At 38.9% G+C, this 144,179-nt stretch overlaps 2 protein-coding genes across 3 annotated transcripts; one reads left to right on the top strand and one right to left on the bottom strand.

Annotated features, from left to right (window-relative positions):
• Positions 1 to 14,497: 14,497 nt before the first annotated feature.
• TPBG (trophoblast glycoprotein) lies at positions 14,498 to 16,892 on the bottom strand. The gene has a single exon (XM_066315073.1). The coding sequence runs from the start codon at positions 16,421 to 16,423 to the stop codon at positions 15,302 to 15,304; it is 1,122 nt and encodes a 373-aa protein (XP_066171170.1). The 5' UTR covers positions 16,424 to 16,892; the 3' UTR covers positions 14,498 to 15,301.
• A 25,816-nt stretch (positions 16,893 to 42,708) lies between these two features.
• Positions 42,709 to 97,085, top strand: IBTK (inhibitor of Bruton tyrosine kinase). Of its 2 annotated transcripts, none has more exons than XM_066315072.1 (29): positions 42,709 to 43,001; positions 50,249 to 50,916; positions 54,208 to 54,304; positions 54,624 to 54,748; positions 55,646 to 55,756; positions 56,904 to 57,074; positions 58,181 to 58,298; positions 60,076 to 60,256; positions 61,468 to 61,591; positions 65,449 to 65,626; positions 66,311 to 66,485; positions 67,308 to 67,901; positions 69,269 to 69,355; positions 70,269 to 70,351; positions 70,455 to 70,492; positions 72,267 to 72,360; positions 72,746 to 72,847; positions 73,604 to 73,721; positions 75,361 to 75,421; positions 76,116 to 76,243; positions 77,637 to 77,749; positions 78,352 to 78,500; positions 78,702 to 78,865; positions 80,007 to 80,099; positions 81,217 to 81,372; positions 86,317 to 86,469; positions 92,993 to 93,061; positions 93,158 to 93,290; positions 95,688 to 97,085. In XM_066315072.1, the coding sequence occupies exons 2-29, from the start codon at positions 50,593 to 50,595 to the stop codon at positions 95,811 to 95,813; spliced, it is 4,065 nt and encodes a 1,354-aa protein (XP_066171169.1). In that variant the 5' UTR covers positions 42,709 to 43,001; positions 50,249 to 50,592; the 3' UTR covers positions 95,814 to 97,085. The 2 variants fall into 2 exon arrangements, with proteins under 2 accessions (XP_066171169.1, XP_066171168.1); XM_066315071.1 differs by having other exon boundaries at positions 81,214 to 81,372.
• Positions 97,086 to 144,179: the final 47,094 nt, after the last annotated feature.

Raw genomic sequence — 144,179 nt, 5'->3', positions numbered from 1 at the left:
TTTCAAATATATTAATGGCAATAGGCAGTGTAAAAATAACATCAGCCCATTACAGGGAGAGGATGGTCACCTCACAAACCCAGACACAGAAAAGGCACAGGTGTTTAATGCATTCTTTGCCTCTGTCCTAAACATTGATGGTGGACCTAGAGGCTCTCAGTGCCCTGAGCTGGAAGACCATGACTGCAAGAATGATCAATTAACAGCTGACCCTGAAACTGTGTGGGATCTGCTGCCCCAGCTAGATATCTGCAAATCTATAGGGCCTGATAGAATTAATCCAAGAATCTTCAAAGAGCTGGCTGATGTCATCCCAAAGGCTCTCTCAATGATTTTTGAGCAGTCTTGGAAATCTGGAGAGATCCTAGCTGACAGGAAGCTACTGAGTGTATGATCTAGCAGCTATTGGACTGAACCAAATGCTTCCCTCTCTGCATGAGAAGAAGAAAAAAAGTTCTTCCCTGAAGATTCTTTCCAGAAGGGACAATTCTCATCTTTCCAAGCCATGGAGAGCACACAGAGCCACCCAGATGGTATGTGATTATATACCATCACAATGCAATTACTATCACACTCCATGGTTTTAACTGGCAGATCTGCACATGGAACAGGCAAAGTTGTTTGGCTTCAGACATTTAGGAAGCTGATGTCCTCATGACCTTAAAAATCTGTGAGCATTCTCCAACCTTTCCTCTTTTCACCCCTGCTCTACAAGATATTGTGCTGCAGACCTCTGGCTTAAGTGTTCAGCCACTTCCTTCAAAAGACAGCAAAAAGATGTGTCTATAGGAGCAAATCTGGGGAAAAACTGCAGTCACAGGAAGAAATTGCCCAAGAGAACAGCTTGACAAGCAGAGGCTTGTAGTTCCTTGAGTTAGCTTGCCTATTTCCTGAGCCAACAGGTAAAATAACTGCAAACTGCATTACATGTTCTCTAAGTCACAATGTCCTAGAACTATTTCAGTCTTTCCTAAAGGGGTGTATGCATAATTACATCTATCTGGCATATAAATGTGAAATATATATGGAAAGCAAATTTGTGTCATAATTTGATGAGCAAACCATATTCACTTTGGTGATGGAATTTTTAAGGATATTTACCTGCAGTAAAAGATGAATCTTAGAACTTACCAGGGCCTTTGAATGATATAAATGTCTAAAAATCTGACATAAATCACACCATAAGAGAGGTGTACTAGTCTCATCTTACTAATAAAGTAATAACTATTTGGTTTAGCAGCTCATTTTATTAAACATCTTTTCTACTGATGAGTTAGAAAAATTATGAGACAAATCACTATCTGCTCTCAGAACAGATGTAAATCAATCACCTGTCTTTCCAAGCCTTTTTCTTCACTCATGAATTAAAAACCATCATTGATGCAACATGACCAGAAGCAGAATGTAGCTGAGCTATTTCAAGGAACCAGAGGCACAATGTCCAAAGAAAGCATGTCTACTTGTTTTCCTTTGGAGTGTAGTCAAAATTTACAAGACACAAAATGCTCCAGAAAACTACCCTCTATCTCCTGCTGCAATGTGTTAAGGCTCTTTTCCTTGTAAAAACAATGCATTACTTTGTGAATGAGTCACTCAGAAGTCCAGGACATGCTTATTTTTCTGGCCAGGAATATAGTTAGCTAGGAGAAATCACCAGCTTGAAGTACTAGATACACATTTCTGAGATCTCAGCTACTTTCAGATACTACACATGCAGCCCCCACTGAAGCTGATTAATTACAATTCCATACATAGACACAGACCTTGGGAAGTACAGCTCTTTTGAGAAGGGTAATGTAAGGTGGCCAGCTGGAAAAAAGAGGAATGCAGCAGCTGCACACCTGCCTTCCTCAAATACCTGCTTACAAGTGCTGCTGTGTACTCAAAAGAGCTCCGTTCCAGCAGAGGATAAATATTTGTTACAGCTAACAGATATCTTTGCATAAAATTAGCACATTTGGAAGCATGTGGAAGAAAATAAATGAAAGAGAAGCAGCACAGTGTTTACGTTACTTTGATACAAACACTTCAAAGCAAAATAGCCACAGTCCTTACGGCTGACTGGGCCAGAGCATCCCTCAGAAGTTTCTGCAAATTCTCTTGCACAGACCTTCTTATCAATTTATTTATTAAAAGAAAGCTCATTATAGGGTTCATGGCCATCCTCCTCCACAGGGATTTTGCTATGAGCACAGGTGCTGTGCTGAGGGACTGGGCACACCTGGCTGTCCCCAGAAAGGACAGCACTGACTGGCTGGGCTTTGACAAGGAGCATTGGGAAGGCACTGATGATACTCACAGCAGCATGGATTCCAGCAGAAAACCTGCTCCTGGTAAAATCTAAATCATCTGGGATGATTTCATCCTCTTTCACTGCAGTCTTTTCACTACCTAATTCTTGTTCACTACATAGGATGTCCTTTTTCAATTATTTTTGTATAAGAGATCCATCCTGTGTTAGTTTTTTAATATTCCTTTAAAGAATTGCTATGGCAAAAAAGAAGGTGTTTTTCTGCTGTTGTTGCTATAGCCTTGAAAGAGGCAGTCTCTCTGGCAGAGGAAATTCTCTTGCAAAAAGTTCTGTATTGCCACAGCTAGAATTCTCATACACAAAGCAATGCATTTAAAGGCAACTAGGGAATCTCTGTATTACATTGGAGGTTTTCCCCCAGTTTAGCATGCAGTGTTTATCTGTTTTAAGAATTCTTAGGCCTGTCTCAAATTTCCTCATATAAAAATCTCTTTCCTGGCAATGCTGTCTTATATTTTTAAGTACTTTTTACCCAAAGGTAATATTTAGTAAGTAGTAAGTATTAAAAGAGGAGACTCAGGCATTTGCAGGGATCTGTTACACTATTCTGAAAGAACTGGTGGTGTTAAAGCAGTAAGTGTTATAGGAGAACTAAGCAAGGAAGTTCAGTGTATTCGTCTGCACAGCATCATCATTACTTATTTCTAGTAGCATTTGAATGCTTGTGACAGAGAAGAGTGACCCAGTGTACCAGGCAATGTGGAAATACAAAACAGAGCTACTCCCTGCTCCAAAAAGTTCACCAAAAAAATGTCCCCAGTTGTACCAAGAAGGCCAATGACATCCTGGGATGTATCAGCAATAGTGTGGTCAGCAAGACCAGGGCAGTGATTGTGCCCCCGTGCTCAGCACTGCTGAGGTCACACCACGAGTGCCGTGTCCAGGTCTGGGCCCCTCACTACAAGGACACTGAGGTGCTGGAGCAAGTCCAGAGAAGAGCAACAGAGCTGGAGAAGGGTCTGGAGTGCATATCCTGTGAGGAGTGGCTGAGGGATCTGGGGATGTTTAGCCTGGAGAAAAGCAGGTTCATGAGTGACCTTATCATTCTGTTTAACCATCTGAAAGGAAGATGTAGGCATGTGGAGGTTGGCCTCTTCTCCCAGGCAACCAGCAACAGGACAATAGGAAATGGCCTCTTGCCACACTAGGGCAGATTCAGGTTGGACATGAGGAAGAATTTCTTCACTGAAGGTGTTGTCAAGCATTGAAATGGACTGCCCAGGGAAGTTGTAGAGTCACCATCCCTGGAAATATTCAGGATATACTGGACATGGCACTCAGTGCTATGGTTTAGTATGCATGGTGATGTTTGGTCAAAAGCTGGACTCGATGACCTTGGAGGTCTTTTCTACCCTTAATGATTCTATGATTCTCTGACGCCATGTTCCTAAAAATATTGTTCCTAATGTAGGCAGAGCACTTACCTATTCCTCCTTTAAAATACTTTATTGTTGAGTCATAAAGTCATAATTTGACCTCCACAAACTCCTCATTTTTGCACTATTCACGAGTTCGGCTTTGTATTATCCACTAGTAAAAATAAAGTTTCAAATTAAATCAGGGTAAGTTCCCTGTCTTTTCCTTCCCTTTTTCCCTGCCAGAAAGGCAGCCCTCTCTGTTAACTATGTGCTAACGGGAAACTGGCAACCGATGGGCTAAAGAGAGCTACCTGAGTACCTAGCAAAAATTACATCTTAGAACATTTCTCCTGTCACTGCTAGAACTCTGTCTCCCCAAGCAAATATAAATTATCTCTGCCAAGAACAAGTTATCTCCAGAGCTTGAGGAAATGCCTCTGAAGCTCCTTTTCTCCTTGTTGCAGTGCCCCAGGTCACACTGTGGATCAGACATTTTTGTGATTTTGGAATAAGGACTAGTCCTACCCTGTAATCAGCTTGGTTTATGTCTCTTTGCCAGTACAAAACAGCCACCAAGCCAGGATAACTGGCCATAAAAGGATTACTGGCAGTGTAGAAAGACCAGATGCAGGAAGACCAGAGAGCCATTGCATGTCCCACAGGACCTCCTTCACTGCAATGGGTCTTGTGATCTGCAAGGTGTTGCTGTAAGGTGATGGCCTCTCTCCTTTAGAGCCTAGCAGATGGGCAATCCAGGACAAAAGCAACATTGGATCTTACACTACCTTTCACAGAAGTGCCCTTGGTCCCCTACTACATTTGAAGATAGAGACCCTTTTGCATTAGAGAAGCAGGATGTAATACCTGAACAATGTACCTGCCATACTGACACTCTCTCACAATGCATAAACACCCACTCTCCTGATGACAAATTGTATCATCTCTTGGTAATTATCCTGTCGGTGTTTTGACAAGAAAATTCAAGAATATCCCAGTCCCTTGCTCTTTTTCTCTGAAGGCATACCGTCAGAGAAATGCATATTTTAAGGAGAAAAAAGTGTCAAAATATTGGCAGCATCCTCATGCTGAAGGAGCAATAAAAACAAAGTGAAGGCAAGGGAGTATTTTGTGCTAAGCCATTCACCCAGGATAGGCTTCTGTCTGACTGTTTTACAAGTTACAGAATTCTAAAGCTACTCAGAAAACTTAATAGATGCTAAAAATTGCCATGCTAGCCTGAACCATCATTCCTGTTATCAAAAGTGTTTATTGCAAAGCTTACTGCAATAATTAGTTCTAAACTAGTAGACTCTATTTCTTTTATCTAAAAAAGTGAACAAAGTATAAATAGCTTTCAATTAGCATTATTTGCAAAAGCCTGCACATGAGATAAAACTGAAATATTAGTTTCCAGCAAGAGTAGCATGGCCTGTATATAGGAAACATGTTTTCATACATATCAAATATGCAAGAATTTTAAAATATACTATATAAATGTTCATGCATATATAGAAATGCATGTACATATGAATATTGAAAATGCACAAAATATATTTTATTATTTGTGTCATTTTGAGGTGAAGATATGAAGAGCAAAAGGGTATGGACATGTCTCCCCTCATCCTTTAAAGCTTGTGAGAGTAATTCACAAGCTGACCAAGCTGCATGTATATCTCCAATTTACCTTTTATTCTTCATGCACTTAACTGCAGAGCACAGATCAGCACATGCTAAATTTTGGCTGATGTAGATGACATTAAAACCAGACGTGAGCTGCAAATATTGTTTGTCAGGAAGGTAAGAGAATGACATTCCTGTCCTTTTAGATGGATGGTGGGACACTGTTCAGTCAGAACAACACAGGAGAGGAGAGAGAAGAGAAGAGAAAAGAAAGAAGAGGGGGGAGAGGAAGGAAAGGGGAGAGAGGAGAGTTTACAGCATATTATGATGCCCTGCATTGGAGAGCTTTGCAGGATTCTTAGGAAGGGAGTTTATTTACTATGACATACTTTAAATACTTATTTAATTGGTAGGATCTTGACTAACTTTTTCACTGTCTCAAAGCAATAATTTTCCTGTGGGTTCCATCACTGTACCAAATTTATGCACAGCTAACCTTCTATTTCCTGATGCAAAAGGTAATTTTAAGATTATTTATCATATTCTTCTGGAAAGATGAACATCTAGGACTAAATTAAAGAGGACAAGAATGTACCTAACATTTTCTTCTAAAGCAGACATGAGGCTTATTGCATGGGAGACAAAACTTTCTCCAAGCAGTAGGCTTTACAAAGAAACTTGTCTGGGAATTAGGGAATATCACAAAGCAAATTCACCTCTAAGTGCGAGGTGCTTTACTTTGCTTATGCCTTCTCCCAGAAACATAAGGCAAGACAGTGCATACATACAATATCCCTCAGCCAGTGTACACACTTCCCTTGGGAGGGAAGGAAAGAACAACAAGCACTTCATGCATTACTGGAAGGCACAAAGTGCTGTGTAAAAACTACAGGAAGAAAATGTATGGCACATTCTGACATTGGTACTTTCTGGTGACCTAAATTAAATGTTAATGCATGAATTACCTCTGGCTCCAAAACACAAAACCCTGAATATACCTAAATAACCTTAAACTTATGAAAGAAACCATACTATCTTCTACTTCTGCATCACTACTGCTGCCACATCCTTCTTCAGTAAGTATAGTCATTACAGGAGATTTTTGGCTCTACCACCTTCCTTTCTTAAACAGTTTTTTCTGTCAAAGGTTTTCCCTTTTGTACTTCTCCCTTTCACATGGCAGAATAATGGAAGATAAAATTGGGAGGATCCTCAGTAGCACTGATGCACTATCCATTGATCTTTCTTTACTGAATATCCCCTCTGCAAATTTATGTGTTTTCACAGTTGAATGTATAACAATAAATAAATATGTGAGGCAAATATATTTCTGTGACCATCTTGAATTCTCATCAACAATAAGATCACTAACTATTATTATTTTGAGAGGTGAGATTTTTGTCTATCAATTTGATTTACATCAACCAGTTCTTGTTTACTTCAATTTTCCTTCTAAGCCACAGGGCAGACGTACAGGTTGTGAATTCCTACTAAACTTGTATACAAAAACCCCTAGAATTGGACATGGTGCTTCGCACCTATATCAGAAACCTTTTGGATATACTATGTCGTGTATCAACTGCTAAATGCTAAGCACAGTTTGTATAGCTCTCTAGAGTGACTAATACTCAGTTTTGAGTCCTTTCCTGCCAATTAAAATGATTCTAGCTGGTGAAAGCACTAGTACCATCTAATCTAAGCTGGTGCACCACTGCATCATCTGTGTGTGTTTGAAATAGGTCACTTCAATTCACATTACTCAGTGTCATTTATCAAATCCTATCTGCTATCTCTGTGATTTTGATCAGAAAAATTGCTAAAACTACAAAATCTAGAGAGCTTTATTAAGAACAACAGTAACCCCTACTGGATTGTGATTGTCTCCCTGGAAACCTAGGAGATAAAAAACACCTTGCACTGCTTCGTAGAAAAGGCATGGTCTGCATAACTGTGATGAAGAACTAGTTATTTCTCTGCTTGCAATAAATTTCTGTGTCATCATTTCCTGGATTAAATTGGAAATCCTGCTGAATTTACACTCGAGCTTGCTGAAAGACATCTGTTCCTCGCAAACTCAAATTCAGAGCATTTTTTCTGTATTTACAGATAAGTTATGAAACCAGGCATATGCCAGCTAGTTTTTTCTACGTTAAAAACTACAAGTACTAGAATATATTTCTTTATATGCTTGAAAAGAAGGGACTTCACCTATGATTAATGATACAAAGAAATTACCACAATCTGCTGAGTGCATGTCCTAAACTCATCCGAGCCCTGTTCAACACATAAGAGTGTGTGTGGAGCTGTGGGGAGGAGAAATCAGAGCAGAGGCACCACGAACTATTGTACCAGAAACCTCACAGGCTCGTTAAACAGCATCTACATCGGTCTCACAAATTCAGCGTTCCGGCTCTTTCTGCACAGGTAGCATCTCTAACAAATGAAGAATGTGCTAGCAGAGCTATTTTCAGTGACATTTTACTATCCTCTCAGAAAACTTCATGCACTCTTTCTGCAAGTTTTATTCAAGACTATTCCCTCAAAATAAGATCTCCTTGTTCGTTACTGGAAATTGGAATCAGAGAGTTCCTCTGGGCTACCACAGAACTTTTCAGCATGCTGAAAAGCTAAACATAAAGGGACAAGCAGCAAAAGGGAAAACCTGAATGAAAAACTGGTAACAAATATGACCTTAATAATAATCTGCTTGGTGATAAATACTGAGTATTTGATTTTATGCATGACTTGTTTCCTAGGAATTGTACCTTTGCTTACCAATGTAAAGTAATCAAATTTGGTCACAATACAAAGGTGCTGGATAAAAGTAATCTGGATTAGGGATAATTATGATTAAATAAGATAGAGAAGAAGAAGGATATTCTGGTGTTACAGAGATGGCTTTATAGTTTAAGAAATTAAACTATAAAGAGAGAGAGAGAGAGAGAGAGAGAGAGAGAGAGAGAGCAAAGACAGGGGAATTTCAGAAGTTCTTGTGAGTATTTGTATTTTCTCTCAAGTGTGTACCAGACATATACCTTTTTGCATTGAAAACTGTTTTTTCTGCATTTTGTTCAAATTACCTTAAAAAGAAAACAAGCGAAATTTTCCAAAAGATGTTCAAAAACTCTTGAAAATTAAGTCCCTTTAAGCTACTTTAAGAGCAGAACCCCAGACTGTGGCAACTTCAGAAAATCTTGACCACTCAGCACCAGTTTTTGTTAATTTGCTGCTAATGGTCACACTAGGTGTGCAGCAACATGAATCATGTCTTACATGCTTTTCAGAGGCATACCCACTCCCTTTAGGCACTTAGGCCCCTTTCCAAACTGTGGGGGGAAAAAAAAGCCCCTAAGCTAGCCAACAGAATGTAGGAGAGAGAGTGTGCCTTGGATTTTGCTCCTTTTCTGTCTCCTCTAGTTTTACATTATATAAATATATTTATACATGTATGTGTGTGTATGCAAAATGCTCCTGTGCACACGTAAAATGAAAATTCTTGTCTTCTGATGTTCAAGAGTTCTTAGCCCCCTCCAGGCTAACTAAAGCACCCACCTCTGAAAAGATGGAACTAGAAAATCGGTGGGGTAAAGCTCTGACTGAAATGGATTTAAATGTGTAGCTATCTGAGGCTTTGTTTATTGCTTGTTCATGAGCTATTAATGAGAATGAATGAAGACACGTACCTGAAGAACAAAACTGCTAGTGCAATAGCTTCTTCTTTTTTTTTTTTTTCCATCTTCAGAAGCAGATTAAATTACTCAAATGCTCCAATGTGGTGTCAATTCATGACTGCTTACAGCATTCTGGCAATAAATGTTATTTTTTCTTATTTTGCTTTTTCACTACCATTATTTGATGAAATATGCAGTGAATTGTGTTGAAATGTCTATTTGATCTTTGTTAACATCCATGTGAAAAATGAGTTTTTTACTGTATAAACAGCCATGACATCACACAAAGCTACCCTAGGCTATGGCACAGAAGGAATTTCTACTAGAACAAATGGAATACCTAAAGCAGATTGTGGACAGATACTAAGACAGTCCAGTTTTGTTATAAAACTTAGGACAGACCAATCTACCATGTGTAAAGCCAAACATCCTTCTGTGTTAGCTGTCCTAAGAATGACAAAAAACCAAAAATAGCGAACAATTTAGACACAAAATTAAGTTATCAGCTATGCTCCTGGGACAACCCTAAAAAATTGTTCCTACCGAATAAAATTTTGGACGTCTGTATTACCTATCTATGAGAAACCACCATTCTTGCCTTTGATTTCCATGACGTTACAACATAAACAATTTCATTAAAAGAAGTTGCAGGAATATAAGTTTGTCAACTGAATGCTTTTTTGTATCCCTCTGGTTTTCACCTGTTTTCTCTGTTTCAGCAGCATTTTTCCGTAATAGTTCCATCAGTAATAACAATGCCTTTATATTTCACTATGTAAATATGTTTATGAAAACTTTGAAAAACACAGTCTGATCTGCTAATTAAAAAGATGAAAATACATTACTGTAAATTCAGAATTAGCATCTAACTTAAAAATTATTACCACATATAATATAACCAAAAAAGCTATCAAATTACCTCCAAAATAACAGGAACAATTGAAGCACAATCTCTTATATTCACTGGCCAAATTTCTTTCTAAGTAAATCAATCAGCTCAGCTATAAAGACTTTGCTTTTTCATTATTCTATCATGTAAATTAATAGCCCAACCAACAATTTGGGCTAAAAGCAAGACAACTACACTTCTAGTAAAGACCTCAATATCTGTAAGGATTTATAGTAACAAAATCAACAGAGTGAAAGTATAACATTAATAAGCAATCTGGTAAATGTTTTATTGGGGTTTTCCTCAAGAATATTTTTTAATTAGGAAACCAAACTTTTATCAGAAAAAGCTACAGCTGTTTCTTGCACATCCAAAATTTCTGTAACAGTGAAACATTCTAGAACACAAGATTTCTAGCATTTTCATCACCCTATGTACTGAAATATTGCTAATTTATTCAGATGCTTTCATGCATAATTAGTAGAAACACAAATCTGTTATTCTGCTAGTCTATCATCAGATAGGAAAAGCTATCTAGTGAATACTTTGAAAAAGATAAGTCATTGCAAATATTAAATTATTAACTATACCACAAATATGCTGTCTAAATTACTGGTTTAATTTCCTTAATAGCGTGCTTTTTCTATTTAGGCTAACATTGGGAATGCAAAGCCTCATTTCAAGCTTTGCCTACGCAACAGATGACTTCTGGCATAGCAAGGTTTTTCCAAGGATGTGACAACACATAAATTGTAACACAGTTGAGAAAGTGAAAGTCCTTTTTAAGGACATACTTATACCGCAGACCTGTATTCTTCCTTCTAAAGGCTTGGTGGGCTTTTTTCAATGTGGGAGAGAAGTGCTGTTAGGTTTATTGTGTTGGTACAAAGCATCACTTTTCTGCTACTGCTGTATTGACTTGGGAAGCTAACAGAGTACACTTACTCCTGTATCACCAAAGAGCCCTCAGCCCCCACGTGGTTTGTCTCTTTTCTTAGTGAAGTATCTGATAAATGCTGCACACTCCTAATGTTCTGCTTTCTATCTCTCCTGCTTTTTTATTGGGCTTTTCTTTATTGATTTCAAGCCAAGGCCTTTGCCCCTTGTAAGCAGCATATTTGAAAAAAAAAAAAAAAAAGTATTAAGTTATGGGTCTGATCTGGTCATCAGCAGCACTGAGTTAAGTTCATCCTTCTATTATGTTCCACAAGAAACTCGCAGTCGAAACACCTGCACTGCATATTGTCAGATGGGACACCACTTGTTAACAAAATGTTTCTATTTATAGCAACATGAAGAAATTAGAGCTGTACCTATAAAAATGACCAGAATGTAATGGATGGAATTAATCGGGAATTGTCCCTATCCATACCATTGTGACTTCCAGTGCTGAACCCATTACGAAGAGATACCTCTGCTTCCCTTACAAGCTTCTCCCTTCCACTTTCTCTCATAGAATATAAATTACATTTAGAAGCTTGAAACCAAAACATTTTTCTTACCAAATGCTATTTTCCTGCATCATATGCTGAGAATGAATGGTTCTTCTTGAACATTCAGCTGCTAAAGAGAAAGAAAAAGTGCGTATCAAATTTTCATTCTGTCCACTTTGACAAAGACTTTTCCACATTAAGGCTTAAAGAGAAATAAAGATGCTAGACCTCAAAATATTGGTGCAGTCAGACTGGTTTCTCTACCTGTGCAGATTCATGATACTCTTTTTAATGGATTTCTTGAGGAAATGAGGTAAAAAAGAAATTATGCAGATGCAGAAAGGCTGGAGTATACCACAGGGAAAATGCTAGAAGAATAATGAGAGTTGGGATCCTAGTGCAGTCATATTTTGAATAATTTGCCATGCCTGTTTTCAGTGACATCTCAACAACAGAATGTGGGTCTGAACAGACTGCTCCGCTTGCTGCCGTGTCACTGGGGACTGTTGCCAGTGCTTAAAAAGGAAATTACTCTGAATGAAAAGATTTAAAACAATTGTTGCAAAACTTCAAACCACTTTTTGGCTGTCAGAATTAGTGGTAATATTATGGCTTGGCAAAATAAAAATTATCTAATAAAATAAAAATGATCCAATATAAAGGTACCTTGGTTGAAGGGGGATTTGGGGAATTTTCTTACCTGGCAACACCACTTATCCAAAGTGTTTAATATAAAAATATATTAAAACTATGTCGATTCTTTGTGCTGTTTTTCTACAAACATGTTAAGATTGTAACAACTAAAACTAGATTTAATAAAGCAGCTGAATCTTGGAAAAATTATCCTTTCTGCTTCTTCTGCTTCTTAGCAGCCCTTCGTGAAGATTTACCCACTACTTTAGATGCTTTTCAGCGACAACTGTGTCATGCAGAACTTAGGGAGTTTATGTATACAAAACACATTTTAGAGGCATTTAGAAATGCATGTGTTTTATTGAAGAATGAATGAATAAGCTGCTCTGGAAATAGTAGTCAATTGGAATCTCGGGTGTCGAAGCAGAGTAGGATTATAAAATGTGCTTCAGAAGAACATTGAAACTAATTATTTTTGAAGTGTTTAGTTTTTAACCATGCTCTGAAGTAGTGTGGGATCTACTTTTCTGTGTCTTCGAGTACCACTGTTAATTATTTTGTAAAAAAAAAAAAAGCAAAACAAATTTCAAGCACTGTTTATAGAAGGGAATTTAGATCAAATAATGCATTGTACAAAACACCAAAGCATTCACTGTTGGTCAAACACTGTAGGGGAACATCATCCAACACAACACTGACACATGCTAAATGTTACATCCTAATAAATACACATGTAAGCAAATGACAAAAAATATTTTAAAGTAGCTGTCACCAGATCTCTGATAAATTTCTATTACATTGACTAAGATACAAAAATAATAGTAATAATAATAATCTTTAGAATAATATGTGCTGTAACAGTGACAACAGTTAGACTTGCCCACTATACAAGTACTCACTCCATTGGTGAGAGAATGCAATTAAAGTCGTTGCCTGTCCTTACACAGCTCTACAAATGCACGGCCATTACATTAGCACATCACGGATAATTGCTTTTACTGTAGTTACTTTAAAGTATCTGTCAACAAAACTCAGGAAATTGCCCAAGAAATGGCTTGGTTTGCATGTATTTTATCTATTATATGACAGGAGCATCTTAAGCAAGGATGACGCTTTACTCCTCTTGGCACTGTACAGGTAAGAGTAAGATGATAATCTCCGGAATAACCCATACAACAAAGCACATTGCATAGCTACTGTAAATTCTAGCTTCTTACATAAACTATCTGATGTATACCAAGTATGAAGGGTTTGCATAGTGGCAACAGTAATAGTTCTTCACACGGGGGTTTTCACACTATCCTTAAAATATGGGCAGCTAATATTCAGACGGGCAGCCTGCTTTATAAGAATCCACAAACTTAATTCATACGCTGTTAACCAGATATTGCTCATACATTTAAATTACAGCAGGAGAAATATGCTATCACTTAATTCACATTAATTGCAAAATATACTGATTTACAAAACAATAGTTGTACTTCATACCCATTCTTTTTTTTTCGTACTTTTAAGGGTAAATGCACATAAAAATTTACTGCTATTAAACAAATCCAATTGAAAGCAGTAGAAAATTAGTCAGAAGCAAGTGGTGCTACTTGCTTTGTCTGAAGTTGCAAGATGAAAAATGCTTTTGAATAATACTGATGCCTAAAATAGATATTTCTTTTGATACTTTAAAGACTATTTTATATTTATGAGCTCTTACCAAATGTATACATCTATGAGAATGTCACTTCTGAAAGCAAAAAGAATTAGCCAGCAATTATAAAATTTGAGAGATGCTCAAGAACTTCAAGCAACGGTGACCATGGAAAAAGCTCCACAGATAAAGTGATATATATCAAGTCACATCACACTTTTACAGCTGGTGTACTTATTTTTCATCAAGAAACCATAAATAGACTAGAAAAAGTGCACTAATTATTGGCAGCCACTGCAAGGTTCTTGCTAACCTTTCTATATGTGGTCAGAGTTGCATCTCAAATTAGGCATTCTGAAGGGTTTTTTTGCATGCTTTATCTATTTACAAGAAAATGCATTCCCAAGGAAGTAGTGAGCAACATACCATACTGAAGTGCACCTGTTAAATGCATTAAGATAAATGTAAAGTTCCACCGAGTCACTGAATGTAGATCACTACAGAACTTCACAAGTACCGAGATCTTAAAAAGGAAACAGCAATCTAATAAATGCTGTAGTGATGCACAAGCCTAGAGCTTGCTGACTGCACAATTGAGCTGCATTTAATTTAGTTCAGGACACATAAGTATGGTTTTTTATAATAAGCCATTCTGGTCACGTAAAATTTTTTTTTAGCTTACCAACTCCACAATTTAATTTGTTGGTTTTTTTTTAAAATTTGGTAGAGAAGACCTTACGAAAATTCTATTAGCTTGTCCTTCCCAGGAAAGTAGACCCTAGCATCTGTCTTGACATTATGCAGGTGCTTTCCAAGAGCAGTCTGAGGGGTTTGTGCCAAGTGAAACTGCTCTCGGCGTTTAATTCTCAGTGTAATTAAGCTCAATGTAATTCTCCTAGCATAGATCACAAAATTGTCAAACATTTATGGCTCCAAGCTACACATTTGTATAAACTTTTATTCATATTACTACGGCAGGGCTATTACTTTAGAGACTATAGCACTATTCATATTCTTAGATGTCCACTTTTCTCACGACAGTTCTTGTAAGACTATTTATTGAATTCAACAGTTCAGACTGAGTTTGGATGGAGTTTAGATGCAGTTCGTATAAAAATTCTGTCAAGTCACGTAAACTGCAATCAAAAATAACTACAAAATAGTAAGAGACTTACTGAGATCATAAATTTCCTAACATGTAAAACTATACAGTATTTGTGCATGCTTGTTATGTGATTTCCTTCTGAAGAGCTGTTAAAAGGAGTCCATTTGGTTTTTAAAATCTCAAGATAGTCTATGAAATGTAATCATCGCATCTCAATTCAGATATCCAAGATCAAAACTGGCACAGAGGAACATAACATTTTTATCCTAAAAAGTTGAGGCAGCTTTTGTTGAATGGCGTCTGCATCAGTAAACGTTTTATAAACTCTGGTGGGTTTGGATCATCAGAGAGAATCCTTTTTTTTCTTTTGACATCTTGAAAAAAAAAGTTTCCCACAAGTACAGACAGGTAAGGAGGAAAGTAAGTAGCAGCTTGTTTCCTACACACAGCTGAACGCCATGCTCAGCAGTCCAGTGTCTCAAAATAAAAATAACTTGACATCACAGGGAGGTGAATCCCCCTCAAGTTACAAGCATGTCTGAGACTTTTCAGGGGAGATGGAAGCAAGCACAAGGGTAAAGCATAAGTCTACTTTTCATGCATAGGTATTTCACACTGCCCTGCATCCGGGGCACTTTGTCAGACATCTGAGTTGGAGCTGAGGTTTGTTAACCTGGGGTCTGCATTGATCTCGTATCTGTAGTGGTAGCCCTCCATGTGATCCCTACAGGCATCTCGGATGTTGTGCATCCACTTTTTGATTCCTTTTCGGTTCAAGTACAAAACTAGGAGGAATATGGCCCCAATGAGAGCCAAGACTATCCCCAGGAAGACATATGAAGTCTGTAGCTGGGAAGGCAGGTCTGTGGGCACGGAGCAGTTCAGGTCCGAGCCATTGATCTTCAGCAGAGCTTTGCCCAACATCTTTTCAGGAGAGGCACAGGTCAGGGCTTCTTTGCCCTCCACCTGGTCGCTCTCCTTGAGCCAGGCCACCAGGTCCTCGATGGCACAGTCACAGACCCAGGTGTTGCGGCCCAGGACGATGTGCCGGAGCGCGGGCAGGCTGCGGAACTGGGCCAGGGTGCTGTTCCACAGCACGCCCAGGGAGTTGTCGCTGAGGTTGAGGCTCTGCAGCTGGCCCAGTCCCTGGAAAGAGACATTTCGCAGCCCCACCAGGGAGTTGTTGCTGAGGTCCAGCTGCCGCAGGGCCGGCAGGGCGGTGAACATGCCGGCGGGCAGCAGCACCACCCCGTTGTCGGCCAGCTCCAGGCGGCTGAGGTTGCGCAGGGCCCCGGACTGCAGCAGGGCGGCCAGGCTGAGCAGGACGCCGTGGTTGCGCAGGGCTCCGCGGAGGGTCAGCTCCTCCAGCGGGCTGCCGCCCTCCCCGAAGGCCTGCGGGCTGAAGGAGACCAGCGCGTTGCCGCTGAGGTCCAGCTGCCGCAGGGCGGGCAGGGCGAGGGAGCCGGCCTCCACGGTCCGCAGGTGGTTGCCACTGAGGTTGAGGGAAGCGAGGTCGGGCAGGCGCTGGGCGGGGAAGGCGCCGGCCGGCAGCTCGGTCAGGGGGTTGCCGGTGATGAAGAGGCTGCGCACGTAGGGCGGCAGGTCGGGGGGCACCGCCGTCAGGTTCCTGTTCACGCACTTCACCGTCTTGGCCGGCTCCGAGCACTCGCAGAGGGCCGGGCAGCCGCCGGGCTGCGCCGAGCCGCAGCCCAGCAGGACGGGCAGCAGCAGCCCCAGGCAGAGTGCGCCGCGCCCCGGCATCGCGCCCGGCCCGGCCCCGCACGCAACTTTTCCCTCCGGGCGCCTCCGGCTTCGGGCGGCGCGGCGAGGCGGGGGCCGGCTCCGGGCAGCCCTTCCTTCAGAGCCAGGCGTTTCCCCTCGGGGGCTGGCTCCGCTTCGCTTCTCGCAGGGAGACCTGCGGCAGGGAAGGAAAGGGAGACGGCAGCGGCGGGGCGGCACGGCTCCTCTTGCCCGCGCCCACGCGCCTCCCCCAGCCCGTGTCCCGCTCCCGGTACGCGGCTCGCCCGGATGGCCCCCGGCAGAGCGGGAGAACACGCGGAGGAAGTTTTCGCCTACTTCCAGCTCACGCCGCCACCTTCCCACCCGGCCGTCGACTCCACCGGGGCAGCACGGAGAGGAAGAGGAGGGTCTGACCCGCCGCCGCCCACCGTGTCCCGCGGCTCCCCACCTGCCGTCCCTGCCCCGGGGCTCTTCCTCTCCGCTCCGCGGCCGCTACAAACTCCCGCCCCTAAAACCCGCAGCGGAGCCGAGCCGGGTTCCGGACCCCGTTCCTCACCTCCCACCCCGCGTGCAGGACAAACTCCGCCGGAGCTCGCCGCCGACTGCCCCCAGCCCTGCCGCCAACTCCGCGCCCACCCTCGCCGCGCCTGGCCCTGCCTCCGCTGGCAGGAGAAACCAAGCGCCGCCCGGTCAGGGGGAGCCGCCGCCCGCGCCCCGCCCGGCTCCCGCCCGCCGCCCCCGCGCTCCGGCTCAGCCGGGCTGCCTCGCCGGGAGCCCGCGGGAGATCCGCTCGGAGTCCCGTCCCCCTCTTGCCCCGGCCCAAGCGGCGCTGCCGGAGACTCACCTTGCCGCCGCCGAGCGGGGCCGCGCCATGCGGGGCTTCAGCTCGGCGGGCTCGGCGCGGAGCGGGTCCCGCCCGCCTCTCGCAGGGAGAGCCCCGCGCTCCGCTCCGCGCCTCGCAGCGCCGGACTTGTGCCTGCCCGGCTGCTGGGCGCCGTTCCCGGCGGTTTTCCCCATGGATGCACTCAGGCCGGCCGCAGGATGGGGAATCCCGGCGCGTTTCGAGAGCGGGAGTGCCGTGCCGGCTGCTGGCGGCCACTGCCCCTGCCCGCCTACCCGGGGATCGCGTTTCGGGAGAGGAGGGAACAATAGCAGCCACAAGATGCACCGAGTGAGCTCCAATGCTAAAGCAAAAAAACCCCACAAACGCCCAAACCAAAGTAACACAAAACTACACTTTAACCCACCGGGAGCTTTAGAAGTCTTAAAATAAATAATAATAGTGATTTTTAAGAAAGGAAAAGGACCTGCAAATCGACAGCTCAAGATTAAGATTTAAACTTTATCATGGTGAGGAAAAGCCTGTAAGTACCTGTCTGCGTGTAAAATATTTACCAGCTTCAGTCGCTGTGGCTGTCCCAGAACCGTCCCGGCAGGGCTGAGCAACCCGGGTGTAACCAAGTCTGGTTTGCAACCGAGTAACAGTCCCTTACGTTTCTCCACAGAGGGGGTATTTCAGGAAGTGGTGAATGGTGTGAGCTGCCATGTGGGCTGTATTTGGCCACTGGTCCCTAGAAAGTAGTTCAGATCATTAAATAACACCTAACTAACACAAAAGATCCACCAGTGTATACAAATAACCAGTTTCAGCAATGTGAAACAGAACGTTTTGAGGCGATGACTCCTTTGGGCTTTCCTTATCCTTCTGTTGACTGCCTACACAAGATTTCCTTCTCTCCGTATGTCAGAGTTACAGTTCTTCTGCTTTCCTGGTAAACTATACTCCTTTTTTGATAGAGTCAGTAGGAATCTTGGAGCCGCCAAAAGCCATAGGGGAAATTAAAAGATGAATCCAGTATGGAGTCTTGATAAAATCAACCCCAGAATCTGGAGAATAATGAAGTAAACCACCGGTTTCTGTAGGAGCATTCTCTCCTCTCTAGCCTGATAGTGGTGTTACAGTGCAGCTAAGTCTGGGGTTGCAGTGACATGCAAGGGCTGTCCAGCTGATAAAGCAGCGTGCTCTTCACATGAAAATTACGGAGAAAAGAAAATGTGGAGCGGCTGAAGTAATAGTGACACAAATGAGACCTTGGACTCACAAGCAGTTCCAGAATTTTGAGAAGTTACTGCTTTGATGTTGTGTTAGAAGAAAAGTGTCAGTACATTGCAGGAGATTTTAGTTGGTTGAGAGGTTGTTGACATGCCTCTTAGTATAGTGCTCAGATAAAAGGTAGGTAAAGATATCCTGCATTTTGGAAGAGAAAGGCTTGTTCTCCTAATCTATGAAAATTCTTTGAAAAAGTCAAAGAAACACCCCCACCCCTGAATTGTCCAACTAGACAACAGTAAAATTCAGTGACCAAAAAGTAGTTTCCAAAAGGAGTTGTCTTTTAAAAAGAGGTACTGAATATATTATCAAAATCAAATCACAGAAAAAATACTACATCAGCATAACCATAACAACCTTTCATAAATTGTTTAGATGCAATGTCATTTTGAATTAAATAATACAAGTAAGAACAATTACACTGATCTGCTCATTGTGCTGACCATAATTTTCCTAGCAGTTTGGGCTCTTCATGACTGTCTAGATGGAACTGTGCCTCTTTTCCCTCACAGCAGATTAGCTCTTTGGGAAGGGGGGACAGTTTCTTTTCTCTGTGGGGTGCTCGCTGACAGGTGCTTGAATGTGCTGCAGCAATGCAAATAATAGATAACAAGTATTTTCCTACTCTTTCCTATTACTCCAGTAATAGGAGTACCTGCTAAACCTGCTTAAGCTTGCAAGAGGAAAAAAGAACACTTGTAATCTGATTTCTTGTTTAAATAAAACAACTTTTCTTAGAGGCATACTCTAAAAAAATGGTACTTTCTGGTGAATTCATCTATACCAAGTGGATTTCCTGTATATGTTTGTAATGTATACTATGAAAATGAAAAAAACCCAACCTTAATGTATGTTCAGGTCAGTTTTGGCTATTATGATTGATTGATTTGTGAATTTGCATTGCACAGCCCATAGAATCTCATCTCATAGTCTTTTTTGCATAAAGGTTATGCGGAACTTCTGCCTGAGTTAAAGCATAGGATTTAAAAATATACCGTCTTGTCTAAAGGACTCAAACTGGAAGTTAATTTACCATTAGGAAACTATTCCTGTGGCTGGTATTTCCAGGGGTTGACTGAGAAGCTCATGTAAAAGGATAGGGGGTTGAGACAATGCTTCAGTCTCTCTGCTGCTCCAGGCTGAGGCTGGATGATGTGCTGGTCATCTGGAATCATGAAGGAAACTTCTGATCATCCTTCTCCAGAAGGTTAAAGCTTGCTTCATGTGACAATGATGAGATCTGCTTGCTTTTGAAAATCAATACTCCAATAATTCAGGTTCTACAAAGTGAAAACAGGACACCTGCCTAAGGGGCTGTGGAGAGTCATGAGGACAATCATGTGATAACAGTATTACTTAATAATTTTGGCATCGTTATTCCGCTTTTAAGGCTCTCAGCTTACTAAAGAATATAGCATTATTTGTAGATGCTCATGTCACTCCACTGTCCTTAGGCAAATCTGAATGATTATTTTAGATACTGAAATTTAAGGCTATTCATTAAGTACATTAAGGTGAATCCCATCCTAAATAATCTTCTCAATGCCCCCTTGGAATATACTAAAAAATGCTGGATACCCTTTTTGAGTGGCCTGACTGCAGCTGGTGTCCAAGGAGTTGGAATAACTTGGAGTAGGACTCCATGCAATTGTGGTAAAAATATTTTATTTTAATTTTTTTTATCAACAGTGAGATTTTTGTTTCTTCTGTGAAATGTTTCTACATTGCCTCAACATTGCATAAGTATACTCAGAACTTCATAGGAAGTGACCTTGGAGGGGTATTTATAATATGCTGAAGGAAATAAACTAAGTGAGCAATTGCACAGAGACCAGAATTCTTTTCTTCTACCAAAAATATCTTCCCACAAAAGTGGAAGAACAAGCTGCAAGTTCCGTCTGCTTCCTCACATAGACAGATCCAGCAGGTCCTCCAAGGGACACCTGTTTCCCTTGAGGCTTGGCTTCCTTCAAACAAACACCATCAGAATCCTTAAGATTATGTCATAAAACTACTTAGGCAACCAAATGTAGCCTCGAATTCTTGTTTGAATTTTATTCAGCATTCACATGTTCATACCCATAAACATCCAGTTTTCTTTTTAGGTGCACTTAAATTCATGTGATAGTTTTTGATTGAAGCTATACAGAAGACAATCTTCAAGGAATCAATATTTGCATTTTCCTGTATGCTTTCCATTTTTTATATTGAAAAAATGAAAGGTAATTTAATACAGAGAATGTTGATTTTTAATACTGTGAAAACATATTAAAGTTTGCCAGAACTAACAGAAAAAGAGATTTTAGCCAAAAGTAACCTTTTTTGGGAGTCTTTAAATATTTAATAATTGGATGTCTGTCACTGTGTACTGTTTTAACTTCTGGAGAGTCCTGCATTCTCAGCTGGGAATAGAAGGGACCATAGGAGACAAAGTGCCCTCATTTGAATGTAAGCAACACTGGAAACTGCTGAAACTGAAGACAGATTCTTTAGCTGGTCCCCATGTTTCCCAGTAGAGTTTCATTGTTAAAATGTGTCACTCAAATGAGAAGGAAGCAATGGTGACTTCCTCCAGCAAAACCAGCTACCAGACCTGGAGTCAGGAATGTACTAGAAAAAAAGATTTGGGAAGAGGACTTGCTAAATTCCAGATGCTGCCACTGTGTGCTGATCCCTCTGCCTGTACTCCAGCTCGATATGTTCTGACATGTAGAGTATCTGCAACATGAGCCAAGCTGAGTAACCGCTTACAAGTTCATCACAATATAGCTGAGAATTTAACATGCTTAAACAAGTCAGGCTAAATTTTCAATCATTCTTTGATTCTTTTTTTTGCTCAGGAACAATGCATGTCTTAGTTTTAAGCTATCTTTGATGGACTCTTGTCTGGATTTTAAAATGGCATTTTCTTTTTCATTATTCTAATTTTAAGTATGTTAGTTCTAAGACCTAGGCTATTTTTCCAAGTAAATTCTACTTAGAATAAATCAATACAGCCAGTAAAACTCTTCCTTGTACAAAATAAGCCTTCTGATTTTAGTCCTTCTGGAAGGACCAAAATTACCTGCTTTCTGATTACTCCTTATTACTTTGATTCACAGTGCAGGGTGGATCATATGAGTAGGCTTCAGCTGGAAAACTTGTGTATTCATTGGCATTCTTGGGATGCCAATCTACATGTTTGAAGGCAAACCTGGGAAACCGGCTGAATGGATTATTTGTTGGATTAGCATTGTTCTGGGCCATGGTGACCTGCCCCACTACACACAGTCATTCCTAGTTGATGCTGAACTCAGAATCCTGGGTTTTTTTGCCGACTGGCAATGTTGTCTTTGTTACAGTGTGTAAGGAAGGCACCGTGTTGTATGGAGGTGCTGGGTTCCAGTTCACATCTGCTCATGCTTTCTAGGGGACTCTTAAAGGATGGCATAAGTTGGGCCAGAGCTGTAGTGTGGAAAGGGAGGGAGAGCTGAAGCATTACTGCTTTCTTCTTTGTCTCTAAAAAGCAGAAACCCAGATCTGCAGGGAATTTGGGCCAATGTGTTCCTCACACTTCTCTCGACAGTCCCACTCGTTCCTCACTCTGCAGGCAGTGCTGTGCCAAGGTTTTGCAGCCACTCGTGGTGCCAAGGGTGTTTCCTGGTTTGCCCTTGCTTCCCTGGCAAGTAAGGATGGCTGACTCCAGCACTCAGAGTTGTGGGATCTCTAACCACAGAGGACTGCAAGTTGAGAGTTTTTCCATGGAAAGCCTTTTTCATGAAAACATTTTCATCAGTTGAAACTGGAAGCCTTTGTAGGGAAAAGTTGAATTTTACAAATTCCCCATTAAAAAAATCCAAAACACAAAGAAGGCATATAAAAAGCTCAGCAGATTTGAGAACATATGGGGTTTGATTCTCCCCTGTCTTACACATTGTGTCGTTGTTTACAATCTGACAAAGCAGACTTAAAATGCAACCTCTCTGCCTGGGTAGGATTCTCCTCCACAACTATGATTGAATACACAATATTAAAAAGCTTGGTGAATCAGTCCTCTGCTTCTTTTCTTTCGTGATTTTTGTTCATTTGTTGCCTGCATTTGACCACCATGACACATGTAGGTTTATACAATCCTCTTCGCTGAACTCTTGCTGTTTTGCTTTGCCTTCCCGTCCTTCTCCAGCTTTAGCTCAAGACTTTGCATCTTTTTGGGTTACTACATCTGAAGTGTTTTGAAAGGAATGCACTCCTAGAGACTGGAAGAGGGTGGGAGGAACAAGGGATACAGTAATTTTTTTGTGAAGGTGGCATATTCTGTCAACAAAGGAGGAAGATGATACCTTCCTTCCCCTTTAGCATTGATGACTAGAGCTGAAATACTGCATTCCATTCTGGCATCCTATGACTGGAAAAAATTACAAAAAAGGGAGAGGAAAGAGAGGAAGAGGAAAAGAGAGAGAGATAAAGAGAGAAATGAAGGAAGGAAGAAAGAGAGAGAGAGAGAAAGAAAGAAAGAAAGAAAGAAAGAAAGAAAGAAAGAAAGAAAGAAAGCAAGCAATAAAAGTGATTTGGAGGCTAGATATCTGCTGACTTATATGAAAATACTAAAATAAATTTTGAAAGTTTAGGCAAAGACTTGCCCAAGCAAAAAGGCTACAGAAGATACCTCTGCTTCAAAACAGGCTGAACTTGAGTGAAGAGGGAACCAGGTAGTACTTCAGGGTGAGTAAGGGTGATTGGATGACATTCAGGAACAAAAACGGATGCTTAGTATAAAAAATAATCTTGCCTCCACTATAGAATTCTGTCCTTAGTACACTGTACTAGTGGTAGTTTACAGTACCTTGTTAAGAAAGTACTTCAGAATTCATAGTAACTTCCCTGTGCTACAATCAGCTCAATGAACTGGTGAAGACATGACTCTAATACATACTTACATTTCTGTCATTCCTGAAAAGAGTCTCAAATATCACAATGGCAGGTGGGTGTATGTGAATCTCTCTGTATGAAGGGCAACTCTTATTTTTTCCTGACTGGTTCGTGTAACTCATTCCCTTAGTTCATGGTTGTGAACACTGACAGATTTTGTGCAATTTCTCACTATTACTTGAGTCCAAGAACCTTTTGCTAGAGTCCAATCTTTATATACCTTGGAAGTTCTGTATTTATCTGTCAGTCCACTATGGCGATAGATGAAAAGGAAAAAGGGAACTAATGTGGTAATTAGTGGTTTTTAAGGAATACATTCTTAATTTTTTCTTTGTTTTTTGTGATGTCATAGCCAAGAATCACAAGGTCCTCTGCAATTATACATAGAACATATTATTTTAGTCAGTTCTGGCACGCTTTTTCCAATAGAACTAATGTCCAGATCAAAAGACCTCAGCTTTCTTTGGCCAAATTTGCATGCTTAAAAATATGCTAGCTTTAATGATTTAGTGCAGTAGTGAAGTGTGATGCATGTAATCACCACCTGGCCATGGAAAGTTAATGTCATTGGGCTGAACTATATTAGTATCTTTTACGGGTAATATAATCTCTTTTACATTACAAAGTCTTTGTAATTATCAGGTCAATGTTGTACAAGGTTTGAGGTCTACCCCATTAGGTTTATTATTTCTGAATGTAAATTGGTAGAACTTCAATTCCTGAAAAAGAGTCAAACTCTTGCTATAGCATTGGGGCAAAAGTCTGCCTAATCCAGCATATTGTTTCTTACTGTGGCAAACACACATTGCTGAAGAAAGACATTAAATTCTGTTCAAACATGAGCTCTTCAATAAATTTTCCCCAAACTCCACTGATTTGTGACTGAGGGATTTTTGAATCAGAGTTTAAAAATCTTCAGTACTATGAGAAGGAGTACTGTTAGCCAATTCTTTTCATTTGAAAGTTTTTACAATGAAAAGATTTTGCGTTGAAATATGTTTGCTTCAACCTGAAGTTCGAAAACAAAATCATGCATCCTTAATATTTTGAAGGTTTTAAAAACAAAGTAAAATAGTTACAAGCTTACTCCATCCCTTTTCATTTTCTATCTCTGAAAGATTTAAATCATAGGATGTCAAAAGAATGGGGAAAATGGGAGTGAAGCAGTGGTCTTAATTAGTCTGTTTACATTCTGTGGCAAAACAGATAGAGAGATACAAGAATAAAGGGGACAAAATTCTAAAATGTCTAAATATGTAGGTATTGAAAATACAGAGAAACAGAAAACATTTTGGGGTTTTTTTTATATATTTTTTTGATCTATCTTTCCATACAACACTATTAACAAGTGACAAGAAAAGGTATTTGGACATGTTTCTGGGAAAAATTCTATTTTTCACCAATTGTAGTTATGACACTCTCTGGCCACCTGAATATGTTTATTAAAACATTTATTAAGAAATTCAAAATTTCCTGCCTTTAAAATTCAGTAGATAATATAATGCTAAACACATTAATTTTAGGTTTCCATATATTTGTAACACACTTCAGAACCATTGTGTATTCTGGATGTTATTGAATAAACTGTTGGCAATGCACTTGCACAATATACATCCTGCGAAGTTCCTCAGAAAGATGTGTTGGATGGTTTCTTTGTTTCATTAGGGCCTCTCTGCGACATACTCAGAGCAAAAATGCCCTATAGGGCATGAAATGTCTTTCTGAAGCTCTTTCCCTTCTCTGGGTGCAGATGGCCTCTACAGTAAACAGGCCATGGACATGAAACATTTTGCAGGGAATACTACTTTGAGAGTGAACCACATATACCTGCAATTTTTTTCATGGATATTTAGGGCAGCAGAAACTGAGATTGCTCTGACTCACATTTGGGACAGAACAGTCACAGCCTACAGCACAGACTAAGACACTCGGTCCCCGTATTGTTTTTTCTACAATTCGTACCCACAAAAGGGCAAAACGAAGAGCAAAGTAAAAGAAGTAATTGGACAAAAACAGCTTCCAGTTGTTAACCTCATGATAACCTCAAGGTATCATGGACACACAGATGTAGAGGTTCCCCTAAGTGGACAAAAGATATCACTGGAAACACAGAAGAATGGGAAAAAGATGGCAGCATCACAGCCTGCAATGGAGGCAATGCAAGATAACATATCAAAGGTGCTCTTGCTGAGGATTTACTGCTTGGAGAGATTTATGACATGAAATTAGATCCAGGCTGGCAAGAGTTGTTTCTTTTATGACCAGCTTAAAATATTCTGAAGTTCGGGATGCTAATACCAAGTATATAAACATGACACTTGAAAATTATTGTGCTTTTGGGGGAAATGGCTGGGAAGCAGTTGTTAAGATAGTTAAATCATCTTTAGGTCACACTGGAAAAAAAATGCACTGAAGTTTTGAGTGCTGTATGTGCTTTACTGTTTTTCATATAGATGTTGCTGATGGTAGTTGTTTACCATAATTGACAATTGATCACACTGGAAGTCATGGCTGCATTTAAGCTGGACTAAATGTTACTAAGTTATGAGTCCTTTCTTGAATAGAAATAACTTTCAGTACTTAATAGTAATTTTAATGTGGAAAAGAAAGTTTTTAATATTTGCAAAAATACAGGGGCATGACTTGTTACACTTATATGTTCCTATACAAATGAATGGGAGCTGCATAATAATACCTTGATATTTTTGAGGTTGCAAGTATTTTTTTTTTAAATTTACCATAATTCAGTGACAGAAAAGTAGTTTTCTCCCTTTTTTGTCCTTTAAATATTTTATTTATTCCTTTCAGACAATATGTTCTTTCTGACATGCTCAGACAAATGCTAACTCATGTACCTCTACAGAACTGCTGCAATCCAGAAAACAGAGCCAGACAAGGTTGTAGGAGACCAAAAAAAGGCAGGATAAATTCATGTGTTCTTTACTGTGTTTTTGACTGGAACTCAAATAAAGTTTTAAGAGGATCATAATTTATTGCTTACATATAATAGTAGCAGTAGATTTTCTACATACCATGACAGCTAAATCTCTAGTCAGTTGGCATTTTGTCCATCATTTAGTATCAGTTTGAAAAATGCCTTCACTTTGCCAACTTATGTTGCCAAGTCACAGTTCAGAGCTGCATGAGAACAAAGGCAGAGTCAATTGCTGGAAAATAGAAGAGAAAAAAGACTGGAGTCAGACAAGATTTCATTAAACATTGCTAGGACATCTACTGCTGGCTAGATCTGTTTCAAAATCCTGTATTCTTACCCTTCCTTCAGGAAATAGTATTTTAGCATACCTTAAATCCAGAGGAGCCACCCAATGGAAAACTAACTATATAATGATGGAACATTGCTTATTTATATATTTGCCCTGGATGGTGTGTGGTTATACTTAGAAACTGTTGGCCAGTGTTGAAAATGAGTCTGTGTAAGTGGAAAGGGAAAACATATTTGAAAAGCTGTCACAAAAGACTAGGACCAGCATTTTAACCAAGATGTGCAGGAGACAGATGATGTAAAGTTTGGAAAGCCACAGGTAAACAATACTCTGCAGATGTTTTTAATGGGAGCAGAAGCTCTGTAGAAATGTTTTCATCTGATTACAAAATTACCTATGTTGCAGACTCATAATTAAATTGTTTCCCAATTCAGATAGGACAAAGAAATTCCCAGGTTTTATTGTTGTCATTGACACTGGCAATACTAAGTGTGAAGGCTTGGAAAATGATTTTATTATCTCAAATCTTTTTCATGTTTCTCAAAAGAATTTAAACTCATTTCTTCCTCAGTTTAAGTCCTCTGTTTTCTTCAGGTTAATTGATAATAGGCTAGTGAATAATCCATCAGCATGTGAATTCTGATTCTGTATGATGATGAATTATTTCATTCAGAAAAAACCCAACACTTTAGCAAATGCTAATCTTGTGGTTCCAGGCATTTCATTCATTGTAAGATACTAAATTCTCAAGTCAGGGCACTTTGTAGGGCTTCTAACTATTTCCTTGTGACAGAGATATTCTTGTCCTCAATATTCACAGTTGGTGTCTCTACAAGGTAAATAGATACAGTTTGTAGACTCCTGATAATAGAACAGCACTACTCAAAAAATGAAGGTTCTTGATACAGTATCAAAATATCTCCCTTGGGAATAGGCGAAAACAATACAATTAGCAATTTTTGTTATTGGCTAAATTTTTCTACTCAGTCTATAAGGAAAATACTATCTTTATGCACATTAAATCTCAAGTCTTACCTTGTCAAATGTAAACGTAAAGAAGATTTATTAATTGTTCAGACAATGCCTTTAATAGTGAAACATGAATCGGGAGAATGTATCCCATAATTACTTTTAGATGGTAGCTTCTTCTCAGAAGAAAAAAAGAAGGGCTGTAATTATTTAATCTAAAAATAAAGTTAATTTGTAGAAAGCAATTCTGAGTGTGTAAAAAGGTCAAATGTTTAGCTTCAAAATAAAAGAGAGCTAAATTTGTCAAGGCATGTGTTAATTGTATGTAACAGAGGTCTTTAGTTGGATAGAGAAGAGAATTAGATTTTTGTTCAATTAATTTAAAAAAATAACCTTATGTCAAAGCTTGGACTAGATTTGAACAAATCATATTTTTTTCATTTAAATTATATTTGCTAAAGGCTGGGACTTTTTTAAGCTGAGATGTCAAGTGAATTTTGATAGGAGTATTTTTGGTTTGTTAAGCCTACAACTGACTTTCTGTATCTCAGTGGTTGTCTTGTTTACCTGCAATAATAAAACATTGCTGGTTCTGGAAATCTAACCTATCTTATATTTATACACAATATTAATATATTGTTTATATTTTTGGATTAGTACAAAACCAATTTCTCATGGATCTATGCTGCCTCTCTATAAATGAGCATGGGCACGGAAATATATTTCCATCCTGTGGGGAAGAGAGGAGATTCGTAGGAGAAAGCCTTTGCCTGTGGCTTTCTTAAGCTGTAACTCCAGACATTATACAGATTTCTTTATGTTTTAACTAACCATTTCCACTCTGGCAGCGATGTTTGCCCACTTGAAACTGGTCTTGATGTGTAATATGGAAATACTTTTTGTGTCGGTAAGTTATGTTGGACTGTTGCACATGCTGTCAGATAGCATTGACAATCAATGAGGCATTCACACTCTGTAAATTTTAACTTAATCAGAACTTTTCATTTTATTCAAAATTCATCACTTATGTTAGCTTCTTTTGTTTCCTATACTGGTTGCTCCTTATCGACCTGCTGTAGCTATTTTCACTTCTTTTGCATATGAGATTGCTTTGACTGTGTTAATATGATGAGACCTGCTATTTTTATAGGAACAGAGAATATTTTTTCTTTTTTTCTTTTTCCATAAGAATGTTATATAAAACACCTGGTAGCCTAAGAATCCCAGAGATGCATTACATGGAGCTGAAGTAAAAAGTCTGCCTTTGTTGCAATGGGCAGAAATTATTTTGGGTGCAATGCTAAGTGCATTACAGAATATATTACTTTGCTTATGAGATATTTTTTGTAAAATCACAATAATGGGAAAATAGGTAAAAACGTTATTTTTCAACAGCTTAGATGACTTGTTTACTTCCTTTTTTTTAAAGTTAACATCTTTTGAGCATTTTACATTTTTGATGAGGCAGTTTTTATCATGTTCATTTTTGCTAAAGTAACATTTCTCCAACCTCAGATACGGTTCCTCTTACAGTGATGATAAACTTAACTATATAAAGGGAAAAACTCTGCTGGGTCAGAACAAGTTTAAAATTACAAAAGCTGCTTGACTAAATTTCAATGCTGATTCTACAAACAGCTCCATATGTTACATTCCTGTTCCTAGGTGAGTCCCAGGAAGGGAGCTGCACTCCAAACTGGGCACTGTCTATACAGAGACAGAAAGAAAATCAGCACTGTACTAGAATTTGTATCAACTTAAATATTTCTACTTGTCTGTTTTTCAGTGAACAGTAACAAAAAATACAGATCCTTGGGATAACCAAGTGCTTATTTCTCAACACCTTGAAATTCATTTATGGAAACAGGTAATGAAAAACAATAAGATTACAGGCACCTTTTCTTTAAAGAAACCATCCTGTGTTCTTCTTCTGGAAGGCACTGATTCTATTCAAGCAGAGTTAATCCTGAGTTCTTTTAACCCAGTCATCTTCCTTACTAGCTTTTCACTTCAATTTTTCTGGGATCCTTGCTAAAGTATTCACTAGATTGCATCTCTTAGATCACACCATTTTATTAATGATGATGTTCCTTTTTGGTACTTTGGTATCTGATACTATCTATGACATCCATGGCTCTCTGATACTCTCCTTCTGGACAAAGTAGCCCTTCAGCTGTTAAAAAGCTTCTGTGATAATGTATAGAGCATCCTGGAGATGTCTAATGTTTTTCTTTAACCCACTATAAAAAGCAGTCTCTAGACAATGTAGCAGATCTATTTAGTGTTAATGTTTCACAGTAATCATCAGATTTATGAACTCAGCTGGATCAGGTTTTATTTTAGTATCATAATTTCTCACAGGACAGCTTCAAAACTTACGTTTTGAACAAGCTGACTGTTACAACCTTGTGCAGGCTTTTTTTCCCCTTTTTTTTCATTTTTTATCTAAATCCTTCATAAGGAGAATTGGGATTTATATGTTCATCTTGCTTTAGAGAATTCAAAAGTTAATATAATTTGGCAGAGGGGATGGATCTAATGTGAGACAAAAAGGTATTCTGAGGTAAAATGGCTTGTGAAAGGGATCATACCTTACTGCTTTGAGTCAGCCCCATTTGCTTAGCAGCATGTAGAAAGTATGACTAGCACTTGTATATATGATTATTTTATAAGCTGCATATATGTAAGTCTGAACTGTATACAAACACTATAAATATTTACTGCTGCATACACAGCACTACAGACACCATAAAAAGAGACCAATTAGATACTTTACAGAGTCACAAACCTGAACTTTTTCCAGCAGCTGTAGTTTTATGGGGAGGCTGTCATTGCCTCAGGAGACAAAGGAATGCTTTCCTCTCTCTCCTTGTGCAAGAGGCACAACGAGCAGCTGCTGATAGCCTGGTTTCCTCATTGACAGGCATTAACATTTTCAGTACTCCTCTCACAGCACGAGAGATGCACTGGTAGCATTCTCTTTTGCACTAAGAGAAGAAATTACCTCCCTACCAGTTTTTCAGGTGCATGAGGCAAATGCCTATCCCTTCAGCTATATTGTTATAGGCATTGCTGTACTCGCTGTGCCAGGTAAGCACGCAATAGAATGAATTACTGCTGTTTGCTGGAGTGACTGAGCACTCTGTTGAAGGTAACAGGATGACATTTGTTCATATGCTTTCAGGAAAAACTCCTTAAAACATTTTAATGGACTTCCTTTCATTACGTAGCTAGCTACATTTTAGGATCTGAGAAAAGCAATCTGAGATGAAGTTCACAAAGGAGGTCACACCGGAATTTTTTTTCTGCTTTCTTGACTGATGGGAGAATAATGGTTTTGTTTATCCTTTGTCCTAGAAGCTGGTAATTCCTATTGTCCTTTCATCTCTAGATTGTTTTTTCCTTCTGCAGGACAGATTGGAATCACAGACCTAATCTTCTGCTACTTTATATCCTATGCAGCCACTTACAGGTGTGTGTATAGTTCACCTTACCAAAATGACAATGCTTTACAGAGACATAAATTAGAAGATACAAGCAGTGAAAGCAATTTAAAGAGCAAGGCAGGAGATAATCAAGTCCCAAGGAGACAGAGAAACTATGTTTAAGTCTTATGCCATCTGGACACAACTTTTTTTTGTGAGTGCTTATGAGTTTAAAATATCTGTAGGTGCTGAGGCATCTGAAGGTTCAGCGACATATGCCATTTTTATGCGATGAGCAGCTGAGTCCCAGATCAGAGATTTACTAGCTGTTAAAGGGAGACACTCCTTTAAAAACTGCAGCAGACAAATAAAGCTTCTTAATTTTCAGAAGATGCCTTTATAGAAGAAGTTTTCTGTTTTTTCTTCCCTTTCAGCTTGTTCTTTGTATAAAGCTCTGCTGGCTTTGGGTTTTGGCTATGTGCAAGACATGGCAAATGCTGCTGTGCGAGGGTAGTGCCTGTACTGGTAATACAGAGTTCTTTGTTGGACAGAGTTGAGAAAAATCTGGCCGTAATCCTTCAGGCTGAAAAAGACTGAATACGAAGCTTTAAATCATATAAAAGCAGGCAGCAGAAAGGAAAGGACTCTGAGGAGGGCTTGTAACAGCCATGTCCTTACAGAGTAACCAGTGAATCATCACAATGACTACATGATGACATTAAATCCCACCTATTTTGGCCTGTTTATTACAGAAATTTTGTTTTGTGCCTCATCCCTTTCACAGTCGTGCAACACCAGTCACTTAAAAGTTTCCTAATGGGTCTCTTACCTCAGAATACCACCTCTGAGTATCTTTTCCCCAGCCTTGTTTTTCTGTGCTTTGGATAGCATAATGCCACTTAGTATAAAACGTGCTTGCATTGGTTAGAACATCATAAAGATTTTGTTGTGCTGCCATATAGCTGAGCCAAGACATAAGTCAGAGACATTGCTGCAAACTGTTTACTAAGGCAACTAAAGGACAAAGAATATTTTTCACAAGCTGGCTCTTTAAGAATGCTATTGAATTATAGGGAAAACCAGGCTCCTGCATTGCATTTTTGCTTTTTCTTTTTGCTTGGGAGCTGAACCAAGTCTGCTTAATGAGCTTTGGCATGAAAAATGATCTTTGTTTCTTTCTTTCTATTATTTTCTACAAAAATAGAGCTGAGAGAGCAAGGAAGAATACCTGAAATACAAATGGGTATGTTCAGAGAGAAATGACCAGTTTCCTCAAGATAAAGCAAACGTCAGGGCACAGTGGGGCTGGGGACTGGAGAGGTAGGGCCTCAAAGTCTCCTAACCAGGGATCCCATCACCACAGACAGCCAGCAGGGCAGGCCCCTGGGGTTTTCTTAACTATGTCATTGGTGGGTGAACTGATACCCAGCAGCTAGAGCTGAGACATGCTTCCAGTCCTTCTTCCTTTTAAAAAACATTTTAATCTGTGATTTTATTTTTTTTTAACATGATCTTTTCATGTACTATTTTGCAGGACAAGGAGTCTGTAGTCTTGTGGGTCCCTGTTCCATTTACACTCTTGTTATGTGAAGGGATGAAACAGAACTAGTATGGTGAGCCAACCTGAGGCTTCCTGGCTCAGCAGTGATTTTGATGTATTTTCCCACTTACCTTAGAAATGTTACATGCCGCTGCTAAAACATCCATTTGCAGTCTGGGCAGTATTATGCTATTATTCCAGTGTTATTGCTGTTAAGAAAGATGTTAGAATTGTGCTGTGAACTGTGTAACAGACTGTGGTATATTCCACGTTCTCTTACTTTGTGCACTGCGTGCCCACAAGATTCCTGCCTCTCCATCCTGTCCTCTGTCCTACACATTTATTGCCATGTCTATGCTGCAGTTGTTCTGTTGGGCTCAAGCAGGTTTTGTGAAGCTCTGCTGAAAACAAGATCTGATCTGATTTGGATTAAGAAGAGGAGTACTTTTGAAATCCACATCACTTCAGTCTAGATCTAGTGATGTGGGACTACAATATCTTCACTGATCTAAGAAGATACTTACTGGCTTAGTAAAACCTTAATCCAATCCTCTACATAATCTGCCCTGAAAAGTTTATTCTCTTAAAAAAATAAATTTAAAAGCAGCAAGCAGCAAGCTGATAAGGCTATTTTTCAAGAAGTAGCAGCCACATGTTCTGTAAGCAATTTACTGCTGACCAAACTCTTAAGCAGAAACAGCTAGGGAAGATGTATGCATGGTAAAAATTACTTTTAAAAATGAAGAATGAATCAATGAATGTTTTTGCATTTTTAACATCATTTTGAATTTCAAATACTACAGATTTTAATTCATTTTTCAAAGTACTGAACATTCACTGAATTTCCACTTATAGATTCTGAGCGCAAGTCTTTTTATTTCACTTCCAAATGATGTCAAATTAAGACAGTTCTGTGATCAAAACAGCATCAGAATTACTGCAGTGTCACTCTTTCTCAGTTGATGCTTCAGGTCAGTCTCCCTGTTCTGCTAACCTATCCGAGCCTGGAAATGGTCCTGCTGCCTGCAAGTACCTTGGGCAGGAGCTGAACAATATTTAATACAAGGACAGCTTTTCAGGTAACTACAAAACCAAACAAATGTGGGACCATGTGAACACATTCTGGGCAAGGAGAACTGCACATGATAAAGGGATAACTTCTGTTTCCACGATCTAGCAATAGGATCACAAATTTGCTTTAGCCCAAATCAAATAGCGCGGTGGAGACCTCCTAGTATGCATTATGCCTTCAGAGTAATGGGAAACTTCTTATTTCCTTCGTTATCGGAAAAAGAAGGTGAAAGAATGGTCCAGCTTATCAGTGCCTTTCTTTTCCTCCTGGCTGTTGGTTATTAGCTGTCTTTCACATGAGAAAAATTAGAAGTTTCTCAGCTCAGTGAGGAAAGCACATATATTCCTAGATAAGAGGACTGGCAGAACTAGGGAGGAACTAGCAATTTTTCTTGGTCAAATGAAATAGAAATTTCACATGCCAATTTCTCTCTCTAGTTTTGATTCTGTAATGTTTGAGTAGTCTTGAAAGTAGCTAACAGAATTTCATTCTGTCTCTAAATAGTACCATAACTATTTAAACAGCTAAATACAACATGAACTCATTTACTTGCAGCGGTGTGAAAAGATGTTTCCCTGGTTCTACTTCAGGAAAGTATACCATATTCGCTAGAAATTTTAGTTTCTTAGACTGTATTTTCCCCTCACGCTTTAAGAATAAGGCTGTCCAAAACACTGCTTAGAAATATATCTTGCCACTCTTTCAATTTCTTTTTGGATAAGCGGGATCAAACCAAACGTGTCTCGACGGTGGCATCTAGTGGCGCAATACGTGCGATGCCCTTGAGGGAGCCGCAACCTCTTCTTCCCCCTGATTAATGTTTGCTCCACAGATTTGTACCTTGGGAGGTCTCCCTGAGGGCCACTTGAAGGCTTCTTCCATCCAGAATAGATGAGGAATACATCTAGCAGTTTTCACGAGAAATAGCGTTGTTGTGGGGGAAGAGGTCCATGCCTTTAGTTCCATTGCTAAGAAAGATTTGCCCTTTGTGCATCCGAAAAGATTCCCTGTGTAATGAAACCATAAAGAGAGATTGGTATCTTCTGAGAAAGTATTTAAGCTAGTCTGACAACAGAAATCAAACTGCTATGAGCATAAGGTCTGTGAATTTGTTCTGGGAAACTACAGAAGACTGTCCCAGCAGAGCAAACGGGAACTACTTAACCACTTGGGTATTTAAAAAGAAGAAAAAAAATCACTTTTATTTTCCTGTTGCTAAATAGGTTCACTTTACTTATGTTTGTGCTACTGTACTTGGATGTTTCCACTACATTGCAGAACTCCAGCCTACTGTCATAAAGATGTGCATCTTCACCTTGGTTCACGATCTGGGACATGAGGTGTAACTTCCCAGACAGAAGAGGAGACAGAGGTATATCCTATAGACAGCCATGATTATCCATCAGGACATTATCTTTATGAAATCCATGGCTGTCCAGCACTGAATAATTTGGAATGAATGTAAGGATAGGAGCTGGCTTGATCCTTGAGAGCAAACTTTTACAAAAATGAGATACAACTATGAGTGCAGGGAAACACTACTATTATATTACTTGGACTCCCATTTTTGGAGGTCTTAGTACCAGGGCATGAAGCCAGGTAGTTGAATTTACTGTTCATTCGGGAAGAAAAGCAGGACAGAGTTGAGTGTTTTTGTAGTAGTGTTGTTCAACCCATGCTGTCTTACAGACATTGATGATCTTTTGGGCTACAGTACTACTGAAACACCCCTTTTTATCTGCAGTGATGCAGAGACTGAAACCTATTTCATACCTGGAAATAAAGAATTAAAACTAATCCGAAAAAATTACATTTAACTTGATGTAAAAAATACTTTATTAAAACTTAGAAATCAGCACTATGTATGAAATCCATAAAATTTTGAGCATCCTCTTGGTGAAACTAGAACAAATAATAGAAATTATAATTTCCATTTATGCTCATTACAATGGCAGTTCATAAAAATGCTGCTGCTTAACTTCTGCTGTTAGAATCCTTAGCAGAAACTCAAATAGTTCAATCAAAGGTGCTAGACTTAAGATTGAAAACTATTAATAAAAAATTTCCTTGAAGCTGTGTTGTGGTTTGAAAGCAAACCAAGTGAGAGGTTCCAAGTCAGAAATACAATTTAATGAGAAGAAAAGGGAAAAAAGATAAAATAAAATAAATGCAATAATACAAAAACACCACTAACAGAGTCAAAATACAACCTTAGCAGGGTGATGGAAGCAGTCCAGGTGAGGTGATCTTCCTGAAGCAGTGATCTTGTAAAAAGGTCTGGTAGCTCTGGTCCTCTGGGAATCCAGTGAGTAAGAGCTGCCTGTACTGTCCCAAATCCCACCTTATATCCAGGTGAGAATGCTTGACTCCTCTCCCTGGGCGGAGCATCTCACAATGGGATGATGAGTCATACAGGAGGTCCTTGATGGCCCATTAAAGAGAGATAGCCCCTGGAGGGATTTATCTATGAGTCAAGCACAAGGCATTGATGGGCCATTAACAGAAGGCACTCCAGAGGGAGGGGGGCCTGGGAAGACATTGCTCCAACAATTGGATTCATCAGTTCATGAAGATGGTGATAGAATACATCCTATACTACAACCCAGGACAAAGTGTTAATTGGAAAAAAATTTCTATATGTTTTCTGATATATTCTGTCTGATATACAATGCACGTACGTATGATCTATTTACAGTGGGCCTTAATGATATCTGAGTAGGCTGGAGTTATTAGTGAGAAGAAAAATTAACATTTCCAGGTTTTGTGTTCTTTTTCTCCTGCAATTTGGCATATGTTTGACCTCGTAGAGTGAAGCCAGAAGAGCGCCATGAAGACAATCAGAGGGCTGGGGCTCCTCTCCTGCTAAAACAAGCTGAGAGAGTTTGGGCTGTTCAGCCTTGGAGAAGAGAAAGCTCCAAGAAGCCCTTGTAGTAGCCTTGCAGTACGTAAAGAGGCCTATGAGAAAGATAGGACAAAGTCTAATGGTTCCAAACTAAAAGAGAGTAGGTTCAGATTAGGTATTAAGAAGACATGTTTCACTGTGAGGGTGGTGAGGCACTGGAACAGGCCACTCAGAAAAGCTGTGAAAGCCCCTTCCCAGGAAGTGTTTGGTCAAGGTCAGGCTGGATAAGAGTTGACCTGGTCCAGTGAAAGGTGTCCCTGCATATGGCAGGGGACTGCAACAAGATGATGTTTAAGGTCTCATCCAACCAAAACTATTCTTTGATTCTATGTGTTTTAAAAATTGTGTAAAAAGGAGGCTCTAATCACCCCTTTTATAGTTTTACTTGTATCATCATTTGCACTTTCATCACACACTAAAACAAAACTTCATCTCAAATTTTAGGCATTAAAATATTTACTATTTCTTACACAACCTTTCATTCATAGGTTTCAACCCACTTTAGGGAGTCTTATTTGCATCCCACCTTTTATTTCCCTCTAATACATAAAGGGAGCCTGCAGGGAGAAAGGAGAGAGGCTATTTACTAGGACATGTAGTGACAGGACAAGGGAGAATGGCTTCAACCTGAGACAATAGGAAGAAATAATTTATGGGAGTGTGAAGAGGCCCTGGAACAGGGTGCCCAGAGCAGCTGTGGATGTCCCATCCCTGGAAGTGTTCAAGGCCAGGTTGGGTGGGGCTCTGAGCAATCTGGTCTAGTGGAAGACGTCCCTGCCCATGACAGGAGATTGGAACGAGATGCCCTTTATGGTTCCTTTCAACCCAGGCCACTCCGATTCTGCTTTACTGGGGAATCAGTGATTACAAACAGCTTCATACAAAGGACAATTTAAACAAGGAAAGTTAAGTTCCTGTTTTCAACAGTCTCAGTAGAGGTGCTTATTTAGATTGTACATGGAGACAGACCACGGTGGGACTGAGGAAGGATGAATATTCTTCCTACTGCCTGATGCAATCCTTAGCAAGCCACTGGCACAGCTGAAACTAGGTCAAGAGAAATGCCTCAAGTTCCAAGTCTGCACTCCACAAGATCATCTTGCAAAGAAAACTGTGGTGCCAGCTTTTGTTGCAGAATTGCCTGCTAACTGAACAACACTGTGGTGTCACTGAGTGTCGCAAGACTTTTTTGACTGTAGATGGCACTGCAAGGTAAATGCACAGGTGTGTCTGTGCTAGTGTTGGAGATTTTGCTCTCTTGAGATTTTTCTTTTGTCTATCAAACACTCTGATACCAAGACAGCATTTTATGACTAAAGACCTAAAAAGAAGTAAGGCAAGACCAGAGGAAACCTGTCTCCTCCGGAGGTGATGGAAGGGAATGCCATGCTTTCTTTGCCAACACACTAATGCAGGGCTACTGGGAACCAACATTTTCCACAACAGCAGTGAGTTGCTACAGGGATGGACACGTGTGGTGCTTCCAGCTGCTCCTGGTATCCCTGGTCATGCAGCTGGAGCAGGACAATTCACACGGAATCACAGAATCACAGAATCACTAGGTTGGAAGAGACCTTCAAGATCATTGAATCCAACCCAGCCCTAACACCTCAACTAAACCATGGCACTGAGTACCATATCCAGTTCCAGTCTCCAGGCATCATTTCAGCTGGGCCATGAGCTCCTGCAGAAATCACACTGGCACAATCAGAGAGACAGGCTGCCTCCTGCTGTGCCCAGTGTTGGGAGGCACATCCTGACCCAAACCTCTGTCCTCTGCCCCTCAGCCCGAGCACAGCAGCACCACACTGCCAGCATGGCCCCTATACCTGGGGCTCAGGGTGGGTGTCAGATGTCTTGTTCAGGAATAGTACCAACATAGTTGCATCTGGGCATGAAATGGACAGGAGAAAAAAAACCCCAAAAAACCAGCTGTACCATAAACAGGATGTTTACCTAGTCTTTACAAAAGTTATTAAAAAAAAAAAAAAAAAAAAAAAAAGTCTTGTTTTTCCCTGTATTCAGAATAAGCCAAGAAAGGCAGTTTCTCTTTGTTCCCACAGGTTCAGAAGGTAGAAATGGATCCTCTTTTTCTCTTAGCCACCACGATCTTTCCTTTCCCCTCTCTCTGGGACTGCCAAAGACCAGCAATGTTATTTGCCATGGCTCTAGACTGAGATTTGCACTGGAAAGTCTGTATGAAGCCCAAGAGAATGTCCTTGATTCTCTTGTCTTTTCATCTATCTCTCATCTCCACAGAAGGTTGATGCTCTGAAATAATCTACAGCCTTGCTCCTTCTCTTCAAGAAGATAAGGGTGATACAGGAAAAGCCACAAATTGATTTTTTTGCTGCACTTGCACAAAAAACTTTCCCCAGGATAATAAAAAAGCCCAACAACCACTTTGTTTAAAATCATGGTGTTTCGCAAAATATTTTACATCATAACAGATAATATTACAATAACTTTACATGTGCTGACATCTCTGATTTTTTTGAAGATTACATTTTAGTAACTGTCTCTTTACCAAGTCCCACAAAAGTTCTCTTAGTACCTGTGGTGTGTCAAAATATTTTTTTTTCATGTATGTCAGGCCCTTTATCGCAGAATTTTACAAAATGTTTTTTAAAAGTATGGGAGTTCTGAAAAAGTGTAGGACAATGCATTGTCAGCACACATACCTTATATCACTAATAACAAACTACCCTTTCTGTGTATCTGGACTACTAAAATAACAGAAGATCTGCCTTGGGCATCAGAGGCTCTAATAAGACAAGCCAGAAATTTTGCAAGCTAAAGAGGAGATGTTGGACTTTCTGAGATGGCACAGCTACATGGAAGTGTTCCTGGTCACGCAAGATTTTGATCCTGCTTTGCTGGAGCCACGGTTTGTGGAAAGAAAGCTCCTGGATGCCACCAATTCTCTATTTCTACTTCACAGGGGAATTTGCAAGTAGCTTCATCAGTTTGGGAAGCCCATATGCATCACCATTGTAATTTCCAAGCTGTTCGATCCTTGGACTTCTCCATACTTTTCTTAGGTCATTATATATTAGGAATTTAATGACCTTGTCTTTTTGAGCAAGAGGATAGGCTTTGTTAAAGCAGGATGCACATAGTTTTATAAATCTGGGGACACATTTTTTTGCAAGCTTTGCCTTCTAAGAGATGTTACATTGAATTTTGCTTTATTAGTTCTGTAATACAAATTTTCTAGCATTTTATAATATTTTTTCAAGTTCATTAGAGAGAAGGATCATGAGAAACTTTTTTAGCATTAGAGAGAAGGATCATGAGAAACTTTTTTAGTAGCAGAAGTTAAGCCAAGGCTCCAGAGGACACTGGTAATTATTAGGCCAGCTAAGACACATAAATAGATATGTGAAGGCAGAAATCTGTCACTTGACATTTAGTATAACTGAAAAGGAAAAATTGATTATTTTCATTTTTAATATACAGACTGAACTTCCAGACTTAAAGAAATAATCACCCTTTCTTCTTTTCAACATTCAGGATCAATTTCAGATAGAATAAAGCAGAAAGTTCTTTTTTTTCCTTACTGTCACTTACATCTTCTCTAATTCCGCCAGTAGCCTAAGTCTGGTGCAGACTACACTGGATGAATGGATGGATAAGATTAATAGGTCACCAGAAAGCTGCCTAATGGGGTAATGTCCTCCCTATAGCCTAGATTTATCTCCCATAACCTTAAATGAGTACACACATTTAGAGCACAGTCAATCTGTAACTCTTCAACAGTCAATGAACTGAGAAGCATATTAAGACAAAAATACACTCTGTAGGCTAGTTACATTGCTCAAAATTGATGTTCCTCCTCAAATTCTTAAGATGGCTAAGTACACTGGTTTTGCTTTTTAAGTGTCATTCTGCCTTTCTTTTTTATGAATTAAAGTCTAGAGCTTCTATAAAAAGTAACAACAGCAGTTAGAGACATATTTTTTCCTATAATTACATGTTTATTTCTGATAATTCACATCTTTTCGTCATAGACTGCAAAAAACCCAGATGAACAGTTCTTTATTGACAGACACATACTACATGTGTCAGGAACCTAGAAATCTGGCTGTTGGACTACCCAATTAAAAATATGCTTCAGTGACTTGTTGCTAGCTTTTCATCTCCTCATCCTGTAATTTTTTCCAAAAGACTTAAAATAGTATATTTTTATGCAACAATGATGTAATTTTCCACAGTAAAAAATCCCAAAGTAAATCAAGTCATTTAAACAGAGGCTCAAGTTACCCTGTTTGAGCTACTTTTGTTCTACAATATTACTATAGCACCTCAACGTAGCTCTGCAAATGAAGATGTGGCATCCTGGTTCTGTGAATGTTGTTTATTAGTTTGCTGCTGCTTTTGCAGAGGCAGTTCAAGATGCAGGAATTTTTATTACTGACCTGTAAACTGGGGTCAATTAGAAAAACCTAAACAACAAACAACAGGCAAAGAGGTTAGTATCTTATTTTTCCATGGATATATTAAAAGTCCTGCAAAGAGGATAAAACTCTTTTAGCATGGAAAACCATTGCTAAAAGCCTTTGGTTATTTTGACAAAGTTTTGTCTGACTTGGACTCTATCAAGTCCTATTCATGACTGTTATTTTCCCACTTTTCTGTGTCCCTTGCTGCAGTTTTCTATTCTTTACAGTAGTATTTATTATGAAAGCAGTCATAATAAATGACTGAGGAGCAGTCCAGCTTCCAGAAATTTTCATATATAATCTTAGACATTATTTACCTTAAACCACTTCATCTTTCCACCATGCTCTTTGCTGCTCCAAAGTCTGTCCAGGGTATTCACTTCAAATTGTTATTATGCAACAAAGCATTGCTTACAACTGACTTCAGCTGTATTTGGGCCTCCTTATCTCCCCAGATGGTCATTTCTCTTCTTGGGCCAGCTGGCAGCAGACTTGGAGCAAGGTCAGCTCCAGACTTTATATGTGACTGAAGCACTAAGAAACTATCACTGGGAAAATAATGCATAAATAAATTTCACAGAGCTTACAGGTTTAGTTACACTGGTGAACGGCTGCTGGCAAACTAGATGTTTATATAGAGAGAAAATCAGAGAGCAGATTGTATAGTTAACATTAACTGAGTCAGATGGTGTGGGTAAAAATGCTTGAGATTCACCTAAATACAATTTGTACTGAATCTTTTCCAGATTGAACTGCTGCTGAAGATCATGCATAGCTTTTCTTTCAACTGTTTTGTGGTTTTAAAGAGAGCTAGGTTCTTTTAAGGTCATAATGCTCACACCACTTTTTAAAAAACACATAGGAACTCTGGCCATTACATTAATATCAATACACCATTAATTTATTTCTTGGGAAAAATACATCAATTTTTTTTTTTAAGGTGATGTGTGTTTGTTTTAGTCTCAATTTTACATCGGGCACTGCTTGTCTTGGGTTCAGCTTCCTGCCCTTAAACAGTAACCCTAGATTAATTGTTCCAGATTAATTTGTAATATGTGCCACCTATTGCATCATCCAAGACATCCACAAAAAAGAACTGAGTCCGCAGGTAGTTACAAGAGCAGGTGTGCAAATCCTTGTGCACACACTAGGTTTGCTTAGGAGACTGCCCTGAGACGGTGTCGAAAGTCTCACAAAAAATAAAGCTGTATCTGATATATTAGAACACTTGCTCTGTCAGAGAGAGAAACTGCTGCGGCTTAACACAGTCTGAATCGGCAAAGCCTTCCCCACGCTTTCTCTCCATTACTTTAAGGGACCTATAGGCTGGTATTTAACTATTTGCTTTCCAGCCCTCCAGGAGGGAGGCGTTCCCGTGCCAGAAACCCGCCTCCCTCCTTCGCAGCAGGACATGGCGCTTCTCCCTCCAAGAGCGCCAGAAGGAGGCCACCCCGTTCTCCCTCCTTCCCGGCTCTCCCGTTATCCCCCGTTATCCCCCGTTATCCCCCGTTATCCCCCGTTATCCCCCGTTATCCCCCGTTATCCCCCGTTATCCCCTGCCCCAGCCCGGCACAAGCAGCTGTACCCACAACCCACAGCCCCGCCGGCCATCTTGGTTTAACCCCTGCAACACCACAGCCGCCCCGCCCCAGGCCCCGCCCACAGCACAGAGCCCCGCCCCTTCACCCCCTGACTCCGCCTGTCAGTCGATCCGGGCTCGGCCGAGGGGGCGGGGCCGAGGTGGCAGCTGCAGCCAATCGGCCCGCAAGGTGCGGAGGCGCCGCGGCCAATCGTCGTTTCGCTTCTTCGTGGGTGCGGCGGCCGCTGTCGGTGCTCCCCGCTGAGAGCCGCGGGCCCCGCCTGTCGCCGTCGCTGTCGCCGGCGGAGCTGTCGCGGTAGCAGCTGCACCCTTAGCCTGGCCCTGCCCCGGAGTCACTGAGGATGAGCCCCCGCGCTGCCCAGCGCGCGTCCCGCCCTGCCCGCCCGAGTCCATTCATCTAGCGACTGGTGAGGGGCGGGCCGGTGCGTCCGGCCGGGGAGCCGCTCGGGGAACGGGTCCTGTCGGAGGGGTCGGGACGGCGGCGGTGGGCGGCTGAAGGAATGGGGCAAGACAGCCAGGGAGGGTAAAGGCCAGCTGGCCACGTAGGATGGGAGGTGACCGGCTTCGTGGCTCGGCCGCCTGTGTCAATAAGTCTCTTGTGTCGCTCGTCGCTCCTCGGCTACGTGGATGCGTGTAGTGGGAGTCAGCGTGGCCCCTTGCCCCTCTGCCTGCCCCTGGCCTCTCTCTAAAGCACTTGTGACCTTCCTCCCGCCCTGACACTGGCAGGAGCCTCTTGCCAGGTTTCCTTAGCTGTGAGTTTAGGGAAAGCCTGTCGTATTTTTCGCCTTCTTGGTGGTTTGTCTGTTTTTAGTAGCAGCTGACAGTGCTGCTGGGTTAGACCAGCACCGTAAGCGCTGCAGAACCGAGGTCTCGTAGTTATCTTAAAAAAAAGATACTTCCGTGCAGGCTTCCTGGGCGAAATACAAGAGCAGACTCTTTTGGTTACGTGGTCAGTGTAGTTGTCTGTCTTCGTGGAAACTGGTCACAGTTTGTGGTTTACAAAACACAGTAATCGCCCCACAACATCTGGTGTGGGTAGTTACAGTAAAACTATACCAGAAGTTCACAGTTAATTCAAAAACGTCACTTTTTCCCAAGATGGAAAAGTCCTTGATGGATTTATTGGATATAATTTGAAGTGTGGTGAAATTCTAGTGTGCTCTTGTTGTTTTTTTTGTTTAACTTCCCCCCAGCATTATCTGTTTCAGTAAAGCCTGTAGCAAGATCTTGATGGATTGTGGAAGTGACTGTAGCTGCACTCACTGTACTTTTGTCTTTACCACTTTGTTTTAAGTTTTTTGAACAATGTTAAGTTATTAAACATAAGCAGTCCTGAGTATTTCTAGATAAGTCCAGCACAGTATTTCACAGTTTACTGTTTATGTACAATGATTCCCAACTAATAGATGTGCTCTGACGTTTGTAGCTGAATTTAGCTACCAATGGTACTTTGGTCTTTTTTTGACAGATGTGTCAGCCTTTAATTGGCAGTGCTGCTTAGCTCAGCTAGGAGCAACTGAATTAGGGCTGTTGGATCGCTGAATGTCTCATTCTGATAAGGATTATGCTGTTGTCACTGTGAAGGAGGAAGTTACAGAAAATCTGGAGAGAGCCTCTAAAGGTTGCTTGTGCTGGGGTATACCTGTGCCAAGTGGCGGCACAGAGGCCCCATCCCAGTAAATGAAGCAGCTTGGATCTGCCGTGGCCCAAGGGACATAGTGGTATTTCAAAGCAAGTGATGTCTTTCAAAGCAAGTTTGTTTTCCTTCATAGCTTTGCTTCTGGACAGGTCCCATTTATTTATAACTTGAGCAGTTTGCTTGTTATCTAGCCTGCTTTAGAGAGCCTTGTGTGCATTCAATTTGTCATTTGAAAATCCTTCCTGACATATAATCTGAGTCTTTTATGATATTTGAAAGTGACTACTTTGCCCACTGTCAGGAGTAAAATGGACTGGAGTTTGGATTTTTCCTCTTTTGTGTAACAGACGCCTTATTCAAAGGCTCAGGGTGGTCTGCTGGGGGGGCAGCTGAAGGAGAAAAGAGATCCAGTTTGCTTGTACTCAGGGGTTGTTCCATAAGCATTCTAATTCCTAGTGGCTCTTTCCAAGTTTTTCCTCTACTTACTTGCTTCTCTTAAAACTTGCTATCTGAGCTAGAATCAGGAGTCTGGCTGATATTTTGTTCATTGAGGAGAGCAGAACCCTTGTTTTTTGTGTCTCAATGCTCCTGTTATATTGTCAAGAAGAAGCTGCTATTTTAAAGGTCCCTCTGTGGGAATTGCAGTCTGCTAAACCACTTTTAGGTACTGCATAGCTTGGTTTTACCTGTTTTTCCTTGTGCATTCAATTGCTTTTCTCCCCATAAAATACATTTTTTGTCCAAGGGGTTGGAAAGCATATATTTTTCCCCATTCTTCAACAAATGTACAAGGAGTTTCTGAGCAGGTTAGCCTATCTGTGGATATGTAATCTGAGCAGGAATTAATAGTCTAACTGTTCTCTAAAGGCTAGGACAATGTGCTACCTGTACCTGAAAGGTGTACTTGCTTTGTTTGTCTAGGAATTCATCTGTGTTTCCTTGAGGATATCTTGCTTAATGCCAGTGCTAAGTCTGTTATATTACTGCCTAGCCTCAATTTTTAGTCACTTTTGTTAGATTCTAAGCTGTTACTTTAATATGTATTAGTGAAAGTAATCTTTAGGTAAGAATATAGTCAACAGAAAGTCCTGAAAAAGTGGTAACATGATTCCTATGGCTTTATTTCTGTAAGCCTTTTTTTATTAGCTTACTAATCAAGTGGTCTGTGTAAGTGAGATTTGCTTTGGGTACAAATATTTTCAAGATTTCTGTGCTGTTATGGTTACAAGTCTTTTGTGATTATGAAACAAATGCGAATGGACCAACGTGGGGAAATGTCAGCATGCTTGTTTAAAAAACAGCTCCCTTCCATTCCACACTGCAAGTATTTAAGATATTGCAATGTCCATATAAGGATGAACTTGACCTTCCTGAAATGTGTGGCATTGCCAGTCATCTCTCACTTCACTTAGCAACTTATTATCAAAAGAAAAAGAAAATAATTTTGGACCTTCAGAAAAGCCGCATTATTTTCACTTATTCGTTTTTAAAGGAAGGATGTTAGGATTGACAAGGAAAGCACTGGGCTTCTTTTATATGTAAAATAGAAACCATTACTTAGTTCTGTTTTAGGAGAGCCGAATTAAGTTCTGTTTTAGGAGAGCCGAATTAGGGGATTTGCTAGGTAATTTTTTGCCATGTGCATTTTTGATGTGACTGGTATTTAGTAAAATTAGTAACACTTAAAAATAAATTTATAAACCCCAACAGAAAAGCAGTGAATGGAATGAAGTTATGCCAGTTTAAAGGTCTTGAGAAATATGTTTTTAGAAGCAGTCCAAGGATGGGGTTCAGGATCATGTGACTCATTTGACAATTGTGTTATTTTAAAGCAATACACATTGAAGATGCAAACCCAGCAATCTGAATTCTGAGTAGCTGAATCTCTTCTGTATTCTCTTTCACTTCCATGTAAGACCGTTGTCTGTATTAAATGAAAAAAGGTACAGCAGCAGCTACCAGCCACTGTCTTGGTACCAGTATCCACATCCTTGTCAGCCAGATGTTGGTAGCTCTAATATCCGAGTATGGGACAGGTGGGACTTCCTGTATCAAAGATTGAATTCCAAAAATTCCAGACTGGATGCCAGAAATATACATTGACACTGCCAACCATGAGGTGAGGGTTGGTTATTGTTTCCTTGTACCTCTGAGCCGAAAGCACACAAACTCTGTTGTGTGAGAGAAATGCTCTCTGGAAAATGAGAAAACTGGGAATGCATTGATAGTGAATGTGATACACAGAGAGGTTTCTGGAGCTTCACAGTAGGAGGTTTTTGCCAACTCTGTTCACTTTTCCCAAATGTTGAGATTTCATGTCTGCTGTTTGAAGGAAATGAATTCTATCACCATCAGCCTTAGTCACAAAGGTATTTGTAGAATCTTTGTTCACTTCATACTCAGGAGAGGTGTGCCAGCTTTGATTTTTGTAGTGACTCCTTGAGAAAAACAGATTTTTGAGACATCTGCAGTAGGTAGAGAGCTGCTCTTTCAGCTGTAGGAGTTCTGCCTCCATAGGGTCAGATGACACATGTGACACACTCCTTCTTGGAGGGTGTCTGACAGCTCTGGTGCAGTGGTGCTTTGCCATCTCTGAGGGGGAGAGCTGAGTGAGACAGCTCTGCTGCCCACTTGCAGAAGGCAAGGTAACACAAACACTTTCTTGCTGCTAAAGAATTGCTTCCAAATTGGTTTCAGTCTTATAAATTTTCTTGGGCGGTGTACATGCGTAATAAGTAACTAATTTCTCTGAGACTTAGAAACCCACTTGCTGCTGAAATAAAATGTCTTTGGGATACTCTGAACAGTGCTCTAATTCCTTCATTTTGTGTGACTTTTTTTCTGTGATGTTAATTAGAAATCAGTTTTAAAAAATAATCTGAATTTCAAATAATACCTACTATCATAAAAGTGTTAAAATATAGCCTTATTTAGCTTTTTATGCATTTTAATAATGATAACATTAGGAAGACACTGGTATTATAACATGGATGTGATTCGTGCTGGGAAGCCTACAGAAATACCTGCAATAATCGAAAGGGCACTGTGTTCTAGATCATCTTATTTCAAAGTTTAAAAAATGCTGGTGCTTCCTGTTTTGTACTTGCTTGAAGTGCTCACTGGTCATTTGGGATTCCGTATACTAGAAGTAAGCATTTGGCAGCAGAAAGGTTTTCACACAGACCTGGGCTTCAATTCACAATTTGAAAGTTTTAAGGTTTCTCTTATGGACTTCCTTTGTATAATAGTTAGATCTGATTGTCACCCTTTTTCAGATTTTGTTAAAATGTGACAGTGTTAGTTACCAATGTGGCAGCCTTAATTGTGGAGAGGTGGAAACTTGATCTACAGCCTTCCTTCTTGAGCTCAAGGTGTATATATCAATATACTAATATAGTGTCTAGTTTTGTAATGTTTACAGTAAAGAAAGGCTGGGTTGGAGTGACTTATAAAGAAATAATTAAGTAGAGTCAGGTTTCACATAGCTGCAGTAAATGTCACCAGTGATGGAATTAATGTGATAGGCAGGCTTGTATTTCTGTTTACTAGCAGACTTTTTATTCTTTTAATGTTTGATTTGTTATTCACATTATTTTGATATTTGGTGGGCTGGAGATCAGGTGTGTTCAATAAGTTTTTGTCTGGTCTCTCTGTTCCTTTTTTGTAATGTCACAAGTCTCAGGATTTGCTTTCTTCTGTATTATTTTCTTATGCAATTCAGTGCCTTAGATAGGTGTGGATCTGCACAAAGGAAGGTATGTCACAGGGGACAGCAGGACTGCTTTCTTGGGTGGTGGTGCCACTTCATACCAGTTTAACACATTAGTCAACCTTTTTTTGTTTCCCCTGAGTGATTTTTCTTAATGTTCTTTTTATCCTTACCTTTATTTTCCTGTGTAGTACTGATAATAATGTTTAAACAATGAGCTGTATTTAGGATGTACTTTGCAAGACATGCATGCATTTTTTACTTCTTCCACAACATAGTTCTATTGCCTAGTGTCATATTAGTAAAATGTGGTAAATTTTTCCTGTAGATGTTTGGGGTTTTTTTGTAGATTTTTTGTTTTGGTGTTGTTTTTTGGGGGATTTTTTTTTAATTACTAGTTTTAGAAGGGTGTTTGATGCACTGGCAGTCTGAGTGTGCTAATAGTTACCTATCACACTTTGATTCATTGGAGCAACAAGACAGGCTGTATTCTTGAAATCAAACTTTTTTCCAAACCTGTTGCAGTGATTTACTTCTCTTTATGGTCTCAGGCTTGAGAAGGTCAGAGGACAGAAGTCCGTACATATATATAATAAATTTCTTGTGTTACTGTAGAAGTTCATATGTTGTTTGGAAAATGAACTGAAGCTTGCTGTGACAAATCCGAGCTGAACAGCTGTGGTCAGTTTCAGTCTTGGAAAGACTTCTGAGTACTACCCTTGGTCAGGGGTGTGAGACTAAACCGTAGTGAATAAAAATGATTTTTTCTTCTTCATTTGCTTGGTCTTTGAACTTGTTTTGAAGGTATACGCTGATAGATTTGCGTTATGCATATTGTAACCCTTCTGAATGAGTGAAAAAGTAATTTATGAAGACTTTGTAATGAGATATTTAAATGAATGCTCTGGACTGTTGGGGTTTATTTTTTAATTCCATTAGATTCTGTTATTAATGTTTGCTCTAAACTGATTGCTTGCAGCTTTATGGAAATCTTGATTCTTAAAACAGGAGCAGGACTTGGACTTCTCTTTTCCAAACAAAATCATATTTTTCTGATGTATCTTTGCAAATAAAGATATTAAGAAAATATGGTTATACACTCAATGGCTTAAAAGCAATGGAAGCTAAGCTCAGACTTTTTGATGATGTTGGGGTCAAGAAGTAGGATGTGAACATTTATAATGACTATTAAGCTGAGTAGGATGGGGAGTTTTGGTTGTTTTGTTGGTCTTTTTTGGTGTATGTCCGTGTCTTATCCCCCCCCCCCCCCCTTCTCTCCCATTCCCCACTCTGAGGGCTTGTTAACACTTAGTTTTATTTCTTTAGCTTTCAGGATGGCTTTGTTCAGCTTCTCTTGGAATATTTACCTTGTGGGTAGAACAACTTTGTTTTGCACAGTGAAGAACAACCATGAACTGAATACTGTTTCACTGTTTGTTTCACAGACTTCTGTCTGGAAGACTGAAGTGTGATTTTTTTGGGGGGGTCTTAACAGTTCACACTAAATTAGTGATGCATGTAGTGATGTATGTAGTTCACTCTTTCTGTTTTCTGGGTTTGTGTGTTTTTTCTTGCAGTCTGCACTTCTTGTGACACTTCTGACTATAACTACATGCATGTTAGGCTGCCTGAGTGCTTCTGTCAGGCCTCCTTTACTTTTGAGAGAAGGGATGCCAGACAAAGATGTATATGTTGAAGATATGTCTGTGCAGCTAAGGAGAATTGCTGTGTGCCCCAGACTGTCAGTATATTTTCATGAAGAAGAACTCTTATTTTTGCTTCCTTTTCCTTCTTTCTCCCTTCCCTCTTCCAACTTAGACCTTCATTTCTTCTTGCTGTTTCAGGAGCTTTAGACCTTAGCCCTGTGTGAGCGCTAACAGCCTGAATTCATGTCTCTTGTACAAGCTGCTTTTATTTGCTTTGATGCCATCCTTCATCCCACCTTTGTGAGCAACTCAGGGAGTGGTGGAGAGGAGCCATCCTGTTGATTCTGCAGATTAGAATTAGTAGGGGCATGGGAATAGATTCGGGGCAGGGAAGGAAAAGTGGGGTACAATTGTTGTATTGTACAATTTATGTCAAAGAAAGGTAGGAGATGCCTTTGGAGGCTGGGATGGGGAAGGGTGTAATGCTTTTTTAAGCTGACTAAATGTCTGCATATAAGCTCTGACGGCATGGGGCAGGTCAGTCAGCCCTTGTCACATTGTCTTGTCTGTATTTGCTAGTTTGATGTGCAGTTAAATTGGTACAGTTGCAGGTGGAAAGTGTTTTTGTTTACTAATCTGTTCTATTTTGTTCTCTTTCAGGTCTCCCTTGCAATTATGGAGTTTTAGAAGGATAAGGTAGTGTGGAGGGGGAATCCCCCTCTGCACTCTGGAGGTAGTTCACTTTTGAAATTTTCTATGGACAAGAATATTTGTTATATAAGATGGTGAAATAAGACTTCTAAAAATATATATTTATAAATATTTATTTGGATCAAGTGCCAAACAGAACAGTACAAAGATTTCTAATGGCAGCTCAATAAACTTGGATTTACATCCTTGGAATTACAATTTTTCTGAGGCACTGTGCTGTGCACTGAATTGGAGTGCCTTGATACACTTAAGGGTTGTTCCCCTTAAGGAGAAGAGCGGCTTTAGAAGTGAAGATGAATTCTTACATGCCAGAGTGCACTTCAAAGTGTCGATCTTTACAGCATGCTTTGGATGTCATTTCTGTAGTCACCAGAGGAAGTGAAGGCCAGATCAAGGCCTTTCTCTCTTCTTACTGCTACAATGCTGCAACTATCAAAGATGCCTTTGGTAGAAACGTTATACATCTTGCTTCATCTTGTGGCAAAAAAGGTGTGCTGGACTGGTTGGCTGAGACCAAAGGAGTGGATCTCTTGGCAAAAGACAAAGAGTCTGGATGGACAGCTTTGCACAGAAGTATATTTTATGGATACATTGATTGTGTTTTGTCCTTACTGAAGGTGAGTGATTTGCAACTGTAGTTTTCCTCGGCATTTGCAGTTTTGAGAGTTGTATTGCTTATGTAAAAGTGTGTTTTTAAACTTGACTGAAACCCTCTTGAGGCTTGTTTTAATGCTGTGTTCAGGTTGCAGTGCACTGATTTACTTGAAGGTTGCCTCTGTTCATGTATATGTCTGCCTTTGCTCATGCAGAAGGCAGCACTGAGTAAGGAGTCCTGATTAATTGTGGACTTCCTTGAAGACTTGTTTGTGTGGATGATATCAAGCTCAGGATCTTAAAAATAGAGTGATCAGACAAAAGATACTCTGAAATTAGACCTTGCAGTAATTATATCAATTGATGTTAGGGAACATAAAATAAGGGAAAATTAAATGGAGCTATAATTAGAAATTAATCTTACACTTAAGAGATAAACAATTCAAGATACGGAGTATTCCATTAAGTGACTCTCCATTTCATTAGTGTTTTAAAAGAGGGCTTTTGCTCGGTCCCTCTTACTCCTTTCTTACAATTTCTGTTTCTTCCCATTCACTTAGCAAGTTGTATGTATTTTTGATTGATCTTCCTTCTGTTCCTCCTTTTGCAAGTACAGCAAAGGGAAAATAAGTTTTTTGAGAAGTTCAGGGTGTTCTTTAACTATGTGAGAAAATTAAATATGTGTGGTTCAGGGTTATTTTAAAACAAACCTTTTGACACAGAGAATTTTCCATTTTGAATACAGTCTTTTAACATTACAGTGACTAGCCAATTGTAGACATAACTCTGCTTTCTACAAGACTTTAAACAAAGATGGTGGATCCAGTAGTTTTTAATACTTGAAGGCCTGATAACTGTTAAATATTTATTTTGTGTGCTGTCCTCTTACAAGTGGGGAAGTTTTCATTAAACTTGAAAAATGCAGATTATTTTATAAGCATTGCACATATGCTTCTGTTCTCTAGAAAGCTGGAAACTGTGTACATGTGTACATGATGTATAAAAAAGTGTTCAGTGCTCTAGTGCATGTACCTATATCTGTATCTTTGATATTTGCTTACAGGAGGCCTGTACAGGTTTTCCCCAATGTCTTTTACTTTTCTGTCACTTACATTAGTGAATGAGTTTTTTTTGCCAACTCTGCTGATATTCTTCTAAGAAGCAGAACAAAGCAGCTCATGGAGGGTGCTCTCTCCTCCAGTTCCTTAACTGAAGTCTGTCTGCTGTACTGTGTTGTAAAAAGGATATGTTCTTAAGGTATTATAGCAACAACAGAAAGTGATTATAGAATAGAATTATGAAATAGCTGAGATTGAGAGAGGTTTCTGAAGTCTAGTCTAGCCCCATGCTCAGGCAAGGTCAGCCAGAGCAGATTACCCAGGACTGTGTCTGGTTGGATTTTGGGCAGAGCATCAGCTATCTCTGTTACAATGTTTTAGTATCAGTGCAGTAAAAATGTGTTTTAGATTGCAACAAGATTTCTTGTATGTTACCTTGTGCCCATTGCCACTTTTTCTGTCACTGGGTATCCCTGTGGTCCCTACCCCTCACCTCCAATCAGGTTTTTATTATGTATGATAAGGCATGCTGTCCCCCTCCCCCATCCCAAACCTTCTCTAGGCTAAGCATCCCAGCGCTCTCAGCTTCTCTTTGTATGGTCAGATGCCCTAGTCATTATTTTCATGGTCTTTTGCTGAGCTTGCTCCTGTATGTCCTTATCTGTCTGTGAGTCCAGACCTGAACCCAGCATTCCAGCTGTGGCTTGCCAGTGCTGAGTAATGCTTGCTGGCAACACTCCCACCTGCAGCCCTGGATGCTTTCACCATTCTTAACTCTGAGCTTGCTGGCTTGTGGTCATCTGGTGGTCTACAAAAAGCCCTAAGTCCTTTTCTAATAAGGTGCTTTCTAGTAATTCAGCCTCCAGCTGTACCAATTCATGGGTTGTTCCTCACCAGGGCCAGGATTTGCATTTGCCTTTGTTGAACTTTGTGTGGTTCCTCTCAGCCTGTTGCTCCAGCCTGTCAAAGTCCCTTTGAATCTTTGAATGTCAGCACAACCCTCTGACTTATCAGCCACTCCTCCTGGTCTTGTATCATCACCTTTGCTGAGGGAGCAGCCCTCTAGCCTATCATCCAGGTTGTTAGTCAAGATGTTAAACAGTACTAGCTCCAGAATCAGCCCCTGGGTTCCTAAATTAGAGTGGATGACAGACTCCTGCTGTGGGCTGGAGGCAGTCTTGGTTTATTCTCAGACTGCATCTAACTACAAGATTTGCCACTCAGAAATCAGAGTTTGTTTTCACAAATTCGGACCATGTGAATATCCCTGCCAGCCTCTGTCTGCTTGTGAATATTTTAAACAACTTCCAAAATGATGAATATCCAGCTATCAGTTAAAGTCATAAAAATATGCCAGTCTTTTCTGTCATATGGTGAATTAATCCCAGCCCTGTTGCACTGGGGTCATCTTTATAATTTGGAGAATGTATGCTGTTGTACTTCTGGTGATTTTTTTTTTAAATGAAGTTGTATTTCATGTGTTGATCTTTTAAGTGTGAGGTTTTATAAGGTTTCCTTTGTATTAGCCATGACCTCAGGTACAGAGGTACAGCCCTGTTGGCCAATAGGTTCTATTTGAGGACTTCTGGAGTTTTTCCCTTTTGGGAAGTGATTAATGGCACTTGACTTTCTTCCTAAAATCAGTGCTGCTGTAGCAGCACTCTTGTATTGTGAAAATGGCATTTACAGAGATTGTCTCTCTAAGTTCTGAAAGAATGACCTGTTCATGCTTTGTGCCTCTGAACCTTCCCTAGTGCTCTCTTTCCTGGCAGTTTGTGTCCTCTTGCCTTTTCTCAGCAACAGTGAAACTCTGTTCCTTGATTGTTTTCAAACTTTTTTTTTTTTAAATTTACTTGATCATTTGTCTAGCTCGTCAACACTGATTCTATAGAATGTCAGTTTAAGAAAATGCATCCTTTGAAGCTGGTAAATTAATTTTTGGTGAATACTTGCCATTCCTAAATGTCAGTGTCAATCTTCACATCTGTTTCCTTTGTGTTTTGCTGGTTACAGTTTATTACACAGTCAGCATTGAAGACAATAGAATCCATGTTAATATATCAGCAAGATGTATACATGACAGAATGGATTTGCAATGTTTTTGGGTTTTGTTAGATTTGCTTACAATTTACTTAATCTGAGGGTTTTCTTTTATCAGTATTAAACTTCAGTTAAAGATGTGTTTTGCTCCTTAAAGGTTTACCTGGTTTACTTAAAGCTGAGCAGTTAAAATTCAGTTCTTCTCTCCTCTTTCAGCATGGCGTTAGTCTGTACATTCAGGATAAAGAAGGCTTGTCAGCCCTGGATCTTGTGATGAAGGATAGGCCTATCCATGTGGTGTTCAAGAAAACTGGTAAGAAATAAAATAGTCTATTTTGTATTTTGCAATGAGATCTGTTTCACCAGTGTGTACAATATCTCCTGGTTTTAATTGGGTCTTCATAAATTGTGAGATGCCTGATGCTAATGTTGATCATCTGTACAATATTATTGGAATATTTTGTCATGGTCCCTTACTACTTATAATATTAAATGTTTTTAAAGTTCAGTTTTAGATTAAAAAAAAATTCCTCTTCGATTTTTAGATAGAAATAGGAGTTGTTGTTTTTTGAAGTCAATGTGCACAATACTTGTAAATTTACAAGCTTCAGAGAGGATTTTTTTCACTACAGATCCCACGGAAGTCTACACCTGGGGAAACAATATAAATTTTACTTTGGGTCATGGTGGTCAGCAGGGTAGACATCATCCTGAATTGGTGGACCTTTTTCCTCGGAATGGCGTGTATATTAAACAGGTATTCTTAATGTATTACACAGGCACATTTCTTGGTGAGAGGTGTGTAAGGGGGAACAGGTAACCAAGGAGCTATCAAGTGTCGAAGATTTCCGTGGAAAAAACAGTTCTTGGTGCCTTTCCCTCTCTGCCCACCTCCTTACCTCCCTGCAACCCCAATCACCATTACCGAAATTGTGGTTCTCTGTTTTGGTGGGGAGAAGAGGGGGTGTTGTATGATTTGCTTTGGATATGTGGCTTGTGTATCATTAAATACATTCAGAAGCTTGTTACTGCTGTAACTGTTTTGAGCTGCTGCCTTCTTGTGCCACTTCAGTACTGAACTGAAGTGGAATAATAAATATGGTACATGTTTGACTTGGTACATGTTGAATTAAAATTCACCTTGTGTTCAAAGCAGCATACACTGTTAAGTGCATTTCATGTAGCATTTTGTCTCTAATAACTTATTGTGACTTCAGTTTGAGAATATTCGAAAGTTTAAAGTACAACTTGAGCAAACATTCAGGGCAGACAGTCTGTGCTGCAGTCTTAATGTGTTTTCTTTGGCTTTTCTGAGGCAGCATCATGGACCTTAAAACTCAGTCTTTTGAGTTTCTGTTAGCCTGTGGGGCCATGCTTGATCTTACTTTAATAAACTGAAACTGTTGATCTCTTCAAGTAGGTTAAGGCATAATATGTTCAAAGCAAGTATTTTGTGTGTTCCGTGGTTTAACACCGGTATCTTACTTGAATTTTCATGAACGTATCATGTTCATTTTCATGAACATTATTAGAGCAGAACTTCTTCACAAAGTACTTTTGTGTACAAAACACTGGCAGGTGTTTTCATATTATCCAGGAAAATAAGTTTGTCCTATCTTGCCTCTTTCCCACCTATTTTTTTCTCTTTTTTCAGGTGGTACTCTGCAAATTCCACTCCGTGTTCCTTTCCCACAAAGGCCAAGTGTATACATGTGGCCATGGACAAGGAGGGCGCTTGGGTCACGGTGATGAGCAGACATGCTTGGTATGCTGTCTTGTGTTAGTTCTTGGAGTCTAGTATGATGTTTCTTTTATTTCTAACTGCAAGTCTAAAAAGAGAATTAGAGTTTCTATCAGTGGACTTTCAAATTGAGTTTTAAACTATTAATTTTAAACCAAACCCTTTGCTTCCCACCAAGTAACAGAAAAACTTCTCCAGTGGTAGTAGTGAGGTGGCAGAGAGCAGAGGAATGTGCATTCAATTATAGTTTAACTTCAGATAGCTAGATGCTGTGGTCAAGCTTGTGTTTATGGCTGAGTTGATTTAAAGGCCAGCTGATGCCAGATAAGTGGAAACAAACTTTTTTTGGCAGAGAAACAGCAGTACAGTACTGTAAAACTATTGTTGCAGGAAGAGCGATGGTGGGGTTGCTTTTTACTAGACTTAAGTAACTTAAGTGAAACATCACTGGTCGTTTTTATTTGAATAATACATTGTTGCAATGCAGAAAACTAAAATTTGAGAATACTAAGACAATTCCTAGATTTAAGCATCTTATCCTACCTTGTAGTGTGCATTTATCTTGTAGCACAGTAATTCTTAAAAATTTTTAATACCACGTTTCTGGTAGAACTTGATATTCTGTTGCTGAATGCTATAGTAGAGGCTGGAGCTCAAATTTTTTTTTTTTTTTTTTAAATATTTTTTTTAAGAAAGTAATTCTGTTAAATTAGGATTTTTTTCAAGTTGCTTTTTGAAATTGTGATGTTATGTAGATAAAGGAGAAGTCATGTTAGAGTGCGTGAAGACTCAAAGATGCAGAACTGCTTCCTTATCCTGTGAAATTTTATTAGGATAATCCTGTGTTGGAGGGAGATAGCTTTAGATATCTTTAAAACACCACATAATAGTTAATATCTGTTCTGTCCTGAAGATGTAGTTTCAATCTGATTTCAGAACAGGTGGTTTAAAATTCATCTCCCCTGATAGCAAAGGACATTTCCCTGATAGCATTTCATAGGAAAGTATTTCATCTTACTGCACTGGATATGGTTGTTATGTTAATGAGTGTGTTGTGTGTTCAAATGCATTTCAATGACTGTCTGTTGATGTAACTTTAGTGTCATAGATGGCTACTGGTTAATAACAAATCAGTATGCTTTTATATCAACTTTTTTTTCTCCTAATTCAGGTGCCAAGACTTGTGGAAGGGTTAACTGGTCATCAGTGCTCCCAGATAGCTGCAGCTAAGGATCATACTGTTGTTCTGACAGAAGATGGATATGTTTACACATTTGGTTTGAATACTTTCCATCAATTGGGTATTCTTCCTCCTCCTTCTAATTGCAGTGTTCCTAGACAGGTAAAAATAGCATCAGTCAAAGCTTAATTGTTTGGTAGTGCTGTTTTGGTTTTTCTTAACAGATAGTAAAATGTGGAGATTATAAAAATAATTCCTAAACTTTTTCAGCACAGCAGAGTTTAATGTGAGTTCAGATAAATCTTGATTCTGTGTTATCAGACATCTCAGATCTTAACCATGTTCTGATAAATGTCTTAGTTTGTAACCTGAACAATACCAAAATTTGTAGTGTGAAGTACAATATGAGGTACAATTGCCAAAACCATTTTCTTCCCTCTTCCCCAAATTGTTCTGTAGCTGAAGTATTAATAGGTATATGTCACTTGAGAATCATGCTCTTAACTCCTTTTCAATCATTGGATGGTGGCTCTCAGGGTTCGATCATTATGTCCTTTGCTGGAAGCACTGGAGTCAGTGCTGTGGGAAGAGTAGTGGCAGGGAAGAGGGCATATGGGTATCAGCAGCTTAACTATATTTCTATGCCTAAACTTCAAATTTTCTTTTCAAGTAAAGAAGCTTTAACTTCATCTGAAGTAGTACAACATGGCACTATCAGTGTTGTGAAAGTAAAAAAAAAGATCGGCTAAAATGCAACAGGATAGTGTTTTGGGATACCATGTGTTCTTCAGTAGTGTAATGACGGCTGTATATCCACAGTATTTGTTTTGATTTTATCATGTTAATCTGGTAAAGTCAAGTTAAATGTAATATGTGGAATTAATAATGTAATATTCTGCAGTGTGTTTAGGCCATTAGGGCTTGCAGGTTTAAAATTCAGCTGACATTTTGCAGTGCCTGAGTCTTCTGTGGCTGTACTTTACATGTCCTGTTCAGTCTTGTTCAGCATCTTGCTTATGAAGACAGCCTAAGGAGACTTGATTCCAGTTCTGATTAGATAATGCAAGAAGTTTAGTTCTTTTTGTCTTACTGCAATAGTGTCCCACTTGACAAACTTCTGAAATAACCTGATTTATTAGACTGTATGTGGATTGATGTTAGTGCTTTGTTCTTAGTGGCTTTACAAGTTAAATATTGTCAGAAGTTTGTACATGTGAAATTCACCTGTTTCTACTTAATATTAAGATGTACTTTGGATTTGTGCTTAGGTTCAGGCAAAAAACCTGAAAGGTAGAATGGTGATTGGAGTGGCTGCAGGCAGATTTCATACTGTGCTGTGGACTAAGGAAGCAGTGTATACCATGGGGCTGAATGGCGGCCAACTAGGTAAGGTAGAAGCGTTCTGAAAGTAAAACCCAGCCATTGAAAGATGTTGTTCATGCTTAACCTGTCATCTGCTTCTTAGAACAGAAGCTGGGGTAAAGATCTTTTCTCTCTCATCTTTTTTTTTTTTAACCAATCTGATGACATTATCCCTTCACACTTCTTTCAAAGAATATATTTCATTCCTACCAGTTACTTTCTTATTTTGAGATGATAGGAGCTAGTCAGATTGAGCTCTCATTTGAACTCTTTATAACTTCTAACGTCTATCTATCTTGTGTGGTCCTGCGACTAGAGACTTTGAGGAAACAATGTTGCTGTTTGTGTTGGAAATTGCTCCAAGGCATATCTCCTTCCAGCAATCTGGCTGGCACTGCCTTTAATAAATTATAAACTAGCCTTCAGCCCTCCTGCCTTTGTCCTTCTTTCATCAAACACTGTACACATGCTACTGATAACTTTTTCCATGCTAACTTTTTTTAAAATGAAAATACTTGCCTGTATCTAGATTTTTTTCAGCAATACCATTATCAGAGTCTTCAATTAACTCTGTCTTACTCTGAAGTCAAGAAAGAACCTTTTAAAAATATATTACCAACTAGTGAACTTGATTTATTGTATGACTGAGGCATTTTAATTGCTTTTATCTTTTTTAATAAACAGGTATTGCTATATTGGTTTGAATTTGCATTTTTGCAGTTTTGGGTTTATATGGAAACAAAACTGTTAGCTATCTCTGGTACTTAATCTGCATCAGCTCTGGCCTTAGGTTCCAGCTCTTTTTGTGTTTCTATGTCAAAGTGTGAAAGGTATGTGAAAAAACTTGTCTTTGTCAGAGAAATACCTTACTAATGAATATCTTCTTGTTTGTTTTTGCCTTTTTTTTTTTTTTTTTTTTTTAATATGCACCCATCATATAAGCTTTTTTTTGTGATTGCTTGTGTTTTTGGGATTATTCTGGCTAGCATGTGGCCCAGTACAGTACCGTAGAGAGACAGTAATTGAATCTTACATGATATTAGCTGTGTCAGCTGGGCGCTATGGTAGACCTGTGGTGGCAAACCTTGCCCCCATAAGATGTTTGAGCATAGCCCTACATTGTCCTGTGGCAGAGTTGCTGCCAGCTGTAGAGGCAGCTCTGCTGCTTGCTTCTTGGTATCTGTACCCTGCTCTGCTCTGTGCTGCAGGCATGAGTGCCCTGCCCATAAAACAGGACTATGCAGTGCATAAGATTCCTGATATTAGGCTTCTTGTTGCAACACAGCAGCAATGGCCTGTTTTTGTTCTATTTTTTTAAATGTTTTTATTTTATTTTTTCAAAGACCTTGCATTACAGCTCTAACTTCTTCTGTTTCATGTAACTGCTGCCTTTGTGCTTACCTGCAGTTACAGTAATTTTTTTGACAAGCTTATTTTTTTGTCTTCTATTGTCCAAAACAGTAGTTTATGCCAGTGTTACGGTGTTTCTTTCTACTGCCTTGAATTTTCAAATGATGAAATAATTTTTTTTAATTAAAGCAGCAGCACCTCATTAAATAGTTTCCCTGTAGAATATGCCTTACTTAATTTTTATGTATCAGGTCTTGGTTTTTGGGTGTTTGTAGTGAACTAACAAGTAGATGTGGTCTCATCTGTCTGAATATTTTGAAGACACATTATCCAACTACCTAAAAAATCTTTTGGAATTTAAAGGTTCTTCAAAGTAGTGTCATAAAGTATCCCTTAAGTGCACAGTGTGTGGAATGGCAAATAATTTTTGGGGGTGTGTTGTATTTTCTAGGTTATCTGCTGGATCCCAATGGAGAAAAATGTATAACTGCACCTCGCCAGGTCTCTGCTCTACACCATAAAGACATCTCTGTATCCCTGGTCTCTGCAAGTGATGGCGCTACAGTATGTGTTACTGAAAGAGGAGATATTTATTTACTTGCAGACTATCAGTGCAAAAAGATAGCTTCAAAGTATGTGTTGCTTTTCTAATTTGTCATGAAGAACAATAGGGGAAGATTTCACTGTAGTTGTATACTTGCAAGCTATTTTAAAGATTTTTGCGTATAAAGTGCAGAAAATACAGTGGTGCCCTGTGTTTTCTTCATTTGTAGTTCTTTCATATGAACTAGGGCTATTGTTTTTGTTTGTTTCTTCATTTGTTTTTTTGGTTTTTTATTACAAGAGGCTAAGGTGCCACTTGCTGTTTACCAAAGATATTTAAAAAAACACATTAGGAGTAAGTGTCTTGTGCCATCAGTTTAAAAACATTGAAACTGGTAGTTTTTTCTTCCTCTGTTACCCTGAATTTGTCTAAGTGCACCTTGGTAGAGACATTGAAGATCTGCTGTTCTGTTTATTTATGTTTTTATGATTTTGAGTCAGTAATTTGAGGTCTGAATTTCCTAATTAATGTGTAGATATAGTATGTTATAAAGAGTAATTTAGGTTGCAAGGAGGACGTTGTGAAATCATCTGGTTTATATACTAAAACCAGGTTATAAAACCTGTAGAAGAAGCTGGATTCTTAACTCATGAAAATATTTAATCCTGTTCTCTTTTACTTACTTTGCAATTACAGAAGAGATTTTTTTTAGATTTGATTTTGCCCAGTTAACTCCTCCCTAGTTTTTGAGCTTCGCTTCAAATTCTAACAATATTTATTGACATATTATAGCTTAATGATTACCTTATACTTTATGTCTACATGGCTGTAAGTGAAGGTGTTGATACTTGTAAAAGCTTAATGCCATGTCCTGTGCTCTTATATTAAGCAACTGAGAAAAGATAACGAGTATGATTTTGATCAGCTAACCGAGACCTAGCAAACCTCTGAGAAATGACCTGCTGGGATAGGATAGACGTTTTGATACAAACACCTGAATAAATTTCTGTATTGATGAAATCAAAGCTCTATCATCTGCCGATTTTCACTCATGGAATTTTCTGAAGAACTTACGGATATGCAATGTGATATACTTAAAAACAAGCAAAAATTATAGTCTGCTGTAATATTAGCAGTTATGTTAATACTACCAGTAGGATGAAACGAAACATAAGTGATTTTTCAGTGGCACTGCCTCAACTTTTTTACTGCTTGTCTAAGTGAAAAAGATAACTGTCATAGAACTAACATTAAGTACACAATAGGGAAATACTAATTTAACCTTTTGTATTCTTTCAGACAGCTGAACCTTAAAAAAGTTCTTGTCAGTGGGGGATATTTGGAATATAAAGTAGATACCCAGCATCTTAAAGAAAATGGGGGTCAAAAGACTTGCATTCTGGCACTGGATGAAGCTGGAAGAGTAAGTTGTCATAATTATAATTATACAGCAGGCTGCATAGTGATTAATCAAACTTTAAACATAAGACAGGACAAAATAATGCATAAAAATAACCAGTTTCACAGAATCATAGAGTATGGTGAGTTGGAAGGGACCAAGGATTCTTGGCCACAAGAATCAGCAAGTCCATCTGCTGGCCCTGAGCAGGACCATCCCCAAGAGTCACACCAGGTGCGTGACAGCACTGCCTAAATGCCTCTTGAACTCTGTCATGGTTTGTGCTGTGACTCCTTTCCTGGAACCTGTTCCAGTGCCCAGCCACCCTCTGGATGAAGAATCTTTTTGCAGTAAACCTCCCCTGACAAATTCAGGCCATCCCCTCAGGTCCTCTCACTGGTCACCACAGATGAAGTTGTAACTGCAGTGAGATCTCCTCTCAGTCTCCTCTTCTCCAGGCTGAACAGACCCAGTGCCCTCAGCTGCTCCTCATGCAGCTTCCCCTCAAGGTCCTTCACCATCTTTGTTGCCCTCCTTTGGACACTCTCTGATAGTTCAATGTCTTGTTTACACTGTGGCACCCAAACCTGTCCCCAGCACTGGAGGTGGGGCTGCCCCAGTGCAGAGCAGAGTGGGACAATCCCCTCCCTTGCCTGGCCGGTGATGCTGGGCCTGATGTACCCCAGGACAGGGTTGGCCCTCCTGGCTGCCAGGCCACTGCTGTTTCATATCCAACCTTCCACTGACCAAGATCCCCAGGTGCTGCTTTCCACCATCTCATTCCCCAGTCTGTCTGTACACCCAGGGCTGGTGTGTTCCAGGTGCAGAATCCTGCACTTTGCCTTGTTGAACTTTATGTGGTTGCCCAGCCTTCCATTTGTCAAGGCAGGGAGACTTCTGCCCTGGAGGGAGTCAGCAGCTCCTCCCAGTTTTGTATGGTCTGTGAACTTGCTCAGTATCTCTTCCAGCACTGCCTCCAAGTAATTTATGAAGATGCTGAAGGGCACAGGGCTGAGGAGCCTTGTGGAACAACCCCAGGGTTGCACAGGTCAGCACTCTGATGTCACCCCGTTCACTGTAACCCTTTCTGTCCAACTCAGGAGCCAGTTGCTCATGAGTTGCTCATGCCACATCCCATGATGTGTTTATCCAGCTGTGTGCTGGACATTTTGTGCTGGACATTTTGTGAAGGATCGTGTGGGAAACAGTGTAGAAAGCTTTACTGAAAGCCAAAAAGATTACATCAGCTGGCTTCCCTTGGTCAGCTAGGTGGGTTACCTTGTCATCAAAGAAAGTCAGGTTTGATAAACAGAACTTCCCCCTCATGAAGCTGGCTGTCACCAATGACTCTGTTATCTTTCAGGTGTTTTTCAACACCTTCCAGAATAATCTTCTCCACAACTTTACCAGACACTCTAGTGACACTGACAGACTGTAAAGTGTGGGGTTCTCCTTCTTGCTCTTCTTGAGAACTGATTCATCAGTAGCTGGGACCTCTCTAGATTTCTAAGACCGCTCAAAAATCTTCAAGAGAGGCTTTGGGATGACATCAGCTAGTGCTTTAAGGATTCTTGGATGAATCCCACCAGGCCCCATAGCTTTGTAGGGATTGATTTGGAGCAGCAGATCCCACAGTTTCAGGGTTGACTGGGAATTGATCATTCTCACAGTCATGGTCCTCCAGTTCAGGGCACTGAGGTCCCCTTGTTGAAGACAGAGGCGAAGAGTGTGTTAAACACCTGCACCACCTGTTCTATGTCCCTGTTTGTCAGGTGACCATCCTCACCCTGTAGTGGGCTGATGTTACTCTTCCACTGCTTATTAATTAATATATTTGAAAAAGCTGTTTTTATTGTTCCCCAGTCAATTTGTTTCTGTAGAGCTGCTGGTGATTTTTTTGTATTAGGGCCATGGGAAGATTACAAAAGTAATGTACAGTAGTTTATTTTTAAATGTATGTGATTCAGGTTCTTTTTATTGGTGTTTCTTTTTTTTTCTTCCCATCTCTTCATCCCACCTTTACACTTGTCAGAAGTAGTTTATGAACTTGTATTTTAGAGCCTTTGCTGAAACAAGGCTGTTTTTTAGATGAAATGTCCCATTTATTGTCAAAATGTTGCTCCTAAACCTGGTGAATCATTTAGTATTTAAGTGTAGATGCCCTGTTGTATTAGAATTGGAGTGCTATGGTGAATTTATTGTTTTCTTCCCTTAATCTAAATACTGGTTTACAGGACCCTACAAAATGCCTTTTCTTGATCTGCTCGCTGAGAGATCTCAACCTTTACTGCCATCTAGTGGTGTTTACAAAGAAGCTTTTCCTACTGAAATGCCTTCTTAAACAGTGTTAAAAATGGAGCTTGTATGTCAAAATAAGGGGCAATGTGGTTATTTCCTTTTCTTTCCTTGCATTTGGCTGTATTATGTTTTGAGATGATCTTTTCATTAGGTCATCAGTTGTCTCAGAGATTATCAACTTCCAATTCAGTATTTGATCATGTAAAGTGTAGCCTCTAGCGTCTGTAGTATTGGTAATGCCCCTTCTACATCTTTGGGACATTGCTTTAGCAGTAAGATACTCCTTGATCTTCCTGCATCAGAGGAACAAGTTCCATGTACATTTCATATCTTTCCGTGTAGAATACTGACAAGTACTGGGATCTTTAGTGTTTTCAGGCATTAGAAATTACTGAGTAAGGAGAGGGATGGGATCTTAACACTTGTATTGCCTAAATCAGTGCTTCCTGGTCTGGCTTGATTGCACTTTCTTTAAGGGAGTTCTGTTTAGCCTAGAAAATAAAAGTTACATGGGGAATCTTGTATATCCATGCTTGAAGAGAAGATGTAAAGAAGATAGAACCCGGCTGTTTCCAGTGGTGCCCAGAGCCAGTACCAGAGGCTGTGGGCACAAACTGAAATAGAGGAGGCTCTGTCTGAATATTGGGACCACCTAACTAAGGGTGGTCCAGTGCTGCCACATATTGCCAATTAAGGTTGTGAAATCACTATCCTTGGAAATACTCAAAAGCTGTCTGGATATGTCCTGGGCAGCTGGCTCTGGGTGGTCCTGCTTTTGAGCACGGGGTTGGACTATACAACTTCCAGAGATCCCTTTCAATTTCAGCCATTCTGTGATTTGTAGGACTCAAGACAGGGGAAAGGAAATAGGTTACTCAAATTCTTCTGTCCCCTTCTTACGTAGGTGCTAACAGACCTGTGCAGGTCCTTCAGTGGGAGAAAATGAAGGCCTGACTTTGGCACTAATAATGCCACATTTGGGCTTTACCTTGCTTGGGACTGTCTTTCAGACATGTACCTTATTGGGGTCTTGCTGTTCATGCAGTGCTTCATATTCCTGAGGGTTTTGAAGTTTGTGTTTGATTGTGACCTCCATTCCAAACCTTGACTGGTACAGAGAAATTAGAGATTTGTGTCAAACAATTACCAGGAAATGGTTTAAATTTACAGTGTGCTAGCTTTGACTTTTGTCTGATTTATAAGCAAACCAGTTGGACAAATCTGTAAATTAGGAATTAGATAAAACTTGTTTCTTGACTTGACACCTTTTACTGTTCTTGTTGAGATGTCAGTAAAACCTGTCCTATAGATAACTGCTGTGGAGATATTTGAGTATTTGGAGAAGCTTTTGGAATGCTCTTTATGAGCAAATGGATCTTGATATCATGATAGATTTTCCCTGTTTTACTTGTGGATTCTCTCTGATAGAGGCTTAAAACACTTTACCCTAAAATTTTGAAGAATGTCTCCTTTATGCAATTTTGAGACGGCATATTCTTGTGTTTAAAAAAGTAGTGTGTAATATGTAACTGCTTCTAAATGATATGAAGATTTTCCCTTTTAAAAAAAAATTGATATTATAGGTGTTTTGTTGGAAGTCATCTAACAACTCCATGAAGCAGTGTCGTTGGGTGTATGGCCGGCAAGTCTTCATGTCTGACGTTGCCTTGAATGGGAATGAAATAATGTTTGTCACACATGATGGTGAAGCCTTTACAGGGAAATGGCTGGAAGAAGGGAAAAAAAGCTCAAACAAAAAAGGTTAGCTGTGATTTCTTAGTGGTTTTTAAGCACTTTTAAATCAGTAAAAAAATTTAATTGAATCTTTACAGTCTCTAAGAGTATAATGTGGTGAGTTTTTTTCCTCTGTGACTGACAGTTTTTAGCATTGACTGCTACTGTACTCTTTCCTCAGTAATACTAAGATTTACTTTGCGTCAGTTAACCTTTAGGTAGAGATTTCTAGGAAGAAAAGTACTTCTGAAGAATAATAGTAGCACATAATAGGTCTGGTGTAATGATCTTGTCACATATTAGATGATGAGTCCTTAGACAATTGGTATTGAGCAAAAGAAGGAGCATATATTTGCTTGCACTGCTGGGTCTGTGAAACCTGTTTGCCAGTCCCTTATCTGGGCACAATTCAGGGTCCAAAGCAAGTTCCACCTTATTAACTTGGCTCATATTGCTGAAAGTAGGTTCTGATGGTTTGGTTTTGTGTGAAGAGCATACCTGTCTCATGCAGGAAAGATTTTAAGTGAAACTGTCAGCTCTTCTCCTGTATATTCTGTAAATAAGCAAGCTGAAGCCTTCAGCGTGGTTTAGCCTTATTCAATTACTCCATCAATGGACATAGAGAAGTCATAGTCTTGCCTTTTTGTTCTGTTAGTTGTATTGTAATTAGCAAGATCTTTCTATGATGTGTATTCACTTTTTTTATGACAGAACTTGTATCAGGCCTTCAGCATCCTTCAGGTGATGTGTCTTATGAACATGAAACAACCAGTGTGTATGAGAGAATTCGACTTCAGAAGCTGACTTTTGTCCATCGAGCTGTCAGTATTGCCACCGATCCTAGTGGCTGCAATTTTGCTGTATTACAGTCAGATCCTAAAACCAGGTATATTTAAGATAACAACAGCTGTAATTTTTCCTTTTTTTTTTTGTGTGTGATTGCGATGGAATAGTTCTTTTCCAAACTGTTTTTTGACTCATACAGAATTCACAGTAAATACAGTTATCCATACTGCTAGAGAATAGTGCTTTGTTAGTATTTGTGTTAAAGTTATCCAAAGGCCTCAGCTTATGTGTTTGCATAATAATAGACAGTATTGATGTTTTATCTGAAGTGTTTAGGCAAGCATTTGCCATGTATTTCCCAATACAGTTGGATTTCTAAATACTGTAGAAAAATCACCCCTTCAGTGATCACCAATAATCAGCTTTTAAATAAAAGTGACAAGTGAATTTTTATTTGTTTGGAAAGAAATGTATAAAGTAAAATAAATAAATAGAATACTGGGCTATGTTTCTTGTGCTCTCCTAATGGTTTCCAACATTTATAAGTAGCTACACATTAGCTTTTTTTCCTTATTGCTTTAGTTTATAATATAAAATACAGCAAGTATTTCTGTGTTTTCATGTTGGAAAATGAGATGAAGATCAGATAGTTCTGATAATTCTGGTACAATATAAAGGCAAAATACTATAATATACTGAAGCTAGACAGGTCTTATTTATATAGTTTAATTGCCTAAATACCGTATTATTAGTTATTTTTGTAAAGAACAGGACAAGAAATATTGAACAGTGCAACAATGTAAGGAAAAAACCAAAGAAACCAAATGGAAACATCATTATCCTCCTCATTCTTTTCGTACTCATTCTATGTAAAATGGGATGAAGGTTGTAAATAGTGTTTATGGATTTAATTTTGTTCTAGTCTCTATGAAATTCCAAGTGTGTCACTATCAAGTTTTGGAATGGATTTTGGCAAACTGTTAGATGAAACAGATGAAATGGACAGCATCCATGATGTGACATTCCAGATTGGCACAAGAATGTACCCCGTGCACAAGTACATCTTGGCTGTACGCTCCGACTTCTTCAAGAAGCTCTTTGTTTCTGGTGACAACCAAGTAGACACTCCAGACATCTACCGGAAAGATGAGGATGCTGTTGGGTGTGATCTCTATGTAATTGAGGAGCTCCATCCAGATCTGTTTGCAAACCTTCTGCAGTTCATATACACTGATACTTGTGATCTTTTGACTCATGGTTATAAGCCAAAAATCTCATATAAAGAAAAATCAGATGAATATCAGGATACTTTAATTTCTAATCTCAGCAAAATGAGCTTTGATGAAAATGTCAATGGAAAATCTGCATTTGAGATTTATAGAAATAATCAAGTACAAGTTATAAATGAAAAACAGAAGAGCAAATCTAAAAAAGGCAAAGCTGGTGATGAAGCTAACCTCATTAAAATGTTGCAAAGTGCAGCAAAGAAGTTTGGGCTCAGCAATTTAAGTGGAAGGTACGTGAAAGGAAATGCATTTCTACTTTGATGAGCTCTCCATTGAGTTTTTTTTATGTAAGCTTATCTGACTTTAGTTGTTATGATAATAGTGGAAATTAGGACACTGATGTTAGAATAGAAACTAGGGGGAGATGATGAGGGGATCCTACTTGGGAACTGACTGGGCTAATTTCCAGTACACATAAGAGTTTCAGGTTGGTGGTTGGTGAGCTATTCCATCACTGTTTGGGCATCACTTGTTTTGTATCTGCTCATTTTCTTAGCATTATTATTATTTTCCATTCTTTTTCTGCCCTATTAAAACTGTCTATCTCAACCCACAAATTTTACTATTTTTTCCCCAATTCTCTCCCCCATCCTGCTGGTGGGTGGCAAGGGCAAACTGAGTGAGTGAGTGAGTAACTGTGTGATCTTTAGCCAGACAAGTTAAACCATGACAGTATCCTCTAAGGCATGAGCTCTGTGGGATTTGATATCTGATATAAATCATCTGACTTTCCAAAAAGGCTGTCATAAAACATCAGTACTTGTTGTCTGAGAGACAGCTGATCTGAGTTTTGGACTGTATAATTTCTGTACTGTGGTCTGTAGTCTAGCAGCTTTTCCACAGCCTTCAAACATGTTTCGTATAAAACAGCACAAAGTGAAGTTAAATTCTTGTTCAACTGATGTAACTTTTATGTTACATAGGGAAACAAATGGAATTGAGATCAAATATCTCTGTAGAACTGCATTAATCAGTTGGAGTTTTTTTTCTTCATTTGTCCTTTCAAAAGAAGAAAATGAGCTTTTTTCAGGGCAGTTTTCTTCACTGCACTTCTTGCATGCACAACCAAGATGTGAAGCTGCTGCTAAAACTGAGTTCCTAAGTAACATTTCCATAGTAAAGTACTTTGCCTTTAAAGGTGTATTGCTTTGTAATCCACCAGCAGCACTCCTATATCTTTACCGTCCTATTTACAAGCCTCCTTGATGAATTAGGATGCTAAAAAAGCCTGTGCCGAAACTTGCATCTCTTCCCAACCACTGTCCTTGCTCAGTTTATTGACTGGTAGTGACAAGTATTTAACTTCTAGTGTTTTTGATCCCATGGTATTGAACTTCGGCCTTAACTGTACAGTGTAGCTTTTATCTAAGATAATGAATACATACCTAAAATGTGGAAAGAATGTCAATTACATTTTACATCTGCCTTGAAGACTTTTCAAGTAACAACTGGCCCACCCTTTCTATTTTTGTATGATGATTCATTTTCATATTCACAATATGCGCCCACTGAAGTTCTGTTGCTTTTTGAAACTGTTCTTAATTATTTGAACTGTATAACAATTGTATTGCTGATTAATAATGTTAATAATTTGCAGGTTGGATGGAGTCAGGTTGGAAAATGGGAAAATTAACGTTGTCAACAAGAAGAATGGGAACAAACCGAAGTTAAATCAGAAGAAATGGTAATTTTTTAAAATCAAGTTTCCCCTACTACACCATTTTCCTCTTACATCATCTCTTTACCTGTTAAGTAAGGGCTAAGGTTGATCTAACTGAATTTTAACTTCTGATAGGCAGTTGTTACTGAGTTACTTCCAAACTACCATAGTAACTCAGGTTTGGAAGTTTTCTGTAGATTTAGACTTGGTCTGTAAATTAGTAATTTGGGATAGATTATGTGTGGTGTATCTTTGTTTATTTTTACTGTATCCTAATGTGTTCTGTGGATTAAGTGTCACAGAATGCTAATGCCAGGAGAACTGTTATGGGTAGTCCAGTCAAAAACACTTTGACTTCTGTAAATCTGCTTTCTGTAACAATAAGACTACATGGATTGGAAATAAGCAAATGCACGGTATGTTTTCTAATTTGCTTTTAGCTAAGTGATATTTGATTTTTAATTCCATTGATGTGATTGAGTTACTTATGCCTAAAGTCCTGAATAGTCTATTTACACAGGAAAAGCAACATTGCATGAAAGTGGCTTTTTCACAGAATTCAGGTTCATTCTTAAAATGCATTATCTAGGCCTGATACTGAAGAAATAGGTAACTTAACTTAGACCATTTAAGATTGATTACAATTAGCCATAAATAATTTATTTAGTTATAGCATTTTTGAAACATTAGTTGACTGTGTTATAAAGGAAATATTTCAGATGGAATTTTTAAAGCTTAACTTTAGACGAAAAAAATCTCACTGGAAAGTATTATGCCTATTCTTTTGGGTACATGTTCTGTGGTATTATTGAAGTTTAGGTGTGTTTTATTTCAAAGGATAAATTCTAACTTGCTAAAGTTAGCATTTATTTGTAGAGTTTACAGCTTGTAGCTCTTCTGAATAGTCACAGTTCTGATGCTATTAAATATCTTCTAGTTCATATCTCTGCGATGTGACCCTGAAATCTTTAGATGGAAAGGAATTCCCGTGTCATAAGTGTGTACTTTGTGCAAGACTTGGTATGTGTGTGTATTTTTTATATATATTTCTATAACGTAAGTTGTATTATCTTTTTTAACTGTCATTTTATTGCATCTTGAACTGAAATGCCTTTCTTTACAGATTATTTTCACAGCATGTTAAGCAGCTCATGGATTGAGGTAAGTTTGCCAAAACCATGTTTGGTGGTTGTTTGTTTTTTTTGCATCAAATAAGTGACAGCTTTTCAGCTTTTCCTATAGAAATATAGCCAAAATACTAGGGAAAAGGAAGAGTTGGATTCTTTGATTGTTTGCAAGAAAAAAAAACCCCACAAGCCACTTCTTTGGTTACTCTGTATTTGTACTATTGAGATTGTGTGTTAAATGAGAGTAATAAATGTAATACTGTCTATCAAAGGAAATTATTGCTTTTTTTTAGGGTTTTAATTTGAACTAGTTAATGGATTTATAAAAAACACTGACTGAACTGTTCTTATGGGATACTTCTTTGCATGAATTTTGGTTTTCTTTATCTAAAAGATAGTGCAATTTAAATAGTATGCAGTTTGGAATAGCTTGTCATATGTACTGAATGCAAGAGAGAACAGGATCGAGGGTCAATGTTTGGAACTCTAGCTGAATTTTGCTGTTAAATAAAATAGAGGATATCAGGGACTATTCTACTTGGTCACCAACTGGTGTTTCAAAAGGTGTAGATCTTTGTCTTGGTTCCTATTTGCCAGCTGTGTGTCAATGCCCTGGTTGTTCCTGGACATTGTAATTTCCCTAATTACCTCTGTTTAACTACCTGAGCACTATTGATAATGTTTATGGAAAGAGAGGAATGGTGCAAATGAAGAAGCATTTTTCTGAGACGGAAAACTAAAGCAGTGTGCAGGAGTTCCTCAAATTTCTCAGCTTTCCAGTAATACAGTAAGAACCTGCTGAAGTACTGGCAGTTCTGTTCTCCTGTGAAACAGAGCTTCACCTGTCCTCCAGGTTACTGTGCTGCCTTTTCTTAAGTCATCCCTGAGAAAACATATTTGAAACACTATAAGACATATGATTGATTTAAGGGGGTTTTATAAGTGCTGAGTGTCCACTGGTATCATGGTTTTGTATATCAGTAGTATGTAGTTCATAAGTTGCCTATTATTTTGTAAGTAAATCTAAGTCAACCTAAATTAATAAGTAAATATTTTGTGATGCAAGGGCTGTAGATATTATATAAAAATCTTAATGTCTTTAAGAGACTTTTAAACTTTAGAAGGAAAAATATGTTAGTTACTTGAGTACCACCTGAAGTAAACCAAAGTTGTTAAGCAGTGATGTTGCATAAACACAAATGGTGACATATACATGGTTTAGTTTGCTCTTACGAAAGCTTTACCTTAATGGTTGGGATGGTTCTTGAAATGGAGGACTTGACAAGGACCTTATTTTCAAAGGCATTAACAGTAGTGACTTCTTCAGTATTATTGTTATTTGGGAACTGGTGATTTTATTAGGTCTTTTGCCCTTGAAAGGAAAGCAGTTCAGTTCACCTTGCATATAGGGTTCCTGTAGTTCTGCTTTAAGGCAATTGTGGGTAAAATAATATAATCAGGAAGGATTGTTAGAGTAGATGATCAGCGTCATCAAACATGAAACTGGTTCATGGGTATTTGTTCAGAAGTTTGAACAGATGTTAATTGCTTTGCTGCAATCAATTCTTGACTGAGAAACTTGGACAGATTTTATACAAATGCTTAAGTAATGGTTTAACTTCAAAAATGTGATCCTCAATCTGAGTTATTTTCTTAACATAGTTACTGTTTTAATTTTGTATTTTATTCCAAGTAGTCAGTTTTTCTTACTCTATTTCTTCTTCTCTTTTTTTTTTTTTTTTTTTTTTTTTTTTTTTTTTTTTTTTTTTCTTTTCTTTTTTTTTTCTTTAAATATGTCTGCCTTTTAGGCTACCTGTTCAGCTCTGGAAATGCCTATCCATTCTGACATACTACAGATAATTGTGGATTACTTGTATACAGATGAAGCTCTTGCCATAAAAGGTGCCATTAATATATTTTCAACTTGAACTCTTTCAGTTTTTGTATTTTTAAAATATAAAGTCAAAGCAATATACTTGTGCTGGACTTATATTTTAAAAAAATCTAGATCCTTGATTCTTTCTTGAGAATTTGTGGGTATAGCAGTACCCCAGGCCTTGGTTTACCTTTTCTTTAGTTTGTCAAATTGCAGTTTTCCTTTTCCGTCCTTCTGTTGCTTCAAAAATGGGCTGTTGATGCTCTTCTAAGCTATTCCTTTTGCTGTGGAAATCCTATCAAAATTTGCAAAGCCATTGTATTTGTGCTTTAGTAAAATCTCATTGAAGCTGTATGTTTTATAGTTGCTTTTGTTTTGCCCCAAGTGTTTACATGATGCTTTGTTTTCCAGATTCTCAAAATGTGGAATTCATATGTAATGTTCTTGTGGTAGCAGACCAGCTTCTTATATCCAGACTCAAAGAAATCTGTGAAGTAGCCATTGCAGAAAAACGTGAGTCCTCTCACATGTACTATAAAGGATTAGAGAATAAAAAAATGGTATTTTTAGATTTCTTGCCTTTTGCACCACAAAATCTGTGTATCTTCCTTTCAAGTGATTATGTTTGGATGTTCATTGCACATCTGCTAATAATTGCTTCTTTAGTCTGAGCAATATTCTAGGTTAGCATAATCTTCCATTCCTTATGCATCTTCTTCATCTGATGCTCTTTAATAAAAAATAAGTTAAAAAAAAGAAAAAAAGCTAACCTCCCCCAAAGCCCAGTGAAACCTTTATTTCACTGAATTAAAATTTCTTTTCTTTCAATTATGATAAAATAAATTCTGTTTCTATTTCTGTCTTTGTGTTTGGTGTTCCTTCTCTCCTCTTTCATTCCCCTTATATTTTCTTTCTCTATACTAAATTGGAACATTTGGAAGTTTGAGAACTGTTTATGCTGTATATAAAAATTGCTGTTTTTTACTTCTTTTCTTTTTTGTTTTTCACTCCTGGGTTTTAGTACTTTGAAACTGATCTGTTTGTGAGTAGGGCTTTTTAGTTCTTTGAGGCAGCCATTGCACACAAGCTGCGACAAAGTTACAGGGAGGTTCCTATAGTTTATGGCCATTTGAGCATTAGCATTTTTAGGAATGGGGTAGTGTATGATACTTTTCAATAACTAGATCATGCTGCACAATAAATCTTAAAATGGCTGCTTGATACTACAGCAAATTACCTAATTTGGTTTGTTGTGTTTTGTTTCTGCAGTTACCTTAAAGAATGCTGCTGAGCTGTTGGAGTTCTCAGCAATGTATAATGCTGAACAGCTAAAATTGTCCTGCTTGCAATTTATTGGACTCAATATGGCAGCTTTGCTTGAGGCAAGGTAAGCAGGAATGCAAGTGCGTTCATGTATTAGTTGTAAAATTTATATATCCCAAAAAGGTAAAAGGATTGGAATAACTAATATGGACAGCTTAATGTTAAAATGTAACTGAATGCTGCTAAAGTTAAAGATTGGCTCATTTTTGTCAGTTAGAGAGAGAGAAGCTAGTTAAATATCTGTACTATACCAGTTCTATAGTACAAAACCATATGTTATGGTCTGGCATGAAGAGCCTCTCTTGAATTCAGTGGGCTTTAATGTTAGGTCTAGTCTTTTTTGGGGTTTTAAAAGTGTTTTTGAAGATGCATGAAACTGCTATGGGGCTTTTCCCTCCATCTGGACGTTGTTTGTTAGAGGGATGGGGATTATTGTGGGGTTTTTTTATTTGTTTTAGGATTGTTTGTTTGGGTGTGGTTTTTTTTTAAACATGGTTGATAGGATACATATTTGATTTATTTTAAGTAGGTGCATTATATAGCTGCTTCATTTTCCTAAGAGAATGGGCCTGTCATCTGGTAGTCTTTTTGCTTTAACATCTGCAGTGAGAGCTGAACAAATTCATTTATCCATGGCTTCCACAGTGGTTCTTCTAAAGTTCTGAGAAGCTGAAGGTGTGCTCTGGCCTCTCTTCTCTTTTGAAAAGGCCTTCAGGTTGCTTCCTAAGTACATATCATCTTCTCAGAGCAAACCTTATCAGCACTGATTCAAGTTCTTTTCTACCAAAACCTTAAAAAAAACCACAAAAAAACCCAGTCAAAAAAAACCCAATCTATTTTGTTAGTCCTCTCTGTCTTTTTTGTCAGACTTCTTTTCACTTGTAGAAGTTCTTAAAGATCTGAAACATTTCAAAATGCCAGGATTTTGTTGCCACATCACACACCAGCTTCAGCTGGATCCCAGATACAGGAGTTCATTCATATTAGCAATTTCCTTCCTTACCTCTTTATAAAATCTAAACATTCTAACCTTTGATTGTGAAGAGAAGAGTAAAAATCTAGTAATATTGCCTTAAATATTATTTGGAATTCAGATTTGTTTCATCTCAAGCCTAGAGAGAACATTCAACATTCTTACTATGATTTACAGTATTTACATTTTAGTGAAAACCTGAAAATGTTAGTATTGGCTAGAAGGATTTTTAATTTAAGAAACCTGAGAGAGAACTAAGTCCTGACAGTTTTTTTGCAAGGAGAACTGCTCACATGGACAAGACAGTTCTGTTGAGTCAAGGTTTTTACTGTAGTATGGTTTTTTGGCATACATGTCAATGTTGTGTTTGAGGCTTATGGAGAATTTACATAAATTTGGAGTGTTTAGATTCATGTCAGGAAGCCAGTATGCAGAAACAGGTAAAGCAATGGCAAATTCTGGATAACAACTATATAGGTCTGTTTTGGCTGTGACCTTAGGTAAAGGTATGTGGGAAGGTTGTGTATTTAATCCTGCTCTACAACAAAGGTATTGATTAGTTTTTATTGTGTTCAGTGTCTTCCTTTAGACTCTGACCACCATGAATGAGTGATAATACCTGTAGGTGAGATTCATCCAAAATGTTCACTTGGATTTTTCATCAGTGTGATTTTTTTATAAGCTGTTAAGATTAATTTTGTTTTTATAATAAAGATAAATGTTTTTTTAGGACTCTGGATGTCTTAAGTGATGAAGTTGTAAAGGATCTTTCTATTTATTACAGGAAAATGGTAAGTTGTACAACCTGAGTGTAAGTTGGCTAGTTGTAAAATGAGAATAGATGAGTGATAAATACATACTTGCAGAGTCTGTAGATGACAGGCTGAAGTGGGCCATCTGACTCAAAAGATAAAGTTGTCTGCTGTTATTATCAGTCTCAAGGAATTCTTACTTCATTATCCACTAGCTACTGCTGCAACAGTGTTGTGTCATTTAAATTAATTCATTATACACATTAAACATATTCATGTTTTGTAATTAACAGTTGTTGAATGGAACAGCATATGCAAAACATACTGAAAAGAGCATCCCTACTTAGAAGAAAGTTCAAAAGTTCAGGGTGATCGTATAGATGTTAAAATCACTAAGAAGAATAATGTCAAAATTGAACTGTAATGCAATAGTGAAAGCCAAGACACATTATAATTCAGTATTCTCTAACTGTAAAAGATAAATGTTTGCAAAATCTTGAAGCATTTTTCGCCATAAGTTAACAATAGATAAAACATGGGCATTTTGAGTCTGTCACTTAAGATATTTCTCCAGTTTTGCTTAAAGATGTAACTTAAGTTTATAATCTTGTTAAGTAATTAATTACCTGATCTGTGAAAGTCTTTTAAATGATGATTGGTTTTGGTCCTCTTACATAAATTTGCTAGCTTACAGCTTAAGTGAAACTTAATGCAATGTCTTTTACAACTGCAGATTCCAGCTATGGTCAGGAGGGTAATTACTCCATATCCAGATGGACCTGACATAAGTTCTTTTGAGCCTGAAGAAGGAGAGAACTTCATCTTTTTAAGGGAAGAAATGAATACAGAACAAAATTCTCAGTAAGTATCTGGTTTTCATCAATATTTTTAACTAGATGAACTGTGTGTGGTATTAATAAACATTTGCATTGGTGCCTGACTGCATTTAAGTTCAGAATTAAATTATTAAGAAATGGAGATTTCAATGACTGTTCTCAGCTTCCTTAAGTCTTTGAAAATGTTGCAAAACCGCAGCAGAGCACTTTCAATTTATAAGTAGCATGTGAGTAAAGGTTGCAAAATGAGCATTCACAGTGGTGTTTGGGATTCACTGTACTTCACAGCATTAAGAGAAATCAAAAGAGAAAAAACAGACTTGAATATACTACAGATCTGTTTGAAAAATTGTGATAATCTAAATTTCTTGATATTAACAGAATTGTCAAATGAAATACAGAGTTTTGTAGTATAGGATGGATGGTAACAGGCTTCCAAATAGTGAGATACAATATCAGCATGCAGAGGAAACCTCACCTGCAGTACTGTGTACTGTTCTGAGCACTTGTGTCAGGAAAAGTTGCACTAAATGAACTAGTGTAGGTAAGAACTAGTAGATCAAGGAAACTGAGAGGCTATTTTGGATTTAGCTTCGAGCCTTTCAGTGATTTTCCAGGCTGGGTGGTAGCTTCTTGGATAGTCGAAGGATTAAAAAAAAATAGCCATCCGAAGTACTGTAAGGTAGTACTGCAGGAAAGATTAAGTAATTATGTAGTTACTTAAAAAGCTGCTTAAAGAAGCTTTGAAATAGTGGAATGTAGCTGTAATTCATACAATTCTGAATATCTAGTAGTTTTGTTAAAATGAAAGATGCCTTTTATTTGATTTCACTCTTCCTAATAGCATATGTGGGGACATGTGACATTTAGGTAACATCACTCTATCTGCTTTATTGTAAAATTAGTATTATGGCGATGGCAGTGTTTATGCTGGGGAAGAATGAGACCAACTGTGGCAGTACTCCAGTAATTTAGGAGAAAGCAAGAGAGAAAAAAGTGGAGGGTTGTCTGTAATTTGCCCTATGTCAGTTGCTGTGATGTGTAGCAGGTTTAATCTGACCTAGGTGGCAGTGCCAGACTGTGCAGCAGCTGAATCTTCCACTGTCTCAGCAGAAGTCTGTGTGCAGTATAATAGTCCAGAGGCTAGATCTAGATTGGAAAGAGGGTTTTTTTCTCTTCCTCCTGGATTCCTTTTTTTCCCCCAAAATAATTTATGAAATGGTTGTGCCAGGGCCTAAGCAGAGCAGGAGCAAGCAGCTAGTACCAGCTGCTGAGATCAGGTACTATTGCTTGAAGCATAAGTACTGCTGTTGACTGGAAAACGTGACATTGACGTGGGTAGTTCTGAAGGCTCAGTCTCTGTGGCTTTAATACATGTTTGTTTTGTTGTTTTTTTTTTTCTTTCTTTTCCCTATTAGGGAAGCCCTCTTCAAAAAAGCAAGAAGTAAGGCAAAAAAGAAGCCACGAAAACGGTCTGACAGCTCTGGAGGATATAATCTATCAGATATTATTCAGAGTCCAGCCTCTACAGGTCAGTGGGAAAGAGATTCTTTTCAGGTATAAAAACAGAACATAAAGTGTAATATGCAATACAATTGCTATATTGCAAGAAGGAAATCTTAGATTATTTTTTTTCTAGTTAACACTATAGTTGAATTTAAATAGTGAATTTTTAAGATTAGGGTTTTTTTGAAAGGGTGTTTACCATATGAATTTTGTGCCCAAAGTTCAGATAAAAGCATGTATTTTATCAAATAAAGACAGTGCACATTTTCTCATGTGGTTTTAGTAAGTAGAACATCTCCGTTAATGAATTGTGGGATTTTCTTTCTGAAACATAAAGAATATTTTAGCCAGTTTTTATTGAACTGATGGTAAAAGAATTCAAAGGAAAAGTATTGTTTTTATTTGTATATTGTGAGACAGAGGAAGAAAACTGGGAGTAATGTTATTCTGAAAAAATATTTAGGATAGCCAAAAATTTGCTTATACTTACCACTGGCTAGTATTCTGGACTAGGTAAACTTCTGGTTGTTTTCAACTCATATGGAGTGAATAATTTTTGTGTTTGTTAAGCACTGTTTAGTCTGGCTGTTACGATTTAATGGTTCTACTATCTTTTCTTATTTTTAGGCTCAGTAAAACTGGATAAAGCTAACTCAGTAGAATCACTTCCTGAACTTTTAACATCTGACTCTGAAGGTAGTTACGCAGGAGTGGGTAGTCCCAGAGACTTGCAGTCCCCTGACTTCACAAAAGGATTTCATCCAGAGAGGACTGAGGTTGGATTTCCTCTTACCAGTTTTTTTTTGTTTCTGTTTATCTAGTCCATTGAAAGCAGAGTTTGTATTTTAGAGTCTACCTGTGAAGCTGTTGTACTTAAGATGGAGTAGACAACTTTGAGGTGTCAGTGTTTATTTGATTAATAAAATAAAATCTAGTATTTGTTTTGTTTATTCAACAATTTTCTGCCTGATTTTTAGATGAAAGACAAAGTCTGCAGTCAGGGTATGAAACCCCCTCACCCTAACAAGGAGATGAAGTCGTACAAGGGAGCATCAGCATTGATGCAGTCTGTTCCGCAGTCCATTCCCAGTGCCAGACAGAACGCTGCAAGCTCTCCCAATTGGGTAGCAACCAGTTTCAGGTGCAGTAATTCTTACAGTCACTGTTTTACACTTGGTAGTGAAAGCTAATAATGTTCTATCCAGTCTAAAAAGCTATCTGCTCTTCAAAATGGTTGTATGTTACTTGACACGTGAACTCAAGATTTTGATAATTTAATAAAAGGAGTACATTTTGTAATGATTCATTGAGAGGAGCTATGCTATAGATAGTATTCTTTTTTTTAATTGCTTCCAGTCTGTACTTCTAGTATCTGTTTTTATAACACCTAGTTGGTTAATGCTGTGTAAAATACTTGAGAGTTCTTTGTAGAATCATACCATACCAAGCTCCACTGTACTTTGAGATTTTTTAGGCCTTTAAATGGGCTGTAAAAATCAACACAACATGTTTAACTGGTACAATTAAAAAATGGAGTATTATTTTCTATCTGTAAGGAGAGATGGAGGAAGTGCTGCTTATGTTTTATTTCAATGCCTGTCCTTGAATCTAGTTGTAATGCAGCTTAGTTTTCAGATGCCTTTAAGAACACACATTTCAATTTATTATTTTTTATAAAGCTTGGGAATGTCTAGATTTGATTCATGCTCTTTTCTGTGCAAGTTTGAAATTAGGTCATGTATGAAAAAGAGACAGATACACCTGAAGTTTGAGAAGATAGATGTTTGTGTAGCTCTCTGACTGCAAAAACTATTTCATTTATCATGTGAAATAATTTTAATCCTGTACTTGAAAGAGAGATCTAATTCAACCTTCAGGACAGAGCTGTGAGCAGTGCCTCTCTGTAACTTAGCATGAGCATTTGACTACTGAATAAGTATCCTTATTTAGCTATCTAATTTTTTTTAAGTAATCATGGTTTTAGGGATCTAATTTTTTTAGGGATCTAATTTTTTTAAAGTAATCATAGTTCACATCTTTTTGTTTCATAGTATAATGAGTCTTGAAAGTATTTTTATAGTGTGCTTTAAAAATGTATGTATTTATAAAAAGTTTTGTCAGAAACATTTTATTTGAGGTTTGCCATAATTGAGGAAACAGACATAAATTATATAACAGTTACCAATCCTATGTATGATTTAGAGGATTTCAGTGAAGGCTGGAACTGTGGAATGTAAGTAAAAATCAGTGCCTTCTAAGGTAACTTCTTATTTTTCATTTAGCCCTGCCAGCCCCCCTGCTATGGATCTGAGAACCATCATGGAAATTGAAGAAAGTATGCAGAAATGTGGAACCATGCCAAAGGCAAATTCAAGGTTGGTAAAAAACCAAAATCTATAAAAAAAGTGTGATAGGCTAGGTTGTTATGAATTTACTTAGTGGTTTAGGCCATTGAGTTTAAAAAAAGCAGGAGAAAAGTTGTCCTATTTGGTTTTGAACAGCTTTGTTTACTTCATTATGTTGTTTTTCTTTGAACATACAAAATGCATCCATTTATTTTAATCTAGTCTTATTTTGTCAACTACTGCTAAAGAGCAAGTGAGCTAATATCTTAAATAAGTGGTCTGTCCTGCTGAGCCTTTCTGTTTCCAACCAAAAAGAATTAATTCTTGTCCCGAGGACTTTGGGAAGTACTTGTGCATGAGTACTGAATTTGAGAAGATCATTTCTTTTCTTGCATTCTCTGACCTCTCCCAGAACCCATGTGTTGATGTTGACAATTCTTTCAGACAAAAGCAAATGTGCTTCCTTCTTGCAGAAGCATCCCAGAAGACTCAGGGAGATAAATGTGGATTTTTACAAGGCAATGTATTAAACCTAGTGCTGTTTAGCTGCCAACATGAAAGAGAACAGGAGGTGACTTTCATAACCTTTGAGGTGTGGCTTTCTTATGAAGGAGAGTTACCACAGTACTCATGGAACCTTGTAAAGGTTTGCTTGCCAGATAGATTCAGAAACTGCAAACAAAATGGCAGTGACTGAAGAATCCAAATAGGTATGAAAAGAAAATTATTACAGGTAGAAGAAATGGCTCTATGCTGTTGTATATATATATTTTTTATGTATGAATATTTTTGGCTTAAGGGAGCTAAGTTTGACAATCTCTAAAAAAATCACAAGAATGGAAAATAGTCTTCATCTAGTGGTTGTCCTCTTTTGGTGACTTGATTCTAACTCCGCATGTTTTCATTTATGGACATCTATGTGAAGAATACTTCTGTAATGCTTTTCTTTCTGTCAGTCTTGATATTAATTGATTTTTTTTTTTTTTTGCTTCCCAATGTCCCCATCCCTTGCCTTTTGACACTCTAAGCAAAATATATTGGTTAGGAAAGAAGTTATTTCTCAGTTTAATTTGCAGGTTTAAAGGTGAGTCATCTCAAAGGACACTAATCTTACATCTTCTTTCTTTGCAATGTCCATTCACAGCAGAATGGTGTCTCATGGAATCAAGCTTTCTCAGAAGCAAAGGAAAATGATTGCCCTGGCAGCAAAAGATAATGGATCAGTAGCTGGCAGCCCAGAGCCTACCACTCTAGTAACTGCACCACCTCCACCCATGAAAGTTGCAAAACTAGGGAATGTGTGGTATGTTATAAAAATAATATAAATTCTTTTTCTTTGGAGAGTTTCTACATTGAATAGGCATTATTTGTATCTACATTTGGAAGTAATCGAGAAATTCAAAGGGAGTAGGGAAATGCAGTGGGTCACAGTTTAAGTTTTTTGAAATGTTGCTCTCAGTCAGAAGACTGCATCCCATCAGGTGCTTTCCTGTGTACAGTGATGTATTTGCAGATGGAGTCCAAATAAATCATAGAAGAAGAAGAAGATTGAGAACAAGCTCTGAAACTTACTTATAAAGAGGTTATTGAAAACCATTATGAATGGTGTTTTTTCTCTGTCAAAACCATAAAGAAAAATGTTAGCCTTTCCTGGGGGAAGGTCTGGAATGACTTTGGATTAGAGCAAAATTGACCCAAATTAGGGATAACAAAGTTATCTAGGTGTCTTGGAGCTGGAGGGAGCATTGGATGCTTCTAAAAGTTTTTATAATGGAAGAATGTGTAGGAGGTTTAAAATCACTTTGAATGCTGATCAGATACAATTTAAGGGTTTGAGTTATTATTAGTATTGAATACAAAAATAGCTTATCATCACTTCAGTGAACTAGGTTTATAACAAATGTAAGGAGGTGCTTATAACAAATGTAAGGAGGTGCTATGCCAAGTCATGCTTTGCTCTTCACTTTTACTGTTGGTATTGGATAAAAGCATAAACAAAAAAGTTATACATTTCAAACTATGTAAATTTAATGAGTTTAATTATTACAGGATAAATACCTATTTCCATACTCTAAGCATGTACTAAATGTTCATTTAAAGTACATCTAAGTAAATGTGGCCATTTCTCCAGTTTTCAGAAGGTCTAGACTTTTATTGTAGATTACTTTTGTATTGTTACCGTAGAAGAACTGTCAGTCTCCTCTCTCTGTAACTTTGTTGTACCTCCATGGGAGCAAAGGTTTCAGTATACCCATCACTGTCACTCTTAAGCTTTCTGTCTTCTCATTTGATTTTCATCCATGTACACCTAATACTAAAATTTAGGGTCTCATTTACTCCCCCAATCCCTTATGTTTATTCTGTATAATATTGGACAAAGCTCACAATCTTATATTAAAAAGGAAGGACAATGACTTGGTTTGCACTTAAGGATTCAGACTCTTCCTGATCTCTAAACAATAACTGAGACTTTGACAAATGGAGAGACCAGATTTGCAAGGTTTGTCTTCTGAAGTCTAGTGAGTGGATGAATTTGTGTCCTTAAAACTGGCCTCTCAAATGCTTTGAAGAACATGCTACCTGCTTTATACAGGTGATTCTGCAGGTCAAGCAGCAGGTTAATTATGTGCGTTAGCTAATGGAGGTGTCACAGGGCTTTTACAGCTCTGAGGCTTAAAATTTGCTGGGAGAAACTGATGGTTGAATCACATGTTGATGAGCATAGTAAAGACTGAGTTATTCTATCCTTTATTATATTTTAAAAAATACTGCACTATTTGTAATTTTACTGCTAATGTTGTAATTATCCATAAAGACAATGCAATATAAAACTTCTAAAAAATAAATACGGAGTTGTTTATAGAAATAAAATGAGGGTGAAGGAGAATCTCCGTCCTTTTATCAGGTGCAGTGACAAAGTATGAAGGAAATCCTGAGGCACCTGATGTCATACTTGCTTCAGTCTTTAATAGTAAGATCAGTCATTCTCCAGGTATCCAGCCACATGGACTGGAATGAAGCCCCCAGAATCCAAGGGGATGTACTACACCTCTTCGACACACACAGGTCCATGGGGCTGGAAGGGATCAGCCCAAAGGTGCTGAGGGAGCTGGTGTTTGTGACCACTAAGCCATTTTAAATCATTTACCCTGGTTAAATAGAAAGGGCCCAGGTGACTGGAGGTGAGCCAATATGACACCCATCTGAAGAAGAATCAGAAGGACAACATGGAGAACTGCAGGCCTGAGGCCTGACCTCAGCTCCAGGGAGGTTCATGGGGTAGAACATCCTTAGTGCCTTAGCATGGCATGTGCAGAAGAACCAGGTGGTCAGGTCCAGCCATCATACATTTAAGAAAGGCAGGTCCTGCCAGAATAGTTTGACTCATTCATACTACTCTTCCACTCTTTGACAGATAATTCTTTACCTATTGGGTGTTACTTAAACTGCAGACTGCCACGAATTGTTCCTTGCTTTTAAAAAGCAAATAAAGACTGATTTTTGAATATCCCTAGATAAATGTCTCCAGAAAGCATATTGCGCTTTTAAGGTTCTGATTAAACAGTTTTTGGAAAGAGCTGGGCCTACTGTGTTACACAAACCATCTTAGGTGGAAAGGCAGGAGTATATTTCAGGAGGATGGAATCCAATCTAACGCTCATGTGGTCACTGTGCGTGATTCCGTGCGTTCCTACTGCGTTCCTCTGGCTGCTGATCTGGAAAATACTGGTAGCTCAAGAGTTCAAGCACAGAACCAATGGGAGCTATAAGAATTTTTAAAATTAGGCATCGCTGCTGGAAGAAAACATTTATTGAGTAAACTTCAAACTACTTTAGGCAAGTGATCAATTATTTGATTGCCTCTGCTAGTTGTTCAAAGTATTTTTGTGTGTAAGGTAGAATGGTTGTGTTACTCATCTATTCTAATATTATATTTGCAGTGTTAGTCTGTAAATTCACATTGGACTCTTAAGTGCATTTGGCAGTTGACTGAGCTTTCCACACATGCAACATAGTCAAAGCCATAGAAATTGTGTTCCAGTGAAATCAGATACTCAACTTGGATGTTGAATGCAGTGAAGTACACTTGCCAGAAGGGTGTGGGACCTTCTGACTTTTTTTGGTTGACTGAAAGTCTGTCATACACTATGCCTTTTCCACCAAAAGAAACCTCCAGTTTCATAGTTTTTGGGAAACTGAACCTGGGTTTCCTGCTTTGAAGAAAAGTGAAACTGGAAGGGAAAAATAAAATATCGCTCTAGTAATACTTTGAAAAAATGTTTAAAGTTAACGCATGTTGACTTTATTTGTTCTCTAAACCTACTTTGATCAAGGGAGTGGGAGTGTTCCTTACTTATTTTGGGCCTTTTTTAAACTCAGGAGAGTCTACTGCTTTTGAAGACCAGAGGCATGAAGAAATCTCAAGTTTCTCTTGAGAATTAATAATTGTGTATCCTGATGTCTAGGTTGTCAGTTTGACATTATTCCAGCTCATACTTAACATCAGCTGCTGTTTTGTAACTCCATGCTTTGATGGTTTGCAGTTACAGCTTAGAAAAACTTTAGTCATATTCCACTTTAAAAAAAAATGCATAAATTAGTTTTTCTAATTTTGCAAATTAGATAAAAATGACAATGTATCAGGACAAGCTGAAATTTGGAGTTGTCACATGTTAGGAAAATTCTGTACCACTTGTTAGACAAATGATTTTAACCCATAAAGAATTTTTTTGGGTAGGTTCACAAATTGAGAATGACACAGGTGATTTTTTTGAGAGATGCTGTTTGTGGGTTGCTGCCTTTTTTTTTTTTTTTTTTTTGGCTCTCTGTTGCAAGTAGATCTGATTGCAGTACAGAATTTTCAGGGAAATGGGTAAATCAAATCAAAATAGGCTACTTAAAATGTTACTAGCAGAAGCAGCTTCTATGATAGCAGGTCCCATGGACCATATGCCTACTCAGTGTAATAGTTTTGGGGGAGGCCTGGTCAAGCACTTCCCTGAACTTCTGTGTTCCTGCTGGTGGTGGGAGTAGAGGATGTGCAAAATGACTCTGAGCCCCTCTATCTGGAGGTTCCTGTTCTGCTTTCGATGTCTTCTGTGCTGTTTATCCAATACTTAAATTTAAAAACAATACCCAAACATTGAATCCAAGGTGGTCTGACATCAGACATGGATTTCAGATGCTTTTGTTGTTTTGTTGTAACATTTCAGATACAATGTTTCATTCTTAAAATTCCTTCTTATTTGTTTCCTTAAATTATGTCCCACCTAGATGTAGTTTGAAAATCCTTGACTTGAGATGCTGCACTCTTAATGGCATTTGCACAAACAGTTGGCATTGTATAAATAACTTGTTTTACTTCAGTAGTGTTTATAAATGGTCTCTTGTTTCTTTGAGTGATAATAAGCAGAGCTGTTCTTTCAGAATGTATTTTGTGTATTTTGCAATAAGTGGAACTGCTATGCTTAGTAAAGTTAAATATAAGTAAATATATGAAGAATTAATTGCAAAGCTTTGATAGATAAGAGAATTCTATAAACAAAAAGACTTTGGGTTTGGGAAGTGTTTATAATATGTAAGATGCTAAATTGCCATATTTTCATAATAGTTTATTTTTGAAAGATAATATGCAGGCTCTAATTTAGTAACTTATTCTTGAACAATTAAAAAAAAAAAAAGGGTATCAGTTTTATTGAACTTTACTGTGGATTAAGGGATTTGTAGAGCCTCCAACAGGTCTCTCATTCACCTTGAGAAGAAAAGATCAGCTGTACTTGACTTTCACATGGTGGTAAACTGCTTGTGTTAGATTGACAGTACCTGGAGCATTGTGATTTATGAAAATACTTTTCAAGGACTAGTACTGTTAGAAAAGGTACAGCCTGTCTAAGACAAGCCATCTGTGAAAAACAAATTGCTTTGTAAGAGGCTGAGGTGGGGGAAATAGGTGAAGGGGTGGGGTTTGAGTTTTTTAATTTTTTTTTTATTCTAATGCAATTTCAAAACTATTGGCTTCCTCTGTCCTCATAGATACTTATTTCTTGTTCTTTACCTATATGACCCAAAATTACATATTTTAGCAAATAGGCTCTAGCAGGATATTGGATGTATACAAAACCAAAGTAATAATGTATTATAGTAAGCAGAAAGGCCTTTCTGCTATCTGAATCATGGAATAATATGGAGTCTTGGAAAGTGCAAGTATAAAGTACATTGTTTTTGATTCATTTTTGTTTTTAAAAAGGTCATCTTCATTACATTCTGCCTTGCCAAAGCCATTCCGTGATCTTGTGATGGAAGAAGAAAAATGTATGAGTGTGAATAATTCACCTGGTACTGGTATTAAAAGAAGTGGATATAAAGGATCTGAGGATTCATCAGTCCAAAACACCATAAGGTAAAAATGTATTTTTTTCTAATTGGTCAACCATTATACAAGAAGCACAGTGACCCGTTAAATTTCTTGAAATAAGAAACAATAAAAAATTTATTTAAAAAGAGCATTCTTCTGATGATTCTGTTAATAAGATTTTATGAATGAGCTACTCAAGAATAGAAAGCTTTAAAGACAAACAATTTATTGCCACTGCTAACATTTTGTTTCAGGTTCAAAGAGTTTGTATTCATATAGATGGATGTGTGTGTGTGTGTATATGAAAAAAATGTTCAGGCTCCAAACAAAATATGTCTGTATGTGTTTGTTTGCATATGTATGTATAAAATGATAAACCTCTGTTTTCTAACCTCTCTAGAGATTAGGTATTTGTGAACATTCCAATATGGCATTCATGAAACATTTTGTTGAGGAGTATTTCTTTGTAACCTGTGTGAATAAAACCAGTTTATTCAAACACAGTTCTGGCATTTCCTAATCTGAGTTTTCTTATAAGATGATTTAATTGTTTTAGTGCAGTTTTTCATTGATTAAGCGGGCTTACAGAAACACTGATGCGCTGGTTATGTCTCTGTATTATAATTACCGTGGGGCTACAGTTCTAAGGACAAAAATAAGGCACATGTGAATTATATCTGTAGTTATTAGACAATACTGCTCTTTGGTCAAGACGTTTTAGCCATGCATCCTCTTGCTACCTCCAACAGAATCCCTATTCTGGGTTAAAATAACTGCTTAAGCTAAGGAAAGAATCTCAGTCTTAATCTTGAAGGTCTGAATTGCCCACCCACCTGCATCTCTTCCCCCTATCATCAGGAACTTTGAATACTAGACATTTCAAATATATTAAAAAGCAGAGAGCCTGCAAATCTTACAGACTTTACCACCTACTATCTGGAAGCTCTGCAGGCCAGCTGTCGCACTGTGGTTGGGAAGCCAAGTGTGACAGCACAACTGACTGACTGGTGCCTTCCCTGGCAAAGGCACAGCCCCAGTGTGCCAGGGGAGGTGAGCAGGGCAAGCTCTGTGACAGAAACCAGGATGAGCCACAGTCTCTGAGCACTGACAGGTGCATTGGGATCAGGCAAGGTTGACATGAAACCTGCAAATCAAATCAGGCAAAGGGACAGCAAAGCTGGACTTGGCCATAGCTGCAGCATAGCTCAAGAAAGGCCTGAGGGACTGAGTTTAAATGCTGCTCTTGAGTAAAGAGGGGGAGCTTCTGTAATCCTTCACACAACTCTTCTTACAACACAGCTTTAGAGCAGCCTGACTCAAGTTTATGCAGCTGTGCTGAGGGATAAGTTTGTAGAGCTGTTGTTGCACAAGGAGCTGTGTCATTATCTGGCTGTTTTTCTTATGAATTCCTGTTCCATTTTCCTCCAATAACTGACTCCTCTGTAGGGAAAAGAAAGTTCTGGTGAGCCTCACTTTTGGTTGTTCAGCTTGCATAAAATCTGGTGTTTCCCTAGGACAGAAGTAGTATATGTTTTACTGCTATGTAAAAAACAAAATGAGGGTAGAAATGTAGGATCATTGTGTATGGAATAGTGTCTGAGGAGAGAGGTAGGAGGCATTCCTCAGGAGCAGAGTGATAAAGCTGAAGTTACTGTGGTGAGTGGAGGTGTGGGGACATGAAACACAAATCTGCAGAGCAGGTATTGTTCTTTTTGGTGCTAGCACAATAATAAAACTGTCCATCATATGGGAGATGCCTAGGGCTGGTGATAAGAGAATTTGCACTGGATGCTATTATTAGCTTTGTCACAACAACTCTGTAATCTTCATTAAGTCATTTATTTTGATTTTTCATTACCCTGTCTCATCTGTGCAGTCTGGCCAGTCTGCATGCTCTTGAAGTGGACTATTTGAGCTGAGTCTGTGTCTAATACATTAAATATCTGAACATGATGCATTAAGCTAGTGGAAGCCTAGTAGATGGCTAAATTGACTATGACCACTTTGAAAAGAAGGCACCTCCAAAGCTGTTACAGGTTGTTTTTGCATTGTGTCTGAAGGTGCTTATTTCTTATGTGGTAAAGAGTCTAAGTGACTAGTTCTTCATCTGAAACTAAGGAGTGGAGTTTCTAGTTTGAGGTAATTTTATTTTTTGACTGTACAGTTTTGTGACAGTAGCCTCTGATTTTTACCTGTGGCATTTAAGGGCTATTTCTGTGAAGATTAATTATTCATACCCTTACTCCTTCCTTCTTAAGGGAAGGAAATCAAGCGAATGAAGAGCATAAGCAGTCCTCACCTGTTGATGTCAGACTTGGTGATGGGACACTGAAGATACTTGCATGACATAATGTTCCTGCTTTGTCTTTCTCCCTTGGATGAACTGTGCACTAATTAAACTGACAATTTTCTTTGCTCTCTGGATGAGGGTATTTTGGATGGTGATGTAAGCATTCTTCTATGTACAGTCATCTTCCAATTTCTGCAGCACAGAATTTTTTTTTTTGTAAACCATGTCATGAATTGTGGTGATTTGAACTGCATTTAATCCAGAGGCAGATCATCCCAAAACTGTGGTACATGGATGTGGCTGCATTGTTTCCAGAGGCACCTCATCCTTGGGAGTTACACTGTGCCTGTGTAGTCCAAACTAAAAACATAGCCCTGACATAACTTAATTGTGGCAGCCTGACTTGTCTTCACTGTGTTACTCCAGGGAGCAGTGAAGAGTCTTAGTGGAAACCAGTATCTGCAGCTTCATGTGGGAATGGCCTAGTTCTGTCATGGCTAATAATGAGCTAATATGCAGCACATGACTTAAATGGTATAGCAAAGCCCAGGAGGTTCTGTGGGAGACGAGGCTTTGTGTTCTTTTTCTGAGAGCAGTTATTAGATCAGGGAGGCACCAAACCTGACTTGGCGTCTCATGAACAAATACTCAGGAAACACTAGGGAGCTGAGGGCTAGGACGTTTTGGTGGCTGCACAAGAGTCATGACAAGTTCAGCCAACTGAGTTAATCAGGTTGGTTCAGTACTGATGATACTTGGCTGGTTTATTTCCATGCAGAACCATTTATGTGTCTGCATCAGTCTTAACTTTTAAGACTTCCAGGTTTCTAAGTTCTGTATTTTTGAGGCTTGTTTCCCATTTTTTCTGTGTGTGCTAGCTTCACATTTCCTATGTATTCCATTTCTCCTAGTCATTTTGATGCTAGCTGAGGAATTAATTTAGCATGTTGAAATATCTGCAGTTGATTTAATATCTAGACTGAGTGTCTTGTTAGCAAGAAACACAGATGTACGTATGTACAAACAGCTTAAAATGCCTGGACTTCTTCCTACATCTTAAAGCCCCACTGGCTTTAAATGAGGGAGATGATACAGGTATTTACTTATCTTTTAATTTACTTTTATTTACTTATCACTGGATTATGCTGTGGTGCTGGAACTATTAATTCCAGATTTGGGAAATTCCTGTTGAGGCAATTTTTTTGTTGTTGTTGTGTGGTTTTTTTTGCTTGTTCGTATAGAAGTCATCAGGTTTGTTAAGTGTAACAGTCCAGTTGGGTTAATTTGTAGTAGTGCTGTGAGTTCTTTGGATTCGCAATGGAAAGAAGAGTGTAACTGTCAAATCAGTTATTGTCAAATGTGCTCGAAGGTGAATATTATTAAAGCAGGTGGAAAAAGATAAAATTGAGAGATAATATCAGTATAAAAGCACAGAAGGCTGCCTTCATCTCATCTTCTTCCTCCTTTTTTTTTTTCCTGCCTTTCAATGTTATTTTCTTTAAGTGCAGTAAAAGCTGGAAGCTAATTTATCATAAAATGGTTTGGGTTTAAAGGGACCTTAAAGATCATCTTGTTGCAGCCCTCCTGCCAGGGATGGGGACACCTACCACTAGACCAGGTTGCTCAGAGCTCCATCCAGCCTGACCCTGAATAGTTGCAGGGATGGTGCATCCACAGTTTCTCTGGACAACCTGTGCCACTGCCTCACCACCTTCACAGTGAAGAAGTTCCTCCTAATATCTAATCTAAACCTACACTCTTTCAGTTTGAAGCCTTGTTGTGCCATTACATGTGCTTATAAAATGTCCCTCTCCATCTTTCTTGCAAGGTCTCTTCATGTATTGGAAGGCAACAGTTTAGTCACTCTGAAGCCTTCTCTTTTCCAGGCTAAAAGAGCCCAACTTTCTCAGCTTTCACCTAGATGGAGAGGTGCTCCATACCTCTGATCATCTTGGTGGCCTCCTCTGGACTTGCAGCAAGGTCCAAGTGGTTTTTTGTGCTGAGGACCCCAGCGCTGCATGCAGCTAAAAAATAGTGCCCTGCTTTGAAATCACAGAATAATTTTGATTCTGTAGTTTAGCCTCCTGCTCAAAATAAGTCAAACTAGATCATGTTACTCAGGACCTGGCCTGGTTGAGTTGTGACTGCTACCAAGTTTGAAAGTACCCCAGAATTTTGGACAACATGTTTCAGTGGATAATCATCTCTATATGTTTTTTTTGTTTGGTTTTTTTTTGTTTTTCCTTTTATCTCTGGGATTTACTATTTTGCCTCTTGTGTATGTTGCCTCTAATCTGTCATTGTGTACCTCTAAGAAGATTCTTGCTTCATCTTTTCTCTATCCTGCAGTTAAGTAGTTGAAGGCAGCAATGAGATCTCCCCTTTGCTGCCTTTCTTTAGGATTAACAAAACACATTTTTCCTAATCCTGGACTTGTTCCGACCTGACAGCATCCTTCTTGTATTGAGGAGCCCAAAATTGAGAATAATACTCTACTTAGACAAAGAACATAAAGGCTCTTGCCTGCCTTGCTACAGTGTTGCTAGCACAACCCAGCACAGTTAGCTGTCTCGGCTGCAAGGGCACTGGCTGGTAACATTTTCCACTTGTTGCCAGCCAGGACTCTGCAGGGTCTGCTTTCTTTGTGTTGAGCTGCATTCTAGGCAGTCAGTCCCCGCCTGTCCTGCCTCATGATGCTGTTCTCTTCCAAAAACATAACTTTGCACTTGTCTTTGAAATTCATTGGTTCTCAGTTGCCCACCTCTTCAGCCTCTGGAGGGCTTCTGAAAGGCAGCCTGACATCCAGAACATGCACCATTCCCAGCTGCTCCACAGCCAACTGTGGGCTGCTGAGGGTCTGTTCTGTTCTATTCTGTTCTACCAAAGATGCTTAACAGGATTGGTTCCAGTATCAGTCCCTGAGGACCCCCACTTGGTTTCCAGCTGGGCTTTGTACAGCTAATCCATTTCCAGACCATTTTCCACCCGTCTCTTAGTCCAGTTACTCAGTCCATATTTTTCAGACCAAGTATAACAATGTATGACCTGGCAATGTGCATTGTTTGTTTTGTGAGAAAAATTATGTTTTGTGACAAAAAGCTCAGCACGTTTAATTTAAATCCATTTTTGATGATGGATGATAGAGTAGAGATTTTTTTGAAATCTTGCCCTTACTACTTAGTGGTAGGATTAATTTTTTTTGTTATCCTTGGAATGGCATTCTGGGTAAAATATTTCAGACAGTGAACTCAGTAGTTACTGGAATTCTCTTAACTTTCTATAGATTTCTTTCTGTTTTATCCAAGAGCTTGTGGCCACTTAAAAAGGATTACCAAAAGCATTGAAGAAAATCGAGAGTGATTTATTTAATACAGCAACACCCTTAGAGTTGTTTACAGTGCCATAGAATAATTCAAAAAATGTTTGCCAACATGTCATAGTATGCTGTAACGCTTTTTAAGGTTCTGGAAATTGCAAAATTATCCTGTCAAAGATAGGTATTAAATCATGAAAATAGGGTCCTTTCTTCCTACTGGTGTAGGATTTTTCTGACAAATATACTTGTCTCTTAATGAATACAGTGTAACAAAAGTGAACTTCTTTTTGAGAGGTTAACATTTTGCAACTGAATAAAATATCTTCCTGTCAGGAACTATATAAATATTTCAAGGTTTTTTTTCTATTGTGTTTATTTTAGTTTTATGCTGTTCTTGTGAATGTAGGAGGTGATTACAGGATGTGTACTGAAAGTCCATAGTTTCTGGGTTTGCACTCAAAGAATTTACTCCAATGGGATTGTAGCACTGGCTCTTTTGCATGAAACACTTAATTTGAATGCAGGACAGTTGATTTTTTTAAATCTTGAATCTTTATCTTTTTATCTTGAATTCTTTTGTTCTTTCATAATTATTGCAAACTTTTACAAGTAGTGCTGTTAGTGCATAACTCAGTTGGCTAATTTACAAGTAAAAAAGCAAAAATGCCTTCTTTTTTTTTTTAAATAAACAGCCAGAAATGAAACTCTTTTTTTCAAATCCTCAAATGTTAGGAAATGTCGGAATTAATGCCCAAGATGAAATTCCATTAGGTCTGGTAGTTAAAAATGAGAATCAGTGTCTTTTTCAGTCTCAGTATCATACTTAAAAACAAATTCCTCATTATCCTAATGTATTTCCTCTGCAAAAATCCTACATATTTGTTTTCCTACTGCAGTTTTGTATTTCACAATATGTAGGAGAAAGCTTTGCCAGTGACTTTTACTTTCCTACCTCTCTCCAGGTGCAACACCAGAAGTAACCCAGGTCTGGAAGACAATGTTCTGGATTCTCCACAGCTGGAGAGTCACAAGTAAGTTTGGTAGTGGCTTAGGTTCTGGAAGGTTTTTACTGTGTGTTGTGTTCACCTTGATGCTGCCTCATGTCATTTGCTCTTTTTCTTTTGCAGTCCTTGGTCAGCAGCATCACCAGCCAGCTCTCCTGTGATAGCACCTGTCATGTTCTCAGCTATTGTAGAGGAAGAGCTCCAGCAAGAAGCTGCTCTTATTAGGAGCAGAGAAAAACCTTTGGCATTGATCCAGGTAAAGTGCTAAGTTACTGCTGCTCTGAAGTACCATGAGAAGTTTCCAATGGCTCTTTCAGAGATCAGTTGTTAGTATTAATTATGTATTAGTACATGCCATTTACATAATAATATTAAATATATTTTAATAATAACTTCACACTGCTGTTTGATAAGGTAGGCCTCTATTAAAGTCAAAATGACTGAGTCCATGATAAATGCATTTGCAGCATCAGAGGATAGTTGCGTTTGGAAGTAACCTGTGGAAATTGTGTCATCCAAACTGCTGCTCAGAGCAAGGTCAGTTCAGAGCAGGTTTCTCAAAGCCAGGCAGCATTTGATTATCTCCAAAGACAAAGAATAATGGCCTCTCTAGAAGGATCACCCTCATACCAAAAAATATTTTTAAATGCAATTTTGTGGTTTCCAATTTGTGCCCATTGCCTCTTCTCCTGTCTTTGGTACCACTCAGAAGACCATGGGTCAGTTGTCTTTACTCTCTCCTAGCAGGTATTTATACACTTTGATAAGCTCACACTAAGCCTCCTTTTATCCATGCTAAACAAGTGCAGTGTGCTCAGCATCTCCTCAGTGTCAGATGCACTGGGCTCTTAATCGTTTTTATGCCATGCCAGTGGACTGTTCATTATATCCATGTTTCTCCTGTCCTCGGAGGTCAAGAAGTGGACCCAGCACTTCAGGCGTGTCTCACCAGTGCTGAGTAGAGGGGAAGTGTCATGTATCTCATTTTTCTGGCAGTGCTGTCCCTCATAGATCACAGGAGGCTGTCACCCTTCTTTGCCACATGAGTGCACTGCTGGCTTAAAAGCCTAAATTGTCCACCAGGACCCTGGCTCCTTTTGTGCTAGGCTGCTTTCCAGCTTGTCAACTCCCAGTGTGTACTGGTGTGTGGAGTTTTTCCTCCCAGGAGCTGGACTTTGTGTTTCCTTTTCTTGAACTTTCTTGACTGAGATTTCTTGTAGCCCATTTTTCCAGCATTGTCCAAGTCTCTCTGAGTGGCAGTACAACCATTTGGTATATCAGCCACTCCTTTCAGTTCTCTACTGCTCATAACTTTGCTGAGGATGCACTGTGACTCTTCCTTTGAGTAATTGATGAAGATGTTAAAGGATACTGGCCCTAGTCTCAGTGTTGGTGCTAGTTACTGGCCACTAAGCTGGACTAATGGCACTAAGTTGTGCCATTGGTCACAACTCTTTGAGAGCACCAGTTCAGCCACTTTGCAGTCTTTCTCACATTGCATTTATGAGGTCTGTTCTTAAGCTTGTCCACTTAAACTTTTAGTTAATACGTAAGCTGTACCACTTTCCTGAGGATCACCTAGTGGTCACTCAGATCCTGTTGTGCTTCTTGAAGGTAGGAATGACATTTGATTCCTTCTAGTCCTCAGGAATCAACCCTTATTTTTGAAAAAACCGAATTTTTTCAAAGGTTTTTTTGAGTGTGGTCTTGCAGTCATTTTGGCTGGCTCTGATCTCCAGAGCCTGGCATTGCTGGAGTCCAATCTTTACGCTTAAGACTAAGATGAAGGTCCCCAGCCTTTTCCATGTCTTTTTAATTCAATAGTGGATCCACATTGTCTTTTTTAGCTGCTGTAGAAGCCTGTTCTGTTGCCCTTCGTGTTCCTTGCCAGATTCCACCACAGATGGGCTTTGACTTGCTTAATTCTCTTCCTGTGTGGTCACACAGCGTCTCTCTTTTCCTTGTGTGTCACTTTTCTCTGTCTCCACATCTTGTATGCTTCCATTTTGTTTAAGCTTCGTCTTTTTATTATTTTTTTTTGTCTGTGCAGTCCTCCTGCCATTCATAATTGGCTAGGAAGCTCACTGGCATGGTCTGTTTTGGAGCCTGGCGGAGGTGGTCTTTAAAATCAACCACCTGTCCTGGACCTTTCTTCTTTCTGGGGCCAAATCCTGTGTATTTCTTCAAGCAGATGCCTTCATAGTCTTCTCCTTGGAATTCCCAAGTTGTTTGCCATTTCTCTAGTTCCCAGCTTTCAGGATCCTAAGCTCCAACATCTCATTGTCCTTGCAGCCAAGGCTGCCCTCAACTTTCACGTCCCTCACCAGTCCTTTCTTTTGTGAGCGTGAGATCCATCAGAATGTCTCCCTTGATCATCTGTGTTAAGAATTTTTTACCAACAGGGAAATGTCTGAGAGTGCTTGTGTCCAGCTCTCTTGCCTTTCCAGCGGATACCAAGGTGCCTCAAGTTTCCCATGAGGAGCAGGCCTGAAAGCATGAGGTTTCTTCAAGTTGTCTGAATAATTCATCATCTACTACTCTTTCATGATTGGGAGGTCTGATACACTCAGGACCACTAAAGCCAGTTCATAACCATGCCTGTGATGTAAATGTAGATCTGACACTGACATACATGCTCTTTTTTCCTTTCCAGATTGAGGAGTGTGCTATTCAAGACTTACTAGTCCACTATGAAGCTTTTGACAACCCTGAAGAATTCGTGACCGTTGAAAGGGCTCCACAGGGACCTATAGCAGCACCTATGTGGAACAAGCACTAATTTGTACTCTTCACAGCCCTCCCTTCCACAGTTCTCACAATTGTATGTGCACTTTTGAAATTGTAATTCTTCTTTTAAGTAAAACAGGACTGGAAGAATAAGAATCATGTAATTTTTAGCATCAGCATTAAAACACTGCCCATAATCACTAGATATTTGTTAGAGAGAATGAAATAATGTGTTCACTGTGTCCTTTACCCACAGTATCTATTGTATGTAAGTTTTGAGAGCATTTCTTTAATGACACATAGAATTAATAATGTTACATGAGGCTGTAGATTGGGAATGTATTTGCTAATCTTAAGTTTTAAGGGTTTTTTGTTAAATTAACAGGTGAACAGTTTAAACAAGTGTTTATTTTGTGATTTAATGTGGAATTGAATGTGCAGAATTCAACTCCTTTGAAGTTTGGGGGGTGATGTGTCCTTCAGACCTTTCTTGCCAGTTTGGGGTATTGGGAAAAAGTTTGTGCTTGAACTTCTTGTAAAAGTACAGTTTGACAATGCAGTTTATCTTAAGTTATGTGTGCAAGTCCTGGTTCTCTGGCTGCTGTGGGCAGCACGTTTCCCTGTTGTGCCCCAGGCTGTGCCTCCGTGCCCAGCCATCGCCTGCTCTCGGCTCAGCTGTGCATGTTTGTCACTGCTGTGAGGGAGCCCTGCCTTGGAGCAGCCAGCTCTGTCTTGAAGTAAAGCACACAGCTCAAGAGAACATGATGTCACTTAATTAGCCCTTCTGTAGTCTTACTCTGGTGAATATGGTACGGTTTTAGAACCGCTGTGTTCGGGGATGATTCACTTGAAGTGCTGAGGAAATAAAATATCTGTGAATATGTTGTTAAAGCTATAGGGGCAAGTGCTTGACTGGGAAATATGCTAACACATAAGCTGCAAAGATTATAATAGATGACTTTCAATATTGTGTTCCAAAGTTCTCTGTGCCTGGTTGAAACAAATTTGTAGGTATGAAAAAAAAAAAAAAAAAAAAAGGAAAAAAAGGTAGCCTTATCTGCAATATTTTGTCTAGTTTGTCTTGTTTGTATAGGTGCATTTGAACTTGTACTTCCTCAGTAATGTCAGTACTCATGAACTCTGAAAAACTGGAATGGAGAGATCTGCAGAAAATGAATGTAAAGAATTGATCACTGTGTGATATAAGAATCTTGAAAAAAGTGATATAGATATGTCTTAATGATTTCAGGTTAAGCTACACCAAAAAAAAGCCCCCACAAAAATTGTAAAAAAACTGCAATAAACAGTAAAATCTTGATCTATATGAAGTTAGTATACTTTTATGTGCTGTCTATATATAATCAATGATTTAGGTAACTAGAGTAATCAACAATTATTTCTTTTGTGTTGGAAACAAGAACTGTAGACATTTTGAAGCTACACACGCAGGAAAAGATGTAGATTTTAATTATGTTTTAGTTTTACTGGTAATTCATTCACTAAACTGATGATAATACTTGCATTAAGAGCTTTACTTGATGCACTAAAGGGCCTTAGGGTGAAACTCCTCTGGTTTAAAAGAAAGCTTATGTAATGTGAGAAATAGCTATAGAAGTAGTAGGCCTTTCCAGGTGGGAACCTAATTTTTATCGAATGTAAATTTATTGTAAATTTGCTAATTTACTTTTTTTCTAAAATATGCCATTGAAAATCTCATTCTCCTGAAATATTAAGAAGATTGATGTTTCCACCATGCCAAGGAGCTTGACTGCTTTTGAGTTGTGTTTTTATTGTCACAGTTTGTTTAGGCATCATCACTGATTATATGTAGTATTGATAAACAAAAGTGATCAGTGTACCACTCTTCTGGAGTTCAAAACACTAAACTGCTGTGGTAGAACAGCGTTACTAAGGCTAAAATGTGTCACAGAAAGCTGGCATTTTCTAACTCAGATGCCCAACTTTGTGACTTTCTTTGTTATGCTGAACATGAATTCAGTTCTAATCACATTTTTTCAATTCAGGGCTTGTTAAATCCTTTAACTTGCACCAAAACAGGGTTGAATTTCCAGGTTCTAGTGAACACAATGCAGCACATCAGAGTTTGCAGTAAAAAACAATATTTAGCATATAGATACAAAAGTTCAAGGAGATCTATTGCAGCTATTTGATGTAAGAAATGCATTACATCATTCTAGTGAAGTTTTTGTTACATCTCAAAGACAAATGAACCATCCTCTGAAAGAGTTTTTTGTAACTTAAGTATTTTGTCTTTTCTCCTTCATCATTCATTATCCCTAACTTCAGTAACTTCTTAAAAAATAGAGGAGTAAGGAAAACTTGCAATTTTTTGCACATTCAAATGGAGAAACAAAATTTAAAATTTTAATAATACTGCCCTACCTTCAGGACTTGCTGTTACTGTGTCAAGGTATTTGAGGAATGTGTAAGTTTTGTGCACTGTATATTGAAATGAAAATGTAAGTAAAGTGGGAGACTCCAGTCAGTTATAGAACCTTTGCTACAACTAGAGGTTGTTTTTAGTGACTAATCTGACACTATTGTTGAATGGAATTTCCATGTAAGGACTGACTGTGCAACCTTTCACAGAACAACATTAAGAAAAAATTTACTAAATTTTCTAATTTGGTTTCTGTTATAAATCTTGATGATGCCTTCCTACTGTATGTTTTCTAACTGAATTCCCCATCCCCCACCCTGTGGTTGGCATCATTTGTAGGTGGCAATAGGATATGTTAGCTGCATATTTTAAAATGAACACTTTTGAACTTCAAATATGTCATTTTTTTGTCCCCATGCCTGCCCCTCCTTTATTTTTTTTATTAATACAAAAAGAGACTCTAAGCTCTTTTGACAGTGTTCAACTTGATTGTGTTCATTGATCTGCAATTGAAATGATGTTCTGCAGCCCCTTGGCAGCCTGAACTCTCTTCCTTACCCAAATAATTTCTAGCTCTGGTGTAAAGACAAGCCAGAACAGAACACCAGGGTTGTTAGATCATATTCTAAATGTAAAGATAAAAGATTTACACTGGAATAAAGTAATTTAAATCCTTGATCCTTGACTTGCAAGATGGCACCAGAGACACTGTTACTTTGTAGTAACAGGTACTGTCAGTTAAGGTATCAAATTATCTCGGAATGTATTCCTTCCATTTTTACTCCAAGAAAAGTTTGTAAAACTCCACTGAAGAGCCTGCTACTTAAACTGAACGGAAAGGTTTTCTCTCTCTATTGGCTGATGTGCTGGATGCTGGTCAGGTGTGATGTTGAGGCACACAAAAGATGAATCCCTCCTCTAGCTGTGGTGGATCTCGGAAGTGTGGCAAGAAGGATGGAACTGTTTTTGTAGTGTTTCAGGTGTCTAATCTTGAGAAAAAAAAAAAACTTTATTAAATGTAGAAGGCCAGCAAATTCACACACACACACAATGTATGTTTGAAATGTGAAAGGGTTTTAGCAGTGATGCAGCAGAGAAGTTCTTGTGAATTTAAGGAGTCCCTCTAATGGCTTGTGTGAGATTTCTCTTCTATGAGAGGGTGGTATCTGACACAAACTCATACCTAGAAAGGTTTTGCTTTCCAATAAAATTCCTATTGAACTGCAGTGGCACCAAAAAAATGCCATTTTTATAGCAGCTTTCAGATACCTGCATGGACTCATTTTACACTAGTCCTTCAGGACTAGGAGCTCTTGAGGGCTTTCCCTGGAGGAAGGGAGTTGGATGTGAAGAATGTGCTGGAGATGAAGATACTCTTCAGGTGAGGTGTTAGGTCTAGCAAAAATTCTGCTTTCTGTTTTCTGTTTTTCTGTTTTTTCCTCTTTTTCTGTTTGGTTTTTCTGTTCTTCTGTTTTTCTGGTTTTGTTTTCCTTTCTCTAGTTCTCTATTTCTGTTTCTCTTTCAGTCTCTATCTTGATTACTTTTTTTCCCTTGTGTTTTTATTTCTGAAATAGAATACTATTTATTTAGCATGACCCGTCTTTTATCCCTTTTTTTTTTTTTTGAGGTACCTGAATAGCATGAGAAAAGAGAAAACTTTTGCAATGGCTTCAGATAAGGACTGGCAGAAACTAATACTTATAGAAGTTGAAAGTCAACTCTTTAGATCAGCCTTGGAGAATGCATTCTAGTTTATCGAAGTGTTGCTTAAAGCATGTTTTATTTCCTGTGATTCAATTGACTGAAATGCTCAGTGTTCTTTTTATATACAATGTATAGATTTCAGCTCAGGCCTGAAACATGAAATTGGGCCTTGGTGTGTGTTGTGTGACTGAGCTGTGGTCAGAGACATTAGAGTGTAGTGGTCAAGTGGGGGGAGCATGAATGTCCTGAAATGGCTCTCGAAGATGCTGCAGGGGAGTCCTCTCCAGGTTCTGGTGTCTGCCTGGGCTGGGTCTTCTGCAGCTCTATTCTGAGCATGTGAAGATGTCTAAATTTACAGTCTCAACTTTTGCAAAGAGGGAGGAGAATTCCTTGGTTCATGTTTTCATGGGAGCACCATGAGTTTGTCAAATGCATTGGCTTTGTGCTGAGTGCATTTTCTTTGTGTGGCTCGTCTTGGAGGATGCTCTTTACTGGAAATGCCCGCTCAAAGGCCCCTCAACAGGATTAATGATCTTGTGGAGTGAGAGATCAATGTTCTCATTCAGCTGCAATTTTTTTGGAGGAAACTGATCCAGGGAGATAAGAAAGTCTGAGTCAAGTAATGCTTTGGAACAGATCACCGATTTTCTTGATCTTGATTTAAATGAATTCATTGTAGATCAACAAAGTTGTTTTAAAACATATAATTTTAATATTTGGGGTCAATTCTTCTAAATTGTGCACGAGGTTTTCAGATAATGAAGGGAATATAATTGTTAAAAGCCTGGGTGTGTTTGGGGAATTTTTTCTTGTTTCATTTGCATAAAGAATGTATGAAAAACAGATAAGCAAGCAAGCAAACAAACAAAGGCAAGTTGACCTTATAGCAGACTTAAACAGATCCACTGCATTTGGTCTCAAGTGATAATGTACAGCTGGAGGGAAGCTGAGAGTCAGTTTTCTTCCTTAATAATAAAAAGTCATAATTTTAATGACTAAGTCTCAAATAAGAACATGAATGGGGAAAATGGATACAAAAGCTTTTATATCATTCTCAGTACTGTAAGATTCCCTTTTTTTTTTTTTTTTTTTCTTTCTTTTCTCCCTTCTATATTGTTTTAAGGTTTTTTTCAGGAAGATAGGGAGAGAACGCCTGAAGCTGAATTCTCAACTAATTTCTCACAGTATTAAACTGTTCCCAGATTTGTCTCTGCAGACTGCATGCCATTAAAGTAGAAAGGGGAGGGGAGGGTGTCTTTGCTCTTCATGTAGTTGTTTCACAGTCCTGTAATTCTGCAGAAATATATCATGTATGTTTGTTGGGCAGTGGACCTTGGCTACAAGGAAATAGCCTGTGCTGTAGGTTATGTGGCTGGGAGAGTGCCAGGTGCCCTTTGCTTTAAGCACAGCCACTGTACCTGCTATGTGAGCATGGCTACAACCCCTGTACAGTAGGTGAAGGGGTCGTGAGAGCTGTGCAGGGAATACAAGCTGCTTGCTCCTGCCTCCTGCTCATTTCTCTTCAGTCTTCGTGATTCATCAGCTGTGACTGGGATTCTAGGGCAATTTCTTATCTACTTTTGTAGGTTTGTTCTGAAGTGGACCCTCCCTTTGTGCAGATGTCATTGATGGCAACACAGCATGTGGTGATGAGAACTGTGCTCATGCCATTTGGTGACACAACACTGGAAACAACTGATACGTTAGCAAAAAAAAAGAAAAAGGTATAAAGAGTGTATTAAAGGTTTTTTTATGTTTTCCTTATTCACACATACAGTTATTTTTATTCACCTGGCCTTCTATTGCAATAGATGGAAAAAATGTGCAGAATCTTTTTCCCACTATGTGTATTTTAAGATGTTTGCGGGACACACTGCCCATGTTCATGCATACTGCAAAGATGGAATTGAGCAGTGGGGTTTCCAGGATCACATATTTGTGTTACACAAATAGCTGATAACACATGGGCTGAGGGAGAATGTGTGTGCATGCACGTGTGCATAGCTGTATTTGCTTATGGTTGTAGAATTGTATTATATTGCACCACTTCAACAAATACAGGTAATGTGTTATCTCTTCCCTCCATCTCTGTGTACTCAGTGGTAGTGAACCTTTTCATCTGAACTTTATCTATGTGCTTTGCAAATGTTAACGATTACGTCTCACTGTATTTGTGAGGTACACTAGCTGTGGACTGTTTGCCAACTTCCAGGTGATGGCTGTCAACATGCAAGTAGGAAGTTGGTTAGTCTAAGGCTAAGCACTACATTTATGGGCATGTCCTGAAGGAGAATCTGGAAGTTTCTCCTTCTTCTGCTGTCCCATGTGGAGCCTGTAACTTTTCTGGGATCAGTCATATAGGCCAAATTCTGAAAGGCTGAATGCCTTTTGGCCAAGACTTGTTTCTCTCTTTCTCTGACCCTCTGTACGAAACAAGTGCATCTGCTGTCAGAACAGTCTTGCTCTGCAAGAATAGGTGGAAATTCCATTCCCAAGGCATTCTCTCTTCTTGCTGGTGGCATCAAAAAATGAGGTTTTGGCTGCAATTTGGCTGAAAACCCATTTTAAGTTGCAAGCTACAATTTTTTGGGCTACCTCTAATTCATTCTCATTTTTTAGTGCCAATATCTTTCCTAGAAACAGTAAACGCAGGTTTTACTTAGTTCTTTTTGCCCCTGCTCCTTTATAGCTTCAGAATGAGCAGCAATGATTGAAGGTCTAGTATTGATAAATCCTTGGTGGACAAGAAGATTGAAAGGTTTATGTGCTACTGTGCACTGCAGGCTTACTCTGTGAAGTGCTACTGGATGTATTAGAAATGCACCAGTGGCAGCAAGAACTATAAGGCTTTCACCATAAGTGGCAACGACTACATGTGTGTGTGATGTTTTGGTTTTTAATGGAGTGGATTTAGTATAAATATTCCTAATATTACTAACGTTCCCATATAAAAGTATTGCCTGCAAGCTGTGTTGTTCAGAGCCTGAAATGACCACTGTAATTTCAGTAATGTTTAAGTTCATGTAGTTTTGAAGCTGAATTTAATTTCTCCTGGGTTGTGCTTTCAAACCTCATGTAATTTGGAGTACAAACAAGTCTTTGATGTTATAAAATTTGGCTCATTAAGGGGTGGAGATATAAAAAATTCCTCCTGAAAGGAGCTATATAGATTACACTAAGTACTGACAAGGCTTTACGAAAACATAGCAGAAGAAAACTGGCCATATCAGAGGAATCATAAGTATGTGCTGGCTTCCAATGTGCCTTTCTCCTGGTGGCTGTAGTGCCCACAGCTTTGGCACAGTGGCTGCAATGCTGGGTGTTCCAATTTGGTTCTGTCAGCTTGTGAATTATATCCACAGCTTTCTTCTGAAAGCTGAGATGTTTTCAGTCTTAAATACAGGTGGTGCCTGCTGATTCGCAAGGGACTGAGGCAAAGAAATCAACCAAGAAGCACGCACAGTGAATCAAAGGGCAGCTCCTACCTTGGGTATAGTGGAATCCATCTCACCAGAGCTTTATAAACCCAGTATTTTTTCTGTTTTCTTTCTCACGTGATATGCAGTTGTAGTGGCAAATGGCAAAAGAGATTTTAAGCCCATCAAAAAATAAATGTAACTGCTGACCTGGTGCAAACTTTTGTTAGAACATAATATCTCTTTTTGCAAGACATTGCAAGATCCCACAGAAAATCTTTACTAGCACTTTGACACCTCACAGAACGCTTGGGTGTTTCTGTGCCTGTGCAGTAGTTCCCTGCAGATTTTAGTATCTACCCACAAGCTGCTGAGATGCACTTGTAGCAACCTAGGTTGAGCACAAAGAGGAGTTAGAAGAGCAAGTTACAAGGACTTTTATCATTTCTTTGCTTTTGAACATATAACAACAAAATATTTTCCCCTCCACAGCATAATCTTGATAATGAATTTCTTTTTCTGTAGCTGTTTGTGTAGCACTGTGTTGTTGATGAGTTGCCTGTCAGCCCATCTCTTCAGCCTGTGGGGGTCCCTCTGGATGGCAGCACAACCTCTGGTGTGTCAGTCACTCTCCCCAGTTTGGCGTCATCTGTGCTGACAGTGTACTCTGCCCCATCATCTGGGAACCTCAAGGTGAACCTCTCATTCAGCTTTTGTTTCCAAGTGTGTTGGATGCTGCTGTGATCTTTGTGGGAATTATTATTTGGCTTTCTAATTTCATTTTTATTGTAGGCTGGATAATAAAAAATGCTTTGGTTTGCATCAAAGCAAGAATTGAGGCCTCCAGCCTCTTTCTCTTGTCCTGTTTTGCAGAGGTCAGCATAAAGCTGTCTTTTACTACCTTTCTGTCACACGGTGTTGGAAATCATAGCAGCCACATCTGTAGCCTGGGTTTCCCTTTTGGCAAACTACTTATCTCACCAAGGGAAAATTGAATGTCCATGTCTTTGTACTGTCTAGGAACACTTAGGGGACAACCTTTCCCTTTTGACTGTTCAAGGGCCCGTTCAAACTGGGATTTTTGAAGTGGAATGGCCCTAAATTTGGGGACAAACACCGTTTGACTGCTGAGATTAGAGCATGGTGCTATTAACACCAAGGTTGTGGATTTCTATCAGCCATTGAAGAGTTGTATTTGAGTATCCTTGTGAGTCCCTTCCAATTCAGCGTATTCTGTGATTCAGGAGAACAGATGAGTAGAATATAACCAATACTATTAGTCTTAGTACCACTGTCTCCTTTCCATTTGCTCAGGAGTGTTTCCGTTTTTCTCCATTTGTGGTGTGAACCCTCTGGCCTTTTCCTTCCCTTTGGTTTGGATGAGGCACCAGTAGTGAGTGAAAGATATCATTACTGGCTGTATCCATCTTAGGCCTCACCACGTACCTGCCTCCGTGTTTCTATGTTACTAAGATGTTAGGTGAAAAAAAGCTGTCAGAGTTTACTTACTGATGGTGTCTTTGTTTACTTGTTTCAGTTGTTTCATTTGTGGGAAAGGAGATTTCTGTGTTTATCACCTTCTCTCACATCTATATTTATGTGTCTTTCTCAGCTTTACTTAAAGGAGTTGTTGATAGGGAGTATCAGCATGGTCAGAATTATCCTTAAACAATAATTTAAAGCAGATTACCATATAAAAAATTGTCTAACACTATAATATACATTTATTGCTATTACTGTAATTCTGTTTTTGCAGAAAGGTTTTGACCAGATTGTCAGAAACTTTACTGTAGGGACAGAAATATGAAAGTCCAGCAAGCTCTTAAAGCATGGTTTTCAAATAGGAAAGGAAATCAAATCTATGAACCAATGCAGGCAATCTACTTTGCATAGGGCTTCTGACTGGTACTATGGTAAGATGAGTATACTGGAGATAAGAAAATTCTGAAAAAATTCTGAAAAGAGAATTTTTGCATCAACTGTTTTTTTGGCAAGGAAAGCACAGGAGCATTATCTCCCTGTGTAGCTGATGCAAGGATTGTTATGGATGCCTTTGAAAGGAGCAATGTAGGGGGCTGAAAATCAATGCTTTGCCTTACCACATTTAAACTCATTGCTGCTTTTTTATTTTTGTCTTTGTCTAACTGGGTCCTCCTGAAGAACTGTAAAGCTGTTTGCTTTAGCTTTGTATCTCTGGATACAAAGGTGAAAAATGCTTTGAAAAATGAAATGGTTTTTTTGCAAAATAGTTCTCTGTAGAGCTATCTGCTTTAGACTACTGCTTCACAAGGTTTTTGCGTGGAAGAATCCTGAGTTGCCACAGCTGTAGGCATGTGGCTGTGTGGAAATTACAATCTTACACATTCTGCTCTTTAAAATGGTCTTGTAAACAATTGTGCTTATCATGACCAGATATTAACTAAGCTATGATGTATGGTTCAGGACTTCTTTGATTTATGGGATTGGTGGTTTTTTGTTGGTCCATGGCCTGTTCGTTGGAGCTTTTTTTTTTTTTTTGTCATATCCATTGCTCCATCCACCACCCACCCCTACCCCAAGTAAAGTTACAGATGAGAAATGAGAAATATAGAGACTTTTACTATGGTTAGAGATTGTGGACTGGCATATGAAAGGTCTCCTCCCACTTCAGTCAAAGAAAAAATAAGGTTAACTCAAGTAGGAGTAGCATGCTGTGCATTATTATTTTGACACTTATTTTCAGCAAGGATGATAGGATCAGGTAAAACCTGTTGAAAATGTCACTTTCTGTTTCATTTATGTCAGTTCTGGCATTTGGGAAAAAACAAGAACTGTTCCATGTTTTCATTCTGGAGATATTACTAATAGCTCATAGCAGCTGGAGGAGATGCAACGGGTAAAGCAGGAAAGTACAAACACATGGCAATTTGAAAGATTTATCATTGGATAAAAGTTGATGATCTTTTATTTATTAAGAACATCAGTCAATGTCCATTCTGGAAGAAGAAAGATTTTATAAATAGGAATGTAATATTTCTTTAATTAACTGATTAGAAGTGTTCAGAGTTGGATGTGTGTAATATGCCGCCTTGGACTCTGAAGAAATATGCTGGCATCCAACGCACTCAAGACCTGGCTTTTTTACTCTTGCTCACTTTTTAGATAACATCTCTTTTGGATTCTACTGTTGACAGCATAATGATGATTAATTTCACTTACTGGATGTTTAACCTTGCTGAGCAGTTCATGAGGAGAGAAATGAAGTTTTAAGTTTTGTGAAGTCCAAGTGTGAGGAAGAATTGGAAAATGTCATGAAAAGAGTCCTACAAATGAAATGAAAAGAATCCTACGTCCTGTTGAGCTGTACTCATAGAGTATTTCCCTTGTGGCTTCCCAGACTTTATCAGATACCAGCCTAACAGCCTTGTTTTCTCAAAACTGCCTTTGTCTTGAATATCTCCAGAAAGTATGGCTCCTTCTTCATGTGCTCTGGTGTGGTGGTGCAGCTCTGGCTGTGGAGGCAATGTATCGAGCCTGAGCCTTTGCAACACTCCTGTCCCTCTTCTATCAGTTTAACATAGTTTAGATCAGGCTGAAAGGGAGAGAGTGCTATGGAGGTACAGGCATGTAAGCAGTGAAGAGGGGGGTGGAGAACTGACTGAAATCAGGAAACAGTTTCCTTCTCATGCACCTTTACATATTCACTTCCATGGTAGGATATGCTTCCTAATGAGCAGAATAAATTTCAGACCAAATGATCTCCATTCCCTGTGCTAAAAGCGTTTTAAGCAAATAAGTTGTCTCAGAGATTTTTCTGGTTCCCTCCTGTTCTGTGTGAGACAGGAGGGAAACACAAGAGTGCAGTGTCCTGGTCCTGCTTCTTCTTTCACGTGTTGTTCTCACCAAGTAAAAAGTCCTGAAAGTGGTTTTCAGTTTCTTTATGTAAGATCATAGTGCCCTGTTCAGGGAGACTGCATCACTTTTCCCTCTGAGATGTAAATTTAAAAATCAAAACACCTGTTAGGGTACATTAGCTGACTTGATTATACATTTGTGTCATGGTTTAATCCTGAAAACCAACTCAGCCCCACACAGCTTCTTGCTCATAAAATGCTTCTGTTTTTTCTTTTTCTGTTTTCTTTTCTCTGCTTTATTTATTCCTTTGTTGGTTGTTTTTTTTTTTTTTCCCTTTGTTTTAAATATTTTTAACCTGTAAAGATTTCTCTGGAAGTAGTACTGTAGAATCTAAACCCTGCTGCTAGTGCTCTGAGCTGTCATCTCTTTGGCACTTCACTTGACTTCTTGCAAGTACCATGACCACTTAACCCAGTGTCATGGGCTGAATTTGGCAATTCTGACTTTTCAGAAATAGCTTTCCTGCTGACAGTGGCTCAGACTTTTGACAAGCCTTTTGGTTTTGATGATCCACTCATCTTTTAAGTGATGCTTTCAACCCGGCTCAGCTTTTCTCTATGTTTCTTGTCTTTTTTGGCAGAGAGAGGAATTCCTCTCCAGCAGGGCCAGTCTGGCAGAATAATAAATATGCCCACTTGGAAACCTCTGCTTTATTTTCCTCTTACTTTCTATTGCCTGCCTTAAAATTCTCCATTAGTTGAGATGGTGATGTTTTCTGTTTGATTGTGAGGTCAAAGTTCTTGTTCTGTTGATGTGTTTTCACATAGCAAGGTCACTGTCTCAGCAATTAGCTATCTACCTCTCAGTCACTTTAGTGAAGTACCTATTTGGATGGGGATCATTTTCATTAAAAATGAAACAGAACAAAAAAATACATCCCAAAACTCCCACAACTCAGAAATCTACTAAGTGGAAAAAGGGAAAAAAACCCAACCTGAACTCAAAAAAACCCCCTCTACTCACTGGCTATTTTCCTTTGCTACTAGTTTTTACCTACTCTTTAAAGTTCTGGCTGGCTTTTGCAAGCAGACATTTATTTCCAGATATTCTTTCCAAGTATTTCTTGACCATCTCTTGATAATAAAGCTAATGTGCAATCCAGCAGCTCACTGCCTTTTCCTGGAGTGGTACTTCTGCTCTGCCTGGCCGATCTCATGCTGTATGCTGATTGCCTCTTCATTCACTGCTTTATTTTTCAGGATGTGGTAGCTGGCTTCCAGCTCCCATCAGCACTCAAGCTGCACTGTGCTGAGACAGTATCCTGCAGAAGCTTACTCCATTTGTTGTCTCAGGTGGCAAATGAACTTGGAGGGTTTTGAGAAAATAGCAAGCAGTTTTATACCCTAAATTATTGTTCTGATAATGCAGTAGCATTTTTCATCTTTTTGGAGTCAGTGATAGCCAATGTGTCACCTATATATACTGTAACTGATTCATAAACAACCTGCTTTTATTCAATTTTATATTGTCTTAGTTTTAGTGTATGTCTCAGGTTTAGTTACCATTTATGTTTTTTTTTTATTCAAAAGTTGTGGCTTTTCCTCCTTATGTGAAATTTCAATCTTTTCCCTTTTTCAAGAGTCTTAGTGTTGTTTATAATAAAGCCCCCAGACTAATCTTACTGTAGGTTTAATTTGCAGTATTTAGCATGGAAAAAATTTAGACTTTAGCATGGGAAAAAAGTGCTGATTTTTTCTTTGGTTTCTGTTTTCCTGTTCATTCACTGCTGTCCTTTTTTGTTTGCTGGGGTTTTTTTTAAAGGGTATGAGTAACCTTTACTTTTTACTTTTTGTGTTTCATTAATGTCACCTGCAAGAAATCTCAGTTATCAGCAGTTGAATTTTTTCCTGAAACCCCTGACATGATGATTCTCTTTTCTCTTTTTCTTTCTTTTCCATTAAGTTTTCTATATGATGTCACTTCTTTTCTAACTTTATTTTTTCTGTATCTTGTACATCTCCTGTTGACTGAGTGGTGGTTTATTTTCTGTGTCACTTGCGTGCCCCTTTCTCCTCGGTGTTCTTTGTGTACAAGCTTGTTTCTTAGGTCTGTGCAAGTCTCTACCGTTTGCTAGAGTTTGTGCTAGCTTGTGCTTTTTGTGCTTTCATTTCAGCTGTTGCCTTTTCCTTTTTCTGTTACTAGTGCCATCTGTTCATCTCTGCAAACTGGGTAGTTACACAAGCCTGTCTTTTTTTGTAGCTTGACAAAATATTATTGTGGGGTTCCTTCAACATCTTGATAACCCTGTTCAAAATGTCTTTCACACATGCCATTTTTCTACAGCTTTAAACGGCTTTTGGAAAGTTCCCAGAATTTCCCTCCCTCACCTCCCACAATATTGTTTCATTTAAATGCCCTAGCATTGTGTTGCACCAGTTTTTAATTGTGGCTCCTTGCTCCACTGCACTTAGCTTCTCTCTCCCAATGTTTTTCTCTCTTCTTACTGCAACTGCATGGTACCTCTCTGTCTTGAGAAATACTACTTACTATACATCTTCCCTTTAAAATTCATCTGCTTGCAAACAAGAATCTGATCTACTAACAGATTTTCATTGGTTATATTTTATTTATGCATTTTTTTGCAATATTCGTGACATCTGATTTCATGCCTGTTTCTGCAGTCTAGATCTATATCCAGCTTTACTTCACTAGGGAGCCACAATCACACTCAATTTTTTCTAGTCTTCTTATTATTTCCAGATGCAAACAATTGTCTTTTTTAGCCTACATTAAGGTTGGGTTTTTTAAAAATACAATTTAGAAATGGGATTGAAGTTTACAATCTTTTTTGTGCTTCTACAGAGGCCTGTAAAACTGTGGTCAGACACATCTCTGGTAACAGTTTTCTATTCCCACAGTTCTTTGCTAATTGCTACGCAGCACATTTGGACAGTAAAAGCCATTTCATACATGGGATTTCTCCTTATCTGATACCCTCTAATGTACTGTCTCATATGTAAATTTTCAAGAGTTAGTGTTAGTGTTTTAAGAAGCTTAATTAAATATCTGTGAAATTGGATTCAGAGAAGTCAATGAGACTTGAGAAAAATAAGGTAAATCAATAGAGGGAGTCTGCCAGCCCAGGAAAATCAAAATCTTTCAGCTACTTCCAGCAGAAAATCTCCAGTACCAAGCATGTCTCCTTTATCCTGTAAACTGACACATAATTTTGGAGAACAAGGATGCAGGTTTTTGTCAGAAGCATGTGTAGAGCTTGCTGTGGGAAGCTCAGCAGTACATTTCTGTCTCAGGAGCACATCTGTCTGGCTGTGCCATGGGCAGAGATGGACAGTGCAAGGGAAAGTCTCTGCTGAGTTGTCTCTCCTTGTGGGCTTAACTATAAGACCACTGGCTCTTCCAATATATGGCTTCATATTCTTAGCTTCCTTTTCTGTTCTGAACAAAAGAAACTGCATTATATTAAAATTAAAGACTGACAATAACTCTGTGAATTAAGAATTTTGAAACTCAGCAAGTTTTGGGTTTGCAGCATTAACCTAATCAAATCCTGATAAAAGTGCAAGTCCTTGACATTTAATGCACACAGTCTACTATTGAAAAGGTAACTGACAGATCCATAGGTCCAGTAAAATACCATGAACACTTTTGTCTCCTACACTAGTGGGTTGAGTTTGAATCTTGGTTGTCTTTGAATCTTAGCCTCAGCTTCCAACCATTTGCTTTGTGTGGGGGGCCTCAATGTGTTTATAATCCCAGAGGATGTAACTAAGTAACTTTGTGAACTAAATGGGCTGGATTCCTATGAAGATTTTCATATTTTAGTTATTTAACAGCTCCTGATTGAACATTTCTGGATTTTTTTATTCTTTTCTTCTTGAAGTCTTCTTTGAAATGTGAATATTTGTGTTCTGTGATCTGCTACAGCCCTCCACAGAAGTCATAGTATAACCAGATGCTGAGATACATAGTTTCCCTGCTTTTTTCATCTAAGCTGTTGACGTGTACAAAAATCCCAGTAACCCTTCAACCTCATACTCAGTGTTTATGTTCATGTCATCATCCCAGTTTTCTCATCATCACTGTTTCCTCGGTTAATCTCTCATTCTCACATGTGGCTTTCATTTTTGACGCTGTATGTATGATTTTACATCAATGTGCAGAGTTTTGTGTTATTCTGTATTTGTATCTGCACACACAGAAGCTGCCTGATGCAGTCCGAGGTCACGGTGGGATTTTGGAGCACCTCCTGCTCTGTCTCTGTAGTAAGGAGATGACTGTAAAAGTGGGCTGGACTTGCTTTCCTGTGCAGGTTTCTGGATGAGGTGGACACATTTCCTCCGAAAAGTCATTTCACATGTAGAAAAATAGCACCACTGAGGAAGGTCTGAAAAAAATAAAGTTGTTTAGCCTCAAAGAAAAGAACAGCAACGGATCTTACAAAGAAATAGAAGCACACTACACAGCTGGACCATTGAGGACTCAGCTTCAACGCTTGAAAAATCTTTGTGAAAACAGGTATAAGGAAGCCTTGCCATGACTCCCTAGGCAGTGTTAATCATTGATGTCTTTAAGAATAGGCTGTACGGAGGCAGGTGGAATAGGATAAGGTGGACTGGGTTCCCATCTAAGCCGTTTCTTCTGTGTCTCATGCAGATAGCCTCCTGCAGAGTAGTTCACCTGACATCATGATCAGTACTCTCTTAAAAAGGGATCATTTTCTGCCACTGCTGACATCGGTATGAAACTAAGACCTTTATATAGAGACAGTTATATGAAAAGTTCTGCATTCAAGGCTGTAATTACTGCAATGAGCTTTTAGTATTTTTAGAGAGGAGCTGTGATTAGCGTTTGATGTTCATGAATCATGCAGGTAAGCATTCAGACTTGCCACTTATTAAGAACACTAGCAATTTTTTCAGGGCAAATTATTTTGGAGTAATTAATAACAACCCCAGAGAGCTATTAAATCTCCACAAATGAATGCTTGGAGGGAAAACAATTACAGAACTAATAGACATCAAAACATAACTCTCACGTGCCTTGGCTGAATAACAAGATTTGACTATCAATTTTTACTGCTTGGAAATGAGTTTTCTTTAAGCATAGTCAGAAATTATTTTAATTATTTCAGTTTATTTCTGGAAGTGGCTTTTAATATGCATATCTGTACTTAAAGGGCCATTCAAAGTACTTACAGCTTGGTGTTGTCTCAACAAAAATAATGTATGAACTCTACTATGGCTGTGTGAATTTGCATAAAACATCCTTTTTTAAAACCCCGTTATGTCCTTTAAGGAGGATGACTGTGATTTGGAAAGTCCAGTAACTGAAGCAAGAGCCAGGTGCTTTTTTCTTGGCAGTCAGAAGGAGAAGTATAGCACATAAACGCCTGTTTTTTAGTGGAGAAGTACAATAGCAATATGGATGTGCAAGTGTTCATGAAAAAGTAAATCAGGTTGATGAAAGTGCCTGATTTAGTCAGCTCCATTTTCACAATTTATCATAACTACATAGTCTCTTTAACCCTGATCTTCACAGTGTCCCCAGCCCCCTTAGTTGCTCAAAATAAATTTTTGGACAGTTTTCTAGCACTTTCTTTTGTGTCAAGTCATCTACAGAAGCAGAAATGAAGCCATTCTATAAGAAGTGTTCTGCAGTGCTGAACTTCATAATTAGGTATAGTAGCTGTGGGTTTCAGTTTAAATTCTTCTCACCTGAGTTAAACAGAGGGCATGAGGCTATTCTGGTAAGAATCACAAGATCACTTAGAGTTTATATATAATAGCTGACTTTCTAGTGACCTTTTCTTGAAAAAAAAAACAGTAAAAGAGAAAATTTTGTGAAACACAGTGATCAAGACTCAATCAAACTGTACTACAGTGTTTTTAGTTTAAGTGCATTTTTGTGGTGATGGTTTCCCAGTTTTTTGTACTCACTAGTAGTTATAGTTAACTCAGTCAAAGTAACTGTGGTCTGGCTGGTTTGATTTTATTCCCCTCCACTCTTTTGAGTGTCACTAAGAAGGTTCAAAAATGAGGTCTAAGTGAAGGAAATAAATTGACATTTCTTGAGAAAAGGGAGAGCAATGTTGAGCAGATCACTAGAGAAAGGCAATGTTTTAGTTCGACACTGCTTGGGCTAGACCCTGCTGTGAGACAGAGAGATAGTGTGTAGAACATGAAATTAGTGTACAGGTTTAGCTTTTATGATACATACCATTTGTATCAGCCCAGAATAATGTAATCCACTTGTGCTTGATCTCAAGGTGGATGAGGGGACACTCACTTTGCAATAAAAGAAGATGCTTAGAAGTCTGACAGGGCAGTGGAATGTTGTGTTGGTCTACAGATAAGGCATGCACAAAACAAATCAGTTTTGAACAAAAAGCAAAATCTACTGTAAAAACATCTTCTTTGAGGAAACCTCATTTCTGCCTTCAGACCTCTTGTCCTTTCACCCTATTTACCTTCACTACAGCTGAGCTTGCAACTTCCCTCTAAGAACACCTCCTGTGTCTGCACTTTGTAGATCTACTGTTTCCGTCTTATTGTGAGAATTATACCCACTGACAACTCTGGAAAGGTTTATTTAGATTCTAAGTTAAGTGGTGAAGGTATTTGTGAAGAATGGTAACAAGATGTGGTTTTCCTTGGTGTCCAATCACAACTTTTGTGCCTCCTGTTCTTGCAAGAACATTTGGTGGACCTCTGAATCAGGAGCCTCTACCAGCGAGGCTTGGTTGTGAAATTGGAGGTAAAGAAGATTCTGAGCCTGGGGCCAGGGCAAAGGTCTGTGAAGAGTTTGAATCCCTTTGTGCCAGCACCACTGACATCTAGCAGTATAGCTGAGAAATCAGGATTTTCTTTTGGATCCCTTTCTCTTGGACTTTTTCAAACCAGCAAGTGGATCACACTTGCTTCTTGGCCTCACAGTTCACAGCTTCATGGAACTTTTTTCTCTGCTAATCATGACTACGCAGATTGTTTCCTGAAAATGCACCACTTGCTGACACAGGGCAGGAATGTGAAAAACAAGAAGGCCAGACATCTCAGAAATGCCAAAGGTGAAAATCCTTGCATAGCATGACTGCTTTTTACGGCAGTTTAGCTAGTGGAAATGAGGAGAGCCAAAAAGTCTTTCACAAGTTAGGTTTCCACAGACCACGAGTAAACAGCGAGTTCTTGGTCTGGAAACTGTAATAGAAACTGGCTCAGACAAGGCATCCCAGAGCAAGATCCTGTGGCTGTACTTTCCCTCATTATCCCTTCTCCATTTCACACACACACACAAAGGCACCTCAAAAGTCACCACCTCAGTTAACACCTGACCACTGGTAAAAAGTGCAGCCTTAATTCAAGGCCATACCCTCTAAATCATCAAAGGAAAGGTTTCAGACTGTCTAGTGGTTGAGATGTGGGTAGCTGTAAGCCTTGTATGGGAGTAAGGCTCTGTGCTGGCATTAGAAACTGTTGGAAAGAAAGCTAGTGTGGTTTTCATCTTTGTGGGTGAACATGTCCTGAATATATTTTAAACTTATTTCTGCTCTAGCCTGACCATCAACATTTTCTCTGGAATCAAAATTTCTGACTGTTGCCTCCAGTCTGAGTTCTTGCTGTATTTCTTCATTTTTCTTCCTGCTATATATGCATTTTTTTAAATCACCTTCCTATGTGATGCTTTTTCTCTTAAAATTTCTTGTCATCTCACCATTGCAAGAAATACCTCTTCCTTGTTTCGTTTTTAGAAATGTGTTTAGAGATAAAATACAATGTAAATTTTAAAGGCCCCTCCTTTCTGCTTTCCTGCTTATTGTGTCTCATATCTCACCCCTCCAACTTCCCAGCAGGTGTGTTTAAGATCTTCATGTTTAATACAACCAAAGTGTTTTTACCAAGTCTGAGGCAGTCATGTAAAACAGTGAGGATTATGAGGATCACAGCAATTTTGTGGTGTGTACAGGGACTGGTGGTGGTTACTCTGGAAAACAACTTCCTTCTCTGCTGAACACCTAAGGGTATTATTTCACAAAATGTACACCTACTTAAAAAATGTCAGTCTGTAGGGGAGCAGCTGGAAGCCAAAGCGTGTTATGACTCTTTCCCTGCTCAGCTGCTCTCTGGCTGGTGCATAGGTGGGGTTTGCAGCCACTCAGTTTACCATAAAGAGCATATGGAGCACTCTGAGTGTCTGGGGGAGGAAGGCTGTGTCTTAGCTCTTACTGCTAAATGGAGTGACAATATCTTATGATTATGTTTGTGCCAATTAGTCCCCAGCTGTGAACTCAGGGTGGGCAGCAATCTCTCTGTGCCTGCTGATGACTGTTTCTCAGAAGTGTGGCGTGGGTGGGAAAGTTTCCAGGAAGGGATGGATTTGTCTTTGGTACATCTCAGGTATGATGTACCTAGTGCCCTCATCACTAGCTGTGAGCAGGGGTAACCAAGTTCAGGTCTGAAGATCCAGTCAGATTTCTGGAATGTTTCATGTCATATTGACTCAAACAAAACTGGAATTCTGAAAAGTACAGAATAAGAAAATATTCCATGGGTAAGGGGCAGGTCTGAAGGCATGGTTGGTCCCCCTGGGCTGCTGAGATGAGATGTGCAGTTTCCAGGTTGGTATCCTACTAACATAAAAAAAGGCAATGTCCTATCTGTCAGTTTTGTAGGTCTTCATTAAAATGTGCATTTGGAAAAAAAATCCAGATACTGGGTCATGCCCACCTAAGGCATGCTGTGTTCACAACCTGTTTTTTTTTTAATTTTTTAGCCAAAGTTTATTTTTGATCAAATGGCTGATGGAAGACTAATGTTCAAGTAATGTTTAAGCTATGCAGCATAACTTCATTTCTTCACTACAAAACTTGATGCAAGTGAGTACTGAGAGAGTACTGCCTGCTTTGGAGTCAGACTAATCTTGCTGAAGCTTATGCCCCAGAAAACCATCAAGCAAAATCATTGGAGGAAATCTGCTTGAAGAGTTAAGCTAGAAGAACTTCACATTGTATGGGGAAGGCTGGGTTAATATGGTAAGCATGCTTTGAGGATATTTCTTCCTTATGGATATTAGTCTTACTTAAACATGAAAGGTAAGAACACTTGCAACCATTATCTCAGTTAAGTACCCATTCAAATTGAAACATTTCAGGATAATCTCCATTTTGTAATTAGCATTATTAATCTCTTCTTTTATTTTTCCTGCACAACTCATAGCTCCTAGATTACTCTGAACTTTCTTCCTAAGGCTCTGGTAATTTAAGAATCCCTTTCATTTCCTTATCATATTTGGTGCTGTGTGGGGAAGTCTCTGTGTGCAGAAGGAGTTGCTGCTTTGCAGTTGGGTGAATGTGTGCAATGATTACAGCTCAACACTACTGTCGATAACACCAATGGAAGGAGCACTGAAGAAAAAATAATATTTCCATATAAACAAAAACTAGTAGAGCCTGTGTAGCCTATACACATAGGTAACATTTTCTAATCTCCTTTCCACCCTGATTATAGTGCTGAATACTTGTTAGTGTTATGTGGGACTGGAGATATCTTTACATTCTTCCTCCTCTATCAAAGCTATTTTTTCATTTTGCCTCTTCCATTAAAGAAGACTGGCTGGTTGTTTGGTTCTTTTTTCATAAGCCTGGATTCCTCTAATGTCTCATATTCTGTTGCCACCAAGAAACAGTTGCTTTTATTGCATTGAAAATACTACTCATTGTCAGTGTTAATAAGTAAAACACACTAAGAAATGAGTACCACTCATGAATGACCTTCTGATGTTTTGCCATTCTCTGCAGAAGTTCTCACTTTATCCTGCATTATCCACCACTTTATATCAGTGGAGACTCATGCAACATGACAAGATGACAGTCAGAGCTTTGGTCCCTACCAGCCTGCTCCACCACTCATGAGTGCAAAGAACTCATGAGTTATTTGGGAGGTAGCTCATGGAAGAAGGGTTTGTGTTCTGCCTGCATTGCTGCAGGCATCTCTAAAGTTACCATTTTTATGAGATTGCTGAGGCAGTGATGAATTCCAGATGCAGAGGATATTTTACAGGGAATTGCTACTGAAGTGTGCTCTGAGATATTTGTGACTCTTTTGATTGCCTTAGGGCTATGTCTAATATCATGAGTCACTAATTCAAGTGCAGAATGTTCTAATGGCATATTAACATTAATGAGAAAGTACTAGGAAATCTGAAGACAGCCTGAGCACACCAATAATTCTCCTACTTGAAATTTTGATGAAGTGATGGCTAACTGGGCATTGAAAGGTTAGCACGATTGAGAGAGTAAAATTCTCTTTCAAGGAGTTAATGGTTTGATTTATTGGACTCTTTCTTTAATTTGGATCTCTTTTCTTTTAGTAGGTCAATCCTAATTATTCATGCTTATTGTTTTAAATTTCTCCTCATTTTTATCTGCCTCTGTATTCTTCTAATATGTTTAGCAAGTCTTTGCAGCAAAATAGAGAACATTTAAAACCCACAAGCACATTGTTGAAAAATTATTTAAACACAATTACTGGAATTGTTATAAGCTATTTGTCATAGGAAATATTCAAACTCTCACCTGGGACCTCAGACCTGGAAGACTCATGCTGGTTTTATTCTTAATAAATGAAATTAATAGTAAATATTCTTAATAAACTCTAATGATCATGTTGCCATTTAATGCAACTGTGGTATGCAGCATCTCATGGTGTTTACAGGTCAGTTGTGTTCACCAGTTAGTACATTTCTTCTCATTTATGTGAACTTTTTTCTTATCATGATGTTGTCTAGATTATTTCAATATTCTACATATCATATCTTTTAAATTTAGACCTAGGTCTCTATTGTAAATAATTCCTTTAGTAAAAGGGATGTTCTTTAAAATGTTTTTCAAATAAAGGGATAGGCTTTTTTCAACCACCTGGTGTTCCTATCAGCACCCAAGGCCAAGGACCTTTCCATCCAAAGGCACACCAGCTGTGAGAGGCCATGGCACAGGAAGACATGGAGAGCAGAAGCTTCATTTTGGAGGTTGGATGGCTCTGAAATTGTTATTTTCTATATTTTCAGAACATTGTAGCAAATTGAACTCATCAGGCAAAAGAAACACATTAAAATGTATCCTTTGTAGAGCTTCAGTTGATTGGTTTGAAAAACAACTGAATTTCTGAAATTTCTAAAGCACTTGTGTCCATATTTTGGCCTGGTGCTCCCTGTGGACTCAGTGCCCATTTCAGAAGATCATGTTTAAAAAAAAACCTGTAAGTGCTTTGAATTAGGTGTTACAGTAACTGGTAGGCGGGCTCCATGTGGGTAACTGCTGAAGGAATACAGAAGGGCTACTCAACCTACAGCAAGCAGGTTTCTTCAGCAGGTTTTTTTGGGTGGATTAATAACATTTTTTCCTGGTTTTGAGTCCTTGTGCTTCTGGGCTCCTTGACTCTGGAAGGAATAGGAGCAGGAATAGGGCAGGACCCTCCTTTGGGCAGTGCAAAAGCAGCCTAATCTTTCTCACCTGAACTGAGTAAGCCCTCAAATGCAGAGTCTGAGTTATCAGCTCATCTTGGAGCTTCAGAGTTACTCTAAGACAGGCAATTACTGTTTTCTTATTTATTTATTATTTTGTTGTTGTTTCTAAGCTACAAAAGGTTCCACTCCTTATCAAAGCAGTCAGGGCCATCGCAGACTTCGAGCCCATCAAGAGAGACTGGGATGATGTCTGGGCCAGGGTGCTGCTGTACAGTACATGTGCATGGCTAGAGGACTCTGCATCACCATTCCAGCCCTCACTGAGCACAAAACCCTCTGAAAGCCTGAAGACACTGTGCTTCAAGTTGATGCTTGAAGAACTTTATCCATTGTGCCAAAAATGCTATGTGGTAACAAAAAACCCCATCAGACTCACTGCAAGTTGGCTGCAGAGAGCAAGAATTTGTTTTGCTACCATGATTGCTGGCTGAAAAGACTTAGTGAAACTGTGAGTCGAGTGGAGACTATAACTTTTGGAGAATTAGATTTTTCTATGTAGTTTTCAAAAGTTAATTATTTCAGAAATTATTTCAGTGGATATTTATTTAAGTAGACTCACCTGTTGCATCCATCTGCATCTTGGTGCATACTTTTAAAACACAAGTCAAACAATTGAGAGGGTAGAAATCCAGGTCAGAGTTGTCATCTACATAAAACACTTCATTTGGGCTGTGAAAAAATCACACACCATTTTTCTTTAGTCATCAGCTTTTATTGTGGTACAAAAGCTCTGTTTGCTCTGCCTTCCTGGGTCTGCTCTTGGCAGTGGACTTTGGTGCCCGAGGGTCTGGGATGTCAGGCAAGTGAAACACTTCTTACAGAGGTGTGTTTTATTGAGGTGTGTTTGTTTATTATGTGGGGTTCTTTTCTGAAGAAAAGTAATACTTGTCTATTAAATAGCCAGCAATCATATCTGGCTATTGTATTTTGACTTTTCAACAGGAAAAATCACATTTGTGCAGTGGAGAAAACCAGTCATACCTGGTCTTCCATGTTGGTTCTCATTACTGTCAGGGACCGCCTAAATTGTGGTTGTTTAAGATTTTAAACTTCAAAAAATGAGCAATGTAAAACTGTGAGTTTTTTTGAAGATAGATGAGAAAAACTAAACATACTTACTTTTTTATTGCTAGCTGGGAAAAAATATCTGCAATCATAATATGGGAAAATGCTCTATAAAGATCCCATTTGAACAGAAGCAAATTTCTGTTTAAAAACAGTGCCACCATTCATTCATAAGTAAAGTTTTAGTGGCTCCGTAGTCTCATTAGAAAAGTCTTGTCTCTAACCAGAATGCTGAACTCATCTAAGGTAAACATAGTTTATGATGACAACAGAAAAATTTTGTTGGCAGAAATTCATGACATTGCAAGTATACACGAAGGAATACTTTAGTAAAGTACTTTCTTTCTCATGGAAGAACTGAAAATCCATTATGATTTTGCCACTTAAGAAAGAAATAGATCATCCCACTCAGACTCTGTAGTACAAAAACTGGTAAAAATTTCTAGTGCAGACCTGAAATGATAAAGTTAAAGGAAAACATCTTCACAGAGTAGAGGCAGACAGACTAGAAATAAAAATTCTTTTTTGCCTTTATAAGCTACAAAACCCCTTTTTGTACAGCTTTGAAAATATACAGGAGAGAAAAATGAATTCTTAATTTTGTTTTTTTAAGATATATCCAAGTTAGTTTGATCTATAACTAATTCTTTGAAAGCACTGACAAAGATGTGGGTGTTATTGTTGAAAGATATTTGTAACGTCACTACTTGATTGAGATTAATGGTTCAGAAAAAGCTTTTCAACATGGTCTGTTTAGTATCAACCTGAGATCATTAAGGAGTCTTCTGTGCATGCACCACCCCTGTTCCCCATAAACCAAGGCATAATGAGGTGAAATGTTTGTCTCTACATATTTATTCACCGCTCTTGGATGGCTCAGAAAAAGGCCCAGATAATGTTTTTCCTGGTCTGAGAGGTAGCTTTATTGTCCTCTCTTGGAAAGTTCATGTTGGTCCAGGAAGCAGGATTTGGACTTCATTTTGTTAGAAAAACATGGTTTACTGCATTCTGAGTAATTTCCGCTGGCGACAATTGTGCTTTTGAAAAAAGGGTAAATAATGTGGAGCTTCAGCACCTCTCATGGGAAACCTATCTCTTTTCATTTACTTATGAAAACATAAAATGAGGCTATGTGGCTGTTGTTTATGTGTGAATTGTTGAGCTGTTGAGGGTACAGATGTCAGCTGTAGCTCTTAACAACTCACGGCTTATCTCCATTGATTTATATTGATCCACCACCACGCTTTGGCCAATGAAGCACTGAGAATGGGTTTGAAGTGAAATACTACTCTGTGTCAAAACAGCTTTCAGGAGATTAAAGAAGGAGTAAATCCAGAGAGGAGAAATGGGTTGAACAATGCAGACTGTAAGAGGCTCTGTTGTGCTCTCCCTTAGACCTCTGGTTCCCACAGAAGAGCAATGGGAGCAGGGAGGACAGCTCAGCCTCTACGGGGATGGTGCTTCCACATGAGTTATGGATCCATTGCTTTAACATGTTTAGCACTGCTATCACTGTTTGTACTTCTCACCTTGTGTTTACCATTGCACACATCTACTAGTGCTTTGTAAGGTGGTTTGTGCTGCTCTGAGAATTCCTGTTCCTCTATGGAAGGAAACAAATTAGAGATGAAATGGTTGCTTAAATTTTTAATTAACAAAGCCACGTGGCAGGAATGAGTGTGAGATGCCCCCATCCCTGGAAATGTTCAAGGCCAAGTTGGACAGGGCTTTGAGCGACTTGGTCTAGCAGAAGGTGTCCCTGCCCACAGCAGAGGGTTTGGAAGCAGATGATCTCAAAGATCCCTTCCAACCCAATCTGTTCTATGATTCTGTGCTTGTATCTAACCCTTGACACTACAAATCTCCTGCATATCATGGAAAATATTTTTTTGTTTGAAAGCAGAAATTGGCAGAGAATTACAAGCACCCAAACCCAGGGCTTTAAGTTTTAGACAGGTTAGCTGCTGTGAATCATTAGTATCTGCTGCTGATTTTTTGTTCCTGGACTATTATATTCTTTTGAAGGCAATGATTGAGGCTGACAATAGAATACATTTTTCTTCCTTATTAGAAAATGTTTAAGTTTAGAAGATTATGTGGTGTTTGGCTACTTGGAAAGTTGCATCTGTGTGATGCTTTTGGCAACATCATTTTTTGCTTGTGGTGGATGATGACGGTTGCTCCAGTGGAAAAATGTCATGTGATACTTGTCTATGCCTTCTGCACAGTAGGGAACTTGTATTTTTTTGCTTGACCACAGATGAACAGATATATGGTTGGAGTTTTGTATGCATGTATGCATACTTTGAAATAAATCAAATGGACGAGGAACAATAGCTCTCTGAAGCTGTGTTTTCCTTGGCTACATCAGTGCCTGGAATGCAGTTTAAGCCAAATATCTGTAGGGATGTCCCTGAATGCAAAATATGGGCTACTCAGACACCCTTGTTGCTATGTCTGTTCACAAGGCTGTGGACAAACCATCTGAATGCTTTTTTGGCACACTGACGTCTACTGGGCTTGTAGAATTATGTTTATTAACAAGTGCACCACTACATGGTTTTTGAGACTCTTGAGTCTTAAGAGGCAAACGTGTCTTGCCCAGCAGATTTTGGAGCCTCACTAGATTCTGAAATTGAATCAGTGACACAAAAAAAATTTCTTATACAGGGAATAAATAAGAAAAGAATCCTGTATGCTGAAGGGTCTCTCCTGGACTTGATGGACTTGTGCTCTCCAGCTATTCCTGCCATGCTAGGTGAAATTTCTTAGAAAAGTTATTCTCCCTCGTCTGTTAAAATGGATGTAGTAATCAGCAGGCAGAGAGAGCATGGAGAGGCATGGCATCATTGCACACATTCTGGGAGATCTCCCCTCAGGATATTGGCCTAGCAAGGTAACAATGAGCATTTGAGTCACTGTAACTATTAAAATGTGTTCTAGAATCTCATGGCAAGCATAAGGTAACACCATGTACTTAATAAAAGATTTTTTTAATATTGATTGCATGACTTTCCTCAGAATGCCAGAAAATCCCTGAGTGTGCAGTAATGCAAATTATGTGTCTCAGATCTGTTCATTTACTGGGGGGGGGGGGCGAGGTAGAATAGGAAAAGAAGATAAGTCACGAAACAAGAGCATGTGCTTAGTACTACTGGCACAGACCAGGATAGCAGCACTAAGGAAAACATCCCAAGTCTGCAGGAATTGTGGGTGTAATTCTTGCTGCCATAGATGGCATCTTTACAGCACTGACTTCAGTGAGACCTTTGGTGATTACAACACATCAAGATTTCACTATTTGTTCTTGCTCTGGCCCGCACCCACTTGGAAGTTAAATATACAAGCACTCAGCTAAAGCCACTAATTTCAGCAGTTCTATCCACGTGTGTAACATTAGGTGTGTGCTGAGATGGGGTTGCCCCTCCTACAGCACCCACTGTGCTGCACTGTTTGCTACTGAACTGCATAAAATAATCTTGTTCAGAGGCTTCTGGAATGTCAGTGCAGTTGTTTAGATGGGTGTTCAGATGAGATTATTTCATCTAAAGCCAAAACCAGATATTACTGATGATAAAAGGAATGATCCCAGAATCCACTCTTTGGGGCTGAATTTTATTGGGATGGATTCTGAAGACTGTCTTATCTTCATGAAAGGGTTATTTGAGTTTAATGATTGAGAAAGTTTATTTAGTCAAATGTATCCCTTCCCCTGTGTGGGTACTGCAAATAGAAGGAAGCAGATCTGTAGAATAATCAAACAAGTTTTTGAACTTAAAGAAACAAGACAGGCGCGTCAGATGGAGCTGCCCTGAGACCTGAATGAAATTTATTCAGTTGATACTGAATTTGATTCCTTGCTTTACTCTCTGGTTTCCTATGGGAATTTGAGGTATGCTTCAAACCTGATTATTTCATTTTTACCCAAGATTGGGATTGAAGTGCTGTGGCTCCTTGGAAACTAGAAACAAATTCCATTTACCCTCAACACTGTTGGTGCTTATGCCTATTTTTTCAGAATGGGTATAACAGCACTTTATCTTCTCAGGGATCTTGTAATGGAGCATAGATTACCAGTAGTAAGTAGCACAGATACAGCAAAAGCAATTGCCATACAACTTTGGAGACAGTTAAATTAGTGCATTTAGCTCAGATGGGTGAAACCACTGTGTGACAAGAAGAGCTCTGAATTATTGAGAAGGCTTGATGGATAGTGTTACCTTTGCCTTTTCTTTCCAGCTAACTCTTTCAGGGAAAATGCTGTCCAGTGTTTGTCTGTCAGCTGTTTTGCTTTTCTTCTCTTACTCTTGTGGGGTCTTGTGATTCCGTTTGTCTTTCCATGTGTGATTCAGGCCATGATGGATGAATTGTTTGCGCGTAATGGTGAAGTTGAGAAAAGTCACGACAGACCAAAGTCCAGGGAAATTTTTGTTTGCAAACCTTTTGGACATATTTTTTTTTTATTGTCAATTGACTACATAAAATCCAAATTAAACTAGGAAACATGAAGAAAAAGATGAAATAAAGAGGGAAGTGATTGAGTGTGGGCAAATTAAAGTAGTCAAGTTGGTGTTCATCTTCATAAGAGGAAAGTTTCATTTTTTTCTACCTTGCTTATGAGACTTTTTGAGATGTTATCACATGCATTCAGTACTTCTAAAAAAAGAGGGCTGGGAGTTCAACAGAATTTCCCCCTGGTCATTGCCACTAGCTCTTATCTGTCTGACTTTAGAAAAGAAGTCAAGCATTGTTTAATCAAAGGACAAAAATCCAATTTTCTTTAATCTTTTATACTGTTCATATTGTCTTACTCTGTGCATGCTGCCAATAGGAAGGGAGGCTGCAGAATAAAGAGATGTTGTATTTGTTGGCAAAGCAAATTCTTAATTATTTTCTTTGTTCTGCTTTGGTATTCTGTTTCTGAGGTAAGCTCCAGAGAGATTTCTTGGAATTTTATGGACTCTTGGCCTAGAGGAAATGGATGTCTTGAGATTTCCAGCTCACCACTTGGATGAGAACATATAGGTCTGCACGTCAAGACAAAGACCTGTCTCTTATCTGCTGTGCTGGAGAGGATTTATTGCTTTGGAAAAATGAGATGCTTTCTATCCAGTTCTCTTGGAATAGAGGCATTTCTAAGCTTGCTTGTTGGCACCGGCCAGGCAAATGCCAGAAAACTTATAGTATTCTTAGAGGCACACAGCTTTTGCTTTGAATTTCCTGTAGAAATTCTTCGAAGTAACACCCTCTTCCTGATTTACAGCTCTGAAAATTTGTGTAGCAGGCTGGATATCTGATTAAAGAAATAAATTATTAAAGAAAATCTTTTGCCATTTCTAAGGTGAAGTTTATTGGTTTGATTTTTTTTAAAATAGTATTTCTATTAAACTAGGGCTCCACCATAACTATGAATGTTATAAAAAGTGCATGATTTTCGAACAGCATTTTTCTGCTCAATTCTTTACTCTGAATTATGATTCTTCTACATCTATAAGACCTGTGTCCTGGTGAAAACTTATGAATTTTGATAAACCCCATCTGTAGTTTTTCCATACACTGTACTTTAAAAAGCTTGGAATTGAATAAAGCCAAGGATTTGGTCCCAAGATATACAATAAACTGCAAATTTTTTTTGTATAACCATATAAATACCTTTTTCTCCCAGTCTCACAGTCATGTGATTCTTTGAGCTTTTCAGAACATTATATTTAATGCAAATGATCAAGAAATGTGTATTGTGTAATGTAGGAATAATGAGGATTTTTTTTAATGTACATTTTTCTTTAAGGACTAAACATCCTTTCTGAAGAGGCTCTTAAGCATTTAATCTTTCCCACAGTTATTCTTTGCTTTTGCTCCTGGAATACTGACAGAAAAAGAACCCTGAACTACAAAATGCATTTTCACTTCCTGAATTGCATTGTTAAGTGGAATTATAGTGGAACACTTGCTATGTGTTCCAGTGTTGGAAGCTTTTTATGTCTGCATCTAATTCTAAGCATATATATGTCCTCTCATCGCTGTGTTGCAATGCTCTTAACTGTCTTGCTGAATTACAGACAGAATGCTCAGAAATAAACCCTTGAATATATGTAACTCACCCCTACACCTTCTTCTGCCCCAAAACTGGCCCCCCTTCTTTCACAGAATATTTTGAGTAATATTAAGCAAATTGCAAAAACTATATGAGGAAAGCAAAATGACAGTGAGTTTAAATCTACAAGTCGTCAATATGTTGATGTCACTAAAGAGGCACAAATTCATTAGCTGCCTAATATCTAGAGGAGAGCTTCAACAGCAAGAACAGAATACTGATGACTGGATGAATAGAAGTTAAATATATCTACACTGCTGCCTGGATTGACTTGCTTCTCTGCAACCCAATAAAAATTTTATAGAATTAAATAATTTTCTCCTCCTAGTGTGTTATCTGACTGTGCTTGGAAGAAAGAAGGCAAAAAAAATATGCAAACTGTAATGCTTGCATTCAGGTTTTCTGCAGAAGCCTCTTGAACATACATGTATGACAGCATCTGTCTCCGCAGTTATGAGTGTAAACTAAGGGATGTATAATTAACATGAGTTCAAAGCTCAATATTATCTAGTTTTGTTGCTTGATGATCTGGGCTAGACAGTGTGTTAGCTTTTCAAAACATACAAAGAATATCTAGCATGTTTAACAATGCAAACAGAACATTCAGAATTCCTCCCCAAAAGCTGCAAAGCTTTGCGTGGGCACCGTTAAAAGGTTGAGGAATGATGAGAGATGAGGATGGATCAGCAGATTCTCTCTCTTTCACCGAAGCTGCATTTCTGCTGGTACTATCTGCCTCATCCTAACCTGAGCTGTGCCATGGATATGTGTGTGTCACCCATGTCCCTGTCTGGATTTCCTGGGCTAGCCAGGATATCTGGTCAGGATGTAGTCTGTAGCCCCACAGCTACAGAACAGCCTGTGGCAGCAGTGTCTTGGCTGAGCCCACTGCAGCCCCATTCTGACCCCACAGTTTGTAGTGGATCTGCTCTTGGCCCTCCCGGTGGGGATGTGACTGGAACCTACAGCTGCTTTCTTGAGAGATCTGCCTTGACAATGCCACCTGGATAAGGAGCTCTTCAACATGTGGTTAATTTTGCTGTAAGAGGTTGCAACTGCTCATTCCAATTTTTCCTTTCGGAATTGAGGGATTATTTAATATTTGACATTTGCTCACTCTTTAACTGAGATTCTGTTACAAAATGCCAATGTGTGCATGTGAGTGTGTTCTCTGGTGCTCATGCCCAAATCCTTGGTGGTAAGGTGTGTGGGTTACTGACACGTGGCTACATCACTGAGTCACCTTAGGAACCCTCCAAAACAAGGAGCCCAGAAACTGACAGGCCTATAGTGTTTTGCTTTGGTTCCCCTACAGAGATCAAGATGGGAAATATTGTGGTACCCTCAGAAGACTGATTTGATTTTTGACTTTACTTTTGGTAAGGCTGGATTTTACAGAGTAAGTCTCTCCCTGAGAGTGGTATCATGACATTTCCATCAGTTGTAATATGTGATTTAGATTCCAGGCATAATTAGTACCAGAGATGATCTGAGTTACAATAGTAAAAAACCTCACTCTTTTCTGAAGGTGTCAGCTGTGAGCTACCCTGCAGTCATGAGGGAGAGAAGAGCCTTCTTGGGATGCAGAAAGGCAAGAGACAGACAGAAAGAAGGAAAAAAGAGAGACCTTCCCAGTAGTACTGCAGTCTAAATTTCTCTCCCCTCCATTACATCAGGCTGTTATTAATTAACTATTTGTTGGTAAATACCACATTCCCACAGTATCATCCTTGTCCCTTGTTGTTTTCTAGTAGCTGCTTTCTAGGTTTCTCCTAGGTTTCTCCTGGGCTGTTTCTTAAAACTTTCTCTCCTAGAGGCAAGTTGTTGCTTGCCTCTCAATTTTATAGATGAGAGACCTGCAACCTGAAACCGTAGATATTTTCCTCCTCACTCCTGTTGCTCTACTGTGTGGAACTCTGTTCCTCCTAGTGTACATCACAGAGGAAGGAACCTCCTTGCAGGTGTTGAAGGCCCTGCCAATGACAATTGTCATCCCCAGGGGGGTGCTGGCCAACCCTATGCATACTAACAGATTTTGGAGAGAAAATACGCTTCATTCAAAAGGTCAAGAAGGAGCAGCTGCAACAGGCTGATAGCCAGCTGTGCTAAGAGATCAAACTCAGCTAAACAAATGCAAACAATCCAAACAATGTGGAAGCAGCAGCTCATGGTCATGTAAAGTAGCAGGGAACCCCTTCTGTCCTGAAAGTTCACTTGATCTTTACATTAGTCTTTAATTCTTTTCCCAAAATTGCCAAGTTTCAAGTCTGTCATTTTCTATAACAAACATATGCTCAAGAAACAGAAAGGTAAAACTACAGTGCTGGGAGGGAACTTGAGAATCACGTGAAAGAAAAACCAAACCAATCAAAGAACCTCCAAGGTGATGATTCCAGAGAAAAACCAGGTCTAAGTTGTGCCAAAGTTTAGTGTAGAGTTGTAAATTTGAAATACACCTTGAAACCTCCTTGCTTCCTCTGCTTGGAACATGACCACTTCATTTGCTTTGAAAACTTTCCTTTCCTTTAAAATTGTTTCCAAAATGGAATGACAGCTTTTATAAAGTGCTATGGAAACAGGAACTCCAGTGCTGTTTTGTCTTCACAGTGCTTGTCTTTCCTTGTTATTCCCACAGAAATACTCAAAGCCAAAAATTCAAAACAGAACTTATTGTTATAAGATAATGTATATAATTTCTAGCAGTCTGTTATCTGTGTTTTTCCTCAAATATCTCAAACAGCTGTTTAAAGGCTCTGGCTAGCAAGCTTAGAGTTATGGATATAACCACACTGTTCCTGGCTGCACAGTTTCTTAGAGGCAAGAGCCCAGCCTTAATCTGTGTCCCCAAAGGGTCTATGGCCAAGTGCAAGTTTTTGACGCAATTCTTGTTCACTAGGTATGTGAGAATTTATTATTATTTGATTTAGTGAGGTTTTAAAGGTGTGAATATGCTACTTGGTTTTAATATTTTTATTCCACGTTAGAACAGCTTTAGAATGAATGAACTGGTGCTTCAAGCCAAAGCTGAGGTGAAAGTGGAAGCCTCCTGAAGAGCAGACAGCAGTACAGTCCGACACCTAATGGTGACAAGTGAGGAGCACTTGGTTCACAAGACTTTTTTCCCCAGTTTTTTCCTACTTATGTCTATATGTGCAGTAAGGTGAGTTCCGGGGTAGAGGTTAAGGCATTGTCCTTTGATCATTCAATTGCCAGCATCCTCTCAGGCATGATTTTGGTCACTAGCAACCAACATATGTCTCAGTAGTGCTCTGACATGATCCAGGCATGCTATATGGCCCAGGATTTTTCCTGATAAACAATTTGGACAGGGATACTCTTGTGGGGAAGAGAGAGGCAGATGGGGTATGGGAAGGGGATGTAGAGTGTGGTGTAAAATCTGAGTCAGAAAATCCAGCCTTGTTGTAGCCTTTGATTACCAGGTTTATATAAAAACATCTTGTTGGCTTTAGTGAGGGACTGGTCTGACTCTTAGTTGCATCTTCGCTTAAAGCGACTTCATCAATGAACTCCATTATTTACAACCACTTCCCTTTTCTTTCTTTTCATCTTTTTTAGAGCTCTAGTTTCTTTCCATGACCTCCTTTCCTTGAATTGCTGTGCAGTGTTTGCCTCCATGTCCTTGGCTGTAACTGCATCACTAAACAGCAATCAGCTGGTTTACAAATTTGTAGGGACCTGCGGTGAGGGCTGGTCCCCTTCTCAGCAGCCATGGCAAACTGTTAGCCTCAGCCACAGTTTATTAGCCAAGACTTACCAAAAAGGAAACTGGGCTGTTTCTTAAAACCAGTGTAGTCACAGAGACCAAGAAGTTTCACCATCTCTCTCTTAGGGCATGATGGTCAACTTCTGTTGACATCAATGGAAAGATTATTCTTTTTGAAAGAACCACTGAATTGGACCATTACTCAGAAGGAAAAGTCACAGTTATTAAGTCACCCACGCCTTTTCTTATGTTTTCCTTGGAAATCTGAACTGTCAGACCTTCTGAAAGGGATCATTTCTTAGGCTGATGGGCAGACAGTGTCTGGTTGTTTGGTACACCCCTGGTCTGCTGCTCTTGTTGCCTAATTCTAGGCTGTGTTGATGCATTCATGACAGAGTGCTAGCTATGAAGTTGCACAGTTTTTGTATGGCAGGTCCAGCGTGCAATCTTATTTGCACTTGGGAAACATGCAGATGTAATTTGGAGATAGTCACAAAATTACTAATTTTTTTCCAAAGATGAAGTTTCTTCTGAGGTGGCAGCTGTGATCTGCTACCCACCTACATCTCTAGAAACTACTTTTCAAGGGCTAATCTGTTTTGCTGGGTGCCATCCAAGCATGACAGTTGTGGTGAGAACTGAGTCAGAATCTCTGGTGGCTCTGAATTGTCATCAGATGTGTCAGAGCTATACCACAATATTCCTCACTTCTCAGAATAAGCTTATGATGGTCTCTGTCAGGGTCATGTTCCTGTTTGAATCCCAGCAGTCAGGCCTCTACTCCATATTTATGTAACTTTAGATCTCATGCTAGATTTTAATTATTTTCCCATAAGTACAGCAGGAAGATGTGATACTGAGAATTATATTGTTGAAATATTTCATGTCTTAGTTGTGTGAATTTCCATCAGCTTTACTGAGATACAGCAGAGGTGATTGGTGAAAGCTGTTAAAATGCAAAGATAAGATGAGCTGTAACCCCCTCTGAGTCACTGAGCAGCAGGGTCAGCAGCAGAGCTCTGTTTTTCCAGCCAGTTTAATTAAAAAATATAAAGTATCCTGATTCACTTACTTCATCCCAAAGCCTTTGCTATAAAATCAGATGGTCTAGGCTTCCCAGAAGCAGAATTTTCTTCTTTACTAGTGCTCTGTTAGGAAAAAGATTATAACAGATTTTTACTGAAGGAAAAAGGCAGAAATGCTGCAGTGCAATTTGAATAGCCTGACTAAAGGGTGCCCTACCCTTTTCTACTGAGCTAGAACATGCTAGCCTCCTCTGAGGGCTATGGGGTTCTGCTGGAGGACTCAGTTGTTACTCTCCATGCCCAAATGGAGTCTGAGCTCCAGAGGATTTTGATATGTAAGAATGGCTGAAATATTCTGGAGCCTCTACAGCTCCCTTTGGAAAAGAGTCAATGTTCTCCACTGGGGAAAAAAGGACCTTCTGAATTACTGTTGAACTGCAGTTGCATAGGAAGAGATTTGCTTGCACAGCTCTTTTCACTGGGCTATGCTCTTCCTCAGCTTCCAGCATATTTAGTGGCCTTCAGCTCCTTGGATGAAGTGGAACAAGAAATGAGATTCCTAATCTGTCACAGAAAATTTGCTTCCTAAACAACTTTTTCCTTTTTTTTAGGGAAAAACAAACAAACAAACAAAAACTGAAACAAAACAACAACAACAAAAAAGAAAAAAACAATTTCTTTTTCTCAGCTTTGATTGAATTGGCACCTACCCTTTGGGCATTCACTATATTTGGGTTTCCAATGGTTGCCTTTATATTTTTAAAAATTTCCCATCTTCCTCCTTTCTTTTTCCTGGTTTTAAGCAACCAGGTTCTCCACCTAAGGATGTGACTGCAGGGCGTTTTGAACTTGAAAAGGCAAAGATCTATGATGAATCACTACAGTCTTTAGAAAATGAGACATCAGTGGGAGCTTCTGATTTTGGCAAATTTTTGAAATTAGAAACTTTTTTCATCAGTAACCCAGCTGCTACCCTTAATTTAACTGCTCTGGGATTTTCAGTGAGCCAGTCCCTGCCGACTAAGAACCAGGACTGAGGATTGTTTTTATAGCAAAATATCTCCCAAGGACCTATGTCATGGCACATTTTTACAATTGCAATTGAATTTAGTGTAACAACAGATTTTCTACTGAGCTAGTTTTTACATTGGGTTGAGGGTATCCTCACTGTATTGCCTTGGTTCAGTTTCCCAGTGAAAATCAAAATCAGATATGTCTCTTTTTTTAAAAAATATGCATCTGAATTTGTTTAGGGAGTGTCCAGCTATTTTGATAGTACCTTCAACAGCTTTTAAAACTAGGTAAGCATTTCTGCACAATGACAAATTATGGTAGTGTAATAATAATAATAATAATTTAACGTGGTGGAAAATCCTAGGAGATTGCTACTGGCATGTATTTGGAATGAGATGGAGTCTATTTTATTGCCAGAATTGTGTTTAGCAGTAATAAAAACCCCCAAAGAATACAGATGTGGCTGTTGAAGATCCTCCAGTGGAGGATGTGTGGTTGGATGGGTGCTTGATGCAATGGACATGGGAAAATCCATGGCAACTCATTATATCTGAGTAGCCTTTTCCCCCCATATGATGTCAGGACTGATGACAACATCAGTAAGTCAGAGTTCCTTTTTCTTTTTTTAATTAATGATAAGAAGAAGTAATAACAAGAAAAATTATATGCAGGACACATATGAACTAGAGAGCATGTTCATGTACACTAACACACATGCACAAATTAAGGTGACAGATTAGTTAGCAATTCTGTGGCAAATGTAGGTCAGTGTCCAAAAGCTTTGGTCTCTGAGTCCCCCTGAGAGAATATTCTGTTCTGAACCACCAGCCAGGCCTTTTGCTTCAGCAGGGTTTGTCATCTCTCTCAGCTGGTACTCCGTGTCAGGTCTTGATCATCTGTTCGTGATAACAGGGGCGGAAACGCCAGAAGGCACAGATGAACTCCTCAGAAGCAAGCATTCTATTTCTGTATAAATATCCCTTGCAATAAAGGGAAAAGGAGGAGAAAATACAGCAAATCTGTTATACAGTATCAGCAAAACTGTTGCTAAATAGAATGTTTTTATGAGCAGTCAGCAGATGCTGAGGCTCAGATATTAGCTTAGTAACTGTGTAATAAATTACAGTCATAAGACTCAGTTCACTTTCACCATCCTGTGCTTGTTTTAATGGCAAATAAAGATCTGGTTTCTTTGGAGGGGATGGGGTTAGGGTTTTGTTGTTTGTTTTGTGGTTGGCTTTTTTCAGTGAAAATTCACATTCCCTTCTGGCGTTCACCAGACTGCACTTTAAGTCAACAACAAAGAGCTTTGCAAAGGCCTCATTACCTTTTTCTTATTTATTGGTGTAACTTTGCCCTCTTTCTATACAGATAAATTCCTTAAATCTCTTTGTAGGATTTTGTGTTTAGACACTTCCAAGGGCAACAGCTTAGTCAATGTAACATATAGGTAGTCCAATTTTTACAATAAATGTCTTTTTAGGATTCTTTTCTTACTGCCCAATGTAATTTTGGGGCTTTGCAGACGTGTGTAATAGTCTTAACAAATGAATTTAAAAAGTGATGGTTGTGCTGAGGTCCAATGAATTCCTGTTGTCTAATTCATGTCAAAGCAAGTTAGTAGAAAAAAATTTCCATTGGGCCTAGCAGAATTAGATCAGGCCTTACACCTTTGACAGAACTCAGACGGCTTGATGAGCAGTGGATAAAATTATAATTTGCATTTTCTTGCAAAGCTAGAAAAGGAAAGCATGCTCTCTGTAGCTACTAAATGGAGCTTATGCCTGAGTTGTTTCTGGTTTGAACTGTCAATGGAGAACACAGCACACTGGCTACACATGGCTCTAGTCATTGTCTGCAATAATCAAGATAGAAAAGATTTTACTCTTTCAGGCAATTGCACTTCTCTCCAGAAATCTAACGGGGATAAAATGAGATCAAGAAGAGAGATATTTTTCATTATTATCCCACTACCTTTTATCCTTTCTAGCTCTAATTTTAGGACAAGAGCTCTTTCTGATGAAAGGGTCTGTGTATCACTACTGTCAGCTGAGAGATGCTCTTATTGAGCAGAGCTTTTACTGTGCTCTTTTATTTTAAAATGCTCTGGATTAATGGCATTTGTGGCAAACTAAAGCAACCTGCAGAATCCAGCCTACAAAGAATAAGTAGAGATTGTCTCAGTTCAGAGGTCTGAAGTGAATCATATTTATATATATTACATACCCTGCCTATGTATATAATGTAATGTTAATAGAAATATTTATTAGTATGGTAAAAAATTGAATTGGATAAGGTTCAACTTGCTGTTTTCACTTACAAGACACAGCCAAATGTGCAATTCTACTAATTTGTGGCTGACACCAAATTGGCTGGTACAGTATGCTGGAGGGAAGGGATGGCATCCAGAGGGCCTGACAGCCTTGAAAGGTGGGCATGTGTGGACCTCATTGAGGTAAAGTGCAAGATCCTACACCTGGATTGGGTAATTCCCAGTGTCAATACGGACTGGGGGTGGTCAAACTGAGAGCAGTCCTGACCAGAAACATTTAGGGATGTTGGTGGAAGAAAAATTGAACATTAATCAGCAATAAGCCCTTGCAGCCCAGAAAGCAAATCCCTTCCTGGATTGCATAAAAGAGAAGTGTGACCAGTAGGCTGAGAGAGAGGATTTTCCCACCCCTACTCCACTCTCGTGGGTGCTAGAAGATATAGCGAATCCACTGGAGAGCCGCAAAGATGATCAGAGGGCTGGAGCACCAGAAGGTTCCAGGGAGAACTTATATCATCCTTCCATTTCCTGAAAGGAGCTTATGAGCAAGACAGAGACTTTTTATAAGGGCCTGCAGTGATAACATATGGGGCCATGGTATTGCACTGAGAGTAGGCTTAGATTGGACACGAGAAAGATTTTTTTTTGTGATGTGAGGATGGTGAGGCACTGGCAAAGGTTTTCCAGAGGAGTTGTGGATGCCCCTTACCAGAAATATTACAGATCATGTTGGATATGACTTTGAGATACCTGACTTGGTGAACAATGTTTCTGCTACGGCAGAGAGGTTGCACTAGATGATCTCTAAAGGTCTCTTCCAACCCAAACCATTCTATGATCTTGAGTTTTTCAAGTTCTTGTTGTAAGAGTCCAGGAAAGTACAGTAAATGGTTGGGGTGTTTTTGTGACCTCCATACTTGTCACACCTCAAAAAGCATTGAACACTTGGACAGCATTCATCTTTTGTAAGGCTGCATTTAATTTAAAACATCTGGTGTAAATAAGTAAATTCTTTTAGATACTAAATTCTTCTTATTTTGAAATACTTGGCAAATTTTCCAATATTGTATTATTTTCCTTGCTTGTGGCATATGTGTGACTGCAGTAAATGAATATTGTGTGTTTGGGATAGAAACACTCTCCTGTTTTATCTGAATGGAAATTACTCCTAGGTTGTATGTGTCTTTTCAGTATGAGGTAGTTTGTGACTAAACAGCCAATTTCCATAAAGAGTCCTGCTAAATGTTTTCCTATTTTAATTTTAATTACAACATACATTTGGAGAACACCTCCAAATATAATTTGTAATTACACCTCCAAATGTACTTGAATAGCTTTCAAATGTATGGATGAATGGATGAGAGCTGCCCTGTTCTCTCCTGAGCCAGGGATCTCACCACCCTGAAACCATGTGGGGCAGCTCTCCAATTGCAGGGTCTGTTCCTCATGTTTGTATGGCCACAGGCTTTAGTGACTTGTTTGTTCAGTGGAACAGAAAATCCCTTGAAGCATACAGAAATATTTACACTCTGTTTGCACTTTGCTGCACTATGAGAATTTAGGGAGGAGGCATGGGGGTGCATTCTCAGCAGGTGAAAACGGGCAGGGCTTAGGTGAAAGGACTGGTGTTTTGCTCTGCAGCAGCTGTGGGGTTGCCACTGTTCACTAGGATATCGAACATTAAATAAAATCTCAGTGTAATGTGAGGGTAAGTTTTAGGGAAAGCTATCATCTTACCTCTGTTTGTTACTAGTGAAAGACTTGTGGAAAACAGTGAACATTTAGGGCACTTCCAGAGAAGTGCTTTTGTGCTTGAAAACTTATCTATTATCCAGTGGCTACAGTGAGTCCAATTAAGCATATTGCTTCTCCTTAAATAAATTTATTTGCTATTATAAGCTACAGCAAGTAAAATGATGTTTGCTTAAAAAAAGAAATGTGTTGAGGACCAAAGATGAATTATCAGTTATGCCTGTCTCTCTTCTACTTTGTATGTGGGAACAAACTTGCAGGCAACACGATCCCTAAATTAAAAGAAATGTAAACTGACAGGGGCACATCAGGGCTCTATCATTCAATCCTCACTGGAGATAATGCTTTTCACATGAATTTGTATGAAAACAGGTTTTGGATCCTCAGTTCAGATTTTTAATCAAGAATGAGTTGCAAGTGACACTTGCTCAATTGGACAGAAATAATATTCTTGGTTGTCTGGCAAAGGCCTTGGTTAAGCAAAGTGTGTAAAGTAAATTACTGACTGCACAATGCACAAAAATATTTAGCGTTTGGACACATAGCCATTGTTTCCACTTCTGTTTTAGTTTGATCTGACCCTGTGAGATACTGAGCACAATGAGGATCAGGTGTCCAGCAGACAGAAGTTCACCATCTCACAGTAGGCTGAGTAGGTTTTATATTGGTTTTGTCTCAGTGACACTGAGAGCTGCTTTCAGCTGTTGTGACAATTCCTTACATCCTTGATGCACCACATCATGCTGAATGGTAGTGATGAGCCAGGATTCGTTTGCCTCCAACAATATCTGAGCAAACCTGGATAAAATGAATGAAAAGGTACCAGCTGCTGGAGTCAGCTGTGTCCTGCAGAGGGTCTGCTGGATCTGACTGGCACCCTCTGCAGCCTCCACTGCCAGCTCCTCCCTATTTGTACCTAATGCCTTCCTGCCTTCCCTTTGCCCTTCATTCCTTGTTTTTAGATCACAAATACTGTCTTTCAAGGTCTGCTTTACAGAAATATTTGTCTGTACAGGAAAACGTACTAAAGAAACTTACCACTCCAGCAGGAGACATTAATTTAGTAATAGCTGGTATCATCTCCATTTGGATTCTGTCTAGGACTTGGAGACCTACCCTCCTACTGAGAAATCAAAAGCAGTTGCGATCTTTCTTGACACTCCTGAAGTATAAATTGTGTCAAAAATGACAATAAGTGGAGGTGAGCAGGGCTAGAGTTTATCTGTCACTTTGTCTTTCTCACTGGAGGGACATCTGCTCCCAAGGCCTTCTCCTTCACCACCCAAGAGATTTGTCTGCAGTTTGCCAGGCAATTCTGGAACATGCAGTGGGGACCAGGGCTGAGGCAGAGCAGATCTGCTGTCCTCCAGCACAGTCAGTAAGTGCCAGAATTTAGTTTACACTCTGTACTTCCAGCAGATGAAAGACCAGATCTGAAAAGGCTATGGATGCAAATAAAAATTAAGACCAACATTTTCAAATGCAGCCACTGCATGTCCATGGACTTTACAGCAGATTTTTGGAAGCATTCCACATTTCATAATCTCCAAAGGGAGCAATGTTTATTGAATGAAACCACTCTTTTTAGCAGTTTTGCTCTGTAGCAGAAGATTTTTTGCCTGCATTTGTAAAGGCTGGAGAATAGGTTTAGCTGCACTAAATTCTGTAAGTCTTTCAGACACAGGAGTTAGAAGCAAAGAAGGGTACCAACCAAAGGACCCTCTTTGATTCATTTCTTCACACTAAGGACTTTGGAATTCAGAAAACCACAAGATTTGTAGCTGCAAAAAAAATCTAAAAAGCTGTAGTAGCTTTTGATTCTTTCAAACCCAAATTTTACCTAGGACAGAACCACAAGATAAGAAGACACTAGAACATATATAAAGGTGAGATGTGAAAGAAAAGTGTATTTGAACTGCTGGCTTTTCTGGAGAATTGCTGTGATAGGCTCAAGCTGTTGCTAAGAATAAAACAGGAATTTAAGGCAAATCAAATATAATAGGAAAATCTGAAATTCAAATTAATGAAATAGTAGATGTTATTTTAAAAAAAATAGCTTCTCAAATGAAGAGATCTGTAAAAACATCCTAAAATTGCTGCAGCGTAAGTTCCTTTTCCAAGTAAGTTTGATCTGGTTCACAGAAAATATGGACGTTGATCAGAACACTAAAACTTACCTGCTTAAAAGATTTGTTTTTACTTTGTCATTGAGCCTTTTCATGAAGTAAGAAAAAAAAGGAGAAGGAAGACAGATCTCTTGCAGAGGAATTTGAAGGTCATTTTAACACAAAATCTGCATAGTTTTACATAATCTGCAGCATTTGAACGTCTTCCAGATACTTGTTTTTTATTTTATTTCATTTCCCACATTCTATGATAAAAATACTTATGTGTGTTTTCCTATCTTTTTAAAAATTCTTCTTTTTTAGTGTACAGTAAATTCAAATCCAGTAGGTGGTACATTTAGATATGACACATCAGTTTGATGAGCTGAGAATGTCACATCATGGCAAAGGTGGTTGGGATACATAGGTAATTCCTCTATCAGGTAATTTAGGCCAATCTCTTGAAGCACTTTGCATGACAGGACCTGAACTTAAACTGAACTTTAATTCCTGTTAAGAAGCTGTTGTGGTGAGAAGGCCCCTGGGAAATTGCATCTATACTGACCTAAGTTTTCCAGATGGCTTGGTTCATTTCTGCTCTAAATATTTCAAAAGCTGTTTCTTCAGTAAGCTGATGAAATCTTTTTCTGGAAGTATGCTGGAAAAACACTAATAGAACATAATCCAAACTCATATATGCACATTAATGGTGAATACTCTTTATCTGAAGTTCTCCCTACTGCTTTCTCATGGCTTCAGTTTGGCATCTGAGAACAAATGACACAGGAAGCCTTTAGTCTCCCAATTGTTATATAATTGATGACAGGTAAGCTTTCAGTGTAGCATATATTACTTGGGAAGAAAGCTTATATTTAAAGATTATGGCTCCTGAAAATTGAAACGAAACCTCTCAGTAGCTGGGAAAATATCATGCCTAGCCCTGTAAAAGGAAATAAGAGAGTATACAAATGCAGAAATTTTTCAGTGAAGTACAATATTACTATTCATTGTTTGAAAGAAGTAGTCCAGTACTTTTTCTTTCAACATGCACTTTTCTGGGCCCACTGTGTATATGGGTTTCAAGGGTTTTCATAGAAGTATGTTCGTGCAAAACCTGAACTGTTCAAAGTTGTTACTTCTGGAACACACCATTAATATTTCCAGTTGATGTGAACAAACTGATTGTGGGGGAAGTTCTAACACAGCAAAACTTCTTGATGAAAATGTTCCTTTATACATGTGGATGCTGAAATGAACTCTTTATTAAGGAGGATAAATAGATTGATTTTATACAATTTGCAGCTCTAAGACAGCAAATATTCCCATTTAAATGAAACTCTGATGCTTTTTGCCTGCAGTGGCTGAACATGACACAAATTATAATCAATCTTCATAAAATTTCTATGAAGTGATTAATCTCAGTGTTTCACTTTAAGCAAGAGACCTATAACATTGAAAACTTGAGTAATATGCTCAAAATCAGAGTGGCAAAATTTGAAATCAAGACCTGATTCAGGTTGACTCACAGTGCTGAGACCCCACTAATCCTCTCTTAGAGAGGAGAGATAGAAAAGATTTGCAGATTTGGTGGATATTCAAAATGAGTTTTGATCCTGAGTTGCCAAGTTTGACATCTCAAAAAATTTCCAGGTTTCAGCCTTCTGCCTTGCAGCGTGAAGAAAGAAGGAACTGGGATCTGTATGAACAGAAATGATTTTGTTGTAGGATCCATCTGTTGCTCTGCTGGACTATAAATAGCAGTAACTTTTCTGTGATCTGTGTTTCAGTGCCCTACTGACAAGTGAAAACGTGCACAAGTAGTGAACTTTATTGCAAGTACAAACGAGCAACTGTAGAGAGATTATTCATTGCCCTGCCACAGCTCAAACAGAGAATTAATTTGGTGCAGATGCTGAACAAATGGTTTGAATTTTGCTGCAGAGGATGATGCTAGTGACTGCTGACATGGGGAATAATCGCTGTGTCTGCTGGACTGAATATTGCATGAACAAAAGTTCAGACTGATGGGGTTTTGGCATTTTGGATCCACTTTATTAGCAAGGTAGCTAGGCCAGGGGATCCCATATGCCTGGGGCTGTGCCACAGCCATTTTGCTTGTATCTTCTAGCTATCAAACCTTGAAAGAGAAAAAGAAAATGGCTTTTGTTCAGCATTATGTGCATTACTATTTATCCTAGAGAGCTTCTCTGGTGTTGACATACTGGCTTGAGATCTTCATCAAGACATGCTGTAAGTTATTACCAAAATGTCCACAGACTTTGAAATGCTCAAAGGATTTGTAAAGATAATATATTGATGTCAAAGCGTCTTTCAAGCCTAGTTTCCCAAAGAATCAGATGTTGTTGGTTATATGCTATAAAAACAGTGGAAGAACGTCACGTTTGCCAAAAGTAGCAAACAGTTTTTTGGAAACAAACCTTTTCCCTACATCCACACTTAATCACATTAGCCTGAAAAATTAATTTTAAAATAATATCACAGTGATAATTTCTATTTGACAACACATGTCAGAAGGAGAGAAATAGAAGCTGAGAAAACAACTGGGAAGGAATCAGACTAGAAAACTTTTTCACCATCTTTCACCATTAGACAAGATCATTCTATAGCATTGAATGTAGAGCTGTGGTGAGAGAGAGAAAAATGGAGAAATCATAGCTATGACAAATGTTCTTCTGACAGAGACAGGATTTTACTTGGCACAACCAAACCTGTTTCATCCCACAGATGTGGGCTGTGGAAAGCATCTCTCATGGCCTTCATGGTATGTCTTTATGTCTTCCCTTTGTACAATGGCATATGAGATATCCTATGCCTCAGCCTACATCAGGTGGAGGAACTACAACTTGCAGAGCCTCTACTGAACGGATGTGAATATATGCATCATGCAAACCAGGAAAGGAGTATAATGGGAGAAATGAAATAGTAGGAAAAAATGGGAGAAACAAATGTTAAGGGACATGAACACTGAAAGAAGTTAATTGAGAACTGACAGGAGCTAATACAATGATGAGAAAAGAAAGAATAATTTAATTAAATGGAAATATCAAGATAAAAAGAGAAAATATTTCAGAAGAAACCTACAGGTACAGATAAATATATGAAAAGGACACTTTACTGCTTCTCATTAGAATTGTGTTCTGGAGTACAACTACAAGCTAGTGATGCTTTTAATTCTTTTTAAGGCATTGAAAATTCTGTGGGATGGAGAGACAGGGTGAATTGTTGAAATGCTACCTAATATTTATCCTGCACTGATTCAAAACAAGCTATCCAAGCTTAAAGGAAAAGACTGCTCATCACTGGAAAATTTTGAGTGGCTACATGTGCATTAATCTAATGGGAGGAGAGAGAAGTGTGCCCCATGCTTCTGTAGGATGCATGGCCAACAGTAATCCTAAGTGTCATAGTAAGCAAACCTCTAAAAACTTCTGTGATTGCAATGATGCTCTGGCATTTTAATTGCAACTAAAGGAGTTACCTCATAGAGGAGCCGTGGCTCAGGGACCTGTTGGCTTCAGGACCCATTCCTAGGAAGGAAAATAGGCAGATACCCGTCACGAGAAGTATTTTTTTGTCAGCCTCTGGAGACTAAACTGCTGAAAGTGCTGTTGGTCAAACTGGCAGACAAGGGGGCTAATGGCCTTCAGCCATGGTAGCTGGTGGGATCCAAATGAGCAGATGATGATGGCATGGCAATGGTTTCCAGCTCTGTGAAGAAAAACTCCTGCTGATTTGGAAGTCCTCCTTGACGAACACCACATGTCTATACTGAACTTTCACTTCTATTTATTTTAAAATTTCCTATGAAAGTAATTTCTGTGTGAAAGAATAAGGAAACTACGTGCTTAAAAAGAAAAATTTAATTGTAGTGCTTAGAAGTATGTTTATTCAACTGTGAAGTTCACTGCTGAAATAGGGATTGACAGACATTAGCCATACTTTATCACTACTCTCCTGAATGCCAGCACTAGAAATGCTGAGGAGAAGCTGATGCCAACAGTAATCTGAGCCATCAGCCCTCAGCTGAACATGTACTGAGAAGATTTATTCTTGCTTTTTTTTCCTTGTGCTTAATCCAGACTTCCCACAGCAGGACTTAATGAAAAAATATTCCAAAATTCAGTGATGGTTCCAAGTAACTGACAGATGGAACAAAGTTCACCAAAAACTTTATTAAGGAAGAGAACACCTGGGATAGGATTTAGGAGAGATGCAGGTGATTATCTCTGATACTGCAATCCTCAGGACCTTCTGTCAGCTTGCAGCTGAAGCTGTACATGTTTACTCTGTGTTGGCAATCTACTCTTTGACTTTCCTAAGCAGCCAAAATTTGACTTCTTCCCTATCCAGAACAACTTTCTTTGTGCTAATAGTAATTATGGAGCAAGCATTCCATGCCTAACACCTAAGGGGATGCCAAACTTGAGCAGCTTTCTTCTGTCTGCCTTGCTTGTAGGTGTGGCTGCAGCACATGAAGGGAAAAGGGCACTCTGCCCAGGATGGTTTTGTGCACAGCATGCAGCAGCAATGGCCTTTGTCCTCAGGCTGTCACTGTCCCTTCAATGCAGCAGTCTAGCCCATGCACTTCTCTGTTTGCTTGTGAGATGCTTTGTCTGATGAGGGTGAGAATCGCAAGGAAAACCTATTTCGGGTCAGGAGGAATCTTCCCTGCTGTTACTATGTCCCTTTGCCTCTAAATAATTTTAGCACGTTCATTTTAGCACGTGAACTGTAAAATGGTCTATAATTTCACCAGATGAGGGATAGCTGAACAACCTACAAGTTCATGGTACATTGCAGCTCATGGTAAGGAAATATCCAGGAGTGGTTCTTAATAGAAGGCATTTTTTCAGTTTTATGTCTCTTCATGGCCTATCCCTGCTATCTTTATAGGAACACACACACATACAGAGCCATTTGATCAATTGATTGATATTCTTGATTATTACTTTGGTTAAAATCTTGAGAAAAGACTTAAAGACTTAAAGGTTCATTCCTGGTCAATGTTGTGTTAAGCTGCATAGTCTGTCCATATTCTCATCACAAATACTCTGCCTCTGATAAAGAAACAGGCACAACCCATCTGATTGATTAATGGGATGTAGTTGCATATAGTGCTATAAATGGGTATACTGAACCAGTCACAAACAGCATAATATACAAGCAGGTATTTGTTAAAGGAATTAACAAATAACTTCTGCTAATGGACAGCAAATGCAGGTAAAATTCATTGAAATAGAGATTTATTGCAATTACTTGATTTGTTTTAAAATATATTTATATGCATATGCAGAGAGAATGTGGGATTTTATGAAAAAGGGAAAAAATTCGGTGATTTCTTTGTTTCTATACAAACAAAATCTGTATGCAAGCTTCGGAACAGGGAAAAAAGAAAAAAGAAGAGCAGAACTTTTTATGTTTTCCAGAAGTGCCTTGATGTGTCAGTCTTGATTTACTGCACCTTACAAGGACTTAGAGGGAAGGTTGGAGACATTCTTTTCACACTGGGGAGTGCTGAATGGAATTTCTGTGGGGTACTGCTTACTCAGTACTCAGGAGAGTGATGTTCACTATAATTGTTTGAGAGATGCTGCTTCTGTTCAAGAGGTAAGGCTGCATGTTTCTCCATCTCTCTGGGAATCTTCGTACTCTGGAACATTAGCTTTGATCCAGAATTTATGAAAATCTGTTTAATAGCAGTGCAGAGAATGAGTTGCAGAGCCATTTATAACAGCCAAAATAATTCAGTCATGACCTCTTTGTGTTCCCATAAAACTGTTTTTCCCTTGGCATCAGGAGATGAGTCAGCAGTAGTGATAACAAGAGTTAGAGAAATACTGGAAAAAACAAGTGTCCCAAGTCCTTTGGCAGTGAAAAATTAAGCTTCAAAGTGATTTCTTCATGGAACATTTTTTTCTCTCTCCAGGACACCAAACTGACTGAGTATATTAAAGGAAGAAGAAAAAGAGGGAGAGAGAGAGTGAAAACAGGACTTGGATGATATTTCTCAGTGTCTGCCAATATCTAACATGCTTTTGGAAAAGTTGCATAACACAACCTACCACGAGAGCCCAGTTTGAATAGAGGTTAGTAATCCTTTCTATTTGGTGCTATGTTTGTGGTTTTGCAGAGCTGACCCACAGGGCCTCATTTTTTAACTGGTGAAACAGACTGTATTTTTTCTTAAGCCTATAGGGATCAGGAAGTTGTCCTCTGAATGCATGCCTCACTAGAATTTGCCATCAGTTTACCAGCAGCTGTATTATTCTTAAGCCTATAGGACACTCTGAGTGATAGAAATCCTTGAATGTTCTCTTTTGTGAAGGAGAGTATTTGCTTCCAGTGATCAAACATACAGGTAGAATGTCAGGGAACTTGCAATATGAAGTGTTATGTTTGAAATTATTTAAACAAGGACTGTTACAAAGGCTTTTTTCTGGTTTGCAGTGTTTT

This window comes from Sylvia atricapilla, chromosome 3, assembly GCF_009819655.1.
Source record: "Sylvia atricapilla isolate bSylAtr1 chromosome 3, bSylAtr1.pri, whole genome shotgun sequence".
NCBI lineage: Eukaryota > Metazoa > Chordata > Aves > Passeriformes > Sylviidae > Sylvia > Sylvia atricapilla.
This window is presented reverse-complemented; position numbering and strand designations above follow the sequence as displayed.

Bases quoted from the DNA above. Each gene is read 5' to 3' on its own strand.
- TPBG (XM_066315073.1), bottom strand. From the start codon at position 16,423: ATGCCGGGGCGCGGCGCACTCTGCCTGGGGCTGCTGCTGCCCGTCCTG.
- IBTK (XM_066315071.1), top strand. From the start codon at position 50,593: ATGAATTCTTACATGCCAGAGTGCACTTCAAAGTGTCGATCTTTACAG. The intron at 58,299-60,075 runs GTAAGGTAGAAG...TGTATTTTCTAG, and splicing joins GCTGAATGGCGGCCAACTAG to GTTATCTGCTGGATCCCAAT. The intron at 78,866-80,006 runs GTGCAGTAATTC...TTTTTCATTTAG, and splicing joins TGGGTAGCAACCAGTTTCAG to CCCTGCCAGCCCCCCTGCTA.